A 143222-nucleotide genomic window follows, 5' to 3' on the forward strand; every position below is an offset into this window, starting at 1 on the left:
CTGAAGGTTTCTCATGTCTTTCTCAGAGTGAACAACACAAAAATAGCCTGAAAAAATGTTAAAAATGTTCAAAAGCTTAAAAACCAGGTTCCCCTAAGATAACCCACAGGAGATCCTCAGCATATGGTGACTTTTACAGACATGAGGGATGTCCACAGAGTTATTTAAGTGTGAAGAACCAGCCCCTGTGTAACCCACACCAAAGCTCATTTTACCTGCAGTGAGGCAGATTTTGGTAAAATTAGCCCCTGTTCCTTCTGAGCATCACTCCCCTTTCCCTCCCCAGCATAACACTTGTAGCTACACACACAGCTAAAATTACCATTTCCATCTAAATTTGAATACAAAAGCTGCCTCACCCAGTCCAGACTATTATACAGCAAGGTAATAAGCACCAAAAACACACACAGGAACCCCATTTGTGAAAGAACTCAAGGGGCAGGGCTGGAAATGTGTCCAAAATCCCTTTTTAACAAGGGAGCATTCCCAGCCTGCACAGGGAACATCCCTCACATCCTGCTCTGACCTGCACCAGCAGCAGAAAGAGTGAACAAAGTGTCAGATTTTGGAAGTTCTCCTTGCATGAATAACTTTGGGAGCAGTTTCTCTGCTGTTCTGAGTGCCAGGGAAGCCTGTAACTGCACTTCAGCCAAAATGCATTTGTTCCCATAGAATTCCAAAGAGAAAACTCCTATTGACTGACAAAAACCCATTTATTATCCTAAGATTTGTATTTATCATCTGTATCAAAGGAGCTCCTCCCTCCTTTTCTCCTGTTCTCTCTCACCTTTTTAATAACCTCTGTTCTTTTTGTATTTTGCACAATGAGAGAGGAAATAATTATACATCTCTTTGCTGACAGTGGGCACTGCTCCCCCTCTTCCAAATGGAAACAGCAACTAATTCCCCTGCTAACATTTCCTTGTGCTAGGTGTCATTCTCCTTCCTGAGAGTCTGTTCTCAAGGAAAAGTAAGGAAATGAAAAGGATGATGTTATTTACAAACCAAACATTTTTAGACACTTAATTTTAAGTCAGGGTGGGTTTGTTTTTTGAGAAAGAACATTCTAGAGCCCTGAAATGAAATATTGAAGAGTAGAACTGCCGTGGGGGAGAAAAAATATGTCTACACCAATGGCATTACCAGTGAACTCCTTCACTTGAGTCACACACAGAGCTTTCTATACTGACAGGTCTGGGATATTCATGCCATTGGGTTTTATTGGCATAATTTTATTTATCAACTATTCCAAATGGAAACAGCAACAAATTCCCCTGCTAATATTTCCTTGTGCTAGGTGTCATTCTCCTCCCTGCCAGTCTGTTCTCAAGGAAAAGTAAGGAAATGAAAAGGAAGATGTTGTTCCTTTAGATATTTATTTACAAACTGACCATTTTTAGACACCTAAGTTGGGTGGGTTTGTTGGGGTTTTTTTTTTTTTTTTTTTTGAGAAAGAACATTCTAGAGCCCGGAAATGAGCCCAGAACTGCTGTGGGGGAGAAAAAATATGTCCACACCAATGGCATTACTAGTGAACTCCTTTACTTCAGTCACACACAGAGCTTTCTACACTGACACTGACAGGTCTGGGATATTCATGCGATCGGGTTTTATTGGCATCATTTCATTTATCAAACACTCAGGGGGGCAGTGGCAGTCACATGCAGGAGCATCCAGAAAGCAGCACTTGAGAATCACGTGGGACAGTTCACACAAAGTCTACCACAGGCAAGAGCCAAATCCACTGGGCTCAGTTTGATCCATTTTCTGTGCTGAGCAGGGCATCCATCACAGGCTGTGATGGTCCTGCTCTGCCAGGGACAGGAGGAGGTCACAGTGTCCACATGTGCTTCTTCAGCTCTAGAAATGCCCACCAAGCTTTGCCATTTGCGTTATTCAGAGCTGCACACGTTCTGCTCCTGGCTCATTGATCAAGTCAGTCTTTGGACTGTAAAAAAATTACAAATAATGGATTTGCAGTTTTCTGCTCTACAACTCACTAGAACAAGAAACAATTGTTGACATGTACACAGCTTTATTTTAAGGACACAGCAATCACAATGACAGAAACAGAACCATTACTTTAATACTGTAAGCTTTCCTCTGGGAACTGACTTGCACACAGTTAGATCCAAAAGCGTTTTGAAACAGTGTCTTGGGGGAAAACACAGCAAACCTTAAATATATTAACTTCAAACTTTATGTGCTTATCTCCTCCTTTTGGTAGCTGGTGGCAGTTAAAGCTTTTCGAAGTCGTGGCCGCTGGAATTCATTGCCTCGGGGTGCATCACCCTTCCCATGAACAGCACGGTACCTGTGGAGAACGTGGGGAAGGAGGGAGGGAAAGGTGTCAGAAGCAGGAGGAGCTGGGGATTTAAGGTGATGAATACCTTGAATCATAAACAATAACAATCTGTGTGATTGTTACAGGAACAAATGTCTCAGCACCTGGGACAGGAGATGGCTCAGGAGCCCCGTTTGAAGAGAGCAACCAAACCTGAGCACCTGGGCTTGTCTGGAGAAAAAGGGCAACCAAAAGGATTTTTTCAAAAGGTTTCCAGCCTCAGATTTCTGGATTAGTAACAAGCTTTGAGGCTTTACCTACAGTTGTTGGCAGCTCCTCTGTCTACATGCAACAAGGGTTCTGCAATTTTAAGAACTGTCCCAAAGTGACCAAGTTCCACTCTGTCCTGATTAGAACTTTTCTTTTTTGGAGAGATTTTTGGATGTTGAGTAGCAATAAAGACTAGATACCGTTCTCCTGATATATTTTCTGTCTAATGTGTCTACAACAGTAATAATATTTAATTTTATTATGGTTAAAAACCCTAAGAGCTGGTATCCTGCCTTGCTGGGAATGAAGTTTGTGAGAATGAAGTCCCACAAAGCAGATCTATAAAAACCCTGTGGGTGCACAGCATTGTTTTATCAGCCAGTCACATCCACATCATTACAGCAAATTACAAGTACCAGACTCAGGAATTACTTAATTCTTGCCCCTTTTGCTGGTGAGTGCTGCTCTCATCCCTCACCTGCCACAGAGCACTTGGAGAGCACAACAGAATGATTCCCAGCTGTAATGTGCCTCCATTATGCAAATCTTTTGGTACTGGGAGCACATTTCACTGGGCTGACTGCAGCCAGGCTCCCAGGGAGTGCAGGATTATGGATACTCAGGGCAGTCACACTCTGTTCTCGCTGCAGAAATGGTGAATTTTTCTTTTCTCTGAGTGTTTTTCAGGGTTATATCAGATGTTGGTGTTTTATCTGGAGAAAGGTTCAAGGCCATGGAAAAGGTGAGTCTTTCAATATTGGGTATTTTAAAACAAACTAAGGAAACGCATAATAAAGCCCAGCCCATTGGTCAAAACATGCAATTTTCCTTTGCTTGAGGATGTGCTGTGAAAAACTCAAGAGAAGTCTGCAATATTCTCACCTGTTCTTCTATTTCTGACCAAAAAGAAGAAGGGATGGTCCACTATGACCTGGGGGTAGAGCACTGCCATTCTGCTGATGGCAATCATCCCTAGAGGAAACACAACACAGCACCTTGTCAACAGCTCTGCCCCTTCTCCTGCTCCTCCCCGAGTCCCACCCTCACCACCAAAACCAGCAGGAAAACATTCCCTGAAAAGGAAAGAGACCTGCAGAGTAATTGCCTGTTCTGGCTTTAGGAATGATTAACAATGCAGAGTGCTGCAATTTCCCAGGCTGAGGGAGCAGCATATCAATTTTAAGATGCAGAACCTTCAGAGGAGTTGTGAGTGCTGCTCACTCTCAGAGGGAAGTGCACTGCACTAACCAGCTCTGCTGCCCTGCTTTACACAGTGGAGAGGCAAAGGGAACCCTTAATAACCAGGGAACGTGCAAAATTAAATGGGCTGATCCTGCAGCTTTTGGCTGGTGTTTTTAAATACTGCAGAGCTGAAGGTAAAATTAACTGTGAATCAGGCAGAATTTGGCCCTTTGTTATTTTTCTTTGGAGGTTCATGGATTTCTCCAGGATGTTATTACTAATTCCCAGTGTTTCATTTACTTCTAAACTTTTCCTCCAGTTCATAAAGACTGGAGCATGGCCATAGGGAGAGTTGGGCACAATTCAACCCAGACCTGGCCAGCAATTCTTCCTTTCCTCAAAGACTGGCAAAGAAGAGGCAATTAGAAATCACCTAATGATATATATGGGTAACAAATGTAACTTATGTTCAATCTGTAAAGCAAGTACCAGCCCCCAGCACTGACAGGGGACAGCTCTGGTTGTGCATTCAGCACTTCCCATCTTGTTTTTCTTGTTTTCATTTTTCTGCTTATTAAAATGCAGCTGCCACAACCACCCTCATCTCCCTCTAACTCTCCTGGATCAAATGCCTCTGACCATCTCAATTAGCAGGTGAAAAATGATGAATGCTCAAGTTCCACGAAGGAAACATAAACTGCAGCCTGTGCTCTCCTGACAATCAGAAAACAGAGGAGAGGTTTTTTCACAGGATGCTCAAAACTCTTGGTACAACATGCTACAAAAATGCCAACACTTGTGATTTGCAGAATTCTCTTCTGCAAGCAGCACATTTGCTATGCTGTGTCTCCATGCTGCTATTTAGCTTTCCTGCCTGTACAGCAAATCAGTTGTAAAAAATTAATTAGCACAGAATACCCAGACATTTGATTTAATTCTGCTTTTCAGTCAGGTACCTGAGGCTGCAGCAGCTTCTGATCCTTCCTCATTAACTTCTAGAAATGCCTTGTGAAGGGCCTTTGCAAGGTAAAGTTCCTTGTTATCTGCAGAGGAAAGGGGAACACATTTCAAGAGGCTCAACAATAAGATTGAAGCATTTAAAGAACCCACCCCAAACACCATTATCCACCTTCTACAGCAGGCAGGAAAGGAGAAAAGATTTCTTGCATTAAAACACCTTCTGCCAATGCCTTTTAACAGCAGCATTTACCTCACTCAGATTTGTAGTGCTCTCCTACACCATGGATATTAAAATAGCTCAGGACTGCCCAGAGCCCAGTATAGTATATAGAAAGAGGGTAAAAACAGCCCTTGGACACAAGATTTTAAACTCAATTAGTGGGGAAAAAAGGTATTAAAATAGCTCAGGACTCCCCAGCATAGTATATAGAGAGAGGGAAAAAACAGCCCTTGGACACAAGATTTTAAACATAATTAGTGGAGAAAAAATTATGACATTACAGGCATAAAAAAATTCATTTCTGCACTAGATACAACACAGGCTTCCTCCAGGAAAATGAGGTCTTTTCTTTCTTCTTCTATTATACATTTACAAGAAGCTGAAGAGAAATATTTACTGCAAGAACCACCACAGAGCTGCATTTTTTCAATCTTGTTTCTGTTCCATCCTTCTCTGTCAGTATTTTAATTTCAGCCCCAGCCTGCTCCTGCTGAATGTCTCACAGGTTTTTGTGGGATGCTGGAGGATCAGCTCTGTTGGAATGCTCAGCAGCTGCAATGCCAAAGCAAGCCAAAGGCAGGAGGAGCAGCAGCTGGAGAAGCCTTTCCCCAGCAGAGCTCATTTGCTGCTCTGTACGCCCAGCACTGAATTAGAGCTCCCAGTTCAGCTGCTGCGCTTCAATCACACCAACAAAAGCCCCAAATCATCCCCTCGGGGACTGTGTGCAGGAAAACAGAGGCTGCTAAAACTGATACCAGGTCTAGACTTCAGTCCCAAGCCTTCAGCAAGGACTGAGTTTCCACCCTGTTCCTTTAAAACGTGGCACATGCAGCACCCAGTTGTCATAAATATTAACCAAAAATCTTAAATCCAAACACACTTTTATGTTCAATAAAACATAATAAGTGGGGAAATACCCACTTAGCCTAACCAAGTATTTTAATCACTTCTTTATCACTGCAGCACTGAAGCCTGATGCTGTGCCCTGTAATACTCACAGAAATATTCCACATTTTTTGCCAACAATGCTTTATTTTGCATAGTTTGGTGGTGCTGATGGAACTCCAAGGTGTATTCCTGATGGGAAACAACACCTCAGAAGATTGCTCTCCACCTGGTGGGCTCAGAGCCCCTAATTCTGAGAGCACAAACACTGCTACCATTTGCCATCAGGTATAAAAGACTGCTATCTGTGAGAGTTTTCAGGATCTGAGTATTAAAACCAACATTTTAGGTTGACAGGAACACAAAAAGTGGCACTGCAGATGAGACCAGTACACCCAGCACAATTCCAGCTATGGAATTGCTGCTTCACAAGAAGGTACAAAAAGCCCTGAAAATGGAAACTGCAGCACAACTTACAAGAGAAAAATATCCTCTCACCAGCCTGTGCCTTGTTCCCTAACCCAAGTTTCTATCCACAGAGTGCCTTTATTCAGTGCACTATAGAGAGTTCTGATTGCTCTGGAGCAATTTCATTTTTTCAGTCCTGCCAATCTCAAGGAACACCCAGCAAAGATCCCTGTGGTTAAGTTTTCCATGAGAGAAGCACTTTCTATTTGTTTTCCATTTGTTGCCTTTCACTTCATTGGATATCTTTGTCCTTGGATGATGAAAAGAGCAATTCCACATCCCAAATTACCTTCTCTAGATTCTTCTCTTTATATTGCTGCTATCACATCCTTCTCATTCATCTCTCCCTGCAGTGAATGAATCTATTTTCCTGTGAAAGCATAATGTTGTCCCTGAGAGCTCAGGCAGCTTTTCCTTTGCTGCAGGTTGGGACTGTCCCATCCCTGGCTGCAATGCTCCATCTCCTCAGGATTATCCACATTCCCTTGTGGCTTTCACAAGGGACAAGGTGGGGTTCTCCTGAGCATCTCCCATCACTTCATTCCTCTGCAGGAGCTTCTCTGAATGTGGATTTCCATAAGAAAATGTGGATTTCCATAAGAAAATGTGGATTTCCTGGCTTGGTTGTGAACACCTCAGGGAAGCCCCCTGTGGATTTGGTGGCAAATTTTGAGCTTTGTGCAGGGATGCTGACCCCTGGGAGTGGGAGGGAGCTGGAGCTGCCCCCTAATGAGCACGACTCTGCTGGCACCACACTTCATTTGTCACTATCTCCATATGTCTGCACACTCCCACTCAGCTGCCAACTGGCTGCTCTGCAAAAATCTCATTTTAAAAAAAAAAAATACCATGTGGGTTTATTGGCTCTTCTCGCTTAGGCTGTCCCAGAAAAATTATATGGATGTCAGTCAAGACTTCCAAGAGTTATTTACTGGGCTGATGCTCTTCTAACTCCTTCAGATTGTGAAGGAAGTCACTGAGATCCCTTCATTGCTCACCCAGGTCACCTTGCATTAAAAGCAGCTGCTTTTAAGGCTCTATAAAACAGCCAGAAATATTATAACCATTTGAAGGAGAAGGGGAGTTTTAGCACTGAAATTAGTTCAGTGCTAAGTCTTCAGTGCTGTTAAAACACTCAAGCAGCAAATTTATGTGATGTGATAAAGTCACAGTGGTAACATCTCAAACAGCAGAGGTTGTTTCAAGATGATTTTGGACACTTGATGGAATCAGATGCAAGTAAATACTGTCAAAGTCTTTGCTGAAAGTCAGAATAGAGGAGAGCTGACAGCCTAACAGGAATGTCCTCCTACTCACCTGAGTCAAAGAACCCAATTCCTGCCAGGGAGTAACATTTGTGCAAAATGCACCTCATTAACACCTTCCCTTTGGCTGCTCAGACATTCCAGAGGTTACACCTGGTCCTTAAGGGTCCATTTTGCAGATTGAGGGGAAACAGCAAAAAAAATTCTGAATATTGAAAAATAATCCTGCAGTGTGGTTTGTATCCACTAAAGCCACAGAGTTTTGCTGAGCTCACCACTGTGCCTGCAGCTGGTGACAGGATTTGGGCTGCTGCTGAAATTGCAGGAGACTTTTCCTGGCAGCAATGCCAGAGCAACAGGACAGCAGGGGGACAGGATTTGTAAATGCAACCAAATTGCTCAAAAATCTCTTTAGATTAAATTCGATTTATATCTTCCTAAATTAAGTGTCCAATTACAGATTTTGTTGAAATATCTGTATTTAAGACCTCATGAAGTGGCAGATTTTCCAGAAGGGTGATCCTGATATCCACATAAACTTCCATTTCCTGATGTCCCATTCAGGTGTCTGTAAAAGTCAGCTTTAAACAATTCGTCTTCATCACTTACTTTCCCTTCCTCCATCCATATTTTAAATGATGAAAATTAGAAAAAAGGAAAGTATTCTGTATTTTAACTACTTAAAACTTCATTTAGACAGCATCAGTGAAATGGTGTGGTTTAATGTTTAATATCTTTAGTGAAAACTGTGAGGTTTTCACTAAAGACATTACTTCAAAACCATTTTTTCATTCTTAATTTACAAATAACCTTTTCATGCCCAGGTAGAACAGCCTATTTTCAGTGAAAATCAGGAAAGCTACAGTAAAACTCATGAATTTTCTCTATACACTGCTCTATACTTAAATAAGAAGTAAATCTTTAAATGGCAGAGCAGTTAATTCAGCCAGGCAGAACATGGTGTTTATTTTGTACAGTACAATTGTCAGAAATACAAAACTTTAAATAAATCATTAGTCACATGGATTAAGACACAAGCATGTGGTTCTTTCTGCCAACCCCTTGATAAGTAGATGTCCCTGATATATAAATGAATTTTACATGGAGCTAAATAAAAGCCAGGTGCTGCCTCTGTGGTTCCCTATGCATTTTCCATTATCCTTGGAGCTTTTTCTCAAGTAAATAATTTCCTATAAATAGACCAGAATTTAAAGGGAAGCTGACTTTTCTTTGAGCTGGCAGAGAAAATGAAGGTGTTTTTCTCCAGAAAAATGCCATTTCTTTGAAAAGAGGTTTTTTCATTTATTTCAACTCTTTTCGTATTAGCTAAAGCCAGTTTTTCCTCAATTTCACTGGAAAAGTGAAGGTGGCAAACCAGTGGAATAAGCTACATGATAGACTATAAAGAATATTTCAAACTTAGCAAGAATGAAAGGCTGTGAGCATCACAAACATTGTGAATGAGGGAGGGAGGTTTGCTTTACGAGCAGTGCTTGGACCAAGGCACACAGGAGTGGCTGTCCCAGGGTCAGGCAGTGGGAACAGCATTTCCCACCAGCCAGGGAGCTGCTGGATGGCTGGGGAGTAACACATGGAGCTAAAAAAACCCCAAAAATCACACAGGTGCCACTTCCATACAGAGCAGCTGTGGCTGCCCCTGGATCCCTGGCAGTGTCCAAGCCAGGCTGGACAGGGCTGGGAGCACCCTGGGACAGTGGGAGGTGTCCCTGCCCATGGCAAGGGGTGGAACGAGATGATCTTTAATGTCTCTTCCAACCCAAACCACGCTGTGACTCCATGAACAGCTTTAGGAGGTATTAAAACCATAAATATCTCACTTCCACATGGATTTTTGAAGGTATTGGATATTCCAACTTCTGCTGAATGCAGGTAGCATTTGTGACTAAACTGCTTTTATCCCCAAACTCTTCCTTCCTGTGCTGCTTCCAGGTATCTGGGGTGTCAGAGAAAAATCCTTTCCTTAGGATTTTTCCTCCTGAGAAGCTGGGAGACCTCAGGAACAAAATGTAAACAATGGTTATCTGCTGCTGTGGAATGCAACAGGTGCATCTGGGATTGGTCTCATGTGGTTGTTTCTAATTAATGGCCAATCACAGTCAGCTGGCTCAGACTCTCTGTCTGACACACAAACCTTTGTTATCATTCCTTCTTTTTCTATTCTTAGCCAGCCTTCTGATGAAACCTTTTCTCCTATTCTTTTAGTATAGTTTTAATATAATATATATAATAAAATAATAAATCAGCCTTCTGAAACATGGAGTCACATCCTCATCCCTTCCCTCATCCTGAGATCCCACCGCACTGGGGAGAGGAATTAATGGTGCAAGAGCTCAGTGCTCCCCATGCTGGGGACAAAGAGCCCTGGAGACCCAGAGTGACCCCCCTGGGGAGTGAATCCCACCCAGGCACTGCAGCCATGCCCTGCTCCAGTCTGCACCTGCCTCTTGCAGAGCATCTCACTTTGTCCCCATGTCTAATGAGAGCCGGTTCTGAAACACTCAGAGTGAACTTCCCCAGGTGAAAAATGTATTCCCTCATCTACCTTGAGAGACAGGACGAGAAGTTCTTACCAGACATGGCAGTGAGGTCAGCACTGCTGCTGAACAGCTCTGTAATTCCCAGACCTCTCCACACATCCTTCAGATCAATTTCCTGCTCTACTGTGAACCTGCAGAATGGAAGAGAACATTACAAAAAGCCAGATGTAAGCACTGCTTACTGTTATTAGAAGATTAAATTTTCTAGGAGAAAACACCAAGATAAATAATGCAAAGTGGGAGATCCAGTGCTAGTGACAGCTTCCAAAAAATGCTTACAAACAAATGAGTTTACTCACAGCTGGATTTTTCCTAATACAGAAGCAATCAAAAATATGCTAATGGTATGTGCAGCCCCCTGCCCATAAAACTGCAGAGCAAAATTATGCAGCAGCTAATGGAAATGCTTACTTTTTACACAAGAGGTTTTCTCTAAAACCTGAATTTAATTGTGCAGATACCAGAACAGAATATCAAATGAGGCAAAGGACAGCAGAACATCCCAAAGAGCTGCTGGCAAAGCAGGAGTAAGATACATACTCCATTTTCACTTTGATAATACAAGAAAGACCAGCTATGAATATGAATATGAAGCATTGCTGATTCAGCTTCTAATTAGTGTGGTGGCACAATTGTAATTGGGTTTTGATTGTGAGTAAAGAGCAGGGAAAACAAATAGTTGTTAGTGTACATGCACTGAGTGTAACCTGGCAAAAGCCTGTTCTAGGCTGGGTTAGTGTGCTGGAAGGACAAACTGACATCTGTCCTGAGGGCAACACACTGGGCAGCCTGGGAGAGTGGGAAACAAGCAGAAGCTTGTTCCATTTACAACCTGATTTTCAAACATTGTAAAAGCTATGCCTGGTGTCAGGAGAACAAAAAAAACCCTTTATACATGGCCAGGCTGAGACTGGACAGCTGGAGAAACACAGAAACATGGCAGAACAATATTAGTGACGGCAGCCCCAAGCAGAAATACCAGATGTGTACAGCTGCCACAGGAGAGTGGCTGCAATCCTTGCGAGGGGTGAGCTCTGGAGAGTGAGCAGTGAATTATTTGTGATTTACAACGGGCTGGCTGGAGCTGTCCAACACACAGCATGCTCTGCAGGAGGCTGCTCTGCTTCGTTCTGGCTCCTGCAGCCACTGAGTCAGCCCCAGCCACAGCTCAGCCCTTGGGGATGGGGCACAGAAAGGCTGGAAACAAATAAATGTGCTTCTTTGGGATTGAGCTCCCCAGCTCCATGAAGAACAACACGTTCTCTTCTAGCGAAAGTCTGGCCCAGAGCTGTGGGCAGGGCACAGCTGATGGAGAGCTGAGATGTCCAACCTTGGCGAGCACCAGCCTTGGCAGCTGGCCAAGGAATCATCTGGACATCCAACAGAACTGGATGGGAGTCAAGTGATCTTCCTCACTTACACAAACCTGAAAAAAACCCAGTACATAATCTACTTCCCTAATGAACTTAGAAATGCCACTAGAAGCCAAAAATCTGGGGTGGAATGGATATCATCCAGAATTATCATGATCCAGAGAATAATTTTAGGACTTAAAATAGGATCTGGAGATAGCTCAGCTCTGATAAATCACTGGTGGCATCAGCAGTGTTCATGCACTCTGTCCAGACCAATCCCAGGGCATGCATGGAATAAAAACACAGGAACTGATTCTTGTGGTTTTATTGCCTTGAAAATTCTCCAAAGAATCAGAAGAGACCAACAAAACTTCCAGTACTGAAGAAGCTTCCCCTGGTGTTCTGGCAGATCCTGCATCAGTTACTGTGGTAACAACTCTACAAGTTGCTCATTCAATCAAATTTCCCTGATCTGTAGGATCCAAAACTAAAACCACTTTTACTCTCATAACACACTTGTAAAACATGTCCACAACTACTTTAGAGACTTTGGTAAAAACCCTAAAAAAAGCTGAATTGAGACTTGATTCCCAATGCTAGAGTTAGTACAGTCCAGTCCAGAGGTTCTGTCCAGGCACATTAAAGAATTCCACAGAAAATAAACTATATTATATTTACATTGAAACATTTTGAAAACCACTTCCAACTGAACCTACTTTACAAAGAATGCAAATCAATGTCAAAATGCATTTCACAAAAGTTTCAGAGCTGTCTGTTTCCCTTTGTGGTTTTTATTTCACCCCAATATTAAATGCACCAAGCTTTCAACACGATTTAGGTAGGAGCAGCGTCGAATTTGTAAGGAATATTAGGATAAGAAAGCAGCAAGTAAAGTCTGGAAAGCAAACTTTGAAGTAAAAAATAAGAAAAATAACTGCAAAAAAGCATCTTTTTCCAAATGCAGAGTATCAGAGTAAGACAGAAATGGGAATCAGGTGGGTTAAAGTCTCTGGACCATTAGACAGCAAACACCCATCTGCTCAGAGATGCAAGTGACCCAGAAAGCAGCTGTGGCACGGGATGCTCCTGCACACTGAGCCAGGGAGAGCCCTGGGAGAGGTTCAGGGAAAGACAAACCTGGAAAGGCTGACTGAGCATGGATGTGAGGAAAGGGAAAGCAAACAGATGGGCTGTGAAGGCGAGGAGTGCCTGGGGGAAGGACAGCACAGCCACGGGAGATGGAGGCTCCAGCCCTGCCTGGGAGCTCTGCAAAGGCAAATCCTGAGCAGCTGCACGAGTGAGGGGCTGCCCAGCACCTGCAGAGGTGAGTTCCTGCTTTTTGTGACCAGCAAAACAATCCAAAACACCACATCAGCTGTACAAACATCAAATGATCCCTTTATGAAAGCAAACCTCATTACTGCCCTTCTTGGAGTTCTGTCTTGTGGTAAAACCCCACTGCAAAGAGATCTCCCCTCTTTCCTCACATGCTCTGAAAAGCAGGCAGAGTTACAGATCAATTATTAATGAGATTGCCAATATTTCAGCTGACATCAGGACCAGCCTCTTCTCAAAAGTAACAGGGCAGCTTCTACACACAGTCTGAAATTTAATTTCAGGCTCTGCAGTTGGACATAAACATTCAGCAGGAGTTACCCCTCAGTCAGATGTGGATTTCTGTGCACTCCTCACAGACAGTGAGGATGATATTCAAAATCAAAGCTGACAACCCAGAGCACAGAACTGACACTCCAGCTCATTTCCCACACTCTGGGAATGCTGAGCTCCACCACACTACCCCTGGCACTTGGTTATTTGCACTGTTTGCTGCATATCATGAACCAGATGGTCATTTTTGATTTCCCTCACCATCTTTTAGGTGCTCCTGATGCTAAAAATACTCTGAAAAACTGATTTAAATACTTCAGTATCAAAAATCATGGAACACTAGCAACTGAGAGCTTTAAAAACCACAAAGGGAAATCTGAGAAACAGACACTGAAGAGAAGATTAGGTAGAGAAACCAGCAAGTCTCTGGAGATTTTAGCAGAGAATCAGGACATTTTAATGAAATTTAAAACTTGCACAAGGATTAGAATAAAATGATGCATTTATGTCACTGACATTCTGTAGTGGAGCATTAACATTCCACATCAGGCCATCTTTCTTCTATTTTACAGCCTTTTAAGAAAGAAAAAAAGATGTGTTCATCTTCTATGGTGTCATGCAACCATTAAAACACTGAATTTTCTGTGATTTTTAGGTGCTCAAGAGCCAAGGAGGATGAAGGTACAGGGTCTACTCATCAGGAGAAGGGAATTGCAGCCTGCAGTGATTCATCCCAAATGCCATCTTTTCAAAAATTCCTGAGGGCTCCAAGTGAGCCAAAGCAAGACAATTCCAGGTTTTCAGACTGGTTCTAAGGGATGGAATCCTGCACAAGGACAGGCAGAGCAATGGCTGCAGAGCCTGACATCAACGTTCCTGCTGGTGCTGCCTTGTGCAGGCTGCCCAGGCTGGGCAGAGTCCCAGAATAAAGCAGGGATTTATCCAAAGCATCTCCTGCATGGATCCACCTTGGGCAGCACCAGAGCCCAGCCAGGGCTGCACCCAAGATGAACCAAAATGGCCCCAAAATGCACGAGCGCTCCCGGGGTCTCTCCCTGGGATCAGTTCTGCTCCATTTGCACCTTGCAGTTCATTGTCCCATTCCAGCTTTAGCCCAGGCAGTCCCACCCTGCTTGTTTTTCTCTCTCCAGCCCACGGGGTTTGTGCTCTGGGGCTGAGATTTGGATCATTTGTCCTTGGTGCCCAGCTGGAGCAGGAATTGTTTTGTCTCCCTGCTCTGTGCACAGAGCTCACCATCCCCTGACATGAAGCCCAGACCCACACACTAAAGCAGCACAGAATGTGAAAAATATAAAAGATAAAACCTGAGGCATCACCCAGAGAAGAGGCCCTGGGCACTGAGGCTCTGTTGGCACCCAGGCCCCAGTGCCAGCTGCTATCAGTTCCAGCATCCTGGCTGGAATTTCAGCCAGCTTGTCCCCAGGTGCTAAGAGCAGCTTCCAGGATTTAATACTCTGAAAACAAACAAGTGAGAGAGCAAAGAAATCCCACTAACAGCAAAACCAGGCAAAAAAAGCCCATTCAGCTGTAGGGGAAGCAAAGCAGGCTGTGGGTTTTTCTCTGGGAAGTTCCTTCCTTCCAGGGCAGAATGCGCAGGAGTTGGCTGGGAATGTGTTCCAGGGGAGTTTTGTGCCTCTTCTGTGGTTGTGTCTCAAGGACAACCAGCACAGGCCCATTCCTCATCAAAAGGGCACTTGAGACAGCAGGTTAAAAAGTAAAACCAGAAAGCTCAAGGATTCTTTTTGGTTTGGATTTACACTGGGTTTTGAGGAGTGATTTTAGCGCTTGCTTTTTTTTTTTCTTTTAAAGAAAACAACCTTCAGTTAACACTACTTATCATTTTGGCACCATCTAAAGATTTTAAAGCTATTTTAAATGCACAAAAAAGAAGCAAGAAGGTTGTTACAGAGATCTGGGCACGCTGGAACAATCCTGAAGAAGGGATCTGCAAACTGTAGCACCACTATTAGGTACCAGTTCCTCCCATGCTCTTCAAGTAATTTATGTTGGAGAGACAGCTTTGTAAATTAGATTCATGGTCTGTTTCACTCCTATGCAAGAAGTGGATTAAAATGTTGATCATTTTAGTCTGGGTTAAGCTGGAAACAATGATTTGGAAATGAAAATGAGGAAGTATAATTTAACCATTCTGTACAAATCTCTCCTTTGCCATTAGGAGGAATAATACACAATTTCATTTGCACACAGATAATGCAGACAGAAATTGCAAAGTTGTGATTAACTCTGCTTTGGCAAGTCATTCAGTCCCATTACAAATGTATAAGTTTAAAAAATGTTCACTTTATAATTGGATAGCATCTCTCAAGATATAAAAATTTAATTTTATTCCAGTGCTGCTTTCAATTTCTCAGTGGACAGAGCCTGGAGGCCACATTTCATAACATGCCTTTCTGAGTCACAGCATCAAATATTTATGAAGTGTTTATTTAGAGCATTGACAAAATCCTGTAGATCACCTCCGAATCCCTAATGGAATCCAACACCTTGGGAGCATGCAATTAATTCCTGGAATTTTGTAAGGAGACTGCAGAATTCCTACACAATTCCAGGTTCAGGATAGTTATCTTTTGTAATCTGAAGGTGATCAGCATGTGTTGGCCTCTGTACAGCCTGAATTTGCAGGTGTTTATCCCATTCTTTGGGGTTCTTGGATAAGAACCAAGCAGCCTGGAGGCAGAATAAATAAGGACATTTTATGATCACACAAACCCCAGGCCTCAAATTCCCATGTGAGAACCTGGCTCCAGAGAACCCTGGAGTGTCTGCGAACAAAACTCTAAATCATCCATATAGACTGAATCCAAGCCATAAACATAATATAATTCTGTCTTTAATATCATTCATGTGTTTAGATACCCAAAATGCTTCAATATGGAAACTGGTTTTTACAGATTTTCTCCATAATCAATGGAGGATCTCCATAATCTGCTGTGGATCTCCCACTCCAGAAATTCTAGGAGAGGAGATGCCCAACTTCAGCACTTGGTGCACAGGCTGCTGTCCCAGGTACAGAAGGAAAGCTTAAGGATGGAGGAACCCTCAGATTTCTCTTATTCACACCCCTAGGTTTGCCCAGGCCTGCAGGAAAAGCAGCCTAAGAGAAAGTCCACTAAGACACATGGGAGAGGATTTTTCTGAGGCTCTGGGACCTGAAGTTACCAGAGAAAACAAACAAGAAACAAATCCCAGGAACAGAGAGCAGCAGGTTCAGCGTGTATAAAACCTGCAATGCAGCTCCTTGCTGCTTCTCCTGCTTCCTCAAAGGAACTGGGGCTTAAAACCTGAGAGAAACTCTTACTGAGGGGACTGAAAACCAGCCCCAGAATGCTGCTGGACCCTCAGCACTCTGCCTTTGAGCTCTACAGAGGAGTGGATTCCATCTCAATTTGGGATCAGGGCATGCTGAAAGCACCAGTCCCAGCCCACCTCACCCTAATTTATCCTGGCTGGCCTTGTTTATTGTGCTCAGCTCCTGGACAGTGTTCTCTGCCTTGGAAAGGGAGCTGATGGACTGCAGGGAGCCTGAACCTGTGAAATGGAACAAGCTCACATCTCCAAGGCACCTGAAATCAAAGAACTGCTTTAATGATTTAAGGATTCACCTGAGTTTATTTTTTCTGCAGCCACGTACCCACTGCAGAGTACCACAGAAATAGAAGTGGTGGAAGTGATTCCTTTCAGAGATGGGCTCTATTGTGACAGAAACACTTCCATGAAATCATCATGAATCACTTGGAGGACAGTGTGAGCCAGCTGTACATTATTAGTGACATTTAGTAGTAAACAACTCTGCTACCAAGCCAGGCAGAGCACAGCCATGAGAAATATCTGAAGGTGGAAGAAGCAGGATTCCAGGAAAGATCCAAATGCTGTATGTGGGCAAATGTGCCCTGAGCACACAGCCTGTGCCTGCAAATGGACTGACACACATTTCAGCCCTTCTGGCACTGATGGCTTGTTGTTCTTTGCTGCTCTAAGGAGGAAAAGCAGAACTTCTTACAGCTGGGAAAAAACCAACCCAAAATTGACTGGAATTACCCCTCAACACTCAACCATTTGTATCTGCACAGACACCACTAGAACTTCTGAAAATAGCAGCACACAGAAACCTAATTAGCACCTAAATGAAACATTTGGTAGCTCAGACTTCCAATATTTCTGTGGCTCCTGTCTAAATGGAACTTATCCATAATGAGTTCTGCACTACCCTGAGCACCATTCTGGGTAGATGAGGGAACTTTCCTTTCTGCAGAGCTCTCCAGAGAGGAAAGCTGAAATAACCTCACCCTGCACTGCATCCCCAGGCCCTGCTGCCAAAGCCCCTCCTGTGGCTGCTGCACCACTCCAGGCTTGAGCAGGACAGCTCAGGTGTTCCCTGCCCTGCTCCTCCATCCATGGGGATGCAATTCCCCCTTCCAGGACCTGGGAGCACGCTCTCACCTGGGCAGATACACTTCCACTTTCTGCTTCTTCACAGAGTTAGCCCACTCATTGATCAAGGAGGCCTTGACCAGGGGCTCCAGGGTGGCCAGGGGCACCTCCTGCCTGGAGAGGACAATCATCATGCTGATCTCATCCCCCTCATAGGGGATCTCCAGGACCTGGTAGATCCCTCCTGCTTCGTTGGAGCCATCACTGAACTCTCCTAGAGGGGGAAAACAACAAAAACCCTGTTAGAACGAATGTTTTTTGTTTGTAGTGTATTTACTAGATACTGGAATTAAAAATTCTCTTTATTCTATATAAAATTTTGTATAAAATTGGTGTCTTCATCACAGAACTTGAGGCTTACATTTGATTTCTTAAAGAATACAAGCTCAAGCTATCACACAGTTTGTAGATAATCACAGCTCTGGGACATAACTTTCAGTGGTTAGGCAGAGAAGAGCCTGAAATTTAATGCTGCTGAGACTTTCAGGGAAATGGGCAGAGATCTTATTCAGGAGAGAGGATTTTTCAGTGATGAGATTGAGCAAAATGCTGCCAGACATTTTAGAACCCTCTTGGAGCTCAAGCTCCAACTAAAAATGATCATTAGTTCTGCTGTTCAAAAAACCTCTATTATACCAGTCCAACAGCAAAGAACAAACATTATTCATTTGAATGTTTAGCACAGCACAAGAAAAATATTTTTGTGATAAGCAGGACTAGCTCAAGAATTGCAAAGAACTTCAATCCAATGGATAAATATTCTGAAATCCATCCTAAGGCACCAAGCAAGTCATTATAAATGTTGCTACCAGCTATAATACACACATTAAGGAAAAAAACCAAACTCTGAGTCCCTTCTTTGGGCAAACAGCACATTAAAAATTCTAGGTGGAAAAAGAGACAACAATACAAGTGGATATTACTGCAACAAACCCATTAAGTGAAGATTTAGTAGCTCTAAATTGCTGAAGGTCTAACTCACCGTAGTAGAACTCTCCCTGTTGGTACATCATTGGAATTTGCACTTCACTTTCATCATCTTTAGTGAAAGAAAAAGTTCTGGTATTTTCAGGCCTGAACTGTGACTTCCAGTTGCCTTTAAAGTAGATTGCATTGATGAGAGCCAAATGAGTTAGAGCACCAAAGTCTCTTGAAGACACAAAATCTTTGATCATGCCTAAAAAGAAACCCAGCTGTCAGTCTGCATGTCAAAGTGAGCATTAAATCCAAACTTAAGGCAGCTTGAAAAATGCAAGAAAATAAAAAGCAGTGTTAACATGTAATTTCCAATTCAGATGTTTCATTAAATCTCCAATTAAAGTGCCAGTGTTTTGTAAACCTAAATCACAGTGTAGGTGTGGAAACCCTTCCATCAAGGACGTGTTAGGCAACTGTTTCTTGATCACTGCTAAATACACCCTACAAGGAAGCCACGTGGAGGAAGGGTCACATTTGTAATGTTTACCCAGCTGCTATGGAACTGTTCAGCACTTCCACATTAAGGTCAGAACTTGTACAAACTTTGGTTCCAACCCAGAGCAGCACTTAAATGGGTGCTTGATTCAAAGCTGCACCCATTGCTCCTCCAGCAGTTCTGAGGGAGCTTCAGCGATCCTCTGTTGAATTCAAACACCAGAAATCCATATAAATTCCCAGCATTTGTTCCAGTGGCATTAGCTCTTGAAAAGCAAAAGAGGAAAAGCATCCAGCATCTGCTCTATTCATGGGAGGTACAGCAGCTGAGCATGGCAGCTGCTTTGCTCCTACTCCTGAATAAGTCATTTACATCAGAATGCAGTCTGGTACCTGCTGCAGCTCATCTCAAAGCTCTCCATTTCACCAAAATCGTTCTCAGTTTGGTAAACTGGGTGCACTGACCAGCTCTGTCACTGTTCTTCAGGAATTACAGCCTCCTTCAGATTGCTTTCTTGCTCGCTTCTATTTTTAGCTGACATTGCAATGCAAAGTGTTAAAATAAACACATTCCTCCATCTGATTATTACTCCTTATTCCATGGTTTAAAAAACAAATTAATTCTGCTTTCTGGAGCATGTGATCCTGACTAACTGGTGTGAAATTTGTGTATCACAGGGCTGGATTTCTTCCGGGTTGCTGTTTGCACTTCATTTTATCTCGAATGTTCTAAGGAGGGAGGTGTGACCAACACTCACTTGGAGTTGGGAAAAAACAAAGGGGAAACATTTCCAGGTTTCTATTTGGTACTCATATTTCTTTATTTTTTTTCAGCCACATCTTGTTAATACATTAATGAAATGTTAAGAGTTTTCCTGCCCAGAGGAAATGGTTCTGTTTTCTGCTCTGAACAGGCTGGGACTGAAACCTGCCTGTGCTGTGCTCCTTTCCCAAGGGGTAAATCAGAGAGAAAGGGACCAGTTGAGGGACTGGAACCACCCCAACCTGACACCAAGAGCCCCCAGCTGCCCTGGTGGGCCCTGCTTTTCCTTTTCCCTCAGCCAGACACCACATCCATGGAAACCCTCTGCAATCTGCTGCATCACTTCCACCCAGCTATTTCTGCAGCCTGGGAGAAAGGGCAGTTTGTTAGGAACAGAATGGCTGCTTGGAACAAACCAGACAGTTTTCAAAAGGGAATAAAAGCATTATAGAAGGTGCTTTTCCAAAAGGAATTATGGATTCTTAAGTGCTCAGACTTCATGGGGATGTGTTAATTCCTTCCAGGTGATTCCAATCCCTCCAAATTCCCAGTGGTGCAATTGTGTCAGAGCCAGACTTCCCTGAATTACTCCCAAAATCTCAACCTTCAGAGTGGGGAACCAGAATGAGAACATGCTTTGATCCCTCCACCAGGAGACTCCCAGAGATGGGGGCTCTGCATGGCTCCAGGAAATGCCACCTCTCTGGGAGCTGCCAAGCCAAGCAGCATCCTGCAGCTCTCAACGTGCATATTTACAGCAGTAATTTTGTGCTTAACTCCCCTGCTGCAAATTTGTGTTGTGAAACTGTTGACAGCGTTCCTAAAATCAACTACCCTCTCAACATGCTATCTCGTTTCCTCACACTGCAAAATATTACATTACACACTCTGATTTTGTGGTGCAAAATTAGCTTTTTATTCCCCACTATTCTATTTCTCAGTACCTTGTGAGTATGAGCTCCTCAGAGGAGGAGTGATACTCCACACATGCAAAGCACAAGCCAATAACCCCTCTGCAAACAACTTTTCTGCCATTAGCAATAATACATATGTAAAAAAAAAATTTAAAATACTATTAAAATGCCTGCCATTAAAACAGTCTCATTCAATAAATGTTACAGATGGTAAGACCAGAGAACAAATATTCAAATAGATGCCACATGATTAACAATGACTAATATTACTTATGACAGATCATTCCTACACAGGAAAGAAATAGAAATACTAGAATTCTTCTCCTGGGAGGAGACACTTCAGTCTCAGACAGAACAGATAAAAGCCAAAAAGCACCAACCCAACACCACTGCACAAGTCTGGAAGCAGAAACACTTCCTGCAGGAAGTGCACAAAAGGATCACATGCACTTACTATTTGTGTGATTCTCCACCCATTTATTGATCTGAGTAGCAACAGCTGCACTTTGGCTGAAATCTACATTCTCTACTTCAGCTTTGAAGTATTTCTTCACCAGCTGCAGGAATTTGTCACTGACGTGGAACCCGTTCTGCACGTAGAGGGAGTTGGCGATGTCCAGCACGTAGTGACTTTCCTCAGCAGTTGCCATGTCAGAGAGCTCCTTCAGGAAGGCAAACTCTTCACCTGGGGAAGGAAAAAACACCTTCAGTGCTTCAGAAAGGAAAATTATTCCATGGCTTTTCTGCTGAAAATTCACCAAAATGTTTTATGAGAAGTAAAGCCATTTTTCTTAAACAAACTTGTTTCTAAACCTACACACACCTTCAGATCTGAAGGAATAATCTCCATGATCATATTACTTGGAGTCTGTTTCTTCTACTAGCTATAATTAGTCTAATTAATGAGACATTTGAGTCCCACCAGAAGCAAAGCTATCAATGGAAATTCTTTCCACACCAAAAAAGCAATTAAAAAAATTCTTCTTGCAGGTTCCACTTCTAAATCTTGTCACCACAAATTCTTAACAGAATTTTTATTTCATCTTAAATGCCAGTTGATTAAGGAAAAATGAACTTCAAATCTTGAAACTAAGGCCCTCTTCTATGCCAAAAGTAGGTCTAGAATTTCCCAGGATCCTTAGTGGGACAGCACAGAATTCTTAGTGGGTAATGAGGAAACCTGAACAGGATTAAAGCAGTCTGCTTCAAAATAGGAAGCTGCATCATATGCTTAAAGATGAAATTTTTAATTTAAAGCACAACAAAATAAACCTTAAAACTGATGGCAATGATGTGTTTCAAGCAGAAATCATGGGAGCACTTTCCCTGAATATCACATTCATATCCCAGAATATTGAGCAGCCCAGAAAACAACCAACTGCACAAGAGGCAAGATGGAGGACAAGGAGAAGAAGAAAGACAAGGCAGACCCAGATTCCTCCACCTTGCCTCTTGAACCCTCATTCTAAATCCCCAAAATTCTACTTTTTCACCCTGTGACAAGTTAACTATCATTCTATTCAAACTCTTGTGGCTTGTAAATTTTCACACAACGTTGGTAATTGTTTCCATGGGGTAAAACCAAAGGCACAGGTGTTTGTGACTCCGTGCCAAGGTCTCTGAGCCCCCTGCCAGGCTCTCAGTCCTCCAGGGCAGCCAGAGGAATGTCCTGGGCTCTGACATGTCAGCACCTCTCAGCTCATGCAGAACCCACACTTCTGAGCCTGCCCAGAAATCCACCAACAAACCCAGTGATTTATAACCCATGGACACCAGCAGGCTGCTCCCACCCCTGCTCCCGTTTCTCTAAGACAAAAAGTAATAAATGATGCGAAGGCCTCACCATTTTTCAAGCTGTCAAAGCCCATGGAATGTCGGATTTCCTTCAGGGTGGTGCCATGGGCTCCCAGCTCCACCATGCCCATGGCTATGGCAATGCTCAGAGGGGAGAACAGGATGTTCTCATCCTCCCTGCTGGCTCTCAGCTGGTTGTAAACGTTCACAGACAGCTCAGCGATGGTTTCATCGGGAAAATTGGTCTTGAAGGCTTCGCTTTGCAAAGCAAGCAGGGACAGTAGTCCAAGGAAATACATGACTTGAGATTTTAAGGTCTGAAAGGTAAATTTGAGGCAAAATAAGGTTGTTGGATAATATAAAATTCAACTTGAGACAAAGAAGAGTAATCAACTTTTTAATCTTAAATCTGTGGGGGAAGAAAATCCCTAGAGTTCAATGCACAGTGCAGTTAGTTGGAGGAGACACTATTACAAGAGAAGCGATGATGTATTTTCACACAAAAACAACCTCCTCCCTTGTGAATGGTATGTTTGTGAAATCTTCCAGCCCCAGACCAACAAAACACTCACAGCTTCTACAGAAAAGACCCCAAAGACAGCAACCCCTTCCCTCTTTCCCTGTGGAATTGTTTAGCAGTGCTGACCTGGAACTGGCTTGTATTTCTCCACTTTTCCACAAAAAAAACCCAGAAATCTGCTGTTTCTTTCATTTGACCTTCCAGTAAGATGGCACTTATTTATCTAAGTCACTTGAAGCCCCCAACAGGTAAAACAGTTCCAAGCACTGTGAGAGAGCTCCCTGACACCCGTGACAAAGTTACTGTTCCGTGATGTTGCTCCGTTGCAAAACATGTGGCAAGCAGCCAAAAATTCTTTGAAAGAAAAAAAGAAAATCAATCATGCCTTAGTTACCAAATAAACCCCCTTTTGTTAGTAAATAGCAGTGAGAAGTTGGGCAGCTCTGCTAGCTGGGAGTCAATCCCCACTCAGAGGATAAAGGCACTGTACAGTGAGAAATAACAGCAGTGGGAACAAGGAAGGAAACTAAATTTAAAAAAGGGTGATGCCTCTGAGTAATCCATCCCCCAGGCTCTGCTGAAATGCTCTGGGGTAAGCAGCAGTTCTCACTCTAGCCCAGTTTAGCTCACACAACTACTGATAGTAGAATCCCAGCTCCTGGAGCAGGGAATGTGTAACTTCATCCTTCCTTTTTTATTTTCCTTTAAACTCTGTGCTACCTTGGCATGAGACCCACTACTGCTGCAAGCCTGGGGTGAGAAGCAGCAACCAGCAGAGCTCCTGTTTCAGCTCCTTCCCTCTGCCTGCAGGGCACAGCAGAGCAAACCCTCCTGCAGCAGGGCTTGGACAGGACAAGGCTCAGAGCTTCACCCACAAGTGTTTACAGGTTGTTGTGCCAGGCTGCAGGGCTCGGCAGCACAGCCCGATTTGTGTGCACGCTGCTGCTTCACACCATCAATTTGCAATGCAGGCAGCCCAAGTGCTTCTCCTTATGCTTCCCAGCAATGCTGGGGCTGCAGCACCAGGTTTTATAGACATGGCACAAAGCGAGCTTGATACAACATTTATATTCTGCATTTCATCTTCAAAGGCCTGTGTAGCATTATCTAATTCACTCACACGGCGCTGAATGATCCATAATTTAAGTGTTATTACTGGCACTTTATAGCTGAGAAAATACAAAGAACAACAGGGTACACACACGTGCCTTGGCAGCCACTGGTGCCAGCACTAGTTAAGATTCCTCCTGTCCCCCAGCCTCCATCAGCCTTTTGTTCAGTCCTGAACTGAGAAAATTGGAGATGAACCAGTGCAGCAATCCCACATGGTTCAGGGGAAAAGGAGAGCCTTGCCTCTCATCTTTCCACATATGTAAGAAATATTCTCCTTCTTAAATTTGCAATAAACTATCTATGGTGGCATCACTTCACTTCTGTGGATTACTTGATCAAGCTTCCTCTGATTCTCAGTAAGATAGCAAAAATGTCCACTGAGGGCTCTTAATCTATTTAGGAACAGCACAGAAAAGTCACAGAAGCCTAAAGCACCAGCTTTAATCCTGTCTGCATGTTCCAGTGCACTGACAGAACTACCCAGCACTCCACTGCAAAACATCACTCTGACCATCATTATTTATTTCAGCAACACTGAGACACTATTTATAACCCCAAACATTATCGACACACCCCAAACTTCCCCAACAAAACTGCTCAATAGCAGTACTTTTTTTTTTAACCTACCCATTTATAAATTATTGACTTAAGGATATTAAGGTTTCTGCTACAGAAAATAACTGGATTTCTGTGTGATCATGGGCATTGTAGATTTCTTTATTTAAAAGCCCTGGAGCATGCCTCTGCCAGTGTTACATAAGACTTGAGCCAGCACATCCCCGTGATAGACTGAGCCCAGGTATTATTCTCTTATCCTAAAAGCTGCACAAGGCAAGAAAAGCTTAACAAAGCTCCATCACACAGGTCTGTAGTGGCACCAAAAATGGTGCTCAGGAAACAGATAAGCAGGAGCTCATCTTGCTTTTGTTGAGGATGAGCCCAAATTTGGGAGCTCTCCCACACTAATCTATACAAACAAGTTGTGCAGCTCAGTGTGGATGCAATTACACAGAGAGTGAAGCTTTCCACTCCTGCATCAAGAGCAGCTTGAGCTCACTGGGAGACCTGACGTGGTTAAAACAGATGTGAAATAATCTGCAATTTTCAGAAAGGGAAGCTCCCCAGTCTTGCAGTGGCAGAGGCAGCTGCTCAGCACTCCATCACTGATCTCTGTCCTATGTGCTACTGCCAGACAGGCTTAAATAATTGCACAGGGGAAGGAGGGGAGAAATTTATACATCTTAATTAAGTGTTTAACATGCAGGTCAGACTGTCTGAAAGCTAATAAAATATTTGTTATTAGACAATGCTGGAACCCCAACATCATATACAAATCAATATAATTTTTCTTTGTGACCGCTCACCAAAAGCTCCTAATGTGAAATAATTCTATTACTTTTCATTATTTAGTTGGACAGAAAATACAGTAACTACATAGATGGAGAGAAATAAAATTTATACTGAAATGCTCTTAACAAGACAAAGTACCAAAGTTATGTTTTTAACTAGGAGCCAAATCCCACTGATGGCAACACTGTGCAAAATAGATGTTCCCAGTAGGAATGAATTAAACCCAAACAATTTTGATTTCCTCCCCAGCCCTTCCACATCATTTTAGTCTAGAGATGCTTTCTAATGAAGTTTACAGTGAAGTTCCCCACACAGACACCAAGGGGAAAGGAAGATAGGGAGGCAGGAATGAACACATGGATAAAGGCAGAGAATTCATCAGCTCCTTTGCTGGCAGTGCTCTCCAAAGTGAAAATATATAAATGAATGAGTCCAATGGAAGGGGAGGTGCTTTAAAGCAAACTAAAGATCTGTGGGTGCTGGTCAGTGGGGAGGAGGCTGTGAAACACCACAGATCAATCCTTTTCCCAGTGTGAAAATGGTCTCATCTCATCCATCTAATGGGAAATGGCTGTGGTAAATTCCTCAGTTCAATTCCTCTCACACTTCTGGCTCATGCTCACACTGCTCTGCTGACAACTGGGAATCCAGCTCTTAATTATCATTCCAGCCAGAGCAGCTCCTGCTCCTCTGATCCTGCCTCACTGCAGGCTGGATTATTTGGGGTCTGGCCTCAGGCAGGAGGGCTGGGCCCCACCAAGAGCTGACTGATTCTGGAGCAGCAACTTCTGAGCATCCCTGTCCAGCCAAAGCCTGGATTGTCACTGCAGCAGCACTGAGAGCATCTCTGGATTGCCTGGACCCCACTCACAAACACACTTCAAGTTGAAGGAAACGAAGCTGAACATTATGTAATGCACATCCAGAAACTTAAACAGTCCCTGGGAGTATCATCAAAATTTTACTCAGTCTTTTCTGTCTCCCTCAGACATCCCCAGTACAGTCTGTCACTGCTGATCTGCATCAATGCAATCTGGTTAAATAATCCTGCAGCAGTGGGAAAGGAGTCAATGTCCCCACTGAACAATGTTTAAAAATCAACAATCATCAGTTTCACAGGTTACTGTGTACATTTTGCTTTCACTGCTAAATATGAGAATAAAAAAAAAAGCTGTTAAAAATGCTTTCACTCCTCAGCCATACAGTTATTAAGGCCAAAGGTATGAACTGCTCATTTGAGGGCGTGTCAGGCAGATTCTGAGTTTTGTTTGATTTCATCAATTGATGCATGAACACCTCTCTCCTACCAGGCAATCAAGGAATCAGTGCAAACAAATTCTCCTTCTCACAGCCTCCTCTTGAACAACAGTTGTGTATCACAAATCCTCACTTGCTACAGAGGTTTGTCAGAGCGTATCAGTTCTGTTCCGGCTGGCAACTGTTCTCAGGGGAAAAAAACAGTGATGGAACACTAAAACCAACAAGATTCCAGATATCCATCCTTCAGCACGTGTTGGCACTGAGGTCACAGGTGGTTCAATTCCCAGGAAACTTTTTAATTCAGCATTTCAGAAAACACCTGCAAAGCTATCAGCAGCCCCAAAACTCAGCCCAGCACGTTTCCCCAGGTGACCACAAGCAGCTCAGGGCTGCTGCTCACCTGCCCTGGGGCCAGCCCAGACGTGCTCCTGTGCATGGGCACAAGGGACACCCATCCTTGTGATGGCTGAAGAAAAACATTCATCTGGTAAATGCAGGACTGCTTCTCCAGCTCTTGCCTCTCTCCCCAGCAGAAGGCTGGGATGACTAAGAGGAAGCAGAACAAATTCGCCCCCTCACACCCACAAACTCTGAACTATTCGGTTCCAGTAAAATGCAGAAGGGGCAGGCGCTCTCTGGAAGCTGAGATATTTTGAGATATCCTATCAACAAACTCCAACTGAGTTCACAGACATGAGGTAGCACGGATTTTGAAACAGCGAGACCTGGACTCGGCGTAGGAAGGTGCCAAAAATTCAATTAAGGGTTGAATTCTAGTACCTTGTACTTGTCAGACAGGTTGAAAAAATGGGTTATAATTTCCTTTTCTTTTACACCTTTACAGAGGGTTTTATAAAGAAACTAATTTATGGCTTTAAAAACCTACAAAATAAAGCTGTGATACACTGCCTTGGTTCCTCAGCACACAGAGACTAAACTAAGATTAGTTGCCTTTGAGATTACTCTTGGCTACCTGCAAGCTAAACACCAAAGGTGTGGGAAGCACAAATGAGAAAAACTGCTGATTCCTGATCAGTGAGTTAAAAAAAAACCCTGGGAGGAAAACAAGTGTGGTAACAGCACTGATTACATTGTCTCCTGTAAAGAGCAGCTGCAGGAGCAGACAGAAGTCTGGCAGGACAATTTGATAAAGCAACAGACGGATTTGCTCAGGGAACAAGACCTGCTGGGTCAGGGGAAAAACCCACCGGGGATGCAGGCAGGGACTGGGGGATTCTCCTTGTCCCCAAACCCACCAGAACAGTGCCATGCTTGTGAATCATGGAAGGATGTGAGTTTGGTGAAATTTCAGCCGCTACTGAAATATGACAATTGCTGCAGGCACCTTTACTCTGAACGATTTCTTGTTGGCAATAAACACCAGAGAGAGGCACCACCTAACTAACAACAGCAGCTCAGAAAATGAGCAGAGAACAGTGACAATGAACCCAAGTTCCCCTCCCAAAGAGCCCCTGAGCCCCAGCCCAGGCCAGGGGAGGCAGGAGCAGCTGGTGAGAGCCTCAGCTGCTCTCCAGACCAGGCATGGTTGTCATGGCTACCCTGAAGGATGTGCAGAGGAGGCTCCAGACATGTCCACGATTTGCTCCCAGCTAGTTCAGGCTTGCCTCAGGCCCTACAACAACAGGGGGATGTGGCTGCTACCACAAACCTCAAGCTGCTCACAAACCCACCTGATCCACTGCAGAGCAACACAAGAATGGCCTTTCCTCTGCTTTGTCCAGCAATACAACCTCAGATTTTTATTTAAAAACTGGGCAAAAATTGCACCTCCAGCCAGCACTACTGGAGCAAAAGCATTCTCACCTCCAGAACCTGGTGGTTTTACCACAGCAAACCCCCACAGAATTAATGTGATGCTCCCACCAGCTGCTCCCTGAGTTCATCCTCATTTTCCTCCCCAGCACTCAGCCCCTCTCTCACTCCAGAGCAGAACTGTGAAATAAAGCTCAAACCTGAGCTGGCTCCACCTGAGAAATAAATTTCTTTTCCAAAGCCAGGTGTGCAGGGGATAGCAGTGCAAGGGATCACACGTCCTGCTGGGATCCACAGCCAGCAGTGCTCCCCCAGCTCCCTGGGATGTGCTCACACCTGGGGCTGCACACAGAGCCTGCCTGCAGGTGAGAGCAGCAAATCAAACACCAATCCTCACATGCACAGTTCAGGAGGTTCTACTGCTCTGAACCAGCAGAATTCAGCCAAGGAAATGGGAAAATAACTAAACAGCCATTAAAGCTTCAAGCTACAACTGAACAGATAACCAACTGGCTATCAGGGCCAGTGCAAACAGCACAGGAAGGGATCTACAAAGCACTTTGGGTATCAGTGGAAGTGGTGACAAGCCTGGGGAATTCTGCATTCCTTGGGCAGCAGGCAGGCACATCACTGCTCGCTGTGACACGTGTTCCATTTAGCCAGCAAGGCAGCTCCTTCATGTTAGGGGATGTACTCGTATTTTCTGTGCTGCAAAAAATGTTTGCCCTTAGCCTATGTGAGCATCTGACCTTGTCAAGCAGAGACTCTGCAGACACATGTGGAACCTTGTTGGAATCAGCTTGTCTCAGTGCAATGACATCTCTATCTCAAGCTGCACAAACATTTATTAATAAGTTAAGGGATTTTGTCACCATCTGTCAATTATGGTGTCATTGCCTTCTGGAGCAGGAAACCTTGAGGTTAATTTCATTAGAGAGCAGCACAACAATGATATAGGAAATAGAGGAGTGTTTAAAACTCCAGTGTAGAGTGACTAAGACAAGGAACAGTCATTCCATAGGAAGTGTTTGGACCACACTAAAACCTTGCTCTCCAACACACAGCCAAGTCATGCCCTTCAGGATTCTTTATTCCTGTTTGTAAAGTGACCCCAGGAACATTGAGAAAACCTGAAAGGCAAATGCTACACTGAAAAATTTCATATTGACAATTTTTTTCCATTGAATCCCAAATGTTTTTAAACTTTCATGGAGCTTGGCACTGACTCACTAACCTGCTGAGGCAATTATGCAAGCCAAAGTTGTCTTAATTGCGCTTCCTCAAGCATATTCCCCCAGCTCTAATTAAAAAATAAAAAGAGATGCTGAGAAGCCATGTCCAAAATACTTAAATTTGAATAGCCTAAAGCGAACATCTAAATACATGTCTAGACAATTAAAAAAGGTGGTCTTGTTTCCAAATCTACTGCTCTAAGGCCTGCAATTGGGAGGCCTCATATGCAATTTCTCTGTTTGTTTCTTCTGTCTAGGAGAAACAAATTTTTAGAAATACTTTGGCAGAATGCCTTATTTCTGACAGCTCCAGTGTGCCCCACAAAGTAAGAGCTATAAATAAGAAAACACAAAACCCACAAGCTCTGTGAAGGAGAAAAACTGAAGCATTATGGAACTTGGGGATTCTAAAAGGTTCAGAAGTGGGGGGTGTGCCTGTGGCTCGTTTGACAAAGCCAACACAGTTTGATGGGGAGAGCTTCAAGCTTGAAATACTACACAAGATCTGCTTCCAGCAGACCCAAAGGGGGTTCACCTGGTGAGTTGCACAGAATTACCTCAGTTAGGCACAGCCCGTTTGGTTTTGGTGGTTTCAGCACCCATTGGTATCCCAGGGGGGCTGTCAGTCCTTCACAGCTCCTACCTGGTGAGTTCCACAGAATGATCTCAGTTAGGCACAACCTGTTTGGTTTTGGTGGTTTCAGCAGCCATTTCTGTCCCAGGGAGGACTGTCACTCCTGTACAGCTCTTAGCTGGTGAGTTGCACAGAATGATCTCAGTTGGGCACAGCCCGTTTGGTTTTGGTGGTTTCAGGATCCATTTGTGTCCCAGTGAGGGCTGTCAGTCCTGTACAGCTCTAACCTGGTGATTCCACAGCATCACCTCAGTTAGGCACAGCCTGTTTGTTTTTTGTGGCTTCACCATCCATGTGTGTCCCAGGGAGGGCTGTGACTCTTGTACAGCTCCTACCTGGAGCACAACCCCCAAAGGGGGTTTACCTGGTGAGTTGCACAGAATTACCTCAGTTAGGCACAGCCCGTTTGGTTTTGGTGGTTTCAGGATCCATTTGTGTCCCAGTGAGGGCTGTCACTCCTGCACAGCTCTAACCTGGTGATTCCACAGCATCACCTCAGTTAGGCACAGCCTGTTTGGTTTTGGTGGTTTCAGCACCCGTTTCTGTCCCAGGGAGGGCTGTCACTCCTGCACAGCTCTCTGAACGAGGTCTCTCTGTCAGGTGCATGGGTCTGTTGGTGAGGATGCTGACCTGACTGCTGGAAGGAGGGACAATGCCCAGACACAGGAGGGGAAGGTGGCTCTCAGAGGCTCTCCAGAATCAATTCTAACACATTCCACCTCTGCGATGACTTTTCAGTGAAAAGGCCAATGCAGAACTCCACTCAGGGTGCAACCATCCAGGGAAGATCCCCCAAATGAGACAGCAGCATTCCTTTTCCTCCCTCAGATTTCCTTAGGGCTATCTGGGAAAGGAAGGGTGAGATCTAATTCTGTAATAGTCTCTTTCCATCAGGAGCAGCAGAGATAGAACACTGCAATCAGTTATTTTAGACACAAGAACAACTTCTTGCCTGCTCTTGCACGTACCACGAATTTCCCTACTTACACTAAGTCCCATTTCTGTTATTTTCCTGTGAAACTCAGCTGATCATCAAGCTCCCACTATAATTTAATTAAAAGGGCAGTAGCTAAGTTTCACCATATGCAACTGCCAGATGCAATCACTGCAGTTGGAGTGTAAAGGCGAGATCCCTCCATGTACTGGAGCGTAGTTGGATAAGTGATGAAAGCTGTCACTTATGTCACAGATATTGCTGTAATGCATGGTGATATCACAGCTTCAGCAGCACCAAAATATATTAATAATACATCCTGTGGAAGCATTCCCAGCAAGTGAGTTTGGAATGCAGCGTTTCAAGCATTTTTCTTGCAACTCCCTATTTATGCATAAAGTCACTTGAGATACATTACATTAGTCTGTGTACTTTGCCTGGCATTATACAAGCTCTCACAGCCAATTTTAAACCTTCCAAAGTAGGAGGACTAAAAGACACAACTAATTAAGGAGAAACAAAAACAGAACAGGAACCCTTCACTACTTAGGGTTGCTGGAATAGGGAACACTGCAGGAGAAGTAACTAGAAATTGTGCATCTCTGGAGGAGATTTTGCTGAATGTCTTTTAAAAGCCCATCAGCCAACCCAGGAAAGTTTTCAAATATCCTTAACAAAACAAAATGAACAATGACAATCTTTATATCATCCCTGAATAAGTAAATAGAAAAAGCACACAGTGTGAAACAGCATTTCAAAAGATCAAAGCAGAAGTTAATTCTTCCTTACCTTGTCCAGCTCCCTTCACAAGGACTTCAGAAGAAAAGAGATCAGGCTATGGTATAGCTATGTCAAGATGATGAAGAAAGTTAATTAAAATGCATCAGGATTTCAGAAGAGGAGTCTGTCAGTGCATGAACTGAAAGCAAGTGTGACATACAAACCAGCTTGTTTTCCTACAAAATAATATTGGCTGCAGCCTTGCAATCAACACCGGGCTCCATTTACATTTGGGTAACGTCCCTCTTGCCAGGAGAGTTATTATTCACTTCTGTTAACACTTCTGAGATCAGAATTACTTTCTTATAGTACAGTAATAAGGCAGAGATTGCTTTAGAAAAAATAAAAAACAAACCCAAAACAATTAACCCCAGCATTCAGAGTAGATGTTACACCCTGATTAATTACCAGCAGCAATTCCTCATCACCAGGACTGGTGTTTGTAATGCATGGGCACCATTCCTCCAATGCTGCAGGGCCTAGGAAAGCCCAGGTTTAAAACCAGCTGAAAGAGCTGCGCTGGCACGGCCAGGAGCCAGGCAGGACCTAGAAAAACCCAGGTTTAAAACCAGCTGAAAGAGCTGTCTTGGCAATTGTGCCCAGCCCAACCAGCAAAGCCACGGCTGAGGCACAAAATGAGAATGGAAAAAGGCTCTAAAGCTGGTCTAGCACAAAGTCTCCAGAGACAAAAGGGTGAGAAAGAAGAGTCACTCAGAGGGGATCCAGTTCTGAACCAGCAAAATGGACTCACTGAGCAAGGAGATTTCAGCAAAATCAGGAACTGAGGGAAAAATTCAGCATTAAGCCTTTCCAAATATTTCTCTAACATAGCAGAATAACATCTGTTACAAAGTACAGATTTTTTTTCTAAAAACTACAGAATAATCTCGATGCCAAATTCAGCCAGTAGCAGGATTTTTTCACTCTGTATTTTTCACAGAGGAAAAGCTCAACAAGGCATTCCATAAGAATTTCTTTTTGATCTGAAGGATGTTGATTGCTGATCTTCCCAAAGGAGTGAGAAGCATGGGAATTCCACGTGGAGAAGAAAATTAAACTCTTCTTTCCTCCCACCCTAAGGCCAGTTCCAATTCTTGCCTCTCAGGCCTCAGCATCACTGCTATTTACTTTGCTGCTATTTTTCATATATTCTCAATTGTCTCCCTTATCTCCATGGTTTCTACAACCCCACAACTCTGGTTTTATATTGCTTGCACTTGAGAGCAGCTCTGCAAATATCTAAAAAAAGAAAGGAACCAGGACATCTGCCCATGACAGACAAGACTCCAGACAGCAATACAGACAAGTCAGATCTAGGCAGGAGGAATGAACCACCCAGTATGGCACAGTGGCCAGAACTGCCACTAAAATCCTCATGCTTTTATCTCCACACCATCATTCATGTTCTTTCTCCCTCTTGTTTCTTCACAAGCATCCATGAACTTACCAACTCAAGGAAAAAACCCCAAAGCCAGCAAATGGGACAGGAGCAGCCTCATGCTGTTCCAAGTGGGAGAGCTGGCAGGGCATGAAAACAAGATGTAAGCTTGGTGCCCTGCATGTGTTTCTGAATTGTTCAGAGAGAATATCTGGAACAGCAGCAGCTTTAAGGGATAAACTGGAAAGTCAGAAACAGAAAGGCAGGGAGGAAAAACAACTTCCTGCTGTTCAGGCATCGTATCCACAGCAGAAGATACACAGCCACCAAATAGTTTTTTCAATCAGAGTAAAAAACAAGCCTCATTTTACTGAGGGGGAATAAAATCCCATTTTTGTTCTGATAGCTTCATTTATCCTGGGCTTGGAGGCTTGTGGCTATTGAAACATCACTCTTGGCCCACCATGGACAAAACAGCTCAGTTCAGAGTCCAGCACTCAAGCTGTGCCTGGAAGGTGGGATCTGGCCTTGGAGCTCGCTTGTGTGCTCACTGTTCAAGCCTCATTGCTTTGTGTTTATGGGAACTGACGCTGTTCCAAGTACCCACTCCACGATGAGCCATTGAAACACCACATGCAGGGAGCTGAATTTGTCTTAATCCTGCTTATTCTCCCACACAGAGGAGTTTGCAGCACGTTAGGCCCGACTGTAAGCGCTGCAGCAATTCCCATGAACAAGAGCAACCACAAAGCACTGGGGGAACAGAGCTCTTGTGCTGTGCTCTGCTGCCTCACATCCACACACCCTCCCTGAGGCTCCAGAACACACTCGTGCTGGGCTCTTCTGAGGATGGCTGGGGTGGTTTTGGTTGGCTGGTTTTGTTTTGGTTTTGTTTTCTGTTCAGATTTTTATAATTTGAAAGCTCCAATACCTTAAAGAAAGGAATTGAGTCTGAGGATGTCTGGGTTTTTTTTTGGTTGGGTGGTTTTGTTTTGATTTTGTTTTCTGTTCAGATTTTTATAATTTGAAAGCTCTGATACCTTAAAGAAAGGAATTGAATCATTTCCAACACCCAGAATGAAAACTGAAAGTTGAAACCTCATTGTCTCCCATGAACAATTCAGATCTCCCCTCCCCAAACCAAACTGCCTGTTTTCCAGTGAGCCTCAGATGTTTTCTTATGGCAAGTTTATATTAATTCCACCTTGTGCTAGAAAGACTCTGACACTACTCCAGCTTTTGTGTGATGAGCTATGATTCATGGGCGTCCAGTATTTTCCATTGGTGGGGAACACACACACTTATTTAAAATGAGGTTAATCTTTTTAATTGGCGTGGCTTTCCAAACTAAGTAGGTTAACCTGAATTCTTGTGCCTATACAAAGAGCCCAAATTTCAAGCTTTGCATGGGTTATCTGATTTTTATGTCTAAATTAAGTTGTCAAATAGGCAAGGTGGACAGCTGCACCTCAAAGCAAGGAATTCAGACCCAGTTTGTGCCAAGCAGTTCCATCAATAAGGTCACAGAAGAAAATATTTCAATTTTCAGTCAATCTGCCTCAGCACCAAACCCATCAGGCAACAAGCAGGCAGAACTCCTTGCCTCACACAGACCTCCCAGAGCTGGTGCAGCTGGCTGAGCAGCAGTGCCAGGATGACACACATTTCTTTGGTTAGTCACCACAGGACAGTTATTCCACTGCATCCAAACACACCCCCAGGTGTCAATGGGCAGCAGCTCATCCCTCACTGCACCAGGACTCTGCTAACCCTTGAGGCAGCACACAGGGATCAGCTGGGCACCTTGTGGACTGCAGCACAGCCACCTCTGTCTCATCAAAGTTCATCACTGGGACACACGAGACACTAAAATTACAGCTGGCCCCCTTCAGAGCATGGAATCATCCACCTGAAGTAACTTTTAGCTTGATTTCTTCTTTGCTCAAATTCATCCATGGCAGAATACACAGAACTGTACTACCCTGAAGTGAAGAACAACGCTGAGTTTTGCTGTTTGAAGCAGTGACATGCCTGTGCAGAGGTGACAGCAGCTCCACTGGATCAGGTGTCCAAAGCTGTGGGACATTCAGTGCCAAGAATTTCTGCACTTAGACAGCAACCAGCTGAGACATCAGCGCTTGTTTCCATAAAAACACAGGGAAGCCAACAGCAGAATACATCCAGCCCTCACCAGGAGCCATCTCTTATCCAGCTCCCAAATCCCACAGTAACCAAGGCTGCTAATAATGGACTAGAAATTCACTACATTTTTCCCCCAATGCTACATTAAAAAGATTGACTTTAAACAGCCCAGTGTTCCCCACACAGAGCTGTAATGTTTGTGTGCTTGCTGTGGCTCCCAAATACAACATTAGTGATGTCAGACACGGCCATGCACTTGCCCAGGCAAGACTCGAGTTTATGTCTCTATAGAGCCAGAAATTAATAGCCTAACACTTGTTTTTCCATGATTCAGAAGATTTCAGGAATTGTTACAATGTGCTAGGAGGAGCAATGAAAGGCCAAATAAAATAATGGATTAAGAAAACTCTTAGTACAGCAAGACTCAAAAACACACTTATCACAGCTGTAATTACAAGCCTGAATGGCCACAGCTGATCCCTAACCTCAAACACTTCTGCACTCCCATTCAGCGAGTTTGCATGAGGGAAAAAATCTTTACTGGAGCCTTATTAAACAAACATTTCCTTGTTCTCATTTCAAAGGTCCTACTCGTTTAACCTGTCTCATGCAGAAAGAGTCAAACCATGACATGACAAAATTAGAGCTTAACTGCCTCAAAGCCCTCAGGTTGTTCAGATTTCCAGAGGTCTTTTCGCTGAATTGTTTCAGGGAGAGAAATATTTACCTCCTATTTGACACTGGCAACTCCCCACTTGCTCCCTCCAGGAACTGCTGAGATTACTTTATCCAGAAATCCAGACTAGAAATTTTCCTCTGTAATGTCCTGATCAAACTGGGGATTTTGCAGTGTATTTATTTGGTTTATGATACTGTCAAAGAGGTCAAAGTGGTTACTGTGGGGAAAAAAAGCTTACATTTGGCAGGCACTCAAGCAGAGCCTTTCAAAAACCAGGAGTATTCCCTGTGCCTAAGGAATTTTCCCCTAGGATTGAGTGTGACACAGCCTGGCTGCAAATTCTTTAGGGCGGGTGTTTATTTTTTAATTGCACTAACAATGATGCCAGCTGAGGTAGCCAAGTATGAAATTAATATGGATTTAAAAGCTCAAACTTGGCCAGTTTGGGGATGTTTTATTTCAGTCTCTCTCTTTGATATCAATCATGGAGGGAGAAGAAGAAAGGCATTAAAACATTGTTCTGATTGTGCATGCACAGTGGATGGGACAAACTGAGTTTCAGACTGTAGAAACAACACATCAGGCTCAAACAATAGAATTTTGCTGGCAAACACAAGAAAGCTCTGGAAGAGTTTGTTTGGGGGGGTCTCTACCCATAGCCACTACATGCCATGGGTTTGGGGCAATAATTTTGGAATTCTTGGCCAGCATGGTTCAAACCTCTGTTCAGTGTCAGGGGTGGGACCACAGAAATCATCCCAGGTTTAGGAATTTTATGGCTGGCATAGAAATCTCCTCAGGACCCCAGTTCTGTTCACTGTGCAGCTCTGATTTTATTCAAAAAACCTGAAAAATCGGAATTATTTTCCCTTGGCTTAAACTAACACGACAAAAATAATTTGAGCTGCTCAGAAAATGTTGCGTGTTTAGCTGCTTGATCTGTAAGTGGAAAAAAGCTAATTACACAACCCATTTAGGCATTTAATGTCCCAGGGCCAAGTCACTCTGTGGCCACAGAAAACATTAATAAACATGGCTTATCTCACTTTATGAAAGTTGTGATTACCATTTTTCAATAACTGCAGCTATCAGCAGCATTTCACCTCTCCTACCTTATGAAACTGAACCCAAACAGCAAAACCTATTTGAATTCAGCTCAAATGTGAATTTATTGGGAACATGTTCTCTTTTTGCTCCTGTGTAAAATGTCAAAATTCAGGGCTGGATTTCTCAAAATGCAGCACATCAGGGCTCAGCTGGGAACAAACAGGAGCAGCCAAGCACATGAGATCAAATAAGCCTCTATTTGATGCGTAAATGGGAAATAAATATTCAAGGGTAAAAAAAAAAAAAAAAAAAAAAAAAGAGAGAACACAAAATAAGCCTGCCTGCTTATTTTCAGAATTGTTACATTTTAAATCTATCGGTAGAAATGGTCCACTTTGCATTTCAGCTACAGAACACACAAGAAATATTTAGGAAATTTCCTTAATGGAATAAAAATCATCTTAGTACTATGTAGTTATAGTCCAAATCCATTAACATCAATGGAAGGACTTTATAATATTTTGCATATATGACATTATTACATAATATATACGTGCTTTAAGTCATATATGGGTTATTGATATCCCACTTTTGAAATGTCACCAAGCTGTTGGCTCCCATTCAATACCAACCAACTGCCTCTTCCTTGTTCTCAAGGCAGACAAAATAATTGTAAATTGGTAGCAAACCCTCATATTTGAATTATGAGTGAAAGGGAAGGGATTCCCAGAAAGAAAACAAAATTAGTAACTTTTCATGCCACAGAGAAATAATGGTTACAGTATAATGTACCATATAGGTGAGCTTTATGAATGATGTGCTAAATTATCTTCAAATGTACATATTCCAACAAAAATATACATATATTAAATATTTATATACACATCATCAGCGTTTTGTACGCTTATTTTGATACAAAAACATGCTGGGTAATACAGGAAGGTCTAAATATCAACTTACCTTGCAATCCCTGTCTGCATTACCAAATTATGACAGGAATTTTTAAAGCATTTTTACCACAATAAAACCACTGCTAAGATCACCATGCCAGCTCCTTTTTGTAGAAACTTCCAAAACTTGGTGTGGTTCATCCAATGTATGCACACAAGACTGGCTCAAGGTTAAGTCTTATTATTTTAAAAGTTTTTCAGATCAAAAATATTCAGATTTTTATCAAACTCAAGAAGGAGATCCCATTCCCACAGGAACTTTAATCTCAGGTGAATCCATTTCAGAATCCACACTTCTCAAGCCTAGAAATACTCCAAAGCAAAAAAAAAAAAAAAAAAAAAAAAAGGAACTAACAAGAAAAAATAAGCAATTTCCCTAAGCATTTCCATAGCTTGCATAAAGACATCAATTACCATAGCTTGTCTTCTAAATTAATGATTCACAGTGATGGATTATTCATGCAAGTCGGCCAGCTGAACATTATACTTTGACTCTGGGGAGAAAGTATAGCATGTCTTAATTAACTGGATTTTGTATATGCCAAAAGATACCCAGGAAAACTTTATTTCTCTAGTCAAGCAGGTAAAATGGGAGCAAACAGAACTGATGGTAATCAAAATATGCAAAAATCTTCCACAGTCTCAGAACCCACATTTAAAGTGAACTAGGAAGAGCACATTGCCTCGAGTGAGCTCTGTAAAATAGATCCAAATTGCCATTTTGTTGAATGAACTGACTTTAGATCTGCTCCATTTAAGCGTGAAAAAGATGGAAATTTCACATTAATATGCTGCTTCCTGTCTCAGCACAACCTTGCAAGGCTTCAGTGATGGCACAATTTCTTGTTTCTAAAGGATATCAAGTATTTTCTTGACTGAAACGCCACCCAACACTGAAATTTTCCATGAGTGAATGATAGGTTATTATTCCAAATATTTTCCAAATGAATGCTGTGTTCTAATGGCATCCTTGAAAATACATAACATTTATGTGTTGTGCAAGTCCATTGATGCCATTTGTTTGATCAGGATGGTGCAAAATACCCTTACAATTCCAACAATATCTGAGATTTGCACTTATTGCCTTTCAAAGTGTTCTTCAATCACGGTATTGAAAGATTTACAAAATAAAAATGGGAATGCCATGATAAATGGTGCAATTTATCCTTCAAGTAAGTAATAGGAACGATCCAGTGTCTCTAAAAATCTATACCAGGCTGTTCTGAGCCAGCAAAGATCACCCAGCCTGATGAATGAGATGCCCAGTTAGTTGCTTACATGGCTCCTATAGACTGAGGTTGTTAAATCAGTCAAATATCCCTTTATCTTTAACAAATTAACCCCACAGCCATTATGAGTAGGAAGAGTCTGTTTTCATTTTATACAGGTTAAGTGAAGACGAAGTGACTTGTCCACTACCAAAAGATGTAAAAACAAGGAATTTTTTTCCCTTCTTCCCTTGAAACTACCCTATCCATTGGTGTTACCTTCTCTGAGCTCCTGGGATAATCCTAGAGCCTTTGAAAGGAAAAAATTAATTTTGTCCTTGCTTTCTCAGTGCTTCAGCAATATTCCCAGGGATTCTTCCAAAGCCCTGTACTTCCTAAGGAATTAAGTAATAACTCCAGGATAGGACAGTTACATGGATAAGGATTAGGAAAGGATGGTGTAAATCAATTTAATTGGTGTCTGCCAATGCTGGATGACAAACAGTGGGAACACATTTCCACACCTCTATCCCATAGGATTTTCACTAAAGGTAACAAAGATCCTTATGAGACCCAGCTCCTTGGAACAGTTCCTAGATGCAGATTTGAATTTCTGCTGCATTTCTCCCCTTCCAAACATGAGATGTCCTCATGTTCTTCTTGGGAAATACGCTTCCATCACTTCAAGAAGTTGTCTGCATTGTGACTGAGTGAAAGCTGGTCCCCTTGCAGCTAAAGGGTATTTTGCTGTCACTTCATATATGGGGACCTGCTATCTGTTATGTCAAATCCACAAGTGCACCGTGTTTTAATATTGCATGCACATTTTCCTCCCTCACATTTCTTCTATATGATAAACTACTAATGGCATTTTTTACTTCATGCATATCATCCCCTCAAAATAGATCTACTTACAGTCAATTTGATTCTTGCTCACTGTCATGGGTATCTTATCTGCCCTGCTGCTCCATATCCCCTGTAATTAAATATTTCTGCTTGCTTTTTTTCTGGTATTTGTTTTCCTTGGTATCTTCCCCTATATCTAATTTCCTGCTTTCTTTAGTATTTTAACAGAGGCATGGTAGGAAAAACAGATGGGAACTGTCAGCTAGAGATGATGCCAAGCTTCTGAGCAAGCGGAGACTCCAACAGCTCCAAAATCCCCGTGGGGTTTGGTGACACCAGGACATTCCCTGTGCCTCAGAGATGTGTGGAGGACAAATCCAAGGCAAAGTCCTGCAGCCAGCTCAGAGCAAGCAGAGCTGGTGCCTGCAGTGACCACGCAGGTGACACGAACTGGGGAGGTGCAGCCAGGTGTGCACACACAGGACTGCAGGAACAGCAGCCATGAACAAACACAGCCACAAAGCACCACAGACGCAGCTCTGAGCCCTTGTGGTGGTGGCAGAAGTCAGAGCCCTGGGGGAAAACAGCAGCAGGGATTTGTGAGCACAGCCTGCAGGAGCACAGAGCACTGTGGGCACAGCAGGGCATGGAAGGGCAGAGCCCTGGGGATGGAGGGAAGAGGATAAAGCAGGCCAGCAGCTCAGATGCAGAGAGTGACCCAGGAGCAGATCCCTGGGGATGGAGGGAGCATCCATGGCCATGGATGGAGGAGGATAAAGCAGGCCAACAGCTCAGGTGCAGAGAATGACCCGAGGCAAAGGCAGAGGAGCCCTCCCAGCTTTCACTATCACCAGTTGGGGACAACACATAATCCCAATCTGTCACACTTGAATCAGCATTACTGCAGGATGGAAATGAGATCACAGCAACCACAGAGCAGAGCAGGGCTGAATTAAAGGGTTCAGCTCTGAAGCTCCCAGGTTTCATCTCCAGTTGCTGCATGGCTGCTCTTCCCAACCCTTGGCTCTCTTCTCTCCACATTCTCAGACTCTTCTGTCTCTCCTCTCCTTCCCAGCTCCCAGCCTGCAGATCCACCAGCAGCTCCCTTGGACAGACACAAGCAGCAGAGCAGATGTGCTGATGGATCCTGTGACTGGACTAATCACAACCAGGCTCCCCTGGCACAGAAAAAAGAAGCTGCTCCATAGCACATGCAGCCATGAAACAAGATCTTGTTTGTCACTCTAGACCAAGGAGGTGTAGCAGGCACATTAAGCATTAATCTGAAATTCTTCTGTCATCTTCAACTCAAACTCAAGCTTTGTCAAGTGTTATCTGAGCCCTTATTTTAGAAGTGTGGAGTCAGCTTTGGTTTTTTAATTTTTTTTTAATCAAAATCCCACTCTCTGCCTGTAATGTTACTGTGAATAGACAATGTTACTTTAGGTTTTTATTTACCATATGCAATTGCACATGTTTTAAAGATAAAATAGAATTACTACAGTTTTTTAAAAGTCCATATCCAGTTTAATAGGAGACTAGTTTATTCCTCTTTAGTACTTGCAAGAGTCATTAGACATCTTTCAACTCCCACTAATTACTTTGTTTTTGGCAGACATTAGTGTTTCCTCCTCCTGCTTTTTTGAATAAATCTGAAATTAACAAGTCAATAAACTGACATATTTACAGTAAAAATAACTCGGCTCCCCTGTCTTCTTCCTCCCACTTCTCATATCTCTTAGCAGATGAAAAGGTCATCATTCACCTACAGGCTTTACACACACTGCTGGGGACTTGGGCACTTTCCCTTTGCATCAACCTCATCTCAAGTTGAGGACCTGATGTTACAGAAGCTGTTCCTGTCATCTTAGGTTTTGATTAATTACTTTAAATAGTTTAGAAACTGGAGCAAATGCTTCTTTTGAGAAAAAGATATCTGAGAGAGAAAACATGAGTTGCTTCAGTGAACTCCAATTGCTGTGTGAAGTACACAGTCATTAAATGCTCCAGGAGCTGCTTTAATTTAAACGTGGGGAAAAAAAAACATTGGAAAAGGGCAGTTTTGGTGTAGCAATTAAAAAATAATGCCTTAAATCTTTAGACCTTTCTTTCCAACTTACATAACGGGGACGTATGGGGAAAAGTAGGGCAGCAAACATCACCTCAGCCATGGAGATTGTCCCCAAAGCCTGGCACTTGGCTGCTGTGCCAGGGAAGGAGGCAATCTCCAGTGGCTGAGTGATGCTGAGCAGCTCTGACAGGCTGTCTTTGGCAAAGTACCCACGCTCTTAACACTACCTTGACATGCCAAGGGCACTCACAAAAATCACAGTGAAAAGGAGATGCCCAAGTCCTCCAGCTCGCCCCAAAGTTCCACAGGAGAATCAAGGCTGGAATGGAGCTGCTGCTCAAACAGCGCCAGATGCAGAATGCAACTGGTGAGCAGTGCCTGGGCGTTTTGTCTTGCTGCAAAGGGAATTATCTGAGCAGAATTCTCAGAACTGCAAAAGCAAAACAAAGCCTACACTGTGTTGTGCAGAAAGGTTAAAAAGGAAATGAGAGTTCTCCTTTCTGAGATGAGGAAATCCCCCCCAAACCCACTGCACACACAGAAACACGCATGACAGAATTAGAGGAAAGGAAAAGCACAGGGACTGCAGCTCTTCCACAGTCTGGGGAGATCACTGCTGGCCAAAAAGAGCCTGGTTTGTACACCTGACACCCCCTGCACATATGGCACAGCTTCAGCTTTGGTTGGGACACAATAGATCTTTCTAGAAGCAGCAGATTGTCCATTAGGCCATCAGAGGGTTGGAACTGTCAGACTCACATGGCAGAGCAGGAACAGAGAGCATTATTAAGCAATTATTTCTTCAGTTGTAATGATGAAAGACTTCAGGGCTGAAGTACACAAAGCTCATAAATTAGTGCAAAGACAGCCAGCCTATAAATTGGAAGCTAGTTGGTTAAAACTAAATACAATACATTGTTTTAACTTTCTTCTTCTTCTTGTCATCATTGATTCTTCCTGAAAGAAGAGTCTCAAGGTCTGCAAAAATATTTCTCAAGAATTATCATAACATTTAAACACTGAACTAAACCAAAAATTCTTTACAACACACGAGGTCAAATCTCATTAACCCAAAAGCCATACACACATTTAACTCATTAGCTTGTATGAATAAGAAATTTCCTCTTTTCCCATCTCCCAGCTACAGCTGCTCTGCAATGACTCCAAAAGCCCAAAAAGGACATGGATAACTCACACAGCTTTTATCCCATTAGCCACGGTCTGCAGTTCTCATAATCATTAGCTTTGAAGTGTATTAAACAAACCAGAACACGACCTTAGAGCTGATATTTTAATCACACCACATAAGAACAATTCTTTATCACAGATACTTCATTAAGGCCACCAAACGAGATGCTATTGAGAGCTACCCAAGCCACAAGCAGGCAAGGAAATATTCTCACATTACTTTATAGCTACAAACCCTCTCCAACACAACCTTTTTAGTGATTGCACTGAGGTATTTACACCTGAAATAAACACATTCTGAATGGGATCAATATATCTGTACATCACTGCTTCAAATGCCAAGTACAGAGGGAAAATAAGCACCAAAAACTTCACCGTTATTAATGAACTGTGGGATTAATTTTTTTGTTTGTAATTCTTGCAATGGCTACAGCTTTATGTCCAGGACTGTTTCACAAAGAAGTTGACAGAAAATGTGTCCTCCTGTCAATTCAACAATTCAAGACTCAGAAAGTATTTCCCTGCCTCCTGCAGGAATACATGGTATGTTATTTCCCCCACCTCTACATTCTGCTAATGTTTAATCATCCAGTGCACAAGACCACGCTGGGAAGGCACAAATTAAACCCAACAATTTTTAAGGGATTCCCAAATTAAACCCACTCTGTTTTTTTCATGGATACAAAGTATGTACATATTCATTTTTCATAGATACAAAGTATGTATATATTCATAAAGACACATTTATCACTAATTACAGCTGACTATACAGACATCTTTCCCTACCATCTGCCCATTATATTGTATCAGAGACATGCAAACCACATAAAATAGAGAAAACCAAACATTAACTTTGGAAACCATGCTTACACACCAATTTTTAACATTATTTTGAACACACAGCTTAATTCAGATAAGGACAGCCTGAAGACTCACTATAGGACAGATGTACCCTGTATTAATTCAGCCTGTGCTTTACACAGACAGAATAATGTATTGCCCACACAGAACACAAATTGCTAGAAATTATTTTAAAAGGTATTCAGGCATGCCAACAATGTGTCTTCAGTGATGACGAGCACTCAAAAAACAAATTTGAAATTTTGAGAAGTAAAACATTAGTTGCAAAAGCCTTTAAAGAGCAGGGAGTAGTCAGATCTTGCTGTGAAGAATTCTACCAGCACTAACCCATTTTCATGGCTACGTGCTGTGATACACAAGGTTATAAACTGAGCCAAGCTACACATAAATACAACATTGACATCAACAGAATAAATTTCAGGAGAGTTGTTACAACAATAGTGCTCCCAGAACTGTTCACCCTGAATATGAAAGGAGATGACTGACACGTTCACGAATAACTTTCATCTGCGTGTGAGCAAATCCCTGACAATGGCAGGTGAAGAGACAAACTCAGAGCAAATTTAAAAATCCCAACTCAAATAGGACTAGGGGATGTGAAAATACAGGCAGGACAGGCAGTCTCATGAGGTCAAATTTTGGAGCTCATGACTGCCTTTAACAGGAAACTTTACACTGCCACAAGCCTTCACATTGCATTACATCTTAGGCTGCTCTGTGTAATTCTGTAGACAACCCACACCTTAAAAAAAACCCATCACCCTTCTCTGCTCCCTCCCTTCCCTTGGCAATTATTCCTCATCACACTCAACCAAGCCAGAGTAATTCTAAAAAATACAATGGATGTAAAATAACAAAGTGTGAATCTGGTTCAACCCCAAGAACTCCAACCAAGACCTGACAGAATCTGCAAAAGTATCACAAAACTGATGGAAGATCTTAAGTTTTAGCAGCTCCATGACTGCAGCTTTGTAGCTTTATTTAGAGCTAATGAAATACTAATTTCACTGAACGGATAAATAACCATTAAGCAGACATTTAGCTCAATCTATGCTACATCATTTTAATAAACACCTCCCCTCTACACAGAAGGGCGTAATTTTCCGTTAGACTAAATCACCAGATCACAACAAAAATGAGGAGAAAATTGAAGATTTTAGGTGATTAACAGCACCAAACTCATACACATGCTGCAGGTTTTAAGCAGCCCTTTAACACCAGGATGCATAGAGTACTTGATATGTGAGAGATCACCCATCGACATGTGAGAGATCTGATTAAAACAAAACAAGGCGGTGTGGGAAGGAGAAAATCCACACGTGTGACAACCCAGGTGCCTTTTTTCCTATTTGTTACCCCACCCCGAAGGAGGAGATGTGGATGGGTGACACACACGGACACCTGCACATGGTCCCTCTGTCCCCAAAGGCACCCAACTCTTCCTACCCTGCCAGCAGCACTGCAAGAAGTTACAGCCAAAGCCTGACAAGTTTAATGCTTCATTCCCACGTTCACACTGGGGAATTCAGTGCCTTAATGTTAGGTAGAAGCGAACAGCATTTTTTAAAAGTGAGCGATAACAGCGACACATCAGAAATGCAAATTCGGACCTAGAATTGAATTGATGCTTTAATATTAACATTAAATTCTAATCGCTGAGCTCTTCCTAACTAAAAACTCCAGACCCCAAAGCTTACTAGGAGCAGAACCACCCTGACAAATAATGCCCAAGTTTAGTTCTTTTAATGTCCAGCACCGGGGCGCACAGACGCTCTGCGGCGCGCCGAGCGAACCGCCCGGACGGGGCTGCCTGAGGCGGGCGAACCCCTCACGGGCGGGCTCCGAAGCCCAGGGCGGGCTGGGTAGGGCTGAAAAGGACTGGGAAGGGTCTGGGCGGCCGCAGGGAGCCGCGGGACAGCGCGGGCGGGTTCCGGGGCACGGCACCGCGACCCTTCCCTCACCCGAGCCCAACTCCGCCGGGGTACGGGCTGAGCTCTGCGGGGCCGGACGGAGAGGGCGTCCCGCCCCGGCCGCCCGCAGCAGCCGAGAGAGCACCGGAGGGTTCCTGGGCTCGCCTGCCGCTCATCCCACGCCAGAGAAGCAGCTCTGATCCCGAACGCCTCCTCTCCCGCCGCAGCGGGCGCAGCCCGTGCCTGCCTGCCTCCCTCCGGCGCCGAGGGAACGCCGGCGACCCCCGCACAGGCAGCAGCTCCTCCGCACCACCGCCACTCCGGCACGGTGTAAGAAACGAGCCGGAGCCGCCCGGTTTATTGGGTCCCACAGCCCCGCGAAGGGACGGGCGCACTCACCGGCACTCCCGCCGCCGCCGCCCCGCCCGCTGCCCGGCGGTGCTGCCGCCGCTCCGCGCTCCGCCGCGGCTCTGCCGTGCAGGGAGGGCTGTGCTCGGCTCCTCTGAGCCCCGCTCCGCCCGGGCGCTGTCCCCGCCCCGGCCCGCCCCGCCGAGCGCTCCCGCCCCCGCTCCGCTCGGCATTGTGGGGCTTGTGGTCGCGGAGGGCGGACTACGAGCCCCAGGGCCCCGCGCGCGGTTCCGGACAACGCCTGGTGTGTGGTAACACCGCGGCTCTTCCTCCTCCTCCTCCTCCTCCTCCTCCTCCTGCTCCTCCTGCTCCTCGCGGGCGCTTCCGGCGCGGCGGCGGCGGCGAAGCCCCTCGGGAGCAGTGGGGGCTCGGCGGGCCGGGGCAGGTGAGGTGCCGAGCCCTGCCCTGCCCGGCTCTCGCGGGCTGGACGCGGGGCCCGCCGCGCCCTCCGAGGCTGCGAGAGGGGCGGCCGGGCTGAGGAAGCGGCTGAGGGCGGCCTCGGCGTGCGGGGAAGGTGCGCGGGGTGTCCCTTCCCCTCCCGGCCGGGCCGTGACCTCCTTCCTCCGGCCCTGAGGCAGCGCCCGGGGCTTGTCCTTCTGCCCGCCCTTCCCGCGGCCGCGGGGCTGGGGCCTGGCCCCGCTCCGGGCTTCCCGGCCTGGTGCTGGTTCGCTCGGGCCGGGCCCGGCGGGCGCAGGCCCGGATGTGTTTTATTTTTGTGTGTATTTATTTTTAGCTCGTCCTCTCGGAGCGGAGCGCTGTCAGGTGGCTGCGGCGGGCAGGGAGAAAGGGCGCCTCGGCTCCTTCCCCCTTCCTGCGCCAGGGGAGGTGTAGGGTGAACATTAGGGAGAAATTATTCACAGAAAGGGGTGATTAGCCAGCGGAATGGGCTGCCCTGGGAGGCGGTGGAGTCACCGTTCCTGGAGGTGTTTTAAGGAGAGGCTGGACGTGGCAGTGGGTGCCATGGTCTGCTTGACAAGGTGGTGCTTGTTCAAAGGTCGGGCTCGGTGGTCTTGGATGTCTTTTCCAGCCCGATTGATTCTGGGGTTCCTCCTCCGCAGGCTCCCCCCGGCTGTGCCCCCCTTGGGGACTGAGCACTCAGGGCTGGGCTGTCCCATTAAGTCGCTCACTGAACGGGTGAGTTGGGTTGGTGTTTTTCCTGTAGCTCGCACATACTGCGTGGCTGAAACCTTGTGCTGTTCCTGTTATCAGAGGAACTAATTCACCTCTGGTATGTGTTCACACGCTGGAATGTGTTTTTGTACCTTTGGAGCTGTGTCATACCTATTTGTGTTTTGGTAAAGTAATGGCTTCACTTTCACATTCCCAAAGAGGTGAAAAAGAAAGAGAAACGGGGATATGTTGTTGTGGTTATGTATTCCAACATTCATGACCTGTTTCAGTTGTGCTGGATAACAGTTCTGGTGGTGCTGACTGCTGGAACTGGAGCACAGGCTGTGGGGTCTCTTGTGAGACACACTCTGGGTGTATTAGGACAGATTCAATCACTTCCATTTCGAAGTCCAGCAAAAGAACACGGACTAATTATAAGCCTGACTTCAGGCTAGGCTTGGTTTTTGTTTTTTGAGTTGATATGGTTCTAAAAATAGGCATCTTGGATTTATCACAGGTCTGTGTCACTTCTGAGTTAGTCATAGAACTGCTCTTACAGTAATCAAATGCACAAGCAGTTCTGCTTTGCCAGAGTGGATTTCACTGCAGGTGACTGTTACACGTGTGTGGAGATGTTTGAAAACTGCATTTCTGTTCTGGTGAGAGGAATTAGAAGACACTTTTAAACTTCAATACTGGTGACATTCCTTTTATTGACTCTGCAGTGAAACTATTTGGTGTAAGAATCAGCAGGATGTGGAATCAGTTCAGTAGGATGCCTTTCAAGTCTCTTTTTATCATTGCTGATTTTAAAATACAGATTGTTATCCTAATACTTGATCTGTATGTTAATCCCAGTGAATCCACCCATACTCAGCTTTAAAAAGAAGGAAAGTAATTCTGTATCTGAAACACAAAGCTTTGAAGCTTTGTATCAAATAATCTAAGTTATACAATGGGAAATAATTGCAATAGATAATTAAAATTCAGTGGCAGGTAAGGTAGCATTTGACTGAAAAAGAAAGATGTGTGGGTTAGGGCTTTTTTTAAATTCAAGCGACCATTAATGATAGAAACAGAGTTACCAAGACAGGTTGTGTGGGTGTGTATATAGTTAAAAGAGCAAATTCTACAATTTTTTATTTTTACTTCCATAAACTTTACAACAGCAGTAGTAAATTATCTACACTCCCTCCTCCCCTGCACATTGCTCTTACATTTTGATTCAAGCTCTGCCTCTGGATTCAGATGGAATTTATGCTGTTATTTCCCTTCCCCCACTCTTTCTTCCAGGACTTGAATGAATTTTTCTGGTAACTCGGGGATCTCAGATCAGGTTAAAGGTGAAACCTCTTCTTGAATCCTCCCTGCAAAAAGTGCAGCAGAACCTCTTGGCAGTAAGGTCTTTTCTAGCAGGAATGGAGCTCTGATTTTTGCTAGAAGCCAACCACTGAAATAATAATATTTGCAATCACTGCCTTGGGCCTTGTTCTTCTGTAGTACTTTTCTAAAAAAGAATATTAATGTCTAAGCACTTCCCTGATCTGGGGTAGATGGAGCCTGGAGAAGGGAACAGAGACAACATCAGATCTGCTGATGACAGAGCTGAAACCCTGCCAATTGATACCAAATATTTCTGTTGGTTTAAAACTTGAAAAGTTGAAATCATGAGAGTCTGCTCTCTTTGCTGTAAGCACTGCTTCAGAAGGTTGTGCTACACAAACACCTTTCTTTGATCAAACCTCTTCAGCCTGGCCTAGGAGCAGGTGTGGATTTGGGGAGGGTCCTGGGCATGTTGTGTTCTTGTTAAGCAGCTCTGCTTGATTTGACTGCATGACAATGACACACATAGAGAAAGCAGATTGTCACCTCAGACACTGACAATGGTGGTTGTCCATCTGGGACTTGTGGTGGTCTGTGCTCCTCACCCTTCTTGGCAGGAGTTGGGTTTTTGGGGTTTTTTTTCTGTTAAAGTTCAGTTGAATGATTTAAAATGTCATTGGGTGGCTGTGGGGGAATAGGCCTGTCAAAGAACCTTTCCAAATCTATTCCTCATCTAAAATATACCAGCTCTGTCCATGTTTGCTGACTGGCTGGGATCATATTTTAGTGCTGGGACTTAAAGGTTAGAATGTAAGATTTATCCTGACAGTGCAAGCACGTATTCCATGTTGGTGCATCTCTTGGAATGCAGCCTGCTGTGTTGGATGGGCCAGGACTGAGCAGTCAGGGCTCTATTAACTGGTTTTTATGTATTTAGTTGGCAAATCCAGATTCTGTTTCAATTCCTGTATCATTCTGTGCATTCCCTCATTGCACACCCAGAGATTTGGGGTCCCTGGAACACAGAGGGGGATCAGGCTGACACTGAGCTCAGTGTTTGGCTCTGTCCTGCTGCCTTCTCCTCACCTGCCCCCTCACACCAATTAACAACTTTGCCAGCACAGTAACACCTTTTCTGCATCCTACAGTTTTCCAGGATTTTCTCACCTCTACCACTCCACTGTGCTGCCCTAATAAATCACCTTCTCATGGAATCTTATTTCGCCTTTTGTGAGAATGTCAAATGAAGCAGATGACAGGTGAAACTGGGGTAAACTCCTCTCAAAGAAAAGGCTCTTTTGGGATTGGAGGCACTGAAGTTAAGCTGTTACAAGACACTGTCAGGAAGTCTGGCAGCTGTGCAGAGCTGCTTTTGATCACCTCCTAAAAGAAATGCTGAAAGCTCCTCCTTGCTGCTGATAATGTGCATTAAACTGGCTTGAGTTGAGTCAGGCCATTTGGAAGGTTAGTGGGCTTGCTGATAATTGATCTAATTAGAACAGAAACTTCAGTTTTCATGAGGATTTGGTCCTTAATCAGGATTGAGACCACCTTCAAGGGTATTTGGATGTAGTTTAGTGCAGCTGTGACAAACTGACTTTCAGTAACACAATGAACACAGAGTTTTGTGAAGATAATTATTCTTTCTATTTAACACTAGCAAAGACTGAAGTGAATAAATTGCATCCAAAAGATGTGAAGTTGATTCCTGACTGTAAATATAAACAGTTTGAGAATTTTAGCAGTCAGGTCCTATGATGCTTCCTAGTGTATCTTCTGGAAAACAGGAAGATTTCTGAAATAATGAACAAGCAGTGTGATAAACGGAATATATTTCTTTTCATATCTTGGCACCACAAAGCATTTGGTGTTCTTAAATATTTCTTGTGTGCACATATATATATATAAACCCACCTCTTCAGTTGCAAAATTGGTATCCTTTGTGTTAATATAAATCCAAGTGTTGTAATTTTTTTTTTTTTTAGGAGTGTCAGTGTCTGGAAAAGGGGTAATAGATAATGTATAATTGTTTTTATATGAGGGTTGTAAGTGTACCATGGATTAGTAACAATAGCTTATGGTTCTTCAGGAGAAAATGAGTTCTTCGTGGTAGCTCACAGTGTAATAGGTTTTCATCATCATAAAAATCCATCATTTCACTTAGTATTTCCTTTTGTGTGTGTGTGGATACTGCTAACCCATAAAAACAAAGTAATTATATCTAATGGCAGTTTTGTCCTTTTTTGCCCTTCTTCCTGTGATAAAAATCTTTTGGGTAGAACAATGTTCAGTGACCTGATTTAACTATTTAAAAAACTTACTCTGAGACTACAGATGGAAATGTGCTATAAATTCATCTGTGAATGCAGGTGTGTGAGGGGACACTCACTGAACCTCCAGAAAGGAGGAATTCAACAGCAAAAAACAAATCTCCATCCAGCAGGGAATACACATGGATAACAAATGGGACAGCTTGTACCTGCAGTAGGGAGTGCAAACTTGTTCAGACAAGTTGCCTCCCCCCATGTGAGCAGACCTGGCATGAATTTATGTAACTGAAACAAGTTCTTGGGAAAACACTCCACTTCTTGAGGAATGATGAATATTCACTTGTGTTCCTCCGTGTTCTTGGCAGCTGTAAAATACCAGGGGTGGGTGATAAAGAGTGAGACCCCTGATTATTGCAGAATATGCATTTCATCCATCCAGACACTTTCTAAAGCCTCAGCAATCCTTTTCTGGGGCTGGAGGAATCAGCTCATCTGTGGCACTTTGAGCTGGGACAGCAAGAGGAGCAAAGTGAGGTTTTGCAGTGAGCAGTCCATGGTAGAAGATTGTATAAAGTTTTTACTGTAGTCATGTTGAATTTTTTCTTCAGCTTTTACTGTTCCCAAAAGAGAAATGCACAGGATTTGTAGTCATCCAGTTTCTTCTCTGTGCTGACTGTAATCAGTAACAAATTTCACTTGTGTAATTATGGCTAAACAATTATAGATCTGCTCTGGACAGAAAATACCTGTTCTAACAGCCTGAAAATCTTCAGCCAGTGCAGAGCATAATGAGGGATATGGCTTGGAGAAATGTCCTGGCATGTTCTTAACCTGTTCATACTCTCAGGAAGTGATATTGATGGCTGGAGCAGTTTCTGCTGTTTCTTACCATTTCACTCTTTTCACTTCTTACTAAAATGTCAGTGAGTTACACAGACATGCAAATGCCAGGTGTCTGGAGCTCGCTAGGAGAAAAAAAATCCCTCTTCTAGTGCATTAAATCCTCCAAGCAAATCTAAAAATTAAAACCCTTTATATCTTTCTTTTTAATCTTTATTTCTGACTTGGACTTCAGGTCTTTAAACTCAATTATGTCATATAAAATATTTTTTAAAGAATCTGATTAAGAGAAAATACAGCAGGCTGGAACAAGGGCTTTTTATCAACTGTAAGGTGACCTTTTTTCTTTTCCACATAATTTCTGGGTCTGAGCAGTGATGGATATGATGAGCTGGGCTGGGTGGAGAACTTTTAAACCAGAGGTTCAGTTACTGGAACAATAATTTTCCATTGAGTTAACATAGCTGGTGGCACACCCTGAGTGGAAACATGACTTCAGCTTATATTAAAGCAAAGATGCAGTGTTCACGTTCAGAGGGTGGAAAGGAGGCACCGATCTCCAGCAGAATCACAGCTTGATGCATGTGCAAGATGGAGTATTTATAAATATACCTGTTTATGGGTAGCTTTAATAGTCACAATGCATCTGCATGGGGCTTGGGCTGCAGCATGGAGTGCTGTCCAAATTTTTCCTGGATGGGAGTTGTCAGGAACCTTATGCTGCTGCCTGTGAGCGGTGGCAAGATTTTGGTAAATAGCACATAAAATCCCTGCTTTAAGGAGAATTGATTCCATAAGAACTTGAAGGGGAAAACACTTGGAGCGGCACCTTTTCTTTAAAATATTCATTTAATAGATTTCTGTTAGTTTTGAAGTTACACCAAGTGATCATTCCATGTTTACTTGACTCATGTGATGGGAAATCCCTGGTTTCTAGACAATAGAACTCACATTAATCTGTGCCTTGTCATTTTTAGATCCTGTCCCTCTCAAGATTTGTAACTGTGTGTTTGTTTTCTCTTTTCTCACACACCCTAAGGACAATAGATTTCCCAAGTTCCTCAAGTATTCTTGCACAACGAGGAAAAAGAGGAGACATTTCAGTGAATGAGGAGTTTTTTGCTTCTATAGTATTTTCCTTGAGAAGTGGCTCTTTGAATGAGGATGACAATGGAAGAGATGAAGAATGAAGCAGAGACCACTTCTATGGTTTCCATGCCTCTCTATGCTGTTATGTACCCTGTCTTTAATGAGGTGAGCTCCAGTTTACCTTGGAATGCAGTAATCCCCTTTATTTTGGGAAATGAGGCCACAGGAACATGCTGTTCATCTTGGGAAGGCTTTGTCTAACACATCTTCTCTCTCTGCATTGGTTCACCCTTCTTGCCATCAAAGCTTGCTGGTTGTCTTGGTCCTGAGCTTTTCTCTTACCTTCAACACAGGATTTTGACAAAAATGCCAGCTCTGGTATTCTCTGGCAGGAAATGGCACACAGTCAAACCTGTGAACAGCTTGATGCATTTTAATTTTACTGCTAATGGTCGTAATTTAATGTTTGCTTTTCTCTGAATATCAGACATTGCCAAGATGTTCTCACAATCTTCTGTTGGACTTTTGCTGCAAAATGCATCCAGTGATTTTTGTTTTCATTTTTGGGGGGAACTGTTATCTTTGGGATTAACTTTATAGTATCTCTGAAGTGAGACCAGCAATTTGAAAGCTTCTGTCAGTCCCCCTTCCCATTCTGCTTTATGGTGTGATTACTGAATTTGTTTTGTTCTGATAACAACAGAATGCTAATCATTAATTCTAAACTTTTATTGCAGCTAGAAAGAGTAAATCTGTCTGCAGCTCAGACACTGAGAGCAGCTTTTATTAAGGTGAGAAGTAACTTGTATTGAAAAATGGTTGTTTCAAAAGTAAGCTGTGTAAGACAAAGCTAAAAGGTCAGCTCTCTTGTTTCCTTGTCTTTTTATCTGAGACTTCATCCTTGATCCAGTCGTCTAAAAATAAAATGGACAATTGCATGAACTGGAAGTTTGAGATGTCTGCAGATGTCATGAGTAGAAATCTGAATGAGCAATTTTAAACAGACTCTTCTCTTGTCCATACAGAACAAAAGCTTAAATGAGGGAGCAGTCAGTGAATAAATAATCAACTTAGTCTAAAACCCACAAGATTTGTAGAATAGGCTCTCATGAGCAATAGGCACGTAGCAGACTTTGAAATTGGTTTACAAAGTGAGTTGTAATGGGATTTTTTTGTGGATGAAGTTCAGTGTTTGTGTAGAAATCCAGCAGTAAATGGAAAAAAAAGATTCTTCTGACTTTTCCATTGTATTCCTAAGGAGTAAAAATACAGATATTCCTTTACATTGCTTTATTGAAGTGGTGATCTTTTCAAATATTGAAACAAAATAATGGCAGGCATGAGATATCTGAGCTGTGCAAATCTGGGGTAGTTCCCTGTTCCTGCACTGAAATCTGAATGTACCTTGATGGGCTGAAGACTCAAAGTGAGCTCCTGCAAGTGTGGGTTGGTTTTGTGTGTTTTCACAATTGGTGGGAAGGAGCTAAGCTGGATGCAAATAATGTAAAACTGAGATGATGGTAAAAATGGTAGTGCCAGCTAAAAAACCCACAGAGGGCTCATTTTTCTTGCACACAGAGCAGTTTCTGGTGGCAGCACAGGTGATGTGAACAGCTCCGGTGTTAATCCAGCTCTGTACTTAGATATGTCATCAATCAAAAGCTGGGTTTCTTCTGAAACAGCAATTCCCAGATGACGTGTGAGCATATGATGTGATTCATGAGGGGCACATTTATAAATGTCAGGGGGAAGGTGGGGGAGTAGCGCCTGTGTTGGAGTGAATTAAATTCCAGGGGATACCATCTTTGTCTTAAAGCCTGGTGTTTATGAAAATATAACAGGGTTGAGGCATTTATTAAAACCTTTCTCACTCAAATTAAAATGAGTGCAAGGGCTTATTGGAAAAGTTGCTTATACAAAATCAGTGATGTAGTCCAAGAAAAATGAATTTTGTAGTGGACAAATGTTTTTAATGTAATCTACTGGTCTAAAGCCATTAGACATTCAGAGTTCCTAGCAAACTCCTACAGGACCTGAAACAACTTACATGAAAATCTTAGTGTTTGAAATGTCCAGGTCTGGCTTATTTAAAAATAGAAAATTTCTCTGCTTTACAGGCTGAAAAAGAAAATCCAGGTCTTACACAGGACATCATCATGAAAATTCTGGAGAAGAAAAGTGTGGATGTGAATTTCACAGAGTCTCTGCTGCGTATGGCAGCTGATGATGTAGAAGGTAACAAAGCCTGTGTTGGAGAACTGTATTTTTAATTACACTGCTAACTAGGAACATGCAAATCTCTATTTCTGGGGTTTTTTTTCAGAAGAGATTATTTGTTTCTTAGTAGAATTTTCTCAGCATGGTAGAAGAAAATTTATATTTTTGAATACTGCTGTTGGAGAAATTAAATTTCCCTTAAGACCACACTTGACTAATAAGAGAAGGAAAGAAATAAAATGAATGTTCAGAACTATGTTTTTATGGGTGCATAGTTCACCTTTTGCAATGCTAATAACCAGGAAAAGGCAAATATGGAGTATAACACCCTCTTTTTTTTTTCCTTCTTCAAATTAAAAGCAGCAGTTACACTGTCACAGAAGGAGAATATACTGCAGGCTTTAAGTTATTTTAATACTGAATTTGATGACTTTAATGTCTCAAATAAAGTAAGATGGGCTCTTTTTCCAGCATGCAGTAATGAAGGTGATTGTTGCACTGTCCTGATTCACTCAGGGGTTATTCACTGCAGTTCTGTGCTGTTCACCTTCACATTCACCCTGCTGCATTTTGTGTCGTGTTTTCAGCTGTCACTACTGACTTCAGGACAAACTAATGGTGGTTTTGAATATGTTCTTTTTGCCAGAGTATATGATTGAAAGACCTGAACCTGAATTCCAAGATCTTAATGAAAAGGCACGAGCACTTAAACAGATTCTTAGTAAGATTCCAGATGAGATCAATGACAGAGTGAGGTTTCTTCAGACAATCAAGTAAGTACAATATGATGGATTTTGCTGCAGGTGGAGAGATCAAACTTGCTGTATTTAGGTCTGAGTGTTGAAATTCTGTAGCTGTAGCAGCATTGTTCCCATTGCCAGAGAGCCTGATCCCACTTCGAAATGATGAGGATGTTACTTGACCAAACTTGCTGAGCTTGGCCTCCTCCATCATGTCTGACACTTCCTCTGTAGGGGCTGCCCTGAGAAATACTTGACTGCTGGAAAGGGATTCAATTCCAGCATTTCATGGCATCTCCTGAGGATATTGAAATTCTCTTTTTCTTGCCCAACAGGGACATTGCAAGTGCAATAAAGGAGCTCCTTGACACAGTAAATAATGTCTTCAAGAAATACCAGTACCAGAACCGGCGGGTACGTGCACCAGCTCTCCATCCAATAATTCTGATAGCAGCACAAGAGGCATCCTTTGATCCAAGGATGAACAGCAGAGCCCAGCTGGTCAATGAAACCATGCTTTAACAGCAGAATGGTTGTATGATAGCTCTCAGGAATTCTAGAGCAAATAATTATTCTTCTTTGTTTCTTCTAAAGAAAAAAAAACCAAAATTTTTATTCCTGATGTAACATTAATTAATTTTCTGATCAGTTTAACCTTAAGGTTCTCGCTGTACACAGAAATATGTGAACTAAGACTCTGTTCCTGGTGTTTTTGTTTTTGTAGGCACTTGAGCACCAAAAGAAAGAGTTTGTAAAATACTCCAAAAGTTTCAGTGATACTCTGAAAACCTATTTTAAAGATGGAAAGTAAGTATGCTTTTGTCCTGTTGTTTCAACAATTTACATAATGACTAACAGGAAAATAGGACAGGCAGAAGCTGCCTTTCTTAGGAGTTGCCTAATTATTTCCTTACCTATGTCCTCTCATTACCATGGCTGCCTTAAAATGCTGCTTTTTTGCCTTTGAGGAAAGGGAAAGTTGTTCAGTTCACCACCATGAAACACCCATGTGTGGTGTTAGTTTTGAATTTGAATGAGAAGTTCAATTTCCTGGCCCTGTGTGGGTTTTCTCAGTGCAGATAAAAGGACAAAGAAATTATAGGGGTTTTTTTGTTGAGAAAAGTAATTTACCTATTTGAAGTATCATTTGCAAATACAAAACATCTGTGCAGGGTTCTCTTTGATTTACATTTTTATTGACCTTTCTTTATAGACCCTCACAGTATCTGGAATGATTCAGCTGAATCTTTTTCTAGCTGAGCATTTTAGCCCTCAAACTGAGGCTTTTTCCAGGCCTTCACCTTGGGTTTTGCAGTCACTGTTCCTGTATAATTCACTGCAGTGATTCTTTTGGAGGATGAATGGATCCCCCTCAGATTCTGACAGTGCCAAAATGTTCTGTTTTAAAGATGGAACCAACTTTGATGTCAGCTCTTGTTGAGCTTGGCAAAGGCTGAGAGCACCCAGGAGATGCTGCATTATAAAGGAGAGAAGAGTCTTGAGACCAGCTGGGAGTACAGTCCTGCTCCCATCAAAGCATTCTTGTTTTTCTCTCCTTTCCCTGAAACTGGGGCTAAATTTGATACCAAAATGAGAAGTTTAGGCTTTGGTAGCTTTGATTCCTGGACAGAAGTACTGTGTAGGCTTAATTTAAAGTGTGTTAATAATTTGCACTAGTGTAAGAAATTCCATCCTGTATTTGCCATCCTTGGGAAGTCAGGAGGAATTTCTGTCTGAGCTGCACATGGGGTGAGATCCCTGCTGCCCCCAGCACTGCTCAGACGTCATTGCTGAGCTGAAAACTTCTGTGACCCCACACTTTCCTGTGCAGAAAGGTAACTAAAATAGCATTGCTGTCACATGTGGGCACCTTTAGTATTCCCTGAGGGAAGAGTTGCCAATTCTGGAATTCCTAAGGGGTGAAGAGCTCAGCTTTGGGAAGGTGTTTAACAGTCACAGAGTCAGAAAATGGCTGTGACCTTAAAGATCATCTGGCTCCAAATCCCAGTCATCTGCTCCATGGTTTTCCCTTGGTTATCTGAGTCCCAGAAGGAAAGGATTGAGATGTCAGTGATGATAGAGAGCCAAATTCTTTTTCAATTCCTGCCAAATCAACACGGCCTTCCTGGGATTAGCCATGCAAATGAGGCAGGCTGGCTGCCAGCAGGGAGCTTCAGGTAGGTCAGCACAGGGTGGAACTTCCCTGTGCTTCCAATTCTCCAGTTCTAGATGCCAGTGATGCTGGCTTTCTCCCCTGCCATGTTTCTGGAGTGTCTGAAGCAATATTCTTCTCTTTCCACAGGGCAATAAATGTGTTCATAAGTGCCAACCGACTAATTCATCAAACCAACTTGATACTCCAGACCTTCAAAACTGTGGCCTGAAAATTGTATATGTTGAGAGTTGTACTTTTCAATGGTGGATAGGGTACCTTTATATGTAAATTTTAAAAGTTTTGACTGTATAAATTATCAGCCCCTCTCGAGGGGCCTAATGCAGGATTTTGAATGGGATTATTGCCATCTTACACCATATTTTTGTAAAACATTGTAGCTTAATCATAATCTCACAAGAAAGATTTTGCATCACTTTTTGCTATTATCATTCTTTTCAGAATTATAAGCCAAAAGAATTTACGCCTTAATGTGTCATTATGTAACATTCCTTACAAGAATTGTAAATATTTGGTGTTCTGTTTCTGACATTTTAACTTGAAAGCGGAAAACTGCAAGATTATGTATTTAACAATATTGGTGGCAAATATTCAATAAATAGTTTACATCTGTTAGACTGTCTTTTTGTATGTGAACAAAAGTGCATAACTCATCTTTCTAGAACTGCAGAACATTCATTCAGTAGAAAAAGAAATTAAAATTATTTGGGTGCTTAAAGCTACTGGGAGTTCAAATCAGTGTAAAATGAGGGGTTTTCCTTAAAACTGAGATTTTGGCTGTTATCTAGACCAGAATATCAGAATAATTATATTAAAATGTCTTTGAGAAAGTAATAAATAAACCCAGAAGTGAGATGTGCTTTTTGTTTTTGATAGAAACTAGATCTCACTTCTATCTTAGTCTTCTGTTAGTGGCGAGTTAACAGGCTTTTTTACTCCTAGGCTATTCCAAGGTTTGGAGCACAGGTTTATTTGAAATATATGCAGCAAAGATTGAATTTAAAACTCTTCAGATAAGTGGGTTTGAATTTGTCCCCTTTGGGAGGGAGGAGGATTGGAGCCAGAACTCTTCCAGGTAGCACTAGTGATATCTATACTATGCATGCCATAAGGCAACTTTGTTTTTTCAGGGAATTGAAATCATGTGAGACCTCGACTGACAAACCTTGGCTGTGTAGATGGTTTAGAGCTGCTGCTGGACAGGTGGAAATTTTCCCTTTGTGATTTCCTGGTGATGTTTCACAAGTTCTGACGAATCCCTTGGAAGTGCACCTCGAGCTGATTTGGAAATAGAATAAACCTCTGGAAGTTTGCAAAATCTGTGGCCATTACTAGGAAGCTTAGGGGAAGAATGTGAAGCAGCTTCTGAAAGCTGTTGCAGGAGGAGCACTCCAGGCTGAAACAGCACAATTGCTCCAGAACTATTCCTTGTTTGGCTGTAAGTGGTGAAGAAAAGGTCCCTGCAGATTGTCTGGCACACTGGCCTGGTGCTGTACTGCTCATCTGGGGCAAGTGCCTTATCCCAGGTACAACAGCTGGGTCCTTGCATCTGCTGATCTGAAAGGATCAAAAAGGGGGGAAATGCAAAGTGCAGCCTCCCAAATAGCACTGGATGTTCTGCTGTCTGTTTGTGCATGGAATTGTTTCCTGATGAGAGCACTGACTGTAGTCAAGTAGAACAATGTGAAGGAGAGTATTGTGTAAAAATGAGTTCTTTGGGAATGTATGTTGTGCAATTTTTGGTTACACATAGAGCTATAAGCAGGACGTGGTCCTTAAAGCTGGCTGGTCAGCCTGTTCTCTGTTCTGACAGTGGTGTCTTGTGTCCTTAGCAAAGTGAGCTTAGTCAAGGGATGCAGAATCAATTTATAGTTCAAACTTTCTGGTATTTCTTAAAGCTTGGCCTGCTGAACTGTCATTTTTTGGCAAGTGGTAGAAGAACAGCAATGTTGGAGCTGACGAAATTAGAGTGATATTTAATCTGCATCTTTGCATTCTGTAACTAAAAGGGTAGAGTAGTCTCCTTGTGGGTGATTCTCAGTTTAAGTCATAGCTCCAGAGGGCTTCATGAAGATCCGTGAGTCAGGGAGAAGGAAGGGAAAGGCCTCTGGAGTTTGTGATACTTCATCTGTCCTGGAAAGAGTGTTTGCTACTGGAGAGGCTGCAGCAGTGGCTGTAGAGAGAGAGAAACACAAAAGATTGGGTTGTGGTTTATGAATTGGACCTGATTCCCACAATATTCTGAGTTTTCTCTGTTTTCTTGAATTGAGCAGGACGGTAATTAGTGCTGGCAATCATAAGTTGAATGAGACCATGTCTATGTCTATGGGTGGTAAAAAATACATCTAAAAAATCCACCTATGACTTGTGTCCCACACAAGCTGCTGTGTTGTGTCCTGCCAGTCGGTTCCTTGTGAAATCAGAGGCCATTTCATCAAGAAATGAACTGTTCCTGTTCATCAGTTCTTCCCAAAACCTTTATTGGGTAAAAAGTACCAAATACAGGGCTAAGCTTCAGGTTGTCTGGCCAATGTGTTCTGTTTTATTTATGACCTCATTGTGATTTCTCTATGTTACCCTTAAAAGTAATGGAAAATGATTCATTGTAATCCATGTCTGGTAATGGGAAAACTTGAAAACTGGTGTCTTCAGGTCACACTCTTCTGTTGTGTGCAGTGAATCCATATCTAGTGGTCTTATAAACCTTTCATTTCCACTGAATATGAGCTGGGACATATGTCTGTCAAATTTTATTGTGGTTTTGCACTTTATTATTCAAATTACCTGAGTAGCTAAAAGATAAGTTTCTCTTAAGGATTTCTGATACAGCAGTTAGTGTTGCAAAATGCTCTTAGGAAATTTCTGCTGTGAATGTGGGTTATAACTGCTATGATAATGTTAACATACAGAAAACCAATCTAATAAACAAAATAAAACTTTGTATATTTGTTAATGAAGCAAAGAACCGTCTTAATCACTTGTTTTGATTTTCCTCAGCCTGTAAGGAAGTGAAGGAAAGCTTAGGCTGGCTTGGTTTTGGCTGGAAGCTTTAATCCTGATCCCCAGATTTGTGTCCAGGTGTGTGAGAGGTGCCCAGCTCAGAGCAAGGTTTATCCTGAGCTGAGGGGAAGTGGTGAGTATGAAACATCTCAGTGTCCTGGTGTCAGACCTTCCCTGGCTCCAGCCAGCACCTGTCACAGACACATTTTCTGAAAAATCCTTTCCTTAAGATCTTTTCTCCTAAGAAGCTGAGAAGCCTCAAAACCAAAATATAAATGATTATCTGCTGTGGAATGCAACAGATGCATCTGAAATTAATCTCGTGTGGTTGTTTCTAATTAATGGCCAATCACAGTCAGCTAGTTCAGACTCTGTCTGAGACACAAGCTTTTGTTTTTCATTCCATTCTTTTTCTATTCTTAGCCTTCTGATGAGATCCTTTCTTCTTTTAGTATAATTTTAATATATATCCTGAAATAATAAATCAGCCTTCTGAAAAATGGAGTCAGATCCTCATCTCTTCCCTCATCCTGGGCAGATAGTGTCAGTCTGGATTAAACATTATTTTATCTAGATCACCACCAAAGTGCTCCTTTTAATAATGTGCTGTTCAGATCTCACACTGTGTGTCCAGGGCAGTTTGTTTGTTCTGCAGGTGTTGCCTCCTCATTTTACAGAGCCTCTGCCTCTCTCACTTGGGTGGGGAAGGAAAGGAAGGTTCTCCAGACAAACTTGCCACAGATCTAAGTTTTAGATCGCTACATTTATTTGATTCCCCCTTCAGACTGGAATAATGCAATGGTAATAAGTGGATTGGGCAGAGCAGTGATTATCCCTTGCCTTTGGAGAGGCCCTGGCAGTTGTGCCTGAGTTTCTTGCTTTGCCCTGCTCAGCCTGGCTCATCCTCCCCCAGGACTGCCCTCCTGGGGAAGCACTGCAGGCACAGAGTGCTGGGAGCTCCCTGAGCTGTGCCTGATCATCCTGGGCGTGGGCACTGTTCACTCTTCTGCTTTTCCTCATGCACATCTGGCCTGATGTTGCTTCAGAAAGAGAGCTGTAGGGAAGACGGTTCCCTAGCAGCAGCCTTGGTGCATGAAAACAGGACTGAAAAGATGCTCCTGGGTCGTTTGGCTTCTCTTACACAAGTTAAAAGGTACTGGAGAATGTTGGTCCTAAATCTGCCCAGTTCTCTTTTAAATCCGTCTTCTTTGTCCTCGTTCCTTTTGTTAGACGTCATTTCAGAACAGTGTGAAAGGATAAAAACACCCTTCAAAGATTGAAGTTTAATATGCTGCATAAATTTAATTTATGATGAAGAATTCACTAACCTTGGCCACAACCAACTGCTCTTTTTCCCTTCTTTTCACTTAGTCCTGGAGTGAATTTTGTACCACCATGGGCTTCACTTCTTACAGATGCACAATCCCAAGGGTTTGGCCCTCTAAACAGAACAAGGTCTTGGGCAATGCTAAATTTGTTCCTTTGAGGCTGAGACAAAACAAATTTTCCTCATGCTGTAACACAAGCTTGAATTTTGCTACAAAACCCCTCAGTGCTGCTGTCTCCAAGGCAGAGGAGGAGGTTTGGCTCACCTGGAGATGTCTGGAGGGGCTGTCCCTGGGCTTCTCTGTGCCCCACATGGCTGTGACACAGACAATGCAGGATGCTTCCCCCTAGGTTTGCTTGCTGGATTTCCTGAGCATTTTCTCCCTGACTCCTGATTTTGCACCTTGTTCCCCTTGTTCCATCCAGCTGGGGGAGCAGCAGGGGCTGGGGCAGCACAATGTCCCAGCAAGCATTCCTGCAGTGAGGGGACAGCACAGCACTGACTCCTTGCTGGTCACTGGCATCTCTGCCCCACTCTAGCTTGGCATCCTCACAATGATTTTTGCCAGATTTGGGCAAGTTCATCCCTTTAATGTTCATTTAATGGTCAGGAGTGGAGCTCAGCAGCACCTGAGGTGCAAGGCTGTGAATTTGGGCAGCACTGCCACACCTGGGCGCTATCGGAGTCTGTGATTAATTGATAAAAGGTGAGTCTGTGATTATTTGGTAAAGGGTTTTATGTCTTCCCTCTCTCTGCCACCTTGCAGTGCTGCTTATCACAAAGGCTTTTCCTGGCAGCACAGAGCCACAGTTTGCAGTTCAGGAGTTGAGCATCCCAGGGAACCTTGTTGGGTAAAGATCACTGTGCTCAGAGAACTTCAGTGAAAAGTTTGGTTACACTCTGCTACCGCTGTTCCTTTGGAATTTGTTCCTTGCTGTTAAAGGTTTATAAATCATGAGGATTCCTTTGCTGATTCCAGAGGTGGCCATGGGAGCAGGTGGGGTTGTTTTTGGGGGGACTGTCAGTGACACATCAAGCACTGAGAGGAAAAGACATTAAATTCCTCCAAGAGCCAAGAGGAAAGGAAATTGAGTTCTGCTCTCTCTGGAGACAGAACTGTTCTACTTAGTGTATCCAGAAGGAAAAGTGGTTTTTTTTTTTAGTGCTGTAATCCCATTATTGGTGACAAGGTAAGCAAAATAGATTTTCAATTGCTGATTTCTAACGCACGCTCAGATCTGCTGTATAAACACTTGTGAATTTGCATTTGGTTTCACAGTCAAAGGAGTGATTCCAGCTGATGGATGGAGAAATTGCAGAGAATATTTTGTACTGTTTCACTAAGCTGAGTATAAAACCCTATATCTAAATTAGATGTGTCTTTGACATTTTATTATTTCATAATTGTAACTGCTAGACTTACCATAGCAGGTAATTGCTTTTTTCCCTGAAGCTGCCTTGGTCTCCAAGGATAAATGATGGGTGAAATGGATGCCTGAGTTCCTGAAGTTTTAAAGTAAAGAGAATAAAGTATGAGCTAAAAGTATAATTCACTTAGTTTCCCTTCTTGCTGCTGGGTATCTAATCTCCAATAGAGCCACAGTGAAAAAAATTAAAAGACTGAGCTACAACCTTTAAGAAAAGGCATGGTGAGTGAATTTCTTAACTAAAATGTTAATTGGAAAGATTTTACCTTGCTTGTTGAGGAAAATGTGGTAACCAATTTTTCCCTGCTGTTTGCACAGCCCTGTGGTGTTAATAATTTTGTGTGGTTCTCTACAGCTGCTTCATGAGTGACAAACAGAATTTTCTGAAGTGGTTTGGAATGGGAGAGCAGGAATTCCTTTCAAGGCTGTAATGCAGTCAGGATAATAAGGATAATAAATATTGCCTGAGAAGGTGAAGAAGAAAACCTCTCAGAATCACAGAGGTGATGAGGTTGGAAAAGAGCTCCAAGCTTGGACTCAGTCTTTGAGTGATCCCCACCAGCCCAGGGCTCTGAGTGCCACCTCCAGGGATGGGGAATCCCCTCAATCCTCTGGATTGCACAATCTCTGCAATAGCCACATCTAAATAAAATCCCCCTGGGATCCTTTAGCCCAGCCCCAGTATTTAGGGAGCCTGGGTAGAGTCTTGTCAGACACAAATTTAATGCACTCTGAAGCCCCACAAAGAGCTGTGATTGCTGCAGGTAATGGGAGGAAAAAAAAATCCCACCTTATTTCTATTCAGTAAGAATTACAAAGCATAAGGGGCAAAGAAAATGGAATTCAGCTGAGTTTTCCTGCCTTTTTTACATGACTTTAAATGTAAACCCAAAGCAAACGTTTAACAGTAAGGCCTTGTGCGAGTCAGTATTTTTTATTTGAATGAGAACTGAGCTGCTCTTTTCAAAACCAAATGTCTGCATTACCAAGACATAAAAGCAAAGTATGTTTTTTTTTTTCCTTCCAGCATAAGGAGAGACTTTTTTGTCATGAAACACGAACAGTGCCAACTGCTGACAGTGCCAAAGTAAGTGAAGCTCAACCTGTTGACCTCTTGCTATCTGGAGCTTTTTCTCATGAACATGCAATAATGGTTCTGTAATTCCCTGCCAATAGAAGGCAGCAAGTTGCATTAGCAGAGTAATGCATGAGGAGAGCAGAGCTGAGGTGTGAAAGCTCCTGTTGTACTCTGGCAGACAGGAGTTAACAGCAAGGCTGGCACCCGCAGCAATTAAGGCTCAAAGCTGCTCCCTGGCCAATTCTCATTTCCTGAGGTGTCGGGTGTGATGTGTAACCCTGTCCCAGGGTGTGCTCCACAAGGATGAGGAGCCCAGGGGGACATTCCTGGTGTCCCAGTGAGGGAGGAAAGCAAAAACTCCCAGTGTGAGCTGGTGCTGCTTTGTTTACCCCAAACAAGGAGCATCCACATCTTCCTCCTACAATTTTAAGTGGTAGAGAAGGATCAGATGCAAAACTCCCTCCTGACTCAGCTGAATTCCATTTTCTTTGCCCCTTATGCTTTGTAATTCTTACTGAATAGAAATAAGGTGGGATTTTTTTTCTCTCCCATTACTTGCAGCAACCACAGCTCTTTGTGGGGCTTCAGAGTGCATTAAATTTGTGTCTGACAAGACTCTACCCAGGCTCCCTAAATACTGGGGCTGGGCTAAAGGATCCCAGGGGGATTTTATTTAGATGTGGCTATTGCAGAGATTGTGCAATCCAGAGGATTGAGGGGATTCCCCATCCCTGGAGGTGGCACTCAGAGCCCTGGGCTGGTGGGGATCACTCAAAGACTGAGTCCAAGCTTGGAGCTCTTTTCCAACCTCATCACCTCTGTGATTCTGAGAGGTTTTCTTCTTCACCTTCTCAGGCAATATTTATTATCCTTATTATCCTGACTGCATTACAGCCTTGAAAGGAATTCCTGCTCTCCCATTCCAAACCACTTCAGAAAATTCTGTTTGTCACTCATGAAGCAGCTGTAGAGAACCACACAAAATTATTAACACCACAGGGCTGTGCAAACAGCAGGGAAACACCTGGAGGGTGCCCTGTGTCCCTGCCCTGCCCTCAGCCTCAGCTCAGGGCACAACTTCCAGCCCAGAATTTGTGTTTATTTCCAAAGCCTTTGAGGCTGCAGAGGATGGATGGCGCTGCTTTGCTCAGGAACACCTCCACACACATTTATTTCCACTGGGCTGTGTTCTGTGCTCAGCTCCCATTCCAGCTCCTCCCCAAGCCATCAGTCACTGTCCTGCCAGCCCAACTTCAGCAGCAAGTGGAAAAGTTCATCATCAAAAATGCCTCAAGTAAATGGATTTTGCTGGGAACGGTTCAGCTGCAAACTGCTGTTGCTTCTGCTCGTCTCTGGATTGTCTGTCTCTCCAAATTGAGGACCCAGAACTAAATTTTACCAGCTGGCAGCTTTGTGGGTTGTCTGACTCCTTAAAAGCCAATTCAAAACCTGCACCTCCTGCTGCTTGTCTGCCTTGCAGGCAAGACTTGTTACTTCTCCCTTTCCAAAATCCATTTGGAGGAGAATTATGTGGTGGAAATTAATTAAAAACATGGACTTAACATTTATTTTCTTGACCTCTGAAAACTATCCCAAGTGGTGAACATTAGTTTTGTGGGTTTGTTTTGCGTTTTTTTTTTTTTTTTTTTTTCGCTGGGGGAGCAGGGGATGATGATTACAAATTAGTTAAACATTTAAATAATGTCTCAAGATGTTTCCATATTAATTAATAAATGTGGGGTCACTTGCCACAGTGGGAGATGGGTGAGAATTTTGGGTTTATTTATATTACATATGGTTCCTGTTGTTGGGGTGAGATTGCTGTCCCTGCTTTGCTGAATTCTCCCCCTCCATGGAGCAAAGGAGTTGTAAAAGCTGTTGCATCCCTCAGATTTTTGTATTTTATATATATATATATATATATATACATATATATATATTATATATATATATATATATATATAAATATATATTTTATATATATATATATTGTATTCAGCTGAATTAGCAGCAGAAAGCAGAGATCATTTTCTATGAATTTTATCCCTGAGCTATTAGAGCTGGAAAAGCCAACCCTCAATCTGCATCTCTCACACATAACACACCTACAATTCTCTGTCAGTCTCCATGGTAAAAATCTGCTTTTAGGCTGATTTATCTCAGTGAAATAACTTCAAACTGGACACAGAAACTCACCCTATGGGCAGTGGAGCATGGAAACCAGAAAGGCAGTGCTGGAAATTGTGTAATTAAGTACTAACATGAGGTTTGACATTTTCCTTAGACCAGGTATGGCAGTGGAACATCATTCATGAGAGCTGCTGCTGTTGGGATGGAAAGATTTAGGGGTTTTCAGGGTTAGGAGGAGAGTGTTGGAGTGTGGGGAAATCTGCCCTGGTTTGCTGGGGCTGGGACTGCTGCTCTTGCTTGTCCACAACAATTCCTTCCTAGCAAGGAGCTCAAAAAGCTTTGCCAGCACTGCCTTCACCCATCCCAATGTGTAGAGCATCCCTCAAAAGGCAACTCTACACATAATAATAAAAATAATAAAAATAAAAATAAAAATAATAATAATAATAATAATAATAATAATAATAATAATAATAGTAATATTTCCCAAGTACAAAGGAAAGCTTTGCAGGCAGGGAATGTTTGGAATGAAAACCATTTAATGTAAGCAAAGGCAAATCGCTTACAGTGTGGGAACACTCCAAAATTAGATGGTATCCACTAAATATTTCAGAATTGAGATGAAATAAATAAGTCAGTATCTTTTTAGCTAAAGAGCTGGGATAATTTTCTGCATGGATTATATTGCCAGGAGAAAATGGGAGAAGTAAATACTGGGGGAAAATAGTCATAATTTGTAGAAAATGATTGTGTGGAAGATGAAAATATTAACTGTTTCACTCATCTGCTGAATGTTTTCTTCCTGGAACAGGAGGATGCTCAGGTACCTTAAACTGCTCCTTCCTCTCCTGGGCCAGAGCAGTGTCATATTACTATTATTAGCAGTGTGATATTACTATTATTATTATTATTATCATCATCATCATCATCATAATCATTATTATTACTTTTACAGCAATGCAGCTGAACTCAGGGCCCTGTTGAGTGCAGCCAGAGAGGAATGGAAACCCAAAAAGGGGTTTCACCCATCCTCTCTATATGGTTAAATTAGTTTTATTTACCTCATAGATAGAACTTCTGAGCTATTGAGCATAAAAAATGAAACTGTGGTGCCTATCTTGGCAAATCATTGCCTAATATGTAATAATCAACAATTATTCTGTTTTTCTCTTTACTACAGTAAAATTCTAAGCAGCCTGACCATGGTGCACCTCAAGATGAGACTTTGAGGGTCCCATGCTGGAAAAATGGCTGATTTTTTTCCCACACCTGGTACACACAGAGCATCTCAGGGATGCATTGATCAAAGAAGTGTGGTATTTTTGGGGTCCTCCGTGGCAGGAAGGAAATTATGAATCGGGCTTCATGTTCAGAGAAGGCTAATTTATTATTTTATGATATTATATGATATTATGTGATATTCTAATGTATTATAATATACAATGTTATGTTATGTTATGTTATGTTATGTTATGTTATATACTAAAAAATAGAGAATGGATACTTACAAAAGGCTTAACGAGATAATAATGAAAAACTCATGACTCTCTCCAGAGCCCTGACACAGCCTGACTGTGATTGGTCATTAAGTAAAAACAATTCACATGAAACCAATTAAACAATCACCTGTTGGTAAACAATGTCCAAACCACATTTCAAAGCAGCAAAACGCAGGAGAAGCAAATGAGATAATATTGCTTTCCTTTTTCTCTGAGGCTTCTCATCTTCCCAGGAGAAGAAATCCTGGCAAAGGGATTTTTCAGAAAATGTGATGGTGACAAAGAACCACTGTGATCACTGCTGTGAGAGCTGTGAGAAAGCCTCCCATGGTTTTCTTCTGAAAAAGGGCAGATGAAGCGCCCTCAGCAGAATCAGAGAAGTGTTTTATGGCAAAAAGGGATGAGCTGGGACAGGGGATGTGTGGAGAAGTGAATTGTCACTATCACATTTTCTGGAAAAATCCCTTCACCCAGGATTTCTCTCCTGGGAGGCTGAGAAGCCTCAGAGAAAAAGGAAAACAATACTATCTCATTTGCTTCTCCTGTGTTTTGCTGCTCTGGAATGTGTTTGGAGATTGTTTACCCACAGGTGGTTGTTTGATTGATTTCACGTGAATTGTTTTGATTTATTGGCCAATCAGTGCCAAGTTGTGTTGGGGCTCTGGAAAGTCACAAGTTTTTCATTATTATCTTGTTAAGCCTTCTTTAAGTATCCATTCTCTGTTCTTTAGCATAGCTCAGTTTAGTATTCTTTAACATAATATAGCATCATAAAATAATAAATTAGCCTTCTGAGAACATGGAGCCAGATTCATCATTCCTTCCTGCCATGGGACACCCTGCAAATACAATAGTGGAGGTGTGGAAAAATGGATGTGTGGAAAGGTGGATGTGTGGGACAGGGGATGTTTGGAACAGGGGATCTGAGGAGCAGTGGATCTGTGGCTCTCCCCCTGCTCCACAGGATTGTCGTGACTGCAGTGGGAGCCAGGGAAGTGCTGCTAACGAGATCAAGGACCTTGATTAATCTTTTTGTGATGAGAGATTAAGCCCTTGGCTCGTTCAAAATTTATTTAAGTTCATAAGAGAGGATAAAAGAGGAGCCGCTGGGCCAGGAGCTGATGGGATTGTGGGGTCGAGCTGCCATGCCCACAGCTCCTGGCACAGGGAAATCCTCCTGTAATTCTCCTTTTCCTGGAAGAATTCTGTGTTTTGCTGGGAAAAGGAGCCCAAATAGCTCAAAGCTGGGATGGGAGTCCTTGGGAACCCTTGTGTGACTCAGGACAGGAGACGAGATCAGGTCTATAAATACCTGGGGCTAATCCCCACCCAAGGCAGGAGGTTTAAAGGCTGCTGAGCCACTGGAAATATTTATTCTGTGCCCATCACACGCCTCAGCTGGGCACTGCTGGGGCCACCCATCTGATCCTGCCCTCCTCGACTGCTGCAATTTATTTTTTATTTATTTTTTATTTATTTTTTATTCATTTTAGGGCTCTGTGTGTGTGGCAGGGGGGATGTCTGGGCTTTTCTCACTTTTTCTGAGTGACAGGTTTGGCTGTGGGAGTCAGGGCTGGGGGACAAAGTGCAGCAAATACTGAAGCACCTGGGTAAAATAAACTCATTTTGTGTGTGTGCATTACAGCAGCAATTCCCTTCCTCCCCCTACAAAGGTCCTGGAAATTGTGGATTGCTTGGAAGGGGCTGGGACCTGTGGGAGTGCTGGTATAATGTAGGGATCAATTGAAGCTTCACTCTTGGTGAGCTTCTTCAGCACAAAATTCTTTTGGAATAAAAAATGTCACTTTGGACAGATTGCATCTAGCTCTAAAAATGGATCAAAGCTTGTAGTTAACTAGAGAAACAGAAGTGTGTGTATGGGGAGAAGATTATTAAAACATCAAGATTATTTAGCTCAACATTTGAAGAAGGTTTTATCCTTTTAAAAAAACAATTAAATTTTAGACATTGGTTTTTATTTCTTTAAATCTGAATTAAAACATCTCTAGCAGAGGAAAACTCCTGATTCAGCTTGGAGATTTTTAAATAATATAATATAATATAATATAATGTAATATAATGTAATACATAATCTATCATATACTATAATATAATATATAGCATTATATATATATTACATATTATATAATATCTATTTTTAAGATACAAATATGTAAAAATATAAATATAATTTATTTTCTTGCCCTTTTTTCTTGTATCATTTGTAAACATATAGGACTTTTTGGTAAGTCTTTCCCAGGCTGAGGGAGGTTGTGATGGCATTCATTTATATTTTTGGGTAATAAAGGGTGTGGGGAAAATGTAGCCAGGTAGAAGTCCAGCACTAGTACAGTTATATATATATAAATAAAAATTGTCTCTGAATAATTTAGGTGGGCAATTCTTATTAGAGCAGCTTGTCAGTGCTCCAGCTGTCCAGTGGGAACTGTAAGAAGAAAATAGAAATTACCAAACAGCAAGAAAATATCCAGTTGATGTTGGAGCCAAGTGAGAGATGATTAACTTTTGGGGAAGACTCTGTATTTTGCTGCTCCCAGCATCAGAGGCTGTGGAGGTTTGTTCAGGGGCTGTGTCTGTGCATGACCTACATGAAATGCAGAGGTAGAAGGGAATTTATCACTGAATCATGAGGTGATGGGAATTACAGGAGGAAAAGGAACTCTCTGCTGTCATTTAGCTTTTCCCTTGGCACATGAGCATGAATTCAGTGACACTGTTTGAGCTGTTTCTAATATTCAGGGTGAATTGTGAATTGCTCTCATCTTGCTGCATGCATTCCTCACATTCAGAACCATTGCATTAAACAGGGTTTTTCTGTTTGTGTTGGCTGCCTGCAGTGACTCCCAGGCTTTGTCCCAGCCAAGCTGGGCACCCTGAGCTCCTGCAGCCCCCCCTGCCTCCTTAGGGAAAACAACCACAGCAGTGACATTAAAACATTAAAACGCAGATTTCAATCTGCAGGGTGAGGACTGCTGTAACATGGGGTCTCTGTGCTGCAGTTGTAACTGCAGTTTGATAAATGCCCCGGCTGGAAACTCCAAGGCTGACAAGGTCCGGTTTTCCTCTTCAAGCCCAAATCAGCATGAGCAGGGGAGGGAGATTGGGTGGGAGATTGGGAATTGGGAATTCCTGGCTGGGATGGGACTCCCAGAGCAGCTGTGGCTGCCCCTGGATCCCTGGCAGTGCCCAAGGCCAGGCTGGACAGGGCTTGGAGCACTTGGGACAGTGAAGGTGTCCCTGCCATGGCAGGGGTGGCACTGGGTGATCTTTAAGGTCCCTCCCAACCCCAACCATCCCAAATCAGCTTTGCTGTGCCAGGTCTGAGCTGTGCTCCCTGCTGGGGTTCTCTTTTCAGAGAAATGTTCCTTTTTGGATGAAAGGCTCCTTCCCCTCAGAATACCCCATTACTCAGGGGCAGTTCTGGTTGCTGGAGCCCTGGCAGGTTCAATCCTCTCCTGACCAGTGAGATTTGCTTTTTGCCTTGTTTAAGATGAGAAGTCTCTGGGGGCTGATTCCCCCAGGGCAATTCCCAATCAGGGGCTGAGCTGCTGTCCCATCCAGGAGCCTGGAGAGCTTTGCAGGGTGTCTGGATGCTGTGAGAAATGGTTCAGGGATGAAGGCAGTCACTGTCAAACAGCTGAAAAGCCAAGGCTGTGCTTGTTTCCAAGCAGCTTCAGCACTGCAGGTTTCACAGCATTTTCTGAGCATTCTCAGCGCTACCATGAAGGAATTTGTTCCATCTCAGCTCCTGCTCCTTTCCCCCACTTTTCTCCTCTATGAAGTTTATAATTTGTCTCATAGTTTGATGTTATGGAAATTACTTTAACATCACCTTTTAGTCAGATGTTCCCTGAGGAGCCTGACTTACAATACAATTTAGTCAGAAACGAATTTGTCTTTGTAACAAACTGCAAATTACCAAGCTCATGAACCACTTCTCATAAATGCCTCTTACAGCCTTGCAGATTTGAGTCCTGGAGCAACAATCAGGCTCCAACCCTTCCTTATTTGTCTTTCTGTACAGACTGCAGAGCAAAAATTACAAAAGCACTTGGGTTTTGAATGGAAAGTTGTGCATTTTGAACCTGTGATCATCCATAGAACAGCTGTGCCTTTGTGGGAGAATCAGAAATGTTTGTTGTAAGAGCCAAAATTAGGGAACAGAGGAGCTCCCACACCTTGGAGTGCTGGTGCCACTGGGCTCTCCCCAGGACTGAGCACTCACTACCCAGGGCATTGTCAAATTCATTGCACCCAAATCCTGCAAAAATCCCTGGCAGCTCTCCAGGAACAGATTTCACCACCTGAGCTGTTTGGCATTGGAGCATGAGCACTGTGGAGCTCCCAGGATCCAACATCTCCAGGTGTAATTCCCACTAAATGCACTTCTCCATGGGCAAATCCCTCCATGGCCCTGCTGCCAGCCTGCAGTGAGGTTTAATATCTGTTAAAGGTATGTGCCTGCTTCTGTAAGGATCAATTTCTTGAGCTGCTTTATGGTTGCATGTAGTTCTTCCTTAAATGCCTCCATTTCAAGTGCAGCCAGGGATATTAAAATGCACTCCTGCTGGTGTGCAGAGAGCCTTCTTTACAAAAATTGGTTTTCAGGATTGCCCAGGGAATTACACAGAATCACAGAATGGTTTGGGTTGGAAAAGACTTAAATATCACCTCCTTTCACCCTGCCATGGACAGGGACACCTTCCACCAGACCATCCAACCATCCAGACCAGCCAGAGCTTCATCCAACCTGGCCCTGAGCTCTTCCTTTCCACTCTCCTCTATCTCATCTTAATTGTTATGCTAAAAGCTTGAAAATGAGTTCTCCCTACTAATTTCCCGTGATTTATTGAGATGACTTTGTGGTGTTGTGCCAATATTTTTTCACCTGTGTGTGTGTCAGCCATCAGAGTGAATTATTGCCTCAGTTAGAGGGTGGCTGTGATTTCATCTGATAAATCAGCTTGAAAGAAAAGAGAAGATGGAGCCTGGAAAACAAGCTGGGTGAAATTACACATAAATGAAGGTGGAATTAAAAGAAAACGAATTATATATTATTACCACTGTAAAAAGTGGTTGCGTTTATATAATAGATGAAAGATGTCATCCACTCATTTAATGAGAAATGGGGTAAGGTAAAATCTCTGTCTCTCTGGACAGCAGAATGTGATCCAGGAAAGGTGAATGGCAAACCCTGTTTGATTTCTGTGATTGCAGGTTTATTCCTTGTCTAATCCCAGTTATTGATCCCTGCCAGACCAGGGAATGCTGCAGGAATGTTCCAGGAGAGCTGCACAGATCCCAGCCCAGCCCCTGCAGGATTCCCTCTGCTCCATAATCTCCCTGAGAGCTCCTCACAGCACACCCAGTAAACACCAGTTTGAGCCTGCCTGTCCCTGTCTGTGCACACAGACCATGAAATTCCCACCTGAGCCTCCTGCACCACCCCTGGGTGATCCCACAGGGGATTTTTCCCGGATCTCCTCCTCAGGGGCTGCACAGCTCCAGCTCTTTGGAGACCCTTCCAAAATTCAGGTCTGTGCCAGTGCTGATGTTCCAGCTCCTCTCTGATAATTCTGATTTCCTTCTGAGTCTATGAGCCACAGACACAATAGAGGCTCTGCTGCCTCTGATTCACCTGATTATAAAAAAAAAAAAAAATAGGTTTTAATGCAGACACATCATGTGAGAAAGGCACAGACTGTGGGCAAGGAAACGAGTGTGATTGATGAGCTGAGATGCACAAGTGTTGCAAGGCACAAACATCCCTGCAGCTCCTTTCTTCTTTTGTAAAAGAATCTGAAAGCCAGAGAATAAAATGTGCTGGAGTAGGAGCAGGATACTGCTGGAATAAATGTGTGTTTATGCAATGAATAATGGTACAGCAGGACCCTGACTGTTGACACAAAACAAATAACAGCTCTTTATAGAGCCAACCAAAATGTGTTTAGTTGCAAATGAGGAAAATAATAAGCAAGGCAGACCTTCTGCTGTGTGAGCTATTTGTTCCTGAATCCCATTCTGAGGCAAGACCTGGAGATAATTGGTGATTTCTTTGTTATGTTCACAGGTGTTGAGGACTGGGGGCACTCAGCATCAGCTGTGCACCCAGAAGATTGCTGGTGTCTTCCCAGAGATCTGAAATCCCATTCTTCTCTCTGTGCTAATGAAGCTCAGAGGTGCCCCTTCATCTCCCCTAATAATGAGCTGATGCTCCTGCAAATGGAGCAGGGAACTTGCAGCAGGGTCAGAGGCAAAGCCCTGCTTGGATCCTGGGTAACTCCATCCTGAAGCAGCCAAGGGAAAAAGGCAAACTGATCTGCTTCTGCATTCCCCTGGAAAACAAAAAAAAATATAATAGAGTTTGAATGAGTGTGAAGTGTGTGGAAAGGATTTCAGAGATGTCAGAGGGATGAAAAGAAGCAAGCCCTAACTTTAACAGGAAATTACCTCATGATCATAAATCATAGAAGGGATTGGGTTCAAAGGGACCTTAAAGCTCACCCAGTGCCAGCCCTGCCATGGCAGGGACACCTCCCACTGTCCCAGGTGCTCCAAGCCCTGTCCACATGGCTGAGAACATCCCTGGTGTCACAGACGTGTTTTATGAAAAATCCTTTCCTTGGGATTTTTCCTCCTGAGAAGCTGGGAGGCCTCAGGAACAAAATGTAAACAATGGTTATCTGTGCTGTGGAATGCAACAGGTGCATCTGGGATTGGGCTCATGTGGTTGTTTCTAATTAATGGCCAATCACAGTCAGCTGGCTCAGGCTCTCTGTCCGAACCACAAACCTTTGTTATTCATTCCTTCTTTTTCTATTCTTAGCCAGCCTTCTGATGAAATCCTTTCTCCTATTCTTGTAGTATAGTTTTAATGTAATATATATCATAAAATAATAAATCAAGCCTTCTGAAACATGGAGTCAGATCCTCATCTCTTCCCTCATCCTGAGACCCCTGTGAACACCATCACAGAATTGTTCCCTGTGAGGGTGGGCAGGGGCTGGAATGGAGTCCCCCGAGCAGCTGTGGCTGCCCCTGGATCCCTGGCAGTGCCCAAGGCCAGGCTGGACATTGGGGTTGGAGCACCTGGGACAGTGGGAGATGTCCCTCCCATGGCAGGGGTGGAATGAGATGTTCCTCAAGGTCCTTTCCAACCCAAACCATCCCATGACCCCACAACTCACAGAGGAACCAGGTAAGATGTTGCTTCGTGGTGGTTTGGGAATACCACCATTAAATATCACCATCAAACACCACAGCTAATCCTGGCTGGAATGAGCATCCCGGCTTTGACATGAAATGTTGGACTTTCAGTTCATTTTTCTGAAATGAAATATTGCTCCAAGAAAGCTGGTAATAAAGGAATACCCACGTGAAGGAGAACAGAGTCATCTCAGCAGAGCTGTAAATACAAGCCTGGTAGTTTATTTAGATGAATCAGCTCCTTCTATAGAGCAAATCTGTCTCCCATCTATAAATGGATGTGATTTAGATTACAGATTTATTTCCCTCAGAGGTTTATAGTTCTTAGTATCTAGATTTAAACCTATTTTCTTGCCCTGTGGCCTGTGTTTTTTATTACTAAAGCTATTTTTGCTTTTTAGTATCTGGAACCATGGTTGTGAAGATGATAAATACATCTAGGGCAGGTACCTGTGAAACTTGTGTTTTCTGGGCTGCAAATGTGCCTTTTTCCCCCTCACTGCTCTATTGGGGTTTGATATTCCCTGTCCTGTGCTTTATTTTCCCCTCTGCTGTTTAATGTTCCAATTTGAGATGCTGGTTTTCCTGAACTGAGCAGTGCCTGTTGAGTTGGGCATGTTCAACAGCGCCCATTGGTGGGCTCAGAGCTGGATTTTATCCGAGCTCATTTCTGCCTAGAGCCCAGATTTCCCTGTGCTGCTCTGGCTGTGGCTGTGCAGGAGCTCTGTCCTTGCTCAGGGTGTCCTGCTCACCTCCTCTGCTGGCAGCCCACTAACATCATTATGTTATTCCTGATTGCTTTTTTTTTTTTTCCTGGATGGAAATAATGCTGTCATGTTGTTCTGTCCTCCCTTTGCTGGCAGGCAGGGAGAACAATTGCCTTTTTCAATTTCCTGCTCCTGGGCTGTTTTCCATGGTGCCTCAAAGAGCTGTTGGGGTTTGAGGTTCAGTGCTCAGGCTCTGCAAACATCTGTCTGCTCCCATTATGGTCCAGGCACAGCCCTCACCCTCCTGTCCTTGCTGGTAACTCCCTGCTTGACATCTTTAATAGGACTAATTAAATAATGGATTGAACATTCTGGCCTTGGCGTTGCTGAAATCTTTCTCCAAAGAACCAACATTTCCCCCTGGTTTCCCTCTTGTCTTTGATTTTGCTTTACTTTGCCTTGGAATATTTTTTAAATTATTTTTGTATATATATTAAAAATATGTGTGTATGTTTTTATATATATATATAAAATTACATTTATATGATATAAATATATATTATATATTATACTATATCTTATATATTTGTATTATATATTGATATATTTTATATTTTTATTATGAGATAATTTATTTTATAGTATATATTTATATTATATATAAATATATAAATATATTATATATAAACATATTATATAAAAAATATATAATATATTATATATTTTATATATATTATATATTATACTTTTATATAGATTATATATAGAATCTATAATATATAAATATATATTATATATTATATATTATTGTTTATATTGTTTATATTATATATTATTTATTATTCATGTTTGTGCAATTCTCCTTTTCAATGCTCTTGATTCTGCTAGTTGCTCATGAAAATTTATATCTATATAGATATATGTATTAAACCTTCTGAAATTAGTGATAATATCATAGCTCCCATTATTTTTTAAATAACTTTTTTCCCCATAACTTTCCCAGCATATTTTTGCAAAAGTGCACAATTCCTTAGTAGATCAAATAATATTTTCTCTTCTTTTTCATCTTCCTTTTGCTTTTGAGCAGCCTGTACCCTCTCAATATCCTTCAATAATCAGCAGAGAGCTCAGAATGCATAAGAAAATACCAACATTCATGTAAAAATGAAATTTAATTATAATCAGAGCTTAGTTTTGGCTCTGCTTGAGATTTCTTTTTAAGGGCAGAAGCAGACTTTGTAATTGGGGAAGTATGAAGTGTATTGCTTCTCAAATGGGCTTCAGTAATTAAATAAGAATTTCTAAAGGGCAGCATCATGCTGCCTCACTTCAATGAATTTTTCCAGGGATACAAGAAGAGATTTCTGATGGCTTTGACCAGATTTTGCTAGAACAGATCAGTATCATATTTACAGCTTTAAATGGTAAGAGCAATGTTGGTTTGTGCTGTGAGGCTTCAGCAGATTTGTTTTATGTGCTGGCTGCAAACCTCGGGATAAATTCTCAGGTTTCACTGGCACTGGGAGGAAATACAACATTTAATTTTGGTTTTTAAAGCCCCAAAAAAACCAGTGAGAAGGTTTTGGGAAGAGAATTTGGGAGGTAATGACAGAACCACGGGAGGTTTGGGTTGGGAGGGACCTTGGAGCTCATCCATCCTTGGACAGGGACATTTCTGCTGTCCCAGGCTGCTCCAAGCCCCATCCTGCTGGATCTGGGCATTTCCAGGGATGCTCTTGAGCACCAAGAGCCTGTCAGTTCTCATTTATAAACCCAGGATCACGGCTGTGGTGGTGCAGTCAGAAATGCCACGTTCTGCTGGTGGTTCCTTGGCTTTGGACTGAAGGCCAGCAGCAAACCCAGCCCTCTGAGGGGAGCTTGCAGCAAAAACCAGGAATTTGTTATCCTGGGGCCAAAACATGGGGAAAAAATTTAAAATCCATCCCAATGATGATGGATTTTAAATGAAACTTCTCCTGATTTTTAACTGTGATCTTATCAATGAATTCTCAATTCAGCTGCTGTCTCCTCACCCTCCTTAAATTCCATTTTCCAGGGGCTGCACTTGTGCTACAAAGCAGTGACCCAGCTGCCCCCTTGGAACTCCACCACTGTGGGATCAGAAATCTTCCCAATGCATTGAAAAGGTGGGGGGAGAAAAATAAAAAATCAATGCTGAGTGCTCTGTGATGTGCATTTCAGCTTTCAGCCTTTCCAAGTTCAGAGCACCAATGTATTGTATGAGATGATTTTAATGAAGATGTATCACGGCAGAGCCTCTGTGGGGAAGCTGTGGGGAAGCCCATCCTTCTCCTTGAGCCCTGCAAGGCGTTTTCCTGTCTCACAGTTTCACCCACACTGGTACAAAATGGCCAGACCACAGGGAATTGTTTCACCCTGCCTTGCTCAGGAAAATGCTGAGGTTGTGATGCTGATGGGGAAATGGAGTTTGGTTTTATCACCCACCTAAACCCCAAGTCACTCACAAAAGCCACGATCTGTAATCCTTGATTCAAGGACTGGGCAACATATGGTAGAAATCCTGCTGGTTTTAACTCAATTATTTCCAGCTAAATGAGAGAGGCTGTGTCAGAAACCTGACAAAAGCTTTTCTGCCCTTTTTGGCAGTGCCCACAAAACCCTGCATTGTTTGGGACTCTTGGAAGCCCCAGCAGGAGATTTAGGAGGAGAATCCTCAGTTGGAGACCTGGAATCAGATATTTATCCCTGCCTGAGGAAGGTTTTGCAGTGGGATCTGTGGTGGCGCCTCCCCTGCCTGCATGTTAAAAAACAAATAACAATTAACAGGTTTGTAATGCATTTCTGCTTCTGGATGTGCCTCACAGGCAGGAACTTCTCTCCCTAATGAAAATTCCTTTTAAATGTTCTGTTCTCGCTGCTTTGCTGTACAAAGATCCAGCCTGAGCCCTTCTGCCTTCCCCCATTATCCAGGAGGCTGCAGCTGAGGTTAATGTGAATTAAGCTCTTGGCTTTGTCTAATTAGAAGTGCTCTCACAGGAAGGTTATTTCAGAGAAGCCCTAATAAATGGTAATAATAATATGCATTTCCTGGAAAAGAGGCTTCTCTTAGTGCTCCATTAGGGCTTGTCTAAATACAAAAGTTCTGCCTTAGAACATTAGGTCTCATCAGGTCTTCTGAGTATTGTACCTGCTTTCCATTTCCACTTTGAAAAAGCTCATTACAAAACCATAGCCCTGCTTTAAATAATAATGAGAAAGCAGGTGCAATGGTGAGGCTCTTCAAAGAATAATCTGGAAGTTCAAATCTTAAGAACAGTCAGAATTTTACATTTCTGGCCAGAAGCTGAGGTTGAGTGAATCCAGAAGGGAAGGAGCAGCAAGGGAATTCCTTATCTCAGTTTTCCTGTCCTGTAAATAAAACTTGAAGATGGAGCCTCCCTGAACCTCTCAGACATAAAACAAACACATGCAACACCTTTGAAATCGATTCATGCCATGAAATATGCATATGCTGGAATTCCAGCAGGTGAAATGCATTCCAGCTTATAATGGCAAACACCTCCTATCTCCAAGTGCTGTCAATTTAAATTATCACTGCATGAATTAGACTGCATTTAAATGAGATGTGCTACCAGTGTTTCCCCTAAACTGCATCTTCTCAAAAGCTGTTTTAATCTGCAGGAGCCAGACTGTAAATTAACCAAAAAACAGCCTAGGAAAAGCAAATATTGGTGCAGGGCAAGGTACAGGCTTTATTTTTATTGGGTTTCAGCTTGATGTTGGACTAGTGCTGGGAAAACTGTTATACAGATAAAAAATCCATAGTGAGAGGGGTTTGATGTGGCCATAGGAGCTACTGATTTATCACCTGATTTTTCTTTGCTTATATATATATATATTTGCTTTACTTTTTGCTATATTGACTCTGAATACAACAGAGCATTTTTCTGCTCTGCCTATGCTACTTTCTTCTTTTTGTTTTTTTTTTTTGTTTCTTAATTAGCAGTTTGATTTCATAAAGTTTTTTTGGAAAGTGCAGATCCACTGAGAGTAAAGAGGATGAAAAGTGTGATGTGCTGGTACAGGTGCATGTTATAAGAAAAAGCAGGCAAGGAAAAATTGCTGAAATGTATTGTTTGATTTAGTTGTTGTTTTTTTTTTTAAGGTATAAAAATCTATCAAAGCCTGATTTCCTCCAAGATGACTCCCGTGGCTGGTTGGGAACCTGGTGCAGGAAGGAGATTGGGGTCTGGCTGTACATCACCAAATTGCTCTAAAAGCTGCAGCAGACTGAGGAAATGCCTTCCCACATCTCTTGCAAATTAAGGCAGCAGCTGTCCTCGATAAATCCCGTTTCAATCCATGGCTCTGTCCACGTTCAGGTGTTTACTGCACTGAATTGACCAATATTGACTTGCAGAGGCTTTGTTCTCTCTGCTTTGCAGTAGACAAGAAAAGGCATTTTAAAATGCCTCAGGATCCTCACAGCACTGAAATGATAAAGGGAACTTCTCTGCTAGGTTTTTATGCCATTATTATGAAAAACATTGAGGCATAACTTCCAAATATTGTATTTGTAAACTTTGAATTTTCAGGAATGCAGATGCTGCTCTGGCTAAGGAGAAGACTTGCACTGCAGTTGTGAGAAGAGGAGTAAAAAAGAAAAAATTGCTTTTGTGCTCTTGTCTATTTTCAAGCTCTCCAAACAAATATCTTTGCCTTTTAGGACTGAAATTCAGGAAGGGAAACACCCTTGGGAGGGAAAAGCCTTTGGTGCCAGAGGTGTGTGCTGCCTCTCTCTGTGCTTTGCAGTGTGTGTTTAGAGTGTTTACTGGGTTTATGGAATAACTCCCAGGGATGGGAACAAACTGCTGCTGTCCACACGAGCCTGCACAGGAATTATGGCTCCTGAGCAGCCAAAACTCCCTCTGAACCCCTGGATCAGGGATGTTTGCAGAGAACCAAGAATAATGCTCACCATTATGTTGTTTTCAGCAGAGAGCTGGGTCTAAACTTCACCTTATTCAAACTGTATCCTCCAAATGCTTGTTCTGATATATTTTTTCTTTATTTTTGGACACTTACAGCAAAGCTTTATTTGGCATGGAGAGTAGAAAGTCAGTGATAATCTACAGACACCAAAACACTCTTGCACTCTGTAAAATATTGTTGTAGACAGACTAAATTATGTTTGTATTCTGCACATGAAGCAGGACTAAAGGTCTCTATTTTGGTGAAGATCAATGTATTTTCCTTCCTACCAAGCCATTGAACACTGCTACTTTTCAGCTGGCATCACTTCACTGACTCACCCTTTTTCCTCCCTAAAAGCAAACGGGGAAATTAGAGATAAGAGTTTTGTTAGTGATTATTTCTGCTTCCTATTTCTGTCAGGCAAAGCCTCATTTTAAATTCCCATTGGTGACAAAGGCAGCCATCTGTTTTCCCTGATTGGAGCTGGGCCATGCCCACCTGTATCTGACAAATCCTGCCACTGGGACTCCTTGGGGAGACACAAATTTTGCTGCCTGGTTCAGTTTGTCTCTTTCCAATCAATGGATAAACAGCAGTGGGAAGAATTTCACCCCTGAAAGGCTCCACTGGACATTCCTTGGCTTTCACAGAGCTCTGTGTGAGTGTTGACATCCTGCTGGGCATGGAAAGCATCCACACCTCTTTGGGAGAGATTTCTGTCCCAGAGATGAAGATCTGACTCTCCTCGAGATCAGGGTGTCATTGTGTTTGGCTGGTAGCAGCTATTATGAGATATTTATATGATTTCTGTACCTGTTGGAGTCCCTGCAGCCATGATCTGATAAGAACATGCTGGGAGCCTGTTCAGAGCTGCCTTTGCAGCAGTTCCTGCTTTACCTTTGATTTGTCAGCAGGCAGCACTTTCATGGCAGCTCTGCTCAAAACCCAGCTCGGCCTATTAGAAATAATAATTGTGCTTAAGCCAGTGCAGATAAAACACTCCCGTGAAGTAGTAAGGTGTGACTGGATTAATTTCTTTGAAACTGGTTTATTTGTGCATCTTTTATGAGGGTAATTACAGCCTTGCACCTGAGCAATAGGAAGCAATTGTCTGTTCAGGCTGGAGGAGGGAAAGGGGGTCGGGATCAGCGTCCTGCCTCAAAATTTGTGCTGCATTTTTGCTCCAGTCACAAAGAGCAGGATGGATCCATTGTCCCATGGATCAGTGAGAATCTGTCCCTGTTTTTACACATCCATCCTGAGGTCCTGGCTGATGCCCAGGTGTGACTGGTCAGGTGTGACCAAATCCCAAATCCTTAAAGCCCATCCCATTCCATACCCTGCTGTGGGCAGGTACACTTCCACCATCCCAGGTTTCTCCAATTTCCATCCAAACGGGCCTTGAACCCTTCCAGGGATGGGGCATCCACAGCTTCTCTTTTTTCTTTTCTTTCTCAGTGGCCAGCATCAAACCCATGTGGACCTGAAAAAAAGATGTTTGTTCTGTTTGCCTTAAAAAGGGGAACTTTCATAGAACACATGTATATGATAAAAATTTATATCTTTCTCTATTTATTTCTTTAATTTCAGCTCAAGACTGGCTGATTCACTGAAATTTCATGTGGTTCCTAGGAGCTATGGTGGGAAAGCTGTTTGGAACCTGGAAAGTGCCAGCCTTAAGCTGTGCTTCAATGCTCCCAAGCCTCTGCAGCCCAAACCAGGTGAGAAAGCAACCCATGCCAGAGATTTTGGTGAGAACTCGAGGTGAGAGCTGTGTTTTCCCGTGCATACCATATCCTGGGAGCCCCTAAATTACTGATAATTGAGTGCAGAGTGGGGAGGGGTTATTTACAACTCTGTCCTGTCAGAGTGACAAAAAGCAGCCTTGAGGTGCTGCTTGCTCTGCTCAGCTCCACACTTTCAATATTTCCTCAAGGCTATTGCTGCTGTCTGCTGTCACAGACCTACATCAGCATTTCCATGCCATTACCTTCAGCGAGGAGCACTCCCTTAATTCCTGCCTTGTTTAGTCCTGGACTATAAATAAAACTAACGGCTCAGGAAAGCAAGCCTTGCAGAGCCCTGCCCCGGAGGCTACTCAAAACCTGAAAATTTCATTGGTTTGACAGTCTTTACAGACGAACATCTAATCTATAATAACCATAATGCCAGTTGGAAATCCATAATTAGGGCCCACTCTGAGCTGTGGCACAGCAGATGAGGAATAATGTCGAGCGCTCTGCTGGAGGAAGTGCACTCAGGCCATTTTCTCTGTATGATTCTTATTCTGGCTCTCTTTCTCTCTCTCTCCCCAACTCCCCAGCCAGTATGATGAGAAAATAAATACAGATATTTATGCCCATTTCTGGGAATGCAGTTGTCTCAGCACATACAGCACCCAGGAGGGCTGTAAGAAATAAATTAGTGCTCGGCGGTGCGGATGTGCCAGGCAGGATGCATGTCTGTTTGACTGCTGCTAAGGAGCTGAATATTTCACATGAGGGAGGTTTACGGTGCTGTGAATGTCACTGATATGTCAGAGGAACAATAAGCTTGTGGAGCTTTTAGGGGTTTATTCTTCACCCTGCTGCTGGGAGCACTTGGGCTGCCAGTGCCGTGGGTTCTGCAGGCCCACAGAACATCCCCAGAAGTCATGAGTGCAACATTGAGGTGACAGAAATTTGTCAGATTCTAAAATATCAACATTCAAACCAGCATGGGCAGCAGGTGAGGGAGGGAATCCTGCCCCTGTGCCCAGGTGAGATCCCACCTGTAGATCCCAGCACAGGAGGGACCTGGGCCTGCTGGAGAGAGCCCAGAGGAGGCCCCGGGATGAGCAGAGGGATGGAAGGGAGGAAAGGCTGGGATTGTTCACCTGGACAGCAGAAGGCTCCAGGGTGACCTAATTGTGGCCTTCCAGTGCCTGAAGGAGCCAACAACAAAGATGGAAAAGGACTTTTTACAAGGGCTTGGAGTGACAGGACAATGGGGAATGGCTTCACACTGACAAAACAGGTGTAGGTTGGATATTGGGAAGGTGTGAGGGTGATGAGGCCCTGGCACAGAGAAGCTGTGGCTGCCTCTGGATCCCTGGCAGTGCCCAAGGCCAGGCTGGACAGGGCTTGGAGCAGCCTGGGACAGTGGAAGGTGTCCCTGCCCATGGCTGGGGATGGAACTGAATGATCTTTAAATTCCCTTCCAAACCCTTCCATGTCTCTATGAACATCCTGGATTGGACCTACAGGGTTTCCAAGCATCCCTTCATGTGCCTGGGAGTGTTTTCCAAACTCTCCTTGAATTCTCCACCTGTGGGGCTCCAGAAGAAGCCAGGCCAGGAGTTGAGGTCGGTTGGGATCTCTAGCTTGTCACAGTGACCCCGAGAAAAGTTGGAAAGTCTCTTTTCCCAGCCTGGCGGTCAAAGAAGGAGTCAGGGCTCTTCATTTCTCGGTCTCAATGTTGTTTATTGTATCTCATCTATAAAATTCTTTCTCCTCTCCTGCCGAGGTCAGCTCAGCAGGACAGTTCCAGGCACTCTGCCTGCCCTCAGGGTGGTGTTATGTCTTTATGTGTACAATGTTTACAGTTACTTTCCAATACCTATCACCTGTGTTAGACAGTGAGCTTCCACTACTCTAAACCAATCCCAAAGTGCCACCATCACAGCAGAAGATGGAGGCCAAGAAGAAGGAGAAAGGCTGGACACACCCAGTTCCCTCCATCTTGCCTCCTGAACCCCCATACCAAAAACCCCAAAATCTACTTTCCCACCCCGTGATAACTTCACTATTATTCTACCTAAACTGTTGTGGCCTGCTGATCTTCATACAAGGTTGGTAATTTGCTCCATGGGTCATAACCAAACCCACAGGTGTTTTGGGCTCCTTGCAGGGTCTCTGAGCCTCCTGGAGGGTCTGGGCCATCCTGGACAGCCAGAGGGATGTGCTGGCTCCTGACAGAGATCCTGCAAGGGTCAGGCACCACTTCCCACTGGTGTGGACACAGCTCCTGGGTGTGGGATGTGCAAAGGAGGCAGAGCTGGTGTTGTGCTCCTTGGGGAAGGGCCTGGAGGCCTCCCTGGCCCCCATCTGCTGCCGTGTTTGTGCAGTTTGATCATCCCCCAGTGAATGGCTCCTCTGAAGCTCCCTGATTAATGCCTGGGATCTGAATCCCTCCAGCAGCCCAGGGATGGCAGGATTTAGCTCGTTAAAATAAAACCCCGTGAATGTGCAAATTCTCCTCAAAAGAGACCGGGATTCGTGAAGCAGCTCAGCACAAAAGTGGGGAAATGAGCTGTGGCTTTTTGTGCTGCCTATTTACAAGCACAAGCTCCTTGATAAAAGCTGGGAATATCTCTCGGAGATGAGCGGTGACTAAAGCAGCCCCGTGATGCTGCTCAGAGGGCTTGGGGAAGGCACACAATGTCTGAAGATGATTTTAATGAGTGACAACAATTTCAGGGAGCTGTTAGGAGGCTTTTCTCTCTGCATGGTGGAAGGAATGTTTCACTGACAAGTGTTTTAAAGTATTTCCTGTACAATGAGTCGGCTCAATTTGTCCATAATGAATAAAGTGAAATTTAGGGATCATTTAGGGGTTATTAATGGCTGTGATGTATTAATTATGCAGCAAACTTTAATTGTCTCCTCCTTAAAAAAACAGTTCAATTAGAGTCCTTGGAGTTTTTAATAGTGTGTTGAAATGGCTTTTCAAACAACAAAGCATTAAGTCTCGTTACGGATCCATTTCTCTTTTTATGGGAAATGATTTGACCATAACTGATCCTGACAGGGAATTTAAATAGTCTAAACCCAGCCTGGCAACAAACATAGAATCCTAATGTGTGCAGCCTCCAGCCCATGGAATAGTTCTAAAGTCACTGAGGTTTCACAGGATATTTGTGAAAGCACATTCTGGGTTTGTGTGGGATCTTCAGCTGGTTTCTGTCTGGAGAAAGTGAAATAAATTCTCTGTTGTTTCTCCTGGCCATTCTTTGAACCTGCACCATGTGTCTTTCCCAATTGTAAAGCAATTTGAAAACATGCAGATTTATTTACTATGCTCAAAGAAATCTGTCCATTGGGCTGTTGATTTATAGTTTTTCCCCCTCCCCATCGACATTCAGTTCCACCAGGTACTTTCAGTCCTATAAAGAAAACTGTTTACAAAGTGAGATTTACTTTGGAGCACTGTATTCATGAATAGGAAATAAAGGCACAGTTCTGAAGGAAGCTTGTTTTCTGCTGTAACTCTTTCTCATTTTGCACTGTGCAGGGAAATGAATCCTTTCAGCAGCCACCTGCAGGATGTATTTCCTGTGGAGAGAATTGATTTGCAGGTTTGTCCCAGCCGGTGTTTAAGGGATGACTGGAACAATGAGGCTGTGCACAGCAGAGGCTGCTTCAGTGCAGAATTGCTCTGATGCCTTGAGAATCTGCCCTGGAGCACAGGCTGGGCAGAATAAAGCAGGGATTTATCCAAAGCATCTCCTCCATGGATCCACCTTGGGCAGCACCAGAGCCCAGCCAGGGCTGCACCCAAGATGAACCAAAATGGCCCCAAAATGCACGAGCGCTCCCGGGGTCTCTCCCTGGGATCAGTTCTGCTCCATTTGCACCTTGCAGTTCATTGTCCCATCCCAGCTTTAGCCCAGGCAGTCCCACCCTGCTTGTTTTTCTCTCTCCAGCCCACGGTGTTTGTGCTCTGGGGCTGAGATTTGGGTCATTTGTCCTTGGTGCCCAGCTGGAGCAGGAATTGTTTTGTCTCCCTGCTCTGTGCACAGAGCTCAGCGTCCGCACACTAAAGCAGCACAGAATGTGAAAAATATAAAAGCTCAAACCTGAGGCATCAGCTCAGCCCCTTTGGTGTTGGAGGAGAAATCTGGAGCAGCAAACTGTGCTCCATGGAATCTGTGCAATCCTGGGAGGGGCTCAGGGCAGGGTGGGATGCTCAGGCTGGAGCTGGGTTCAGGATGGCCACTGATCAAGGCACTCAGGACCTCCCGATAGATCAGGCAAGGGAAATTTTGGAAAATACAGCCAGAGTGCAAGGAAACCAGCTCACTGATTTTTGTTCCCTATAGGCCAAGGGCAAATCAATCACGTTTCACTTGTGGCTTTAATTTTTGATATTGTTTTGTTTGGTTTGGTTTTAGCAAAGGGAAAAATGGAGCAAAGCTTCAAACTCCAGGTCTGAGCTGTTGAGGGAAGTCCAGGGATCCATTTCAACCCAACCAGTGCCCAGCAGGCAGCTCAACAAAAACCATTTGATAAAGAAGATGAAGAGGAGGAGGAGAGTTTGCCTTATCAATCCTCCAGGCCCAGGATTACAAACAGCAATTGATGGGCCTTGGGAAGCTTCCAAACTTTTTGGAAGTTCTTATTTTACCCAACGTATCCTCCTTAGAATCATATAAACAGATGAGCTGTATTGATCTCACTGACAACAGCCTGAACCTTTTTCTTATATAATACCATTTTCCCCCCAAGAATATTTGAATGTAGGGAATATTTAATACTTCTGGGTATTTCTTTCCTTATTAATTTTTTTTTCCAATGCTGGGTCCAGCCCCACTCAATGTCCACCCCTTGTGGAAGGCTGGAGTACCTCAGGAACAGCTTCTCCCTCTTTAGCAGCAGTTGGGTAGAAAGATGAACTATAAATAAAAAGCAGCTGTGGTCTGGGAGTTATCCCGACTTCTAAAAACAACACTTTTAAGAACCTCTCTGGTAGAAATAAATACTATGGCTCTGCAGATGTCCCAGGGGAGGGATGTGCCTTCTCCCTCTCTTTTCCAGGAAAAGAATGACAACTGATGTATTTATCTGTAGGAGAGCCTGCCGATTTTATTTGAACACTACAAGAAATTATTCAAGCTTCAAGCAAAAATTTCATCCTTTTTTATTTTTTTTTGGGAGAAAAATCAGCAAATTGAAAATCCTGCTTGTCTTTCACAGGAAGGATGTTGCGAAAAACAAGCACAAGAACAAAGGCTGATGAGGATGAAGACAAGAAGAAAAGCAACTCCTTTTTTTGGAAGAGGAATCTCCAAATTTTGGAGGTAAACAGTTATTTTACTTGTATGTAACATATGCAAGGAGGGTATGCTTTGACATATCAAAATTTGGTAAAAAGCCAAAAAAATAGGATGTTTCAGAATATTTTTTTTAACAATGATGGAAGACAAGATTTGATGTTAAAAGAAAACATTTAAACTGCCTTCAATTTGAACCATTTGCCTGTTAACATGACAGAAATTACATTTTAAGTAAATTCTTGCTTTCTCAAGTTTGCTTTCAATTAGGAACAGAACCATCATGTGATGGGCAAAGAGGAAATGGGATTTCCCAGCTCCATCATCTGAATCATCAAAATGAATTAGAATTGAAGGGGATTTTGTTATATGTGGGGTTAGTTCTGGATGGGATATTGAAGACTGAGCAGAAGTAAAAGGAACATAGAGCGAAAAGCACTTTTTGTACACTTTCAATCCAGAATCCAGTTCCAGAGCTTTCTCCCTTGATTTCATCCTATAAAGCTGTCAGAAATCACACCTGAATTGTAGGTTTTATTATTCTATTTATTCTACTTATTTTATTATTTTATTTTTTATATGAAAAGAGAAAATGGCCCAAAAGGTGCATTTTTCCAAGGAATTGCCATTTTTTGCCCGTTCCCAGCCATGCCAGCCAGGAGCAGAGGTGTGATCCCCTTCTCCCACCTCCCAGTGGGGACCCTTGGTTTCTTCTCTGAGTTTTCAGTGCCTGGAAGAGAATCAGATGAACTTGTTCCACTTTTTGGTACATTTTTACCAAAAGCACAAGAAGATGAAACTGGCTTCTGGGTGTTCTTGTAAATATTTTACTAGGAAGTGGCTTCACGAGGGATTCTCTCTTTTGTTGGAGCCAGATTCCTCAGAAATAGTGCTTTTAGTAAAAATTGCTTTGGGATGCCATCAACATGTCCTACTTTCCAGCTCTGCAGCAATGTGAGGTATTTCTTACACTATGTGCTTTTTTTGGAGACATTAATGGTAATGCATAAACCTCTAGACTGGTTACTAATTTTTCCATAATTAAAATTTAATTTTAAAAAGATGATTAGAAGCTTTATTATGTAAGTTGGATTTCTGGCTGACTTGCTAAACATCTTGTATTTGTATGAGTAGGCTGTCATTTGCAGATTGCTCCTTACCTGGCCTGAAACCCTCCAAAATGGTGAAGAAACTTTCTCTTGGATTTAAAAGCTTCTTGGTGTGACCTTAAAATGCTGCAATAGGATTTGCTGCTTGTGTTTGATGCTGTCCTGGGTTGTAAAATATTATTTCAGTTCTACAGCTGATTTCACAGCATTTCTGCTTCTGGAATCAGGATCAGACTGAATCCCAGCTGGGTCTCGGTGTCTCTGTTTCAAGCGACATCAAAATATCTCAGCCACAAATGATGTGTTGCACCTGAGTTTCTCTCAGGACCGAATTGTTTGCATAAAACAAAGCAGTAATTAGCACTGTTAATTATCTTCAAGAGGCTGGCCCAGTTTCCCAGCACTTACTGCACTTACCTGTGTTCATCTTATTTGGGAAGAATCCCACCAGAGCAGGCATTTTTAACTGAAGGGGAAGATGGTTTTAAGGAAAAACCTGGAACATTTTATTTCCCCTAAAAGGTAATCAGGATGAAAACACCCCAAACAAAACATGTTTTTAATCTATTTAGATTTTCTGAACACTTTTTGCCTGTAACTACATTATGTGCCTGGCAGAGCAGTGTTGCAAAGATGGGATGGGAAAAGTCAACTCAGAGAAGCACAATTCCATTTGGTGCTCCAGCTAACCTGGATCTGAAGGGTGTGTTTGGGTCACTGAGTGCTGGAGCCCTCAAGGAGACTGATGGCCTGAACCAGGCTGACTTTGCTCCTCTCCCTGAGAAATACTGTGGGGAAAGGACAGCAGAGCAGTGCTGGGAAAATCTGTGTCCTCCCAGGCTGCTGGAAAATAAAGAGACCTTCATTATATTCTCATTACTCCAGCTCTCAGCACAGAAAGACAAAAAAATGTAAAGGTCACTAGCTTTTACCATCTGTGCTAAAATGAGATGAAGGTAATAGAGAACTCCCAAGATTTATTGCTCAGCAGATGATTTGAGGCTCCAAGTAAGTGGTGAGACTCTTAATCCTATCTCAACACTTCCTTATTTTGTAAAGGGATGTTCCAGAACCCCCTGAATTTGATGGGAACATCAGAACTTCCTTCATCAGGCACTGGATCACACTTCACATGTTAATTGAAAACACCAGTCTGGAATACTGACTCCTGAATGGGTTTGATCGAAGAAAAAGGATTTTAATTTGTGAAATACATGGGGGTATGAGAGGAAATGACATCTGGGGATTGCACCAGGTGATTTCTGTTTAATAAGATGAGAGACTTCCCTCGGTCCACTTGGAAACCACTTGACAGGGTCTGTGCAGCTGCTTAATTGGATGCATTAAAGCATCTGACTGGTGCGTCTGTCAGTGTCCTTGCAGCCTCCAGGAGGCTTTCTGATGGCTTTGGAATTTTGCTTGGCATGTCCTCATCCTTAGAAAAGCTCCTCTCCAAAGCTGACAGCTCCCAGCCTGCCCATGGTGGCAAGGATGAAGGATTTGGGCACATCCAACCCTGGAGCTGATCCCAGGGCTGTAGATCCCAGGATCAGGAATTTGGAGGTGAAAATTTGGATTTTTGCTGTGGGACACGTTCACTCTAGCTGAGATGGATATGGACACATCCAGCCCTGCAGGCTGGAGGTGATCCCAGGACTGTAGATCTCAGGATCAGGAGTTTGGAGGTGAAAATTTGGATTTTTGCTGTGAGACACATTCACTGTGGCTGTAGATCCCAGGATCAGGAGTTTGGAGGTGAAAATCTGGACTTTTGCTGTGGGACACATTCGCTGAGGCTGAGATGGATTCCAGAGGTCGATAGCTCAGCCCCCAGAAAGAAATGAGGTGAAAGAACCTGATTGTGTTGGACACCCTGCAGCTGACTCAGCAAGGCCAAGTGTGCAACCTCCAAATTAAATACTTTGAAGCTGATTTAATTGTCACACGAGCTGTGAATTTTTTTAATCAGGTGCCTGTTTCTATCTGACACGGGGACGCTATTTCTGTGTAGGGATGATGGCAGCAATGCTGTCTCTGCTTTTCTGTGCAAGGCCAGGTGTAAGCATTGTGTCATTTTTATTCAGACGATTCCAGCATTTCAGAGCTTCCTCCCTAATTTAGTTTTAATTGTCCAGACCTTGCCCTCATCAAGCAAAAGAAAAATGGGTCTGGCACTCCCACGTTACCACGAGCTGCTCAAAATGGGAGATAAATGAGGGACAAAGCCATTAAAATGATGTGGGCAGTGCAATTTTTAACAGCCAAACTCGAGTGGAGCGTGCTGGTTGTGTGTGAATATCCCCATTACCAAAGTAAATAAGCCCAGCTGTTGGCAAATCTGAATTTCAGCTCTGAATGGCCTTGGCTTCCCAGTGACCTCTGCAGAGAGGGAACAGCTGGATTGCTCACACAAATCCCTGCCACGTCGGGCCAGTTTTTGTGTGAGTGAATATTGAGGTTTTTCCTGCTCTGGCTGTGCTGCAGATGTGGGCACTGGGAGCTGATTTGCTGTTTGAGGCTCTGAACCATCACTCATTAAAGCCACTCTGCTGCCTTTAGCATCAGGCTGGCAGTAAATCTGTATCACATTCTTCTCTGCTGCTAACTTCAACAATTCCCAGGCAGAAGCTTCCTCATTTGAGGGTGTGTTTGAATGGCTATCTTGTATCTGAAATTTAGTCCTGGTAATGTATTAATTAGCCTTTTTTTTGGAGTTTAATTTACCTTTTAATTAACTGAAGCCAGAAACACAGTTTACACATTTAAAATCCCAGTCCTTTAAATCGTTGCGAGTTTTGTCCTAAACTTACAGAAATCAATAGATAGAGTCCTGCAGCTTTCCCAAGGGCTAAATGCCTGTAATTACAGCTGGAAGGTGAGACCCCAGAGCGTGGACAGAAAGTTTCCTGGGATGCTTTGCTGTTTGTCCCCCCAGCACTCAGGGCACTCCTGCCTGGGCAGTAACGAGCAGGGCTCCAGGAGCGTTGTGTACTTTTGCTTTGATTTGATTTAATGCTCTCCACAGTGATAACAATCACTCAGGCACCACGTCCAGCCTCTGCCTGCTGCTCTCCTGCCTTGTTAAATGCAAGTGCACTCTCAGCTGAAGTGGCTGCAGCAATTTGAGATCCGTGCTCATCACCTCGTTAACAAAATCCAAAATTCCCATCCAGGCAACTCCTCAGGCTCCTTTCCCCAGGAAAAGCAGCACATCCCTGCCTCCCACCCTGCTCCTGAGATGCTATCAGGTGTCATAGTAACAGCTCAGTGAACATCACTGAATTCTTATTAATGAAGTAGTCTGGCTTCAGTGTGGATTGGTGCACGTGAGGAGAAGGAATCTTGTCCAGGACTGGAGGAATCCTTGCAGATCATCCCTCTGTATCCATGTAAATAAATGGCTGCAGGCTAAACCTGCTCAGTCATGCAAGCCTCCAGGGAACAGTTTTAGTGCTCTTGTTTCAGTAGAGGATAATTTGATTATTTTTTTCAGTCCTTAATGGCAGGATGGGAGTTTTAATAAATTAAAGGAATGGAGACTTGGAGGAGGAAGCGGGGAAAAAAGCCAGTCCAGACTCCCTGAGTTAAGTAATAATTTACTCCTGTGCAACAGTCAAAAGCAAAGTTCTGCTTGATACAGGGAAGGTTTTGGTGGCACAGGAAGGTGGGAGGCCTCTGCCTTTGGATGCTTCAGGATCTGCAGCTGATTTTCAGTCCAGAGGGGAAGGAATAAAATGGAATGAGCGGTTACAAAAGCTCTGCTGAAGGCACATTGCCAGGGGTTTCTCCCTTGAGATGGACTGGTTTGATTTTGGTGCCCAAAGAGGAGCTGGCTCTGGGTGAGGATTGCCCAGGAATGGCTGCTCCTCATCCATCCAGTTTCTGCATACCTGTTCTCTAGGAATTCTGCTCCCTGAGATCTTCACCCTTCCTTGTCTAATAGTAAACAGGGTGGTGGTTCTTTATTGACCACCATGACCTCAAAGATGTTTTCCAACCTAAAAAATTCCATGATTCCATCCCATCAGATGTGCTAGATCTGCCCAATGAACTCAAAGGGTGTGAGGCAGAGATGGATGCACCATGGCACTCAGGGCTGAACAAGTCTCAGGTCCCTAACTGGGAGAAAAAATCCCCAAAAATCTAAATTTGTCAGCAGAAGTGGGAGCAGAAAATCCAGTGTTTTCCTTGGAGCAGGGCAGTGCTTGAGCTCTGCCCCTCTCATTTTTCAAAATTCTTCCTGCAGCCTGATTTTCACAGTGCACCTCAACAAATGTTCCTCTGGTTTTGATGTGGAATTCACTCCTGTTTTGTAGCCTTGAAAGCAATATTTGATGAGAAGAGCCTGTTCCCAAAAGAAATTCATGATCCTGAACAAAACAAGCGAAGCAACTCTGTCAGCGAGTGCGGAGGAAAAAAATAAAAAGAAATAAGCAACAAGCAAAGCTGGCAGAAAAATAAACCTCCTCTTCCAAAGGAAGGTGTGTACACAGAATGCAGATCCAGGGAAATTGTCTTTGTTCTGTGCCATTAGTTTATTTTTTCCCTTTTTTTTAGGAGCAATATTTCCAGCCATTACTTGGGATCTCATCCTTGCACAACCCTTAGGATCTCCTCCTTCCAGCTTGTCCTGGGTTTTTCATCAAAGAAACCAAAATCAGGGAGGTCACTATTATTCTTTATTTTTAGTGGTTTGAGTAATTTCCCTGATTAAAATCCAGCTGAAGTTTCCAGGCATTTGGATGCTCTTGGAATGTTTTAAAACCATGAGAAATCAAATCCTCATCTGATTTAAACCAAGTAGTTGAGTGCAGTGAAGTTACTTTTCAGTTATTCACTTCCAAATTTATGGTTTCCCCTGATTTCCCTGTTGTAACCCTAATAAAACAAATGCCAGTGTGAGCCCAGAGAAAAACCTGGTGTTTGCAGGGATTTTATGCCACAGATTGTCCCCAAGGTTTGATATCATTAATTCAGAGTAAGGAAGTGCTGACCCCCAGCCTGATCTCCCCCTTGTACCAACCCTTCCCTGTGTGCCACATGAAAATGGAATTGGCAGCTGAGCTGAATGCTTGATTGGATTAGATAGTGGCAAAGAATTAATCATGGCAATCGTGGATCTTTTCAACTAAAAAAAAAAAAAGGAAAAATATTTTGTGTGTCTTTGAATATGAAAAAAACCCCACTATTCTGGCACTGTTTTACTCCAATTTCCTCTTTGAATCTGAAGGGCAAGAAATCTCTGCAGACAACCTCATTTCTTCCATTTTGCAGCTTAATACCTGTTCTGGATAAGTTTGGGGAAAGTAATTGGGGATTCACTGCCTGCCTAAAGTGACAGCAATGTTTTAAGAGGCACTTTCTCTAAAAACTCCAGCTTTAATTCTTTCTCTGCCGGGAACTTTGCTGTTCATTAAGGAGCAAGGTCAGACTGTAGGAAGAAAACAATGAGCTGCTTTCCCACCTCAGAGGCAGCTTTTGCTCAGGAGATGCTGCTCTCTGCAGTATCTGCTCGCGTGTTTGTCATCTCATTTCTCCTGGAAAATATTTTGTTACTAGAAAATGGGCTTTATTCAAAGCAATTTACATATCTTACTGCAATAGTTACTATATTGGCTCATCCTCAAGTTTAAGTCAATCTGCAAAATATCCTCTTGTAGAATAATTTGCATGTGTAATTTGCCAGACCAAATCCTGCAGAGATTTGAGTCACGCTGAATTCAGGAGGACTATTCAGGTTTACATATGCTTTTGAAAAAACAAATCCTAAGTGCAGAGTTGTTTACAAGGTCAAAGCCTGTTTTTTTTTTCCCAGTATCACAGAAACTTCAAAGCAAATAAAATCTCCTCCTGCAAGGACACATTTGCAGAGTAAGGTGATAATGGGCGATGTCAAATGTGTGTTCATTAATTCAGAGCCATTTTAGCATCAGTGCTGTGGATATGAGAGCCATGGAATGGTTTGGATGGGAAGGGATCCTCAAGTCCATCTCATTCCAGGGACACCTTCCATTATCCCAGGCTGCTCCAAGCCCTGTCCAGCCTGGCCTTGGACACTCCCAGGCATGGGGAGTTTCTGTGAAGCACAGCAAGCTGAGGAGAGTTAATTAATTAAGCCAAAGACTCGAAGAATGGAACTTTAAAGTACTTTTGTTCCTTTTCCCAGAGCTGCATCTTATCTCTCCCGTCTGTATTTTCTCCGATAATTTTTTACAGCTCTCCTGTGTCATTGCCTTAACGACTTTAGGACCTCAATTACACGCAGAGTAGATGCTTGATGCTTTCTAAGTGGTGAAAAATTATCCTTGCCCTGAGCAACTCCAACTCTGAGCCAGATAATTAAAACAATCCGAGGGCAGGGGGAAATGAAAGGAGCAGCTCCTGCCCCAGGTGTGTGCCTGGGGTGGCAGGGTGGGGGCTCAGGGGGTTTGGTGAGCTCTGTGGGGTCACAGGGCATGGGGAGGCCGTGATGGATGCTCTGGAGGTGACAGAAATCTGTGTGTGCCACTGCTGCAGGAGCACGGGGACCTTCCCTTCTGGCTGCCTGATGCTTGCACTGAACCTTCTCTTCTTCATATCAGTTAAAGTTCATTTCAAACCTGAGGAGTTTCAGGCAGAAGCCAGTTTTTACAAATGGATCTGCTGCAGCCATGGCCTGTGACAGTGGTCACAGGGGTTCTTGCATGAGGGAAGAAACAAGAATGTTGAGTCCATGTTCAGAAGGCTTGATTTATTATTTTATGATATATATATTACATTATAAATATACTAAAAAGAATAGAAGGAAAGGTTTCCTCAGAAGGCTTGCTAAGAATAGAAAGGAATGAATAACAAAGATCTGTGGCTTGGACAGAGAGAGAGAGCCAGCTGTGCCGTGAGCGGTCACTAAATCCAAACATCCACACAAGACCAATCACAGATCCACCTGTTGCATTCCACAGCAGCAAATAACCATTGTTTACATTTTGTCTCTGAAGCCTTTCAGCTTCTCAGAAAGAAAAATCCTAAAGAAAAAGATTTTCACAAAAGATGTCTGCGACAATGACCTTTCATGCCTGGTGGGAATGGAAAGCCAGCGTTGCACACCTGCCACAGACCTGCTGTGCAGGGCTGAGGTGAAAATGGGACACAGCTTTGCTAGGCCTGATTATTTCTGTCCTCAGGGCTCGAAATGAAACCTTTATACTCTGAAGAATTCATATTCCCACCCTGCCACCACTTCAAATCTGAGGAGATGGCAATGCATTGGACTTTAAACCAGTGCCACCTTTATGCACAGAAAAGCCTTTTTGCTCCATTTCAGAAGTTTCCAAGCCATTATTTATGGCATTCTCTTCCTTTACAGCTTGAGCAGGCTCAGATTTAAAACAGGCAGAGTGACAATGAATGTTTGTAAGGAGGCCACAAATAATGTTAGTGTACAGGCCCTGCGCTCGCAGGCCGGGCCATCCATCACTGAGTCACACCCAGCTTGTCGTGCCTCCTGCAAGTGACAACAGCCTTATCTCCAGCCCATCCAGATTAAAAGCTTTCGAGAGGTTCTATCATCTGTTTCCAGTGCTTTTAATGTCACAGTATTTCTCTGGTTTAGATTAGATTGCTTTTAGCCTAAAGCTGTTTTGTTCACGTTCAACCGGTGATGGAGTGAGGGATGGGTTTGCATTTGCTGGGTAAAGGCTGGGCTGAGCCACAGCCCTGTGCTGACTAAGGGGGATCTCTCAGGCTGCTTCTGACTCCTTTTTCTGTGGGAAGGAAGGAGGGAAAAGGGCACAGGACAGAGCAATTCCTTGTGGGAGCCACGCAGGGCAAGATAATCACGAGCCCTCTGTAATGTATTAGTTGCAAATGCAGAGCTCTGAACTCTGTTACAGAAGAGGTTGCAAAGTAAACGAAAATGTCAGGTAAATTGAGACAGAAATGAGCATTTCTTAAGGTCTCCTAATCCCATTAAACTGAAACCTTGTTCCCTCCATTAATTTCTTCCAAAGGCAGCCCTGACAGCCCAGCGTTCGCTGCCTGCCTGTGGTGGCCCTTGGTGCATTAATCAAATTGTTTTTCATGTTAGGCTTATCTGTGTCCTTGTTTTGAGCTTTATTTTTCAAGACAAACCTGCTCTAACACCGGCCAGTGGAGAGGTGTGACAGTGTTTTCCCGGTAGCTGTGCATGTCAATCCTTCCCAAGGCTTTTGGGGACAGTGAGTGTGGCAGTGATGGGATTCACAGGGGACAGCCATTAACAGAGGAAAGTTAAATCTTTTAAGTGGTGTTTGGTATTCCCAGTGCCTAAATCTGGGTTAATTTTGCTTAAGCTGTAGGAGAAGGCAGAGCTGTGTGTGGGCTTCTGCTCTTTCCCACAGGACCACTGAGTTCCTGATTGATCTCAACAGAAACTTCAGAAAACTTGATTGAATTAAAAATATATTTATCTCTAAAACTTAATGTGCTTGGGCACTGATCCAAAGTCCATTAAAGCAAATGGGAAGAGTCCCTCTGGTTTTATTCCTTTTCAGCTGATGCCTTCAGGACAGTGCAGGTGATAAACAGCAGGATGGATTTGGGGCAGGATTCTCCCAGGAGCTGCTGAGATGCTTTTAAAATCCCCTTCTCAGCTCCCTGATGTGATTGACGTTTATACTCTGGGTTAAGGCATTACAGAGATCCTATTTCTTTGTATCCTTGTCCAGCAATAAATAAGATCCCCATGAAAGAAAATAAATATGTTGTGGCAGTTCTTTGAGTGGAGGAAAAGGGGGTGTGGGTGTTGGTGATCCTTTTGAAGTGGAATTCTAAGTCAATATCTGAATGCCTTTCTAAAGGAAAGTTTGACTTGGCTTCCCAAGGATCAGCAAAAAAACCCCATTTCTTATTCTTTAAATTTTTGCCAGGATTTTAGTCATCTTACTTAAAAATTCTGAAGGGAAGCACTATAAAATTTAAAGTTCAGGTTTGTGTTTGCCATGAGAGCTCACTCTCTCTGCTACAGAGTGTTTCTCAATGGTATTTCTCAAGAATTGAAATAATATGTGGGCTTGGTTTTGTCTGTAAGAGTGATACAACATTTGTGGATAAAACATTTGCTGCTCAGATCAGGAAAATGAGACAATCACTGAAATTGTTTCTTAGGAGGAAAGAAACTCTCTTATTGTGTTTGTGAGTGGGGCATTTAAAGGAATGTGTTCATTATCCAAATAATACTGATAAGAAAGGCCTAAACAGGAATTTTAACTCTCCTTGGCATGGATTTTTGTGGGATTAGATCTGGCACCCATCCAGATGCAGGAGTTTTCATGGGAAGGCTGATTTACACCCAGGCCTGCTCCAGGTCAGAGATAACTCTCCCAAAAGACGTGGGCAACATCCTTCCATGAGTAAAGACAGGGAGCAATGAAACTTCAGAAAATTCAGTAGTTTTATCTAATTTTCTCAGGCAAGAGCAATACTTTGAAGATAAATCACTTCCCTGGTTCCAATAATTTAATTGGTTTCAATCATCTGGCAGGGAAAAAGTGCAATAAACAGTGTGATAATGGCAAGTGTGTGACAGCAGAGCTCTGCTTCTGTTGGGATGTCCCTGCTGGGACCCTGCCCCTGTCCCTGAACTCTCCATGGGGCTCTTCACCCCTTGGTGCTGCTCCAGTGCCTGAAATGGGGCAGTGAGACAAAGAACAAGCTCTTAAAAGCAGCTCTGAGATGATGGTGAGTGTCTCCTGCCCTGCTGCTGGCTGTTCTCTGGCAGGGATTTCCTGCTGCTGCCATAAATTGCAGCAGATTATTATTTAAAAGTGTGTTTTTATATGGTAACAACTACAAATCTATGTAGTAAATAACTCTAAAAAAGGAGGGTGGCTCTTCTCACCAGTGATGGGATGAGAGGAAAGGACCTTGAGCAGCAGGGCAGGGTCAGGATGGACAGCAGGAGGAATTTCTTCATGGGAAGGGTGTCTGTCACAGACATCTTTTATGGAAAATCCTTTCCTTAGGATTTTTCCTCCTGAGAAGCTGGGAGGCCTCAGGAACAAAATGTAAACATTGATTATCTGCTGCTGTGGAATGCAACAGGTGCATCTGGGATTGGTCTCATGTGGTTGTTTCTAATTAATGGCCAATCACAGTCAGCTGGCTTGGACACTGTCCAAGCCACAAGCCTTTGTTATCATTCCTTCTTTTTCTATTCTTAGCCAGCCTTCTGATGAAACCTTTTCTTCTATTCTTGTAGTATAGTTTTAATGTAATATATATCATAAAACAATAAATCAGCCTTCTGAAACATGGAGTCAGATCCTCATCTCTTCCCTCATCCTCAGGCCCCTGTGAACACCGCCACAGGTGGTCAAGCATTGGAGTTCAATTCCAGCTTGCACAGGGAATGTGGAGCTCCCCTGAGCATCCCAAACCAGCCTGGGACAACCAAGGGTCTGTTCTGTGGCCAGGCTGGAGCAGGCAGGGCTGGTTCTGAGCCCAGGGCTGCTGTGTACAAACCATGAGCTCCTCACTCAAAATCCTGGGAGGATTTGCTCCTACCACAAGAGATTTCTGGTGTCAGATTCTGGTCCCATATCAGAAATTTGCTCCATTTTCTTCTCAGATTTCCTTAAGAAGTGTTCTCTACTGACTTGTGTCAGCCAAGTAAGGCAGGCAGTGAAAGATTAAAAAATTACTTCAAAAGGCAATCCCACAGTTTTCCATAATACTTTTTCAATGTCTGCAACCTTTAAGGCACAGATGAATTCATGTTTTAAAAGCAGGACTATTTCCATCCCAAAAGGGGACCTTAGAAAGGCAATAAATCTGTTTTAATTGGTTTTATCATTCTCATACAATCTCAACAGGTACAGCCACAGATTTGCACTTGGAATAAGAAGTATTCAGCACATTGAATGCTGTTTTGAGCTGCTTCCTTCCACAGACCTTTCTAAACCCTCAAAAAAAATTAACTTACCAAGGGACCACTTGGCTTTCCTCAAATATTGATTGTGCAGAGGTTTGTGATGCAAGGCTGGCCACTCTGGCAGGTGATTTGCAGCTGATAGGATTTGTTTCAGAGATGTTTGAGCAGGCAGGCTGCAGGGAGCAGCAGGGCTGTGAGTGCTGCCAGGTGTCCCTGGCACCGAGGGCTCAGCCTGGTGGTACAAGATGCTCTGAGCACAGCTCTCCCTGCAGGGAGCAAAAACACTGAATGGATCCACACTGAAAAGGTTGTAAAAAGGAGTCTCGGAAGAATGGAGTGAGATGAGCAGGCAGCTGAAGAGAGGGGAAAATGAGCTGTAATAAAGTGAACTGGTGGAGTGGCAGAAAGCAGCTTAGCTGTAATGCTGGTGACATCAGTGGGAGTGCTCTGGAACTGCAGCTGGCTCAGGCTCCACTGATGAAAAACTACAGTCAAAAAGATTTCAAAACAGGAGTGTTCTCAATAAAACCAGCCAATTGTGGAAGTGATTTAAACCCCACCTGTGTCCCCCTGCTCCTGCCCCTGTGCTCAGGTGAGACCCCACCTGCAGAGCTGCCCCCAGCACAGGGAAGAGGCACCAGGATGATCACAGGGATGAGCAGCTCTGCTCTCAGGCTGGGAGAATTGGGATTGTTCAGCCTGGAGAGGAGGAATCTTTGAGGTGAGTTTGTTACACAGTGCCTGAAAGGAGCTGAGAGAAAAGATGGAAAAGGACAATTTACAAGGGCCTGGAGTGATGGGAGCAGGGGGATGGCTTCCCACTGACAGAGAGCAGGTTTAGATTGGATATTAGGGAAAAATTCTTTGCTGTGAGGGTGGGAGGCCCTGGCACAGATTCCCAGAGCAGCTGTGGCTGTCCCTGGATCCCTGGAAGTGTTCCAGGCCAGGTTGGACATTGGGGTTTGGAGCACCTGGGACAGTGGAAGGTGTCCCTGCCATGGCAGGGGTGGAGCTGCATTATCCTAAATGTCCCAACCCAAACCATTCTGGGATTCTGTGAACATTTCAGCTCCTGACATCAATTTATTAGAGAACCACAAGATCTCACTGGCTCACCATCTTTAAATTGCTTTTTTTCCCATGTGTTGCTTTTGAAATGACTTTCACTGGGTATTACCCTTTGAAGGAACTCATGAGGTTAACAGACAGATTTGCCATGCTTATGCTGAGCTGCCTTTTAATTTTTTTGAGTGGTCCCTGAGCCTGTTTGTGATGGTGAGTGCATCATAGGGGAGGGAGGAACTCGGTCATAAATCACTGCACCAGTCTGAGCTGCAGGAGGATGGATTAGGGCTTAATTCTGAAGGGGTGGCTCCGTTTTATTTCCCACTCCACTCCTGCAGGGTCGATAGCATCCTCAGCAGCCACCAGGTTGTGTTTATGGGAGGGCTCTGAGTGGGGGAAGCATTTGAACATCACCAGGTCTGTCATTGTGGCTGGCTGCTCATCTTGAGGGTCACACCTGGGGGAATTTCACTTGGGGGTGGCTGGGATTGCAGGCAGAGAGAAAAATCAAGTGGGAGGAAGGGGAAAGGGGACGAAAAGAGAGGTTTTCTCTCATGTTCTTTTCACACTCTTGTCTTTCACTCTGTTCTCTATCCCCCTGCTGAGGTTTGCCACGGAATGACAAGGCAGCCTCCGTGGTGTGAACCTGCCAGGAATGGTGCCAGCTCTCACAGACATCTAATTTCCTTCCCCATCACCTTCCCAGAGCTTGCTCTAAGGGGCTGTTAGGGAGGGGAGAGCGCTATTGATCCCTCTCAACTTTGTGTTTCATTAACACAGAGCTCTGGGCACGGAGCCAGCCCTCAGTTCTGCACAGCAGCCGTGCCAGGAGCTCCAGGGCGCTCGGGATGGGGTTTGGGGTGGACACTGTGGGGATGGAGAGGGGTTTGGGGTGGACACTGTGGGGATGGAGAGGGGTTTGGGGTGGATAACGTGGGGATGGAGAGGGGTTTGGGGTGGATAACGTGGGGATGGAGAGGGGTTTGGGGTGGATAACGTGGGGATGGAGAGGGGTTTGGGGTGGATAACGTGGGGATGGAGAGGGGTTTGGGGTGGATAATGTGGGGATGGAGAGGGGTTTGGGGTGGATAATGTGGGGATGGAGAGGGGTTTGGGGTGGATAACGTGGGGATGGAGAGGGGTTTGGGGTGGATAATGTGGGGATGGAGAGGGGTTTTGGGGTGGATAATGTGGGGACAGAGGGGTTTGGGGATGGATCATATGGGGATGAACAGTTGGGCACTCTGGATGTGGGTTGGGATGGATAATGGGATGGATGGTGTTTTGGGCATTCTGGATGTGGTTTCAGGTGGATAATGTGGGGATGGAGAGGGGTTTGGGGATGGATAATGTGGGGATGGATGTGTTTTGGGATGGATAGTTGGGCACTTTGGATATGTTTTGAGGATAGATCATATGGGGATGGATAGGTGGGCACTCTGATGTGTTTTGGAGATGGATAATGTGGGGATGGATATTTGGGCACTCTGGATGTGTTTTGGGGATGGATAATTGGGGAATGAATACTCTTTTTGGCACTCTGGACATGTTTTAGGATGGATAATGCGGGGATGGAGAGTGTTTTGGGCACTCTGGATGTGTTTTGGGGTGGATAATGTGGGGATGGATAGTTGGGCACTCAGGATGTGCTTTGGGATGGATAGACGGTCGCTCTGGATGTGTTTTGGGGATGGATAATGTGGGGATGGAGAGTGTTTTGGGCACTCTGGATGTGGTTTGGGATGAATAATACGGGGATGGATAGCTGGGCACTCTGGATATGTTTTAGGATGAATAATATGGGGATGGATATTTTGGCACTCTGGATATGTTTTGGGGATGGATAATGTGAGGATGGATAGCTGGGCATCTGGATATGTTTTGGTGTGGATAATGTGGGCATGGAGAGTGTTTTGGGCACTCTGGATGTGGTTTGGGATGGATAATGTGGGGATGGAGAGTGTTTTGGGCACTCTGGTTGTGTTTTGAGGATGGACAATGACCCCACCAGATACTTCATGTTCTCCCATGCAGGTGATGATACCATGAGTGTTTTTTGGGAGTGAGGATTTCTCCCTGCTCCAGCCACTTTTGTCTGACACATCACTTACAAAAACCCCAAAAAGTTTACATTTACTCTTGCCAATGTCCTCCACCTTCAAGAAGGATTCATCAGGAAGGGATGGTATTTCCATGGCAACAAGAGATTTTTTCCAGAGAACTGGTGAATTTCCAAGGCACAAAAGCTTGTTCAGAGCCCAGAAGTACCTGGATGGAAAACAAAACAGATGGTAAATCCTCTACAGTTTTTTTTTTCTTTTTTTTCAGAATAATTTTTTTGCCAGTTATTCTCCACTTTCCCCCATGTCCTAAATGTTTGCTTTGCAATGATTTTCTGATCTGTGATGGATCCAAGGCACTGCCCAGTGGAATTGGAAAGCAGCAGCACCAACAGCTGATCTGGGAGGGTCAGGGACTCCAAACTGCTCAGAAAACATCTGGGATTTTCTTTAGATTCCCAACCCTCGGAAACATTTCTTGATATTGTCATGCAGAGTGATGTTTGATGAAGCTTGGAGAATTGGGACATTGGGAATTCACCAAGCAAAAATTTTCTGTTTTGGAGAAGTGCTCTAAGGATGGACATGAAATGTTTTTTCCTGAGATGCTGCATTTTTCCCAGAGAACAAGAATTGGTATTTCAATATAAATGGGGATTCTTCATATTTATCAAGTATTAGTTATTTCCTTCTTTATCATAAATTACTGAGCAAACATTTTGCCTCTATTTGAATAATTTTTCTCACAACCATGAGAATGATCAAATTTTGCAATGGTCCCAAAAAGAGCCAAACAGCTGAGCTGTGGGAGTGGTAGGACAAAGGAATTACAGTCCAGCTGAGCCTGGCTTAATGAAGCTCAGGAAGAAGAAGAGAAAAAGGTCATAAAGTAATATATATTTTTCAATTTAATTATTTTCATTATCTTTTGTTGGTTGTCAGTGTAAAAATGCAACGCTCGACAAAGAATTTGCGAGGATGTCCATGGTTGTTTCTCATAATTTAATTAAAAACAAAGAATTGGAAGAAGTCCAATTCCAACTCCAGGACACCCAGGGCTGCTGCCTTCATTTTTCTGTTGCACCTTGGAAATGTAAAATTTGCCTTTCAGTTAATTTCTGTTTTAGTTTTCTGGTCCTTAATCTGCTTTTCAACTTGTTTTAAAGCTGAACAATGATTTATTACATCCAGTAAGGGTGCTGGGAGGGAATTGGAGGTAATTTAACTTTATTTTTTTTGATGGAGTTTGCCAGTATCAAATTTTCATTTGTAACCAGCACATTTTCAGTTGTGAACCCCTTTTCTTGAGCATCTCCGCTGTCATTTAGATGTCCATTAGTTTATGCCATTTTATGTTTTCCATTTGCCAAAGGGTGCTAAGAGGAGACAGAAATTCCCCACACCCTTCCACACTACCATTATTGACAAAGTGACTTTAATGAAAAATAAATGTGTTGTTTTTTGGTGTGAAAACTGGGCTGGTTCTTAAATTAAGGGCTTGGATAAATGGCAGATCATTTGTAGGATATAAGGAAAGGAAAGGAAAGGAAAGGAAAGGAAAAAGAAAATCCTGCTTTTACTGATTATATAACTGCTGTTTTAATTAGGGTCTTCAGAGATGAATTATGGAAAGCCTGGGGTAAGGAAAATCATTTAGAGAACTCTGTGGTAGTTGGGCTGTAATATCCACGATGTGTTTAGATTTCTCTTGTTCAAATAAATAACAAGTGTAGGTAAGGTCAGCTTAATTGATAAGAAAAATGGAATTGTTAATGTTCTGTGACATTAGCTATCACTGTGATATTTTCTAATGCCAAGGCCATTTAGCAACTGATGAAAACCCAAAGTTCACAGTAATGATTAGCATTAAATAAATTTCTCTTTCCTTTGAATATGTGGGCCCCATGGTTTTTTGGGAGTGCTGAAAAAGATCGCTGGCTTTAAGAAATATAAAGCTTATAAGGTCTAATTTCTGAAATTAAAATCTCATTATTAAGAGTTAACTACAGTTTTTATTCATTAAGTCGTAAAAAAGATGAGGAACTTAAATGTCAGAATAAGAATTCTGTGTCTGTAGCAGCTTGGTTTTGGCCATGCAATAATTGCCTGCTCCTCTCATTGCAGCTCTCAGGGAGATGCATTAGAAATCCATATTGATTAATTCATGCATGCTGTGACTTGGTATCTAATTCTTTCCTTTGTCAGCTTGCTGGAACTGGAAGAAAATATCTGATCTTATTCCTCTGCTGGAATGATTTTTACATGAATTTTTAACAGCAAGATCTTCCCTTGTATTTACTTGCAGGACCAACGTTTTAGTCTCTAAGTCTGGTGTGCCAGCAGAGATGATGAATTTCTCTTGCTTTTTGGGACAAAGGAAGGACTCCACTGAAGCTCTTCTAAATGAGAAGCAATTCTTTCCCTTTTAATTTTTTGTTCTTAATCCAGCAGATGCTTTGTATTTGTTTGGTTTTCTGTTAATGTTTTTGTAGTCACAAGGTGAATCCTTTCCTCTTTTATTTGCAGGATTGTCAGCAACTTCCTGATGGATATTTCTGCCTTGCCTGGTAATGACCCAACAACAAGACTACAACATTTGCACCATGAAGGCATTTTTGTTCAAACTTTGACCATGTGCTAATTTCTCCCCTAAAATTCTGGTGGAGCCATGAGCAAGGGCGTAATTTGAACACTCTTTATGTTGTGAGATCAGAGTACATATTTTGTGGGATTTTACATGGAAAGAGGGCTCACCTGTGGGGTACAAGTGTTTACAATGATTACACTTAATGATGGCATCCTGTCAGGAGTGTTCTGTGAAAGGCACAGCAGGAATTCCATCTGGGAAAGAGCTCTGGCATTGCCAGCAGGATTCAGGCAGCACTGAGGTACCTTAAAGGCAAAATCACAATGTAAAATCACAGAATCTCACCTCTGCTGGGAGGTCAAAAATGTTGGAGATCCCTTCCATTGAGATGACCCAGGGATAAATTTTCCCCCTTTTTTGGAGGGGTATGGAGCAGACTGTGTGAGAGGTGGATATATTGACAGTTGTAGCTCCTAAAATTAATCAAGAAAGGAATTCTTGCACGGAATGAAAGAATTTGCAGTCAGTGCTTCAGATAAGCTTTGTGAGATGTTCTCCTCTCCCTTCCACTGCCCTTAAATGGTTTATCCAGAGCTCCAGGTTCCACTCAAGGACTTCTGTGCCCACATGAAATGAACATTTCTGTTACTAAATTTATAGAGGAGTGTCACAGACATGTTTTATGAAAAATATTTTCTTTAAGATTTTTTCTCCTGAGAAGCTGAGAGGCCTCGGGAACAAAATGTAAGCAATGATTATCTGCTGCTGTGGAATGCAACAGGTGCATCTGGGATTGGTCTCATGTGGTTGTTTCTAATTAATGGCCAATCACAGTCCAGCTGTCTGGATTGTCTCAGTCACAAGCCTTTGTTATCATTCTTTTTCTATTCTATCCTTAGCTGGCCTTCTGATGAAATCCTTTCTTCTATTCTTTTAGTATAGTTTTAATATAATATATATAATAAAATAATAAATCAGCCTTCTGAAACATGGAGTCATATCCTCGTCTCTTCCCTCATCCTCAGATCCCTGTGAACACGGTCACAGAGAAGAAACAGCTTTTCAAAGTTTACATCCTGCAAACTTGTACAGAACTGACAAAAGACATTTCTCCAGACATTTGGAATTCTGATGACTTGCAGCAAGAAATTAAAGAATTTCATATAATCCCAGAGTGGTTTGGAAGGGACATTAAAAACCATCTCATTCCACCCCTGCCATGGCAGGGACACCTCCCACTGTCCCAGGTGCTCCAACCCCAATGTCCAACCTGGCCTTGGGGCCAGGGGCAGCCACAGCTGCTCTGGGCATCACCACCCTCAAAGAGAGGAATTTTTCCCAGTATCCCCTCTCACCCTCCTCCCTTTATCACAGAACTTGCAGAGATGTTTTATAACAGAAAGTTTTAAACCAGGAATGAGGCGAGTCCTTCTTTTAACACCATTAAGATTTTGGAGGATGCACAAATCAATTTTGCTCCCCCCACTTTTCTGTCCTTCCTGCATCCCAATGCCCCCAGTAGGGTTTGCCTGTTGATCTCAGTCATTCAGCAAATCACAAATGACAGCAATGTGACCTCTGGGGGCTGATATCCCTGCCATCCCAGAAAAGCAGGATCTGAGCTGTTGATTTTTTATGTTTCAATAAGCCACTGCAGTGGTTTAGCTACAAAAAGGAATTTAGTACAAGCAGACCAAACCATCCATGTTTCATACACAGCCTACTAAAACTGCAAACTTTTGCAAGACAGAATTATTTTAATGACTATATTAAAAAGCTCTTCTCCAGGGAAGCATCTCTCTCTCTCCTACAGATGTGCTGAATAAGCAACATTTCCTCATATTTGTAAGCAATTTCAGTGAAAGTTCTTTAAAAGATGATCTGTTGGCATTCTGGCTGTAAAACAGGGCTGTGATCTGCATTCTTTCTTGTGTCTTCCCCTCTTTTATAGATGTGGAGTTGTTGAACTATTTCTACCAGGGCTATGGGAAATGATTTGGTATTGCTGCTCAAGCTAATCATTATTCACATATAAACTGCCCATTTGCTGTTTCTCATATCCAATTTTTGAAGAAAATATTGATGATGACACCCAAAATAACTTGGCAAGGCTTTGAAGAAGCTCTGCAAATCTGTTACAGAGATGAATTGCAAAAGTGAGGTACACTCACTAACTATGCCAAGTGAATGCCAACAGATAAAAGTTCAGATGAGGTTTTCTCAGATTGAATATTTCTAGGCAGTTTGTGCGTGTTATTGTAAGCAAATTCCTTATTCCTGGTTTTTCTCATTGTGGAATGGAAAGAAACTGAGGTGCTGGAGTTGTGAAAATGGAAGGAAAAGGTTACTAAGCACTTCAAACAACAGAATTCTCTGCTGACTTTAGGTAAAAGCTGCTCTAAAACAGCCAGGAGTTTCTTTTAGACCTGTATTAACAGCAAATAATGGAAAGACAGCAAAAGTCTTGCAGTGGCTGTGAAAAGCAGCACTGAGGAATTTGGGATATCAGGAAAGAGCAGCAGGGCTGTGAGCCAGAGCAGCAGAAGGAAGGATGCAAGGCGAGTTCAGGCTCACATCTGTGTAACCCTGGGCATTTCAAATGTGTCATCATGGATCAGGTGAGGAGAAGCAAAGCAAATTCAGCCCAGCCTTCCCCAGAAACCCAGCTGCTCATTCCCTGCATGCCCAGGAAAAATCCTTCTGTTTGGGATCCAGGCTGCCATGGGGATTTCAGCCTGATGGGACATCTCCTGACAGGCACACCTGGAAAAAGGCAGGGCTGGAAAAAGGCCCTGACCCTGCTGGAAAAGCCATCTCAGCTCTGGAGATCCCTGCATTTACCTGGCTTCCTGCTTGTCTCAGGTTTATCTGGGTGTGTATTCAATTCCCATCTGTCAGAGCTGGGGCAGTTCTCTGCTGTTAAGGGGCAGTTCTCTTTATCTCTCCCACAGCCAATCCTCCCTCCAGGAGATCTCTGCTGTTCATGGGCCATTAATTATTAATTATCTTCTGTTCATGGGCCATTAATTATTAATTATCTTCTGTCCATGGCCAGTGAGTGTCCCTGCATGGCTGATCCAATTCCACCATCCCATGGGGAGATGCTCCGCCCAGGGGAGGAGCCAAGCATTCCTACCTGGGTACAATCTGAGCTTTGGGACAGCACAGCAGCCTCTGCCCCCTGCATTGCCAGAGGAGCAGCTTTGTGCTGCCCTGCATTTCCAGAGGAGCAGCTTTGTGCTGCCCTGCACTGCCAGAGGAGCAGCTTTGTGCTGCCCTGCATTCCCAGAGGAGCAGCTTTGTGCCCCCTGCATTGCCAGAGGAGCAGCTTTGTGCTGCCCTGCATTCCCAGAGGAGCAGCTTTGTGCTGCCCTGCATTCCCAGAGGAGCAGCTTTGTGCTGCCCTGCATTGCCAGAGGAGCAGCTTTGTGCTGCCCTGCATTCCAGAGGAGCAGCTTTGTGCCCCCTGCATTGCCAGAGGAGCAGCTTTGTGCTGCCCTGCATTCCCAGAGGAGCAGCTTTGTGCTGCCCTGCATTGCCAGAGGAGCAGCTTTGTGCCCCCTGCATTGCCAGAGGAGCAGCTTTGTGCTGCCCTGCATTGCCAGAGGAGCAGCTTTGTGCTGCCCTGCATTGCCAGAGGAGCCCAGGCCCATCTCCAGCAGCCCTGGAGCTGCAGAGGAAAACTCCCCCCTTGTGCAGGATCCCTGCTGCAGCAGAGCCACAGCTGGCACTGCAGGAGGGCTGAGCCCCCATGGGATGGGGCTGGGACACCACCCTGACTCTGTCACTGTCGTGTTGTATTACTGCATTTTTATTTTTATATTTCCTTTTAATTTTTTCATTTTTCCCCTAATAAAGAACTGTTATTCCTACTCCCATTTCTTTGCCTGAGAGCCCCTTAATTTCAAAATTATAATAATTCAGAAAGAGGGGATTTACATTTTCCATTTCAAGGGAGGCTCCTACCTTCTTTAGCACACACCTGGCTTTTCAAACGAGGACACTGCTCCTCACACCCATCCTCCACTGAAAACCTTCAGGAAAAGGCTTTTCATAGCCAGGCTCCCCCGAGGTTTGGGCATAAAACACCATTTCCCTCACGATGGGGAAGCTTTTGAGTCAAAGCGAAGGATGATGCTGGGCAGAGGTGGAAATTTCAGTGTGGAATGTCTGCAAGGCTGTGCTTGTAACCTGCCTCACCCTGTGATCAGCCAGGAACTCCCCTGCTGCTTCACTTCAATACCTGCACACAAACAAGAGTTGTGTTCTCTCTCTCCTACAGTTTGGGGGAAAAAAACCAAAACCATTTCTATTTTTAAAACTTCAAAATGCCTCAATGCATTAACAGTCTTCTGTACGGAAAGCAAAGACTGTCTAAAATTCAGAAAAACAGGATTAGAAAAAAGTAAACAGTTGTGATGTCTTTGGCTATGAAACAGCAGCTAAATGGTTAAATTTTTATAATTTATTAAGCCATTTTACCACATCTATAACTTAATTTGCCTTGCACAGACACAGCAAAAGGTTCTGTTTTCTGTCTCCTGGTATTTTCTTTTATTTTAAGGGCTTTGCCATTCAAGCTGCTCTAATCTTTGTAGATAAATCTTCAGGTTTTGAAATTTTTCTTTTCTCTCTAAAGACTTCAGCTGTCTTAAGTCCTTACATTTCATCGTGTTTAAATATTTTAGACAATTTGAAGCCCTATTTATAAATGGATATCATTAAGATTAGGCTCTAATAAGTGCTAATCTTTCCCTCCAACCAGGGAGATAAAGCCCGTCTTAAACCTGAATGGCTTAAAACGAGTTCATTTCTTTTACCCTTATAAAGTGAGCAAATAAAACACTTCCCAGCAGCTGTATTCACTGGAAATAATCCTCCCATTTATTACAGCAAAGTGCTTTTCCTTGGAGGTATCAGCCTGCTTTGCCTTCAGATGTGCAGGCTGCAGGTCACAGAGCCTGAAACGTGGTCATGAAACCTGAAAATCTCCTGGCCTCACAGCAAACCCCCAACTTGGCTCCAATTTGGGAGGCTTTTGGTTGAGTTTTGGGTCAAGCAGGGCCAATAAAGGCACTGGGTGTTTTTAGTTCAAGGCACAAATTAATGGCCTGGTCTGCACTGCACACCTCGAGGTGAACACTCCTCTTTTCATCAGGGAAATTCTGATGCTTGGAGGTGTTGAGTTCATTTCTGCCTGTGCTTGGCTGAGCCCAAGGTTTGTGATCAAACCAGGAGCTCTGGCTGAGCAAGGAAATCTTTATTTTTATGAAGAATGCTAAAAAATGACTGAACATGGCAATTTAATGTGTTGTTCTGGGAAGTGTGATGGAAAATTTTGGCAGTAAATCAAACCCTGCTTGGGTTTTGCTCCCCAATGGACTTAATTAGCCCTTTCCTATCAACCAAAAGGGATGGAGCTATCCAGGGTTTCCCTAAATTTAAATAGCTTTAATACTCCAGACCATCTTAAATGGGATGTGATGTGACTAAAGGTACAAGATCTTCATCTGATTGGTGGCTGTCATTCCAAACATGCCTCTGCAGCCAAAAATGGGGGAGGAAGAGGGAAAACAATGTTCTTGCTGTATGGCCAAAATGCAGCAAATAATTCACACCAATAAGTAACACAATCTCCTCCTGAGGACTAAAAATACCCTGTTTTTATTGAAATGTATTTATTGAAAGCCATCAGGTAAGTAAAATGATGTTGCTTCTATTTCTTGCCTGAGTTCCAGAGCAAATTGAAAGCTCATTTCCTGCAGATCCTGATTTACAAGGTTCTAAAACTGGCCTTTGGTAAATGGTCATGAAAGTGGGATTTGAACTGCATGAGGGTTTGTGGAAAGTGATCAAAGGCAGCTTGGAAAAAAATAAATTCTATTTCCTGATCATTCTTCATTTCCAGTATTGGCGTAACTCATAGCCATGCAAGCTCAGAAATTTTGATCTGGAACCTCACCCAAAGCCTGAAACAAATGGGAGGGATTGCAAATCCAAGTAGGAATGTGGGTTGGTACAACCCCTAAAAGCCACTCTTGGTCAGACCATCAGTGATCTCTGTGCTCAGGAGTTCCTTCTAACAATGGCTGTAAATACAGAGCTTCAAAACCAGTCAAAAATATTTTAATATGGATGAAAATCCCCATAAAATTAATAAACCTGTTCATTTTTGTCAGAAGTATGAGAACAAAGGAAGAGAATGGCAACAGAAGTTTTATAACTTATAGTACAACTCCACCAGATGGATCTGAGTTGAATTTCAGTTTTTATTTTCTTTATAAACTTTATGTTTACTTGCAATAAACTGACTGTGGGAGAAATCAGGCAAGCACTGACTTCTTTGTGTGGTCTGCATTTGTGAAAGCTGATTACAAAAATAGGGAATTATGTTTATTAAATCAGATCTTGGTAAATGAAACAAAAAATACAACTGAGCATTGGAGGAGACACATAAAATGGCTGGAAGTTAAATAATCTAATTACAAATAAGATTATGTAGAGGATGCCAGCATCAAATCCTGCATTACTTCATCTCCCATGCATGTAAAGCTAAGGGGACAAACCTCAACAAAAGGCTGTTAATGCTCCTCCAGCTGAGGTCCTTGATTCAGACCTCACAAAGCTCCCAAAACTTAAATGAATCATTCAATTTTTGGATGCTGAGCGCCAATTTTTCTGCAGGAAATTACCTTACATCAAAAACTGCATTTTTCCTAGAGGAAACTTCACAATTAAAAGCAGTCTTGAGTATTGTAAGATAATTTATGTAGAATAGTGTATTGCTTCTACTTTCTTTGAAAAGAACAGATAAGTATCCCATGTACAATGGGATGCCTTTCAGGAAGGCATTATTATAAAATATTAAAAACTGTATTCATCTGGCTACGAAGAACATGATTTTCCTGCAGGGAAGAACATGTTCTAATGCAACAAAAGAACACTCCAGGCAGGGTCCAGAATACAGAATATTTTCAGGTTGATTACACATTATGCAAACTACTTGAGTTCCTTCTCAAGATCAAAAAATCCATAAATCCATATGTGTTTCCACAGGCGCTCCACTCAAATTGCCTGTCAGAGTAAAAAAAATCTTGAAAACTGTGCTGTAACCAGGATGATGAAGGAAAATTACTGCCAGACAGATTATATAGCGAAGAAAAACGGGGTAAGTTATTGTGTGCCTCCTAGCCTGAATACATATGGGACAAATGCAAATTTGCCAAATGAAATACAGCTTAGAGTGCATAAATTTCAAACAGATAATACTTTGTCCTTATTAAATCCTGGCTTGGATCATGGAGTGCTTTTTTTTTCCCTGAAACTCCAGCTTTTCTGTGGAGGCTGTTTAACCCCTGAAGTAGCATCAATTATAAATAATGGTCAAGCCACCAAAACTGGAAGGACAAGACTCGAAGCAAATAAACTGCAGCAATATAACCGATAAAAACTCGAATTTTGCCATGCACTCCAGTTATCCTTTGAGGGGGAGGCATGGGAATTATCATTTATTGGCAGAGACATCAATAAATACCTGGGCTGGATGTGATGCATGGATCTACAACTGCACCAATCTACAGGCTGGGCATAAATAGAGCTTTTGTGGAAAATTAAACATCCCAAGGATGTTTAGCTCTGTGGGTCCTGAGCACTAACTAAAGATTAGTGTGGATAATGGGATAACTTGTTAAAAAAGCCATTTGGAGCCTCCTTGCACTCAGCGAGGTTGATTTAGATTTTACCTATTTAAAGCACGGCACGAAATGAGCAGAAAAAGCAGATTGCTTCCTCCAGAGTGGTGAATAAATAAAAGGTTAAAGCAAAACCATAGAAAAGCCTGCATTCCAAGACAAACGGGGATGTTTTGAGAAACTCGGGAATAAAGGCTGGAATGAGACGGGAGGGGACTAATTAAAAAGAGGGAGAGGGGCTTTTTGAAGGGCCTGGAGTGACAGGACAAGGGATAATGGTTTTAAATTGATGGAAGGCAGGTTTAGATGACAGGACAAGGGGGTGATAGTTTTAAATTGAGGGAAGGCATGTTTAGATAAAGAGAGAATTGTTCCCTGTGAGGGCGGCCAGGCCGTGGCACAGCGCGCCCACAGCGCCTGTGGCCGTCCCGTCCCTGGAAGCGTCCAAGGCTGGGCGGGGCTGCAAGCAACAAGTGGAAAGTGTCCCCGCCTTGTCAGGAGTGGCACTAGATGATCTTTAATGTCCCTTCTAACCCAGTTTATTCCCCGGTTCTGTGATAAATTAAGCTCTGCCCTCAGCCGAGCTCCGCGCCCCCCACACGGAATCGTCTCTCCCCTTGTCCCCCCCACAAGACAGCTCTTAATGGACTCTCCCGCACTGCCATGGCAACGGCGCCACGCTCAGGGACCGAGGGGCGGCGGGGCCGGGACCGCCACAGGGACCGGGACGGGAACAGCGACAGGGACAGCGACAGGGACAGCGACAGAGCCGGGGACAGCGACAGGGGACAGCGTCAGACCCCGGGACAGCGTCAGACCCCGGGACAGCGACGGACCCCGCCGGGGTGAGCCCTGCGGGTTCCCTTCAGGAGCCGAGGCTCCCTGCGCGCAGCCTGTGCCCGAGGAGGGCTGAGAGTACCCGGGCAGGTGTGAGTTGTGTAAATACCCCAAAGTGTGCCCTGAGAGTACCCGGGCAAGTGTGAGTTGTGTAAATGCCCCAAAGTGTGCCCTGAGAGTACCCGGGCAAGTGTGAGTTGTGTAGATGCCCCAAAGTGTGCCCTGAGAGGACCCGGGCAGGTGTGAGTTGTGTAAATGCCCCAAAGTGTGCCCTGAGAGTACCCGGGCAGGTGTGAGTTGTGTAAATCCCCCAGAGTGTGCCTGGCAGTGCCCTGGGCACACACCCGCGCAGTTGGCCCTGTTCTCTTCATTGCCCCTCTCACGCCTTTCTGGTTTCAGGTTGCGGTTCGTTCTTCCCTGCCCCGCCGAGTTTTCATCAGCCTTGAAAAGACACCGGTAATGAAAGAAAAAAATACCCCAAACAATCCCACGCTTTACTACGAGGCTTTTTACGCTTTTATTTTCTCTCTGCCCTTGTGCTCTGCTGTTTCCCCAGAGCGACCGTCGGGACAGAGAACTACCCGCAAACCCACACTGGGCCTTGAGCAGAGCTTTAAAGGCAAGTTCTGACTCTGCTGCCATCATCCACCTGTTGTTTATCGCCCCACCTGTTGTTTATCACCTTGTTATTTATCACCCCATCTGTTATTTATCACCCCATCTGTTATTTATTACCCCACCTGCTTTTTTCCCCTGCTCTGCTTGGGGCAGGACTGCTGCAGCCTGCCGGGCAGTGACTGCATCTCCAGTTTGGGTAAGAAGGTTTTTCTCTTGAGAAACGTGCTTTGTAATGTAGAGTGGGTTGGGATTTTTTTGTTTGTTTGTTTATCTTTTGGTTTTGTTGTTTTTCTTTTTTTTTTAGTTTTTTTTAAATTTATTTTTAGTAGACTGTGTGGAAAGGCATCCTTTTGCTTGTGGCCTTTGTGTTTGAAGTTATTTACAATACAGCTGAAATTACAGTTCTCAATTAAACAGTTGTAGTGGTTAACTATGTTTCCCCCCCCCTTAACTGCTGTATTTTTTCCCCTTAACTAAAAACCAAGCTGTTTTAAACCACCACAGCAGTGAAGATTTGCAAGCCATAGAAAGAGATGTTGAGTTTGCGGAGTTACCAAGATAATGCATCTTCCCAAATTGTGGTGAAATTGCAAAATATGGTAAAAGGACTTGGGGAAAGTGGCATTTAGTAAGTTTCGTGTTGTTTTCCTGATCTGACTTTTGTCCTGATCTAACACTCTACAACAACTCAATGTTGTAGAGTGTTACACCTAGAAACGGATAATTGGTTTAAAGATAGAAAGTGGAATTTGAAATGACTGGTGTCACAGATATTGGGTCATGAAGAACATGAATTTATTCTGAAGGCTGGAATTATTTCAGCATATCTGAATTAAAGTTTATGTGTAATTTTTTTTCTTATATTTTTAATGTCATTCCTTTTCCTCTTTCTTTAAAGTAGTTAAGATAATATTAAATGTTTGGAAGGACCAGAAGTCTCAGTCATTGTAATTAACAGCAAATGGGTGAGGAGTGATGATAGACAAACTCTTTATTGCACTTGGAATAATAATTCGAAGGAAATAGTTTAGTTTGAAGTATTGGTAAGTGGATGGAACTTAGTGTAGCATGAAATCCACATGCATGGTGTTGATAATGGGATGTGAGCTATTGCACAGACAGCAGCATCCCTCTGGATTTGATGGGTTTATTGATGTGAGCAAGCTGTTGGAATTTGCCCTGGTTAAACTCTTGTAGTGTGACATAAACTACACCCATCTTCAGCTGTCTGTAAGTCATAAACCTTTAAATTGATTAGGAGGAGACTTGAGCTAAGCTGGGTTACAGACTGTGGAATTTGGGTTTATTTAGTTGTGTAGTCTTTAAAGTTGACTCAAACTTTGTTTAGCCCATGCAGCAGGTTTTGGTTTGTTACTTTTAACTGTACATCCATTATCAGCACAGAGGAACCTGCTGGAATGATGAAATTTGAACACCAGTGTGGCAGGGGAGCAGGCAGAAAGGATGTGGCTAATTAGTGCTTGATTTATTTATGTTGATGAGGTGCTTTAGTGTTTGCCTCACTGGCAAATTGTGTTGCCTGGTAGAGAGAAGAGGGATTCATTAAAGAAAAACCAGACAGAAAGAGGGAACTCCTCTGAGTATTTAAATTCCAAATGTGTTTCTGAGGGGTTTGGGGTTGCCTTTGCTGCACTTCCCTGGCAGCCCTGAGGGCCCAGCTCGGGGATATTTCAGGGTGTGGATTTCCCCATGGGGTTTGTGTAAATTTGACTCTTCCAATGTCGGTGTTTAACAGTTGTTTTTATGCCTTATCTGTTCTATAATTCCTGTATTTTCTCAGAAAACTTCAGGAGGTTGAGCACTGTCTATCCCCTGTAATCTACAATTTGATGCTGCTTTTTGTCTACCCATTGTTCCTGAAACTTTGTAGGGCTTTTTATCTCTCATATTCTCACCCAGCATCTCTGATATTTATCTCTGATATTACACCATTTTTAAGTTATCCCTTTAAATATTTGCCTTCAGTGGAACATGTTAAAGTTAACTTGTATAAATGGTATTTTTTTATTAACTGCTTTCCCTCCTTGAGCTTGCTCAGCTGACCTGTGTCATTTCCCTCTGTTTTTACTATTAAATAGCATTTGGGCCCGTCAAATCCAGTGTGTGACCTCCTCCTCTCCAGCTGTGCTGGTCCTGCCAGCTCACATTAGCCAAGAGAAAAACTTTCTTCTGTTTAAAATTAATAAAATCTTTTATCTTGGGAAGTGATAAAGAAATAACTGTTTTGAAATGATGTTAGAATTGAGTGCTTGGGTTTTGTGATACAACAAGAAATATGTTTTGTGCACAAATCTGCTGCTTTGTCAGCACTGAAATGCAGCATTTTAGGTTCTGTGTTTTAACTTCAACCAGGTGTTTTAAGTTCCATGTGCCATTGAGGTGTTTGGCCCCATGGGTGGAGATTTTTGGGCACATTTTATCTGCATTAATGCTGAATTTCAGGTTTACCTGTGAACAGGCAGTTTTCCACTTGGGATGTTCCCAATCCTTATAATTTCCTAGGTCCTGCTCTCCTCAGGAAGGTGAGACCCACGAGCTGCAGAAGAGTTTCCAAGCACCCTGGCAGCTGTAAGTCTCTGCACTGTGAACTTTTATTTCTTTTTCCATTATCCCATTCTTTTTCCATTATTTCCAGCAGCAGCAGGAAATGCCCAGTTTTGCACTGAGCTGCATTTACCCCACAAACATTCCAGCCCAGCAAAGCTCTGGATGTTCACTTTCAATTTAAACCCCCTGCTGTGTGAATTTGCATTTTTGAAGAGTATTTTATTTTACAACCTGGATTAAAAAATAAAAAGTATTCAAAATACCACTGAAGTCTTAAGAGGAGGAATTAACTCTGCTCTCTGAGTTATTGTGTTCCTCTGTATCAATTTGTCTGTGACAGAAGGAATTTATCTTCCCAAATCAGGTGAGATGGTTTCACTTCATAGCCATTGGTACAATTTTCTTCTCCTTGGTGCTTTCTATAGGTTTGGTTCAAGAAATCTGTGTTTTAGTTAATATTAATCTGCTTGCACATGAACTTTAGGGAATTGTCCAAATGAAACAGCCAAGGAAATATTTTCCTTGGTATCATAAATGTAATAAAAAAGGATTTTTTTCCCCCAGTTAAATTTAATTTTCACTTGCTCTAGGATTTTATTGGCACTTCATATAAACAAGTTTTGTGCTCCATTTCCCTGTATATATGAGTGGTTTTGGATGTGTAATGAGTTTTTTACTGTTTTAATTTCAATCAAATTCCCATTTCAACAGGTTCCTATCTCTAAATCACTGAAATTCTCTTTTTTAGGAGAAGTTATACTGGGCATCATGAATGTCAATGATTTTGTAATTCTCCCAGGCTCAAAAGCTGGAACCTCAGTGAGATTAAAAACAAAGTAAGTGCCTTCAATCTGATTGAGATTGAGATGTGTTTTTGTAGTTTTTAATAAGTTTTAATGCAACATTAAATAGGAGAGTGCAAGAACAAGAAGAATCATGTGTTTCTTTTCTAGCATTTTCTCTATGCTTTTATCCACAAGCCTTTCTTTTCTCAGGCTTTAATCTACTTCCTGATTAAATTATAGGTTTTATAACCAACCCTGTGTATCCACAGATAATACAAGCATACTGAAGAAATCAGTGGATTGCTTATTTAAATATAATTATACCCCAAACCTTTCTGAGTACAGGCACAGTTGTATCAGTTTTTTGTTGGAATTTGCACTTGACCTGTCCTAAATTTTCCAGAGGTGTTTTCAGTCCTGCTGGGAGATAAAGGAGGGGCATGGTTGTAATGACAAATTTTCCAGCTTTTGTTTTTCTGCTTTAAACTCCTTCAGATACCTTACTGACTTTCAGGTGACTTCTAATGAATATTTCACTATTTCCTCCAGAACTGTCAAGGAATTGCAGTTGGAGAAAGCTCAGTTAGAAACAGAAAACAAAGAGATGGAGAGAAGATTATTGCAGCTGCAGTTAAACATGAGCAGAGAAAAAGAAGAGAGGAGGTGGGTTCAGTTTCTCTCTGGAAAAAAGGAATCCAATGAGATGCTCCCTCCCCACGTGGGATCTCTTGTAAAGTTTGGAATTTACAATTAGATTGGAGAGAGGAGACTGGGAAGAAGTATTCAATGTTAAACTTGCTTCCTTATGACTTTGTTAATTTGAAAGCCCCATATGATATTTGATCTGTTTTCCTCATTTATTCCCTGTTCTCTCCTTTTCCCCTGGCTGACTGGATTTGCCCCCTTAGTTTTCAAGCAGGAGACAGAGTAGTTTCTCCTTGTTTATTTCTGATGTTTCTGCAGAGGATGCTGTTGATATTTTTGATCCCCTTTTACATTTGTGTGGCCTCCCAGGGAGGCCTCTCCTGCATGATGGCAAACAGGGCTTGGAACCAGGCACAGTGTAATGAGGCAAATGCTGGGGTGAGCTTTAAATCTGAGCCACCCTGAGTGCTGGCAAATTCCTGCAACACCTGCTTCCTTTTCCTTGAGTTTCTGCCTGCTGGGATCGCAAATGCCTTGGGTTTGGATGCCTTGGTGCTGCTGAGCTGCTGGCATTGCCCTGAGCTGCTGGGGCAGTGTTTTCCAGGGCATGTGTGGCACTTTTGTCTCCGTGGTGTTGTTGTTTTGTTCTCAAGGCCCTGTACCTGCAGCCCCTGATAGGGTTGCAGTGCTGAGCTCTGAGGACAGGAGGATTTGGCATTTGCAGCACTGCAATCATGGAGTGGTTTGGGCTGGAAAGGATCTGAGAGTTCCTGCATTGTTAGCAGTGCTGGATCAAGTCCTGCAGTAAACTGGGACAATGAAGGCTCACAGAAAATGTACTTTTGTTGTTATTCTTCTGAAACCAACCTTTGAGTATTGATAAGATTTTTTTTTTAGTGTAAAAACTTGGACAAACTTAACAGTTTAAAAATAAGTACTTTCTCACACATTTGTTGTATTTACTGCTTTTAAAGCAAGTTTCAATGTAAGGGAGTATTTGTGCTTTGGGAACATGATTGTCCTATAGAGAGGAATTTTATTTTTGTGATGTTTTGTTCATATTTAACAAGCTAAAGGAAAAATTTTATGGTTCTTTTGCTTGCAGAAGGCTGAATTTTGAAGTTTTTCTTGCCTTGGTTTGTAGGAAGTTGGGTGCTTATCATTGGAAATCTGGGCAGGCAGGACCAAGGACCCCCCAAACCCGAGCTGTGGCACAAAATAATGAAAACAGGAAGAAGGTAGGAAACCATATTTGCAAGTAAAGCTATCTAAAGTAAAACAAGATTTAGAAGTGGATTTATGCTGCAGAACAGGAAAACTTTAAATACTGCAAAACCAAATGGTTGAGCCCCATCTGAGTAAAATTCCTGACTGCTTATTTTTCCATGCCAAGCTTCTGAGTCCCTTTGAGTTTTGTTGGGTGATCAGTTGGGGTTTTAGTTGTGATAAACAGCAAATTATCTCTGCTCCTACAGATTTAATCCTGTAAGAGTGGCACTGGTAGTGGTGGAAGTCATCAGGAGCCTGGCTTTGGCTGGCTGGTGCCCAGGATGGATCTGAAACCCTGAAAGGCTTTGGGTGAAACTTTGAGTGCAAATTCTCTGCCTTCCCAGATAAAATACACCACAGTTAAAGTCTTTAACTTACTTATATTGACTCTTGTTCTATCACATCCTTGCTCAGACCTAAAAGAAGGGATGTAGAACTTTGCTGCTAAATCTTTGAAAAATCTGTTTTCTCTTCAGTAAGTACAAATGGGGTACTTATCTTCTTTTGGAAAAATCTGTGGCAATTGTTTTTAAACTGGCAGCAAATGAGGACTCAATGAAATTGCCTCCTTGTCTGTGAGAGGAGAGGATCAGAATGAAAAGGTTTTCTTTACATACCTTTTTCCCTTCCCCCTTCTCTGAGACAAGGAACTTGGAGCTGTTGCTGCTTCAAAGATTTCAGGTTTCAGCTGGGGTGGCTGAGGAGATGAATGGGCAGAATTTTAAAAACAGCAAAATTAAAAATAAGGGGTGAGTGAGGGGTAGTGAGGATGCAGGGTGAACTCAGTTTACAGAGGAAAACTGAGGAGCAAAAATGCTGAGAATCATTAATTACTGGGATGTTAGATCATGGAAGGGCCACATGGACAATGTTTCATGTCTGGGGAGGGAAACTGATCCTGGACTTCATGGCTGTCACGAGCAATACATGGAGTTTTCTCTTTAAATGCATGCCCTATTTCCCTAAAATCATTTTCATTCTGTAGAATTTAGTGTTTATTCATTAGCATTAGAACCTTTTACAGATATATGGAAATATTTTTTCCTCTAGGTTTCTCCACAAAGAGTGAAGTTACAAGTACTCAAACAGACTGAAGGTAAAGACATCTTTCTTAACCAAATAAACTTCTGATAGGTTATTGCTTTGTAGAGGTTGCTGCAATTAAACACTGAAGAAATCGGAGAGTGGAACCCTGGATTAGTTGAGATTTTTGGTGTTTTTTTTGTTTCAGAGCCAGTGAAAAAGCAAGTTAAGCCTAAAAGAGGAAATCCTGTAGCTCATGAGAAGTTGGGAGTGAAGGGGGTGGGCTACAGACCACCTGAAATTAAGGCTGGGCTGCTGGTAAGTAAATGGTTAAAAATAACTCTTAAGCAACACAAATTAATGTGTGTAGAATTTTTTTGTGTCACCATGTAGATGCACATTTTTCTTTCTCTCTCTGATAATTACTTAGTACCTGTAAAGAGAAATTTTACAGACTGATCTCCCTGAGTGCAAGGAAACAGATTAAATGGTTCTGTTGTCAGAGCTGTGACCACTTCTTTAACTGGTAACAGTTAAAGAATTTATTTAAACTCTGGTTTTATTAGCTTGCCCAGCATGTGGCCGTGGCTGGAGGAGGCTGATCTCATCCTTAACTAAAGAACACTTTGTGATTAAAGAAAAATGTGTGGTTGCAGGCAAAGGGGCCAAAATTAAGTGGTCCATGAATATTTTGTAATTTTAAATCCTTACATAAAGCACTTGTTGAATTCTGACTGATTTCCAAGCTGGCACCTTGTTGGCTGTGTTAGAGTGGAAATTTCTATTATCAAGTGTGAGGCGATTTCTATTTAATAAGGGTATTTTTGCCTTTTAGCAGGGAGGAAATAGGAGACAAATAATAAATAGGAAACCCAGCCTCCAAAGCGTGGTGTAGCCTCATACAACTCAATTTTAAAGTAGTTAATGTGAATAGGGAAATTTCGCTGTTGAATAAGAAAATAACATTTTTATTCTAAAAGAGAATAATTTCTTTTAGGGTGTGGAGGGACATCTCTCTGTAATACACGATATGATTTTTTTTCCATTTTTATTAAACCAGTTGAAGCTGCTAACCCTCAAAAGGAACTGATATTTTGTGTGTGTCTTTGTAATGCTTTTCCTTTATAAAAATACATGCCGATTTGGAATTTAAGAGAACGTGCCAATAAAACCGCGGGGATTTTGCTCCCGTGCTCCTAATTTCATTCAGCAAACACCTTCGTACACTCCCAGCATTGCAGATCTTGCGTGTTTTGCTTTTTCCCAGCGGTTTTTGGGGAGCGATCCCGGCCCCGGAGCGATCCCCGGAGCGGCTGCAGTGCCGCCGATGGCCGCCCGAGGGCGCTGCGCCCCCGCGGGAGCTGCGGCGGCGGCCCGGGGCGCTTCTCCCGCATCCCGGGGGCTTCTCCCGAATCCGGGGGGATCCCCGCGCTGGCAGGGATCCAGCCGGAGCAAGAATGGGGCTGGGAATCCGTGCTGCTGGGGGGAATTGAGCTGCGAGTCGCTGGAGTTGTTCCCTGCTGATCCCCTGTTCACACAGTGCTCACCCCGCGCTGCAGTAAGGGGATGGGGGAAAGCCCTGGACGTGCAGACAATTTTTACAGCCAACTTTTCTTGCTTTTGCAAGTCACAAGTGCCATTTGGGTGTGCAGCCAGTCCCTGGATCAGTTAAGGGATAGGGCAGGTGGAAAGAAGGGGTTAGGAAAACATCCTGAGTGTGTAGGGGCTGCTGATGTTTTGTGGTGGTGTTCGCAGGGTCTTAGGATGAGGGAAGAGATGAGAATGTTGACTCCATGTTTCAGAAGGCTGATTCATTATTTTATGATACATATTAAAACTATACTGAAAGGATTTCATCAGAAGGCTAGCAAGAATAGAAAAGGAATGGAATGATACCAAAGGTTTGTGACTGACTGAGACAGCCTGGACAGCTGTACTGCAATTGGCCATTAATTAGAAACAACCACATGAGACCAATCCCAGATGTACCTGTTGCATTCCACAGCAGCAGATAATCATTATTTACATTTTGTTCCTGAGGCCTCTCAGCTACTCAGGAGAAAAAATCCTACCAAAGGGATTTTTCAGAAAATATCATGGCTACAACGTTTGACTCTCATCTTTCTGCCCGTACCTTTGCTGCTTTGTTGTGGTAAAAGCAGGTCGCTCACTTGGAGAATATGTAGACAAAGGATTTTTTCCCATAGATACATAAATTATTTCGTGGTTTTGCTTGATAATCATCCAAGAGTTGGTAATGAAAACCTTCCACAGTAATTTTCTTTGTTCTGATAAAGGTTGAAAAACCACTGGGTTGAAAGTCCCTGTGCAGGAGTGTTTTTCTCCTGTTGTAGCTGTTTTCAATCAATCTCATCAATTACAGTTTGGACTTCTCTGGGCTGCTGTATTAATGGCTATCCCAGTTAGCCCCTTAAATGACCATTTTCCTCTTGCTGACCTCTCCAGATGTGCCCCTGTCCACTGGGAAGCTTCAATAAGCAGCTCTTCATTAGTAAAGCACATAGCTCATAAATTCCTTTAAATGAGACATGCTGCATTAAATGCCTCATTTCATCCCCTTGTACATGTGGTGTCCATGGCTTTATATCCAAAACAGGGGATGTGGGTGTCCATGGCCACTGCTCTGATGCCAGAAACTTTTTAAAATAGGAGGTTTGTGTCTCTGGGAAATAAAAACTTTGTCTTTCTTATTTAGCTCTTGATAGATCTTTGCAGTTAATTGTAAGATCACATAAAATGGGAGTGATCTTGATTACCAGGTAGCTCAGCTGAGCCCAGGAAAGTGAGCGCTGCAGTTCCACAGCTGACACTACAAATGTTGCTGCTGCTCAGAAATGCTTTGTCAGTAATGTTGTGGAACTGATTTAGGAACCAGCCCCAGCATCAAGCAGTGCAAGCCCTGGGAAGCAGGACAGAGGATTGCTGCTGAGTGGTGCCTTTGATGAGAAGGCATCTGCAGAGTCTTTCCAGGAAGCTTTGCTTCAGTGGAGGAAGGGTGAAAGTGATCCTGGAGGAGGTCTGTGTGCCACTGAGGTCCCACCAGGTATGGTTTGTTCTGATTTATGACATTTTAAATATAATGGGAGCCGTTTGGGAGAGTTGGATTTTAGATTAATGAAGGCAGATGTTATAAAGCTAAGAAAACCCATTTTATTATTTCTCACTATGCCTTTATTAATAACATATTAATTATATTAACATATTAATATGTTAATAACAATCATCTCTGAAGGGTTTTAAAATGATATTCAGAATGTTTAGCTCAGTTTTTGTAATGCCAGGGTGTCCAGCCCATGTCCCTGAACCTTCCCAAGGCTTTGTGTCTCACGTGTCACTTCAGCATGAGCTGCAATGCTCAAACATAAAACCAGCTTTAAACTGAGGCAAGGAATGTGCAGGGCTCAGGATTTTGTGTGTTCTATCCAAGTACATTTTCTGCTTGCCTTCCACAGGCTCTTAATATTTCTTTGTCCCAATGAAAAGCTGCAATCAGCTGAAGTATGCATGGAAAAATATGGAAAATTCCTCTGGTCTGATTGGATTTGTGCAAATCCAATCTGTGTCTTGTTCCTCTAGTCCATGGATGGTGGTTTTTCTCTCTGGCATTTTGTACAAAATAATATTAAACTGATTTTTTTTTCCGTTTTTTCTTCTTTTCTGTGGGATTTTGATCTGTGGAGTCACGGATTTCCATCCCCTCACTCTTTCTATGACTCCAGTGTGTAATCTCTAATAAATGAGTTTTTATGGCTGCCCCACTACTGTCTGTGTTCTGTAAATATAATATTGCTGGCCATTTAAATTTTGGAGTTATGCAAAGACTGAACTAAGCACAGACCCATATGTGATGTTCATTCAAAAATAATGTAGGTAAAAAGCATGTTTAAGCATATTTATAAGCCTAAACTGCTGTATTTTTTAAAAAATAACTCTGACAGAACCTGTGGGGAGTTGTGAGGTGCAGACCAATGTTAGTGCTCTGAAGGAACCCATCCATGTGGAATTCCAGAAGGATGGCCTGAGCTACATGGAGAAACTCCTGCTGAAGAAATACAGAAGGTATTGCTGCATTTGCTGCTCCTAATGAGAGAATTCAGAAATACCTAATTAACAAAAATCCAAGTGAAACTTTTAAAATATTAGATATATTATCAAGAGTCAAGGGGAGTGTATACAGGGAGTTTTATTTTAATAAAATAATGATTATAACCAGACTTGATCACTTGATATTTCAGAATTCTTGTAAAGGAAATATTTAGAAGGATTTGCTTTGCTCTGTTTACTGTAGAATTTGTTTTAATAAAATAACGATTATAACCAGACTTGATCACTTGATAGTTCAGAATTCCTGCAAAGGGAGTATTTAGAGGATTTCTCTTTGCTATCTGTTTATTGTAGAATTTGAAGACTGGTAAGGATATTTGGCTGCTTGATTTTGGGGCATTTGCTACAGGAGTTTTATAGAGAAAAGGAATTTTCAGGATTCTTTTGTGGACATTACAGAGCTGTTTTATGAGTTCTTGAGAAGCAAAGTCACCTCAATGAAGTTAGAAGGAGTTAGTTAATGCTGCTGCAGTAAATTGGCTCATAGGGTTTTTTCCTTTTTTTTTGGTGATATATTTTTAAAAGTATGACTTTTTAAGATTGATTTTATTTTTTTTTCCTGTTTCAGAACTCCTGTTGATCAATTTTTTGCAAGTTGCATGAAAGATTCAAGGCCTGTGCAAGCCCAGAGTGTTCAAAAGGATGGGGCTGAAGGAGGAGGACGAGGAGATGATGATGATGATGGGATTGAGGAGTTAACAGGTGTAACAGATTTGTTTACTCAATCTAAAATACCTTTTTCTTGAGATTTTTTTTTTTTTCTGTGAATGCTGAACATTCCTACTCTTAACCAGTTTGCTAAAAGCAGCAATAATAAAAAGAAATATTTGTGCTTTTTCATAATTAATAAAAATGTTTCAGTTTTGAGCAGGGAAAACTGAAACACATGAAATTATTTATATTTCACAGATGAAGAGGTGAAGAAATACTGGGCATCTATTTACAGAGCTGAAGAATCCAACACTGTTTCTGAAAGTGCAGAGTCCTCTGTGAAAATTGAGTTCCTTGATGATGTGAGTGCTGATAAAGGACTTGATGAGTCTCAACAATGAACTGATTTGTTCAAGTTTTGATCTGTTAAATGTTTAAAGTAGCAACAGTTAAATAACTTCCAATAATGAAGAATGCTGGTGCACTGTTTGTTTTCCATACAAATGTGGAAAACTGAAAGTCCCAAAAGTTGTTCTATTCAGGGACGTGCGCTGTATGGGATTTATACACAAAAAAAGTCTGGCGGCTTTTCAGGAATCTTAAATTTTTTTTAAGATTTTTATTTTATTTTTATTTTTGTTCTTTATTCAGTCTCAGAGCGAGGACTTAGAAGAATCTTCAGACTCTTCAGTAGAGGAAACTGGAGATGAGGGGATGAATAAGCAAGGAAAAACTGACCCACTGGAGGGTGGAAGGTATCAGGAATGCAGAGATTGTGGGAGAGGAAAGGAAATAATCCTAAATTTGTGCTAGTTCCTAAGAAATGGGGGCTTTTCTTTGCAGGCAGTTAGATTTGAGTTACTGTGTTTCAAAGCCATTAAGGAATATTAATTGCCTGTAACTGGAGAGGCATCACTGGGAAATCCTAACCCATAGGGGTAAGATGCATTTCTTTGCACTTGCCTGTCCTGAATTTTAGAAAAATTCTCTTTTCTGAGCTCTTACCTCAGCAGGAGCAGGAACTCACATACAGATTTTACCATGGATCAGTGCTCTGCACATTGAAGATACTCTTACTTAACTAACCTTGTAATTCCAGACAAAAACAATAACTGATACATCTGCAATTCTTCTGATCTCGCAATATTTATTGGATTAACTGGGACCTGGTTTGCTTTTTGTATCCTTCTCGTTGTTTCTCCTCCTCTATCAAAGCTCAGCATTTGCAGACTAGAAGACAGAACCAACCCCTTAAAGGAAAGATGGGTAAAATGGGAAAGTCTTAAAGTCTTCTTTCCATTTAACTGCCTCAGCTGAAATTTAATAATTTTTACTTTTTTTCTCTCAACAGAGATCCTGTTTCTCCTAAAGAAATTTCTCAAGGTAAATGTGAGAAGTTGTTAAGTTCTTTGTTGAAAATACATAAATGTGTTCAGTTTACCATTCTCATATAGGTTGGGGTCGTCAACTATGGTGGGCTGAAAAATAATTAAAGGTTATTAAATTATGTCCCATTCTCTGGGCTATACAATTTGATTTGATTGCAGTTTGATGGACTGTGATAAACATATACAACAAAGAAGACCAACTTACAGATTCATTCACAGTCTATAAGATGGATTTCAAACCTTATAATGCTTTTAAGGAAATTTTATTAAATTTCCACAATTGCCTTTCTTTAGCTGTAGTGGAGATTTTGTATTTTATAAATTCATAAAGAAAAGATAGTTGACTTGCAGGTTATAATTAATATTCATTACAAGCATTGCTCTACTCATGATTTTGTTGTACTCCTATAGAAAAACTGAATGTCTGCAGTGATGTTGAAATAAATGCAGTGCGGGAGGAGAGCATTGAACCAAAGGCTGGGAGAGGATCCCTGGGCTCCTGTGAACCTCCTGAGGAGATCTCTGACCCCACTGAAGGAGTGAGCAAGGATCTCTCTGGGGCTGAGCTGAGGAGCAGCAGAGATCTGGAGACAGAAGTGCAGCAGGCCAGGACAGAGCCACAAGCACTGGGCAGGGTCTGCAGCACTCAGAGCTCGGTCCTGCCTGCGACTGCAAAATCTTCAGCAGTGAGTGATGGTGTCTTTAATGGCTAAATAGATTAGGGATGCTGCTTTATCTGCTTGAGGTTTAGGGGATTGTCACTGGCTGCTATATTTGATATGAGAGGTTCCACTTTGTGGTGCCAGTTTTCTGTTAATGTTGACAAAAAGAAAAAGAGACAAACTGTGTCTCAGACATTAAAAAAAAAGGTGTTGTAGGAACAGCTCTTCCCATATTTGTATTAACAGTCCTTCACCTCTTGTCTGAGTGACCAAAAATGATAAGACACCTGCCTTGTCTTATCCAAAAAATTACTCAAATATCTTTATTTCCTGAAAATAAAATTAAAAGCAAAAAAAAAAAAGATGGAAAAGTTTGGGACATTGATTTGGAGTCATTGGTAAACAGTGCTCACCTTCTTTTATGTACCCAAAAGTGAACACAAAGAAGAATCTGCTTTTCACATCCCTAGTGAAAGAACAGACTCAAGTTCTCACAACATGAGAAGTTTTTAGGATTTTAAAGCATATCCTGAGCAAAAACATGATCCTCATGAATATCTATTACAGCTGGATGTCCAAATCAACCTGTGCTCTATGAAAAGAGCATTTTATTAATCTAAACTTGCAGGGACAATTTATAAAGTTTCCTGTTTGTAATCTCTCTTTTTTTATCCAAGTTACAGGATGTAGCCAAAAGGCAGAAATGTGGTTCTACATCATATCAGGGACTTGAAGGTTTCTTTGTTGTAGGAGCAAACCCTAAACAAGAAAAGCTGGAGGCACCTTCTTCCCTGTCTGCTGCCTCCAGCCCTAGGGACAGAACAATCCCTTTTCCAGGTACTCTTGTGTGAATAAATCCTCAAAAATACACTTATTTATCATCTTTTTTCAGTTCCCTTTCATCCAGCTTGCTTTAGGAGTCACCTCAGGGTGACAGTCCTGCTACACAAGTGGTGCTGGGCAAGGATGAAATAAACTCCCTACTTTGAGGCAATCTGGTGCTATAAATTTGATCTTTATAATTATGAATAAACTGTATATGATTCTATATATTATAGTATGTATTATGTATAATCTATAAATATATATAATATAATATGAATGTAATTATTTATATTGGTATATCCCCTGATAATAGAGTTCCATGAGGTTCCTATTGCTTTTCATGGTGTATATGAAACAAGTGAACATCATTAATCTGATCAAATATATCACTTGAAATCAGGCTTTTAGCCTGTTATATATCTGTAAAAAAATTATGTGGCTTCTTTAATTCACACATTAAATGCAGCAAAAATAGAAAGATTAATGCATATTAACACAAAACCTGCAGATAATTTCCTCTAATAATGCTGGATTTCAGGAGAGGAGCAGTGGGTTTCTGAGAGGAGCCTGAGTGAACATGCTGATGACTCTGTAGTTCAAGGTGTCTTGGAAAGTCAGCTGAGCAGAGCTGCAAATGCTTTCCAGGCTCAAAATCAACTTTCTCATCTGATGGCAGCGTGGATGCCATGGTCAGGTAGGGACAGCCACAGCTCTGAGCTCCTAATTAGTGTAATTTTAATTGTGGAAAATTAAAAATTTTCCACAAAATTTTAATTTTCCACCATTAAAATTGGAAAATGAAATTTTGAGTTGGTCATTTCTATATCTTCATTTGTGAATTTGTATTTTAGTGGGGTTTTTTTTAATAGGCTTTGGAGTTAATTACCTTTTTTCAGCTCTCACCAAGAATTCTTTTTATTTAGCTTACTTTCTGCTTCTGCTGCTGCCCTTTTACTCCCCTCTTATTTTGAATATTTAGAGAATAAACCCTCCAGAAGAAGTTTCTGTACTTGTGTGTGTTGGTAGTCTCTGGCACAATTTGGGAGTGATCTAATAAAGGATTTCTTCTGCTACAGAAGCAAGTCTGATTATATGAACTCTAAGAAACAGGGACACAAGTAATAACTGCATCTGCACTTTTGTGTTACCTTTCTCAATTTCAACTGTCTCCATCCCAAGAAATGTAGCTCTGCATTATTTCTCACATCATGAGCAACCAGGTTGACATTTTAATTTAAGTAATGCTGTGTGCAGAAATCGAAGCTGTCAATTTTGAATCCCAGGAAAATATTGGAAAGGGTCTATATTTTATTCATGTTGGTTTAAATTAAAAAAAAAAAAGAACCAAACTTCAGAGCTTTCTGCAGTAATTCAGTGTCTACTCTTACACAAAATTTGTGGTATTGTGCAGAATACTTAAATCATGTATTTCTTTCTGAAAGATACTTCTGAAGTAGGAGGTGGTGAATTTATAGGTGTTAATGAAAAAGTTACAAATATATTGGAAAGTACAATCTTAATTTGTAGTGATACTTTTCATTAGCTAGAGTTGGTTTGAGACTTAATGGCAAGTTTTTGCCAATATTTTGATTTTTTTTTTTTTTCAAGCTGGTAGTGAAGATACTGCATCTCTTTGTTCATATTTGCTCCTAAGACATTTCAGGCCATGAAAATAATTCCAGCTTAGCTTGTGAGGATGGAACCTCCTCCAGCAGAGCCATGGAGAACATCTCTGAAAATGCAGATTTCCAGAGCACCCTGGAGCTGAAAGATCACGACACATTTGATCTTTTTGGGTAAGTTCAACTTGCTGGCTGTTTTTATGACATTTTAGATTATTCAAGATGCCAACCATGTCAGAACTGAAATCAAAACAGCCCCAGCTTGCTTGTAATTAGCAGGTAATGAAAATTAAAGTCAGCATGAGCTGTGTGGTGTCTTGGTGTGCTAAGCCCCTTCTCAGGCAGCTCAGAGTCAGAACTGAGGGATCTATTTTGTTGTTTGGACTCCAAATGATAAATTTGGGGATTGTGGGTTTTTCAGTGCATTAACACTGAGATTTACTTACTAGAGGTGAATCTCTTAAAATCATCTGCATTCTTGGGTTGTGACTCACCATGTATTTGTTATTTTGCCTTGGACGCTGAGGAGATGAGTGGAAAAAAAGAAGTTCCTAAAGTTCTGTATCTGTTCTCTTACTGGGATCTCCTACTCCTATCCAGTCAGAGCAGCACTGAAGGGAACTCCATGCTGTGTGATCAGAGCTGGTTCAGAGATTTGGGACAAAAACTGAGGGAAAAGCTGAATTAGAGTAGCTTGTACTGCCAACATCTCCAGTGAAAGCTTTTTTATGTGCCTTTTAGTTCAGCACATGTGAACATATGTCAGCAAGGCTTAAAGCAGAGAATTTGGGGAATTGGAGGCACTGGAAATCACTGGGGTGTGTTTCTTTTAAGGGACTGGGAGGAAAGCCAAATGGATGCTGAGGAAGCAATTCTGGAGGACAAGCAGCAGGTTCTGGCATTGCAGTGAACATGGGAAAGTCAGCTCTGAATCCACCTTTGGATGGTTCAGAACCAAGATCATCAAGAGGTGTTTTTAGTTCTGCTCAAGACATCATTTACTAAGGATTATTCTGTAAAGTTGTCATTAAAACTTCTTGAAAATACCTTGATTTGCTTTTCAAAAAAATCTTACTATGAAGAAATAACAGAATAAAAGAACTTCTCTTGTGCTGCTATTTTTTGGATTGTTTTATTTATTATTTTTAATTCAATGTAAGTTTTCTCGTCTGCAGGTGGAATTTTGTGTCTCCAAATGTGGTTTTATGTGGCCAAGCTGGAAGGTGGCACACCAGGGGTGTTAATGGGATAAACTGGAGTTTCTGTATGATCAGGTCTGTGGTGAGAAGCACAGGAGGAGTCTATCTGACCCTTTGTCAGATGATTTAGAAGGGACTTGCACCTTGCAGAATGGAATTTAACAGCTTTCCACTGCACATTTAACTTCACCTGCCACACTCCTTTCTTCCTAACTGCAGCAGGGAGGCCAGAGCAGCAGCAAACCTCTGCTCAGAATCAACTGGGAGTGAATTCCCTTTCTTTCCCTGCTCCAAAATTCCAGTTCAGAGGGATCTGTGTCCAGGCAAATCCAGCTGTGCTGTAAGTTACTGCCTTACAGGCCTTTGATAATTAAAAGAACAAAGAGGAAATGCAGCTAAAATCATCCAGGGTGGTTTGAATATTAACAAACAGCCCCAAGTGTCCTTTTGAACTTGCTGTATTTGTGTTGTATAAAAAGCTTTTTTCTTCCTCCTCCCCAGAAAGTGTAAGGTTTAATGCAATTAATATAATTTCTGTAAAAGGTCAACATGGTGCTTTGATGTAAAGAGGATTTGGGGACTTTCTACTCTGTTGTTGAGGAGATGCTTAATTGTACCCAGTAATTGAGTGGCTTTGAAATTACCTAAATGGTATCTTTTGCTAACATCTTTAGGATTCTCAGACACAGCAGCTTGCTTAGCTTGAAAAAGTTCTCTTTCCCTTCATGTGCCTGACTCTTCTCCTTCTCTTTCCTTCACTGTGATTTTTAAGGAAAACTTTCCTCCTTCTCCCCTGGTTTTGATAATAAATGTGTCTCAAAAGCAGTGACAAAGATTTGTCTTTTTGTGTTGGGAGATTTTAAAAGTGAGATTAATTAGAAGCTTTTGTCTGACAATTGTTCTTAAATGTTTATGGGTGAACTGCCTGGCAGGGCTCTAAAATTCATGGAAATTGTTATCCTCAAACTTTCCTTTAGGAAGAGAAGCTTTCAATTCTGCTTTCCTGTGTTCAGAGGTGGCAGGTGCCCTTCACTAATGGATCCGTGGAAGCATTCCAGTCTCTGATTTGGTTCCTGGCAGTTGAACCCACTCTGCTTTGGATTCTCCCCGCGCCCCAGGGCTCTGCTGTGTTATCTGCCCCCCTCAGCAGCTCTGCACTAATATCACACAACACTGTAATCTTTGCAACAATTCCTTTTACAGGAAAAAGTACTTCAGCCACCCTAATTCATACAAACTAGAGGCATCAGGCTGAACAGACCATTGATTTGATTTCCTGCTCATTTCTTGTCTTTAAGGTGAGGGCATATTTTCCACCTCAGTTTTCTTTATAGAGTTTACCATATATTGATGTTTTATTACAGCAGTTCTTTGTCAGAAATTGGGAGAATAAAATCACAAAGCAGGAGTTCTGCTTTGGAGATGGAGGCCAGTGCTTTTCTCTCATCAATGTAACCTTTCTTTTTCAGTTACTCTTCCAAATATTCCTATTACACTCATTCCACTGGCACAGACAGCCTGACTGCTTCCGTGCTGTTCCCAACCTTTTTTAACAGCAAAACTGATGAAGCAGCTGCTGCTGCAATGTGTGCCTCCAGCCCTCAGCAGGCAGGGTAATCCTTTAAATTTCAGCTTGTTGGAGATAACCGGAAAGTCACTGAGTGCTTTCAGCATCTGATTTTCAAAGTTTTTCCTTCCCAATGCTTTTGCTTAAAAGAGGAAAAAAAAAGCTACTGATAACACCTGCAACAAAATTTGGGCTGACAATAAGCTCCCTTTGATGTATTAGTGATCTCTGTTTAGGCAGTGGTGATTTTAATATATTTCAGTTTTGTTTTCCTGATTTAAAACATTTGAAGCTGGTTTTTGTTGTTTTTTCCCCCCTCTGTTTAAGTTATAGTAGTGGAACTGATATCCTAAACAGATGACAAAAAGAGAATCTGAATTGCTGCAGTTCTGTGATACACTTGTTGCTAACAGAATAAATTTAGTGTTAGAAAGTTGAAAGCTGTTTATTATTATGAATGTGGTTTAATGTAATTATCTGCATGATCTTTAAAGGTCCCTTTCAACCTAAGCCATTCTATGGTTCCTTGATATCAATACAATTTAAAAATTATTACGTTATTTATTTTTTTTTTTAGGTTTTATTTTTATTCCTACATGTGCCTGTTGTAGGGATGCCTGATCCATACCCAAATGTTGAGGGATTTGCACAGAAAAATCATCTTTCCAGTCCATTTAGAGGAAAAGAAGGAGGGGGAAAATGAAAGACCAGTTCATTTTTTGGAGCTTTGGAGGTGAGTTTGTCTTTTTGTGTACATTGACTTTTGGTAGAGTGATTGTATAAAACAGAAATCCTGGGAAATGACTTGGCCATCAGTTTGGGTTTTGAGAGAGGACATCACATGCAATACAGGGATGGGCAAAGATTGGACAGTGAAAATTGAGATTTTCCTGTTGATTCTTCTTTTTCACCCGCAAGGGATGAATTCCACTGAAAACCCTGTGAAGATCTCTGCTCCCTGCTCCAGAGCAGAGCTCTGTTTTACCCTCTGGTTTTACCCTTTAATAGACTTTAAGATGCTGTCATTTGCTTCATCTCATTTATAAAAATTAACAGTTGTTCTTTCCTCCATCATAATATAGCTTACATGCATCTCATTTAATTATCAGGAACACATAAACCCAATTAGTTTTAATTTATCCAGACTATTTGCATCAGAGACCAATACATCTGTCTTTTTCATTTCAAAAATGAATCCTGCAAATTGCAAGCCATCAACACAAGGGCATTTCTAAATTATTTTGGTCAAGAGAACTGTTCCGTGACTTTCTAGTTAATTAGGATTAATTAGGTTGTTTAATATGCTTATGTTTTTGGTGAGGGATGGAAACATAATAATCTATTATATGTTAATAATGCAGATCAGTTAACAAGCCAAAGGAATGGAAGCCTCCAAAACCAAAACTGATTTTCCATATATTGAGAGATGTAAAGACCCTCAAAGAAAAACTGTGATTTATTTCAGTAAAACTGAGGGATTTCAAATGCTGATTTCCAAAGGAAACTACAACAGAGAGGTTAAGGAACAAATATTCAGCAGAATGAGCTGTGAAACCTTGCTAGGTATGGATTAGATTCTGTTTTAATTTAACTAAAAATCTGGAAATAAACCCCAAGCCTAACAAAAACTCCTCAGCAAATCCGTCGGGATTTGGCCCAGTGTGTGTCTATCATATTTCTCTGAACATAATGCAACAAAAATTACCCCATGTTTGTGTTGAAGAATGCAAACATAATTTTTTGTTGGTTACTTTTTGGGGCAGCATTTCTTGTGGTACTTCCACTTTTTTTTCTGATATTTACTTGGCAAGATGAAATAGTATAAAACTCCATCAATTTTATTTTGTTTTCCTTTGTTTGCTGTGGTTCCTCCCTGTGTTAAATTTACTGCAGATGTGCTGATTTTTGTTGAAGGAACTCTTCATTGGGAGAGTCCTTCCATAATTTCCTGCTGTAGCCAGTGTTTCTGTGCCATGAACTAATGGCAGTGGATGCAGAACTCTGCATAAACATCTTCATAAAGATGGAGAGGTGATCAATGTGAGTTGGGAATTGTGCTTGGATTTACCAAAATCCTGTTTATAACCTGAAAATGCGGTAAATTGAGCAATGAAAAGTTATCAAAATACAGTGGCCCATGGTGTGGTGCCCACAAACCATTTCTACCAATGCTGCTTCTGGACCAGAGCCCTGACAATTATTTTATGTTTTTTATTGTGAGTTTGAATCATTTATACAGGGAAACCTGAAGAGAAGTTAATTGAATGTGGCTCAGTTTAAAAAATGTGAACATTTTTTCTCAAAGTGCTCTGAAACAGCCTGGAAAAATCATGCTCTGTTGCATTATTTCTGTCTGGCTGCTGGAGCTCGCCAAATACAAATATACTTTCTCCTCTACTATATTTAATTTTCCTACTTATATTACATTAGAGTTACTATTAAATTATCAAATAGATACATCATATGTTGCTTGAAACACAGCTGCTGTTATTTGCATTTAGCTGTTAGTGCTGTAAAACCACTTTTTGTGGTCACAGTAAGAACACCAGCTACAAACAGAACAAAGAAGGTTTTTAAAAAAAACACAGACAAAAACCAGCAACTTTTTGAGGCAGAGATCTGGCCTAATTCCAATTAGGAATCACACTTCTAATCACATCATCTGGCCTAATTCCAATTATTAGGCTTGCACAGGTTGTTTCTCTCTTGGCCAACCTGTTAATGGAGGTTAAAATTTCATTCTGCTACATTATTTTGTAGTAGTTGAGCTGAACCAGTCTTCAAAAAAGTTTGGCCTCAAAATCAAGTGAGAAAGGAGTAAGAGAACAGATTTTTCTAGATCAGAAAGAGCTGCAGGTATGGATACAACCTTTCCTTTCCTGTACATCCCTCTCCATTTTTTCCTTCCTGATTTTTTGTGGTTTTTTTTGGTTTTGTTTGGTGTTTGGTTGGTTGGGGGTTTTTTGGGAGGGTTCTTTTGGTTTTTTTTGGTCGTTTTGTTTGTTTGTTTGTTTTTGGGTTGAGTTTTTTTTTTTATTTTTAGGTGACTTTTAGGACATGCATCCACTTAAAGAATGAGTTGCTTTTATTATGTATTTTTTTTGGAGGGAGATCAAAATGGGAGCTGAAATCAGGGTTCTAATTTCTTTTTCCTGCTCTTTACTACTTGGTAAAAAGCAAAAAAAGCCTCCCCTTCAGCAGAGATCATGCAAATGGCTAAAATGTGGATGATGAAATCTTAGAGCATGCAGGGACAGCCTCAATCAGCTCTTGATAAAGCCTGTGGGAGGCTTGCCAGTGAAAAAGCACATCCTGTTCTCAGTGACATTCAGCTGAAATGACTTTGGGATCCATTTTAGAGAATGCCCTTTCTAAGGCAGAGCCTTTGCTCATCCCTGTCCTGGATCCAGTGCTCGGCCCCTGGAACAGCCAGGATTTGGGGAGAGGGGCTTGGAGCGCCAGGAGCTGCTCTCCTGTGCATGGTTTGTTAATAGAAGAGCTCCTGGAAATAATTCCCAACATCTTTCAGCTGCTATAAACTTCCTCAGGTGTAGGACACAGGGTTCGGGCTAATAAACTGCCTGGGAAAGAGAGAGCTGAGAAAATAATCTTCAAACAAACGTTCTGGTACAGGGAACAGACTCTGAGCCCAGGGTGAGCTGCTGGCTGGCTTGACTTCTGCTTTAAAACCTTTTTAAATTACCCAAATTTTACAACCCCCTGTCCATCTTTTCTTGTTTAAAGTTATGGTATAACTACTAAAATAAGTGCAAAATTTCATTGCTAGGAAGCATTGTCACTGTCAGGCCAAAAGTTCTCACATTTTGCTCTAAATTCCCTGTGCTTATTTGCAGTGCTTGCAGGACTAATGTGGGTGGAAATAAAATCTTCAGCCTGGTTGTAGGTAGGCAAATATCTCTCATGCAGGAAGATGTAGTGTTTAATAAGAGATTGGTTGGAAATTAATATTTCCTTTTGTGATGTAGGCAAAAGTGGGAAGACTCAAGCTGGATGTAAAAATGGTTTTCATGTGGCCCTTTCCAAACGACTTGCTTTGAATTTTCATGGGATCATGGAGGGTTTTTGGTTGGAAGGGACCTTTTCCTTCCACCCCTGCCATGGCAGGGACACCTTGCACTGTCCCAGGCTGCTCCCAGCCCTGTCCAGCCTGGCCTTGGGCATTTCCAGGGATGAGAACTCCACAACACCTCTGGATTTGTGCCTTGTGTGGGGTTCAGATGGTAATAAGAAAAAAAAAACCAAAACCCCACATTTTCAATTTTGATAGAGCACAGCACCAAACTTCAATTTTCCTGTCAGTATTATGCAAGCTGATGAGATTTTTCAGTTTTCAAGCTGAAAAGCTTCATAGCCAATATGGAAGACATCCTAAATAAAAAAACCATCCTAAATCATTGCTAAATCAAACAGATTAGAGTGTGCTCTGTTTGTGGGAAATGCAGAGCCAATAATCTGCTTTCTGTGGAATGTTTTTGCTTGTTTTCATTGTGAACAGAGGTATTTAAGCAATTTCAGCTGTTTTCTGCTGTCTGATTTAGAACTGCTTAGACCAGGGAATGGACTGAAGGTTTAAGTCTGGCTCAACCATGACACCATTGCCCAGGCCAAAGTTAAGACAGAGTAACTGACAATAATGATAAATAACATTCAGACTTATCAATATTATTGTTGCTGAGCCAGCTTGAATTTTACAAAGAATTTCGTAGGCCTGGTTGGCAAGAACGAGTTTTCATGGAAAATCTTTGAAATTAGATCATAACTTGGTTTTAAAGTCTACTGGAAATCATCCTGATGTTTTACAAACTGTGTGAAAGAGAAGATTTAATGTTCTGAGGAGTTTCAAATGTTGTTCACTTCATCAAAAACCAATACAGGAATGTGATGGTTACCCTTTATTTTTTTTTTGAATTGCACTGGGGACATGAAGTATCTTTTTATAATTTACCAGACATTTATAATGTACTGCACTTCAAAAGACAGTGTTTTATAGTTATCTGTAATTCCATCCTGCAGTACAAATTAAAACTTGCTGAACTTTCTTGGAAAAGCATCGCCACATAACATTTCTTATGCTTCATGATGTCTGTTTGGAAAGGCAAAACAGCTTCCTGGAGAATATTTTTCATGTTAATCTTTCTACCTGAATTTATTTGGCAGTGTAATTCTGTGAAAGTTGATGAGTTTGCTTATATAACTTATGTGTACAATGCTTTGAATATCCCAATCATCTCCAAGTAAAACCATTTTCCTTCCTCTTCCCTCAAGCATTTTCTACTGAACCTGGAAAAATGGGGATGTTTGACTCCTCCATTAACATCCCTGGTGTTTACATCGTTTCTACAACACAAAGTGAGAACTGGGAGGCAGCACCAGGAGCAGGCTTATGGCACAGCATGTGGGGAATGCTTAGAAAATCACAGCAGACAGACAATTTACAGCAGTGGGGGTTATTTTTCACTCCAGGACTTTGATCTGGCTGCAGGGTGTTTATCAGGACTGCTTTGCATGGCATCTACATTTAATAAGGCAGCAGAAGAATGATGAGGCTGCTTTCCTGACAATTTTCTAAACAAAATAGAATGCTTGCTGCTCAACAAAAGCTTTTTTTTTTTTTTCCATTTAGTCAAATATCAGAACAAGAAATAGCTGCAGAGTTTTATTAGTTGCAGATTACTTGCCCAGACAGCTGTGCTCTCAGCATGTCATCAAAAAAAAACCTGCTCTCAGAAGCCAAAGCAGCCTCACAAGCTGATCAGTTTAAACACAGAGCAAAAGTTGTGGCTCACCCCGAGGTATTAAGGGTGTTAAATGCTCTGCCAAGGCAGAGGGCCGTCACTGTCACAGCCCTGCAGAGACTCCTGCTCCTGTTGGGATGCTGTTCCTGCAGGCTGGGAGGGCAGAAAGCAGCTGAGGGCAGTGGTGTTTGTTAACAGCTCATAGGAAGGTGTTTATTAACAGCTCTGGGAAGGAAGATAGCCGGGGCCAGGTGTCCTTTCCAGGTAAAATCTATTGGGAAGGAGGGAAAGAGCTCCACTGGAAAAGCTCTGAGTCCCTGGTGGCATCTCCCTTGCACTCTTCCTCCAGAAGAGGCAGCAGGGCCAGCCTGGAGCAGCCTGGGCTGTGGGAAATCTCCTGGCCATGGCCTGGAGGAGCTTCAGGTCCCTTCCAGCCCAAACCATTCTGGGATTCTGTGCATTATGGTCTTGGAAAGGCTAAAAGGGCTCATAAGGTTGGTTTTTCCTCTCTTGGGAGCCCCAGTTCTATTCCCAGCATTGTGGTCTGTGCTGTTGCTGCGTGAGTCTGTCCTCAAAGGGCCTTCAGTTCAAACACCTTTAAAAATGTCTGATTTCCTAAATTGCCTCTGTGTGAATGGAAATAAGCAAAGGAAGGGAACTAAGCTTTGTGAGGCTTGGCATGAGCTTCAGGTGAGCATGTTCTCTCTGTCAATTTGGAGTGATTTTCAAAGGCACAGTGAGATTTCAGTGTTGGACAGGAGGATTTGAGTCAAAATGAGACATTAAATATGGATATAGGCACAAACTTAAATTAAATATAACAAAGAAACATTCTCAGAATTTTTTTTCCTGACAGAAATATCAAACAGGAGCTGGATGCCTGCTCCTGGCAGCATTTATTTTCTTATGGTGAGGCTAAATTGGACATGAGTGAGTCCTCCTCTGACAGATTTTGTTTCCAAGTGTCCTGCAGCACTGCAGCTCAGGATACAGAGCACGGGCTGGGTGGTGGTGCCCATTTCACTGCTGCCAGTGACTCTTCCCAGGGCTTCAACAAGTGCTGGAGGGAAAACATGCTGAAAATTCTAATTATGCTGCTTGGTGCTATTCCTATGTCTTCTTAATTAAAAAAAAAAGAAAGTTTAATGTCTCCTTTTGGTGGCATCCACTAAATATTCAGCTCTTCATTTTGATTCAAATTCCATTGTCTTATAATTTACAACTCAACTAAACGTTTCTTTTCATGAGTGACACCCAAGGCTTTGTGCCTGCAGGTATCACTGCATGAAGTGGGATATTTAAAGCAAAAATCTGTTTGCTTCCAAGAGAAGAACAATGCTCTGAGTGTGAATGATGTGTCAAAACGTCAACCAAATTGTCACCTGAATGTGGCAGCTGCTCCATTCTGAGGTTCACATTAAATGAAGATAACTGAGCAGTGTTGTAGGTGGCTTTGTTTGTTTTGTTTAGTGAAGCTGTTGGTTTGATTAGGAATGCTTTTTCAGGAATCCTCTTTGACAGCAAACAGCCAAATGGTTTTACCTGGGTTTTTGAATAAACTCCTGCTGCCAAACTCTTCTCTGCAAAGTATTGTTGTGGGTGTTGGACACCACCGAGACCTGGCCCAGATTCCTCCCACACTCTCCTGAGCTCTCTTTGTGTTCTCCAACCAGCCTGGCTCCCTCTCCTTCCAGCAGTGCTGACCAAGGTGCAGGGTATTGCAAGATAAAGCCAATCAGCATTTGCAATTCCTTCTCCTTTTGCTGTATCCTCTGCTACAGGAGGCATTTTGTCCTTGCTCCTCAAACTTTGCTTCTTGTTCAGGCTGCCCTGGGGCAGAGGCTGGGCAGAGTCCCAGAATCAAGCAGGGATTTATCCAAAGCATCTCCTCCATGGATCCACCTTGGGCAGCACCAGAGCCCAGCCAGGGCTGCACCCAAGATGAACCAAAATGGCCCCAAAATGCACGAGCGCTCCCGGGGTCTCTCCCTGGGATCAGTTCTGCTCCATTTGCGCCTTGCAGTTCATTGTCCCATTCCAGCTTTAGCCCCTGCAGTCCCACCCTGCTTGTTTTTCTCTCTCCAGCCCACGGGGTTTGTGCTCTGGGGCTGAGATTTGGGTCATTTGTCCTTGGTGCCCAGCTGGAGCAGGAATTGTTTTGTCTCCCTGCTCTGTGCACACAGCTCACCATCCCTGAATGTGAAGCCCAGACCCACACACTAAAGCAGCACAGAATGTGAAACACAGAAAAGCTCAAACCTGAGGCATCACCTTCACCTGTTCTTTTCCCGCCTCTTGTAGCTGGAAATGTACACATGGAAGAAGAGAAGAAAATCCCGATCACACTGCAGAGATGGACTTTACAGGTGAGATTTCTGGATTTTGCACTTTTTACAGGAATTTCTGGCCTCCGGGACTGAGGTATCCTTTTCCCCCAGACAGCCCTTGCTGCAGCCAGGGGAAGGCTCTGCTGATGTTGTCTGCATTCCCTGCAGTGCCCTGAGCTCTGTCCCTCAGCAGGGCCTGGCTCCACTCTGGTTTTTGCCCCTCTCTGGCTGGCAGCCCTCAGCAGGGAGGCTGCTCCTCCCTTCCAAATTCTTGGGATCCAGCTCAAGAACCCCAAATAATCAATTTCTTTGGTGTGTGTGGCAGCCAGGAGCTAAAAGCTCCTGCAGGATGCACCAAACACTATTCTGCACAATTCCAACTTCAAGTGTGCCCATTTCCATCCAATGAGGGGGATTTACTGATTTTAGGTTATTAGAAATGCAGCCTCCAGTAGACAAAACCCTAATAAAGTGAGTTCCAGGGTATTTTTTACAAGATAAGGGGAGCTGGGAAAGGAAAAATAGAGAAAACCAGGGTAGGTTTAATTGTACTGATAAAGAGAATGTGTGAGTCTGTGAAACTGAGGGACTGTTGTGTGTTGTTTATAGGGGAAGTGGATTTAAAATGGAAAGATTACCTATTGCAAGAGTAGGGATGTATTTATAGATGCTTAACTCTGTGTTCATGTGTTTTCAGCTGGGGTGTGTATAAAAGTAAATTGCTTAATAAATGCAAATGATTTGTAGCACAATTTTGGGCTATAGAGCAGCTTTAGTATTATGACTTTGGTCAGATTCCCTTCTGTTCCTTCACATAACCCAGCCAGAATGATGGCAAAACCCCACAAAAGCAGGCATCACATCTGTAGTTGAGTTTTCCTAGGCAAATGATGCTGCAAAATGTGTTTTCTGTAGGGCTTGTTGGACTGGGTTGACCTTTGCAACAGCTTTATTCTCTTCAGCACCCTCGAGTTTGGAGACAAATCAATAAATTGAGCAGGAGCAGTGCACAGAGACCAGATGGTCCTCACCCAGTGCTTGCAGGGGAATGAAAATGTGAAATCACGAAATCACCAGGCTGCTGCTGTGGGACAGCACTCAGATCTGCCTGGGTGC

General features: G+C 42.6%; 3 protein-coding genes and 1 long non-coding RNA gene across 6 annotated transcripts in view; 3 read left to right on the top strand and 1 right to left on the bottom strand.

The window, feature by feature from the left end:
* Nucleotides 1-1525: 1525 nt before the first annotated feature.
* On the bottom strand, nt 1526-46773 carry SERPINI1 (serpin family I member 1). The gene is made up of 9 exons (XM_054282740.1): nt 46688-46773; nt 22462-22729; nt 21073-21303; nt 18511-18705; nt 17538-17742; nt 10126-10223; nt 4693-4779; nt 3437-3526; nt 1526-2314 (listed from the first exon to the last, which is right to left on the bottom strand). The coding sequence occupies exons 2-9, from the start codon at nt 22709-22711 to the stop codon at nt 2238-2240; spliced, it is 1233 nt and encodes a 410-aa protein (XP_054138715.1). The 5' UTR covers nt 22712-22729; nt 46688-46773; the 3' UTR covers nt 1526-2237.
* A 202-nt stretch (nt 46774-46975) lies between these two features.
* Nucleotides 46976-59080, top strand: PDCD10 (programmed cell death 10). 2 transcript variants are annotated; one of them, XM_054282793.1, is made up of 8 exons: nt 46976-47081; nt 53279-53493; nt 54066-54119; nt 55446-55563; nt 56192-56318; nt 56621-56699; nt 57010-57092; nt 58588-59080. In XM_054282793.1, exons 2-8 carry the CDS (start codon nt 53398-53400, stop codon nt 58667-58669), a joined length of 639 nt encoding a protein of 212 aa, XP_054138768.1. In that variant the 5' UTR covers nt 46976-47081; nt 53279-53397; the 3' UTR covers nt 58670-59080. The 2 variants fall into 2 exon arrangements, with proteins under 2 accessions (XP_054138768.1, XP_054138769.1); XM_054282794.1 differs by having other exon boundaries at nt 53287-53493.
* Nucleotides 59081-118215: 59135 nt separating this feature from the next.
* ZBBX (zinc finger B-box domain containing) lies at nt 118216-132297 on the top strand. Of its 2 annotated transcripts, XM_054282713.1 has the most exons (17): nt 118216-118283; nt 119011-119098; nt 119597-119710; nt 120837-120930; nt 122012-122057; nt 122193-122302; nt 124874-125048; nt 125944-126064; nt 126678-126811; nt 127019-127122; nt 127412-127515; nt 128112-128143; nt 128560-128834; nt 129488-129647; nt 130174-130329; nt 131290-131431; nt 132092-132297. In XM_054282713.1, exons 2-17 carry the CDS (start codon nt 119031-119033, stop codon nt 132165-132167), a joined length of 1911 nt encoding a protein of 636 aa, XP_054138688.1. In that variant the 5' UTR covers nt 118216-118283; nt 119011-119030; the 3' UTR covers nt 132168-132297. The 2 variants fall into 2 exon arrangements, with proteins under 2 accessions (XP_054138688.1, XP_054138689.1); XM_054282714.1 differs by lacking the exon at nt 130174-130329.
* A 9435-nt stretch (nt 132298-141732) lies between these two features.
* LOC128941082 (uncharacterized) overlaps nt 141733-143222 on the top strand; it is a 3823-nt gene continuing 2333 nt past the window's right edge. The window contains exons 1-2 of the long non-coding RNA XR_008483332.1: nt 141733-142145; nt 143022-143222. The exon at nt 143022-143222 is cut by the window's right edge and continues 94 nt beyond it. This is a non-coding gene — a long non-coding RNA (uncharacterized LOC128941082). The remainder of the gene's footprint in view (nt 142146-143021) is intronic.

The sequence above is a fragment of the Melozone crissalis genome, unplaced genomic scaffold (assembly GCF_028551555.1).
Source record: "Melozone crissalis strain CALT ecotype California unplaced genomic scaffold, PUWL_Pcris_2 ptg000034l_1, whole genome shotgun sequence".
In the NCBI taxonomy this organism is placed as follows: domain Eukaryota; kingdom Metazoa; phylum Chordata; class Aves; order Passeriformes; family Passerellidae; genus Melozone; species Melozone crissalis.

Bases quoted from the DNA above. Each gene is read 5' to 3' on its own strand.
- ZBBX (XM_054282713.1), top strand. From the start codon at position 119,031: ATGAATGTCAATGATTTTGTAATTCTCCCAGGCTCAAAAGCTGGAACC. The intron at 119,711-120,836 runs GTGGGTTCAGTT...CTTGGTTTGTAG, and splicing joins AGAGAAAAAGAAGAGAGGAG to GAAGTTGGGTGCTTATCATT. The intron at 127,516-128,111 runs GTATCAGGAATG...TTCTCTCAACAG, and splicing joins GACCCACTGGAGGGTGGAAG to AGATCCTGTTTCTCCTAAAG.
- PDCD10 (XM_054282793.1), top strand. From the start codon at position 53,398: ATGAGGATGACAATGGAAGAGATGAAGAATGAAGCAGAGACCACTTCT. The intron at 55,564-56,191 runs GTAACAAAGCCT...TCTTTTTGCCAG, and splicing joins GGCAGCTGATGATGTAGAAG to AGTATATGATTGAAAGACCT. The intron at 56,319-56,620 runs GTAAGTACAATA...CTTGCCCAACAG, and splicing joins AGGTTTCTTCAGACAATCAA to GGACATTGCAAGTGCAATAA.
- SERPINI1 (XM_054282740.1), bottom strand. From the start codon at position 22,711: ATGTATTTCCTTGGACTACTGTCCCTGCTTGCTTTGCAAAGCGAAGCC. The intron at 18,706-21,072 runs GTAAGTGCATGT...GTTTCTTTTTAG, and splicing joins GGTGGAGAATCACACAAATA to GCATGATCAAAGATTTTGTG. The intron at 2,315-3,436 runs GTGAGAATATTG...CGTTCTCCACAG, and splicing joins GGTCAGAAATAGAAGAACAG to GTACCGTGCTGTTCATGGGA.